Raw genomic sequence first — 115,922 nt, 5'->3', positions numbered from 1 at the left:
TGATGTGATTAGTAGAGAATAAATAAGCTTTATGATATTATTTTAAAATCATTTTATCACAATATCAGAATAAGAATAAGAATTTTATTAGTTTGAAATCTAAACAATAGGATTGTTACTAAAATACACAACAAAAAAACAAACAAACAGGCATATTAAAATTACAAAGCGATAGTCAATAAACAGTTACACTACAAACATGTAACATTGAAAGAAAAACAAAAACATAGATTAATAGTATTAATTATAATACTATTTTTGACAGCATGCCTCCTCTTTAAAGTTATCAAGCATTAAAAATACACGGAGTACAATAAAAAAAATTTATTGAAGATGTTCATCATGTTCATAAATAAATAATTTATAACTTTATAATATTAATTAAAAGCATGAAAACAAATTTGTATATACATTACTAAATGTATGTTTTTCTCTAATATTTATAAATCTGTGATACATCATTACTCCACATTTTCAGATTTTGCTGAACACTTTCTGATTACCTTAAATTCTTTGCGAACAGAACGAGACCTCAAGACAAGTGGTATATTTCAAAAGAGGACTGGTTCAGCATTCTCAAATGATTCACCTTAATATAAATATCAAGAGTTGGTGACACCATATGCTTGTGCTTATATCCTGAAATAGTTTTTACTAAGGTCTGAAGTAAAACTGGAGCAGAAAGAGTAGTTCCTGTTTGGAGTGGCAACATTTATCTTGTATTAGATTAAAACAACTTTCAAAGGCAAAGCATTGGTTTTGTAACAATTTCAAATGTTAAATCATGTGTCCTTTTGAAATTCGTAGCAAACAACTTTTAATATTGTCTTTTTAGCTCACCTGGTCCAAAGGGCCAAGTGAGCTTTTCTCATCACTTGGCGTCCGTCATCGTCGTCTGTCGTCGTTAACTTTTACAAGAATCTTCTCCTCTGAAACTACTGGGCCAAATTAAACCAAACTTGGCCACAATTATCATTGGGTTATAGAGTTTAAAAAATGTGTGGCATGACCTCGGCCAACGAATCAAGATGGCTGCCACAGCTAAAAATAGAACATAGGGGTAAAATGCAGTCTTTGACTTATAACTCAAAAACCAAAGCATATAGAGCAAATCTGACACTTTGAAATTGTTTATCAGCAAGACTGTTCAGTAAAGTAAGATGTACAAACACATCACCACCACCATAACACAATTTTGTCATGAATCCATCTTCGTCCTTTGTCAAATACTCACATACACCAAGGTGAGCGACACAGGCTCTTTAGAGCCTCTAGTTGAAGATGTACGTAGTTTTACATAACACTATTTTTCTATAGCATGGCAGGATATTTTTAAAACCAGATTTTACACAGATTCGGGCATCAATTTTTTTGTAAACATTTTAGAAAAAAAATATATTTAAAAATGTATATATACAAATGTGTTATCATGCTTTTAATTAATATTATAAAGTTATAAATTATATATTTATGAACATCTTCAATACAAAAAAATTGATTGTACTCAGTGTATTTTTAATGCTTGATATTGTGATAAAATGATTCAAAATTATCATTTATAATTATATATGCTTATTAAAGCTTACTTATTCTCTACTAATCACATCAATGAACAGCTTTATTCAGTGCCGGCTAAATAGCAAATTTGCTATTTTGCCGGTGCCGGTCAAATAGCAAATTTGCTATTTAGCCGGTGCCGGTCAAATAGCCACTGCCTTGTAAATATAATGGAATTTGATGCGACTGTCATACAACTGAGAGGTTCAAAGTTAGCTAGCTGTGAGTCACGTTCATGTTCTACATAATAAAGCGCCTGTACCAAGTCAGGAATATGACAGTTGTTATCCATTCTTTTGATGTGTTTGAGAATTTTCCTCGGTGTTCAGTATTTTTGTTATTTTTCTTTTGACTTGGCCTAACGCCTTTTAACACGCTCAAAATGGCTTTTTGAAATCATATTATTTGAAGATTTAATTTATAATTGCATAACATACAAACTTGAAATCCAGTTTTTAGCGATTTTTCAATAAAACTACTTTTTTTGCCCGAAAAATGTGTCTTTGGAAACTCTGTTTTCCGAAGTTAGGACTTTTGATATTTGACGGGGAGTAAATGACATTTTAAAAAGATTTAATTAAAATGGAACCAAAATAACTTTTAAAACTAAGGGCAGATATAGGTCTTTATTTTTATTTTAGGGGACTTTACATTTTGCCAAAAAAAGAGGCCTTTGATTTAGAGGGCTTAAGAGAAGTAAAAGAAAATCTATCGTCGAACATTTCGACACCTCGCCTGTGTTCCTTGAATAAAAACATTTGAACCTCATCCAATTTAGTACGCAGCAAAATAAAATGTACGATTCATCAAAAATTTATCATTTACATTTAAATTACGTGTATTGTTTTGTGTGTATCTTTGTTGTTGTTCTGTCACAGTCCACCACTAGCTGTCCAAGGTCTACTGGTGAGTTTATAGGCATCCGCTATCTTGTTTAACATCTGCAATTTATTGCTAGTATGGGTTTCGTTCATGGCCGTAGTCCCTATGGTGACCTGTACGTCATTTTGGTCTTTGGTAGAGAGTTGGCTCATTGGCAATCATACCCTAACTTCTTACTCTTATATAAATCCATATTTCGTTCCTATATACGAATATGACAGTTGTTATCCATTCGTTTGATGTGTTTAGACTTTTGATTTTGGACTTTCCTTTTTGAATTTTCCTCGGAGTTCAGTATTTTTGTGTTTTTACTTTTTCCTATCATAATATCTGCCCTGCTCAAAACCTATAAAACTGTCTTTTATTGTATCCGAAATGTACGCATGAGTATTTACCACGGGACGCCAACCAAACAACAATCAATATTTCGCGCCTCTTCATTCTAATAAAATTGTACGAAGTGCTAAATATACATTTTCATTGTGCTTTCAAAACATAGGTCGAGATTTTTGTTCATTCATATTTTTTTCTGAAGCGAAGGCATTGGTACGACGTTATTTCTACATGTTAGAAGGGTGTATTTATCTTCTGGAACAGTTTCCCTAAATCTGAGGCGGGAATAGTTTGCCTCTTCAACGGGTCTGTAATGGTGTAATGTGGCGATCAATGGAATCGTACATGTATAAGAGATATTTCGAAAATACAATTTCGGAACTTTCTATATTGTGACCTTTCACTAATTCGACACTTTCAATGTCAGAATATCTAATGATGCAAATTGGATTGGAACTTAAAAGAGAAAGAGAGAAAAACAAACGGTATACAAGCACCTCTTTTATCTACTCGATCATTGTTGAGGACTTTCCTGTGTAATAATCAAAGATGAATAAGATTATTGCTAAAGTTTTTCCATTGATATTTTCGTTGTAAGTACACTGTGTTTTAAGGAATTGATGAGCCCATAGAAACTTGTCTACGAAAAAAAACCCACCATAAATTTTCAATAAAATAACCGGCAGATATAAAATACAAATTTAATTACTATAGTACATTTTTCTGATATAACTAAAAGAAGAAAGAAAGATATTGTGGATTTCAACATAATATATTGATAAAAGAATTAACTAAATGCGCGAAATGTATTAATGTATTTATAGTGTAATTAAGTAACAAATTATGTCTTATAAGGTGAAATTAGAAACAGCATATAGTTTGGAAATGATGTCTTCTTTCGATGTTAATCATCTTTATACCGCAATGGAGTTCTTAAACACATTTTTGTGGCAGAATCAGAACGGCTCCTAGTCATCATTCCAGAATATTCTTTAATTGGTGTGGTTAAATCGCTAATACTATTTCTTCCTCGCTTTACTGCGTTGTTTGAAGCATCCTGGTTGCGAACTGTGATAAATAATGTCACTAACGCTGCAAGTGCAACTGTCATTAATTGAAATCCCTGGCAAGGTTCCTCAAAATCGATTTCTAAAAGTCCAAGTTGGAAAATACAATCAATCTTTGTTTGAAAAGGAAACCACATGTGATACAAGAATGCTACTGGTGCGCACATTGTTATGATCATTTTGGCAATAAACCTCGTTCTTCTAAATCTCAGAAATCTAAGCCATCTGAAGTTTGCCAAAACATAGTTATGTAAAAATAAATAAAGTATGGCAACTATCATGAATCTTGTATTTAGCTGTCCAATGTACGCTGAATGGTTGTTTTTCTTGTATAGCACAAAAATGCAGGACCATATAAACACACACAAATGCCATAAACTTCCTACCCTTCTCACGGCATCCTGGATCTCCGAACCAATAGTTGAAATAGCCGTATGCAAAACGCTGAATTTATACAATGTCCCAATCATCTTGATAAGAAATGCCCAGGTTGTCTTGTCTCGACGTTGTTAAAATCAGTATAGTGGCATGACGTCACACAAGAAAACAAATCGGCGCTAACGTCTTTGACGTCCATCCGAGGGAAAGTTTGCCGCAATATATACACATTTGAGTATCTGACCAGTCAGTTCAACATATTTTTTAGGATTACAAAATTCATATATACACCAATTCACTTTTAAAAAAACTTTTGAAAGACAATCAAAAGAGAATGGAACTTCACCACTGAATTTTATGTTTAAGGATAATAGAATTAAGGGTAGTTTAGAAGGTTTTAAATTATTTTGTTGCACAAAATGCTGAAAGATCTATCATCCAATTAAGGCATGCAATCCGCACTCTTATTCGCCGACAGTTTTTCCGTAGGGCCTATGCAATGACTTAACTTTCGTTAGAATGATGCGGCAACCGCGCGTAGTGCACTTTAAGAGCGAGAGAAGAGTTAAACCATGATGAAAGAAAATGTTAAATTTAAGGATCACTAGCTGCCAAATTCATGTTTACCGATTCTAATCCAATTCTTATATTTGATTTATAACAATGTAAAACATTTCCAAACTATTAAAAGTCTAAATAAAAGAACAAACAAGGCACAGGCATGAAAATACGTAGCTTCGTTTCGTGTGTATTTGAGTCTAGACGCCATCTAATTGTTTATCGAGTTGACCTCTATAGTCATCCGATGACCATATAATTAAGCGATGTAAACATAAATAATGGATATTAAATGATTGAGCAAACACGTGCTATTGAATTATTCTAGGTCTATTTAATTTTATATTACAGATAAAAAAAAATATTTATCATCGTTTTTACCTGTATTAGAATGTTTAGTTGCGGATCGAATCAGTCAATCAAATGATTTACCTTTGTTTCACTTTCAATGGTGACATTCTCTTCCTTTAAATAAGTTTATACAAACAATTTAAGTGTTATCCATCTCAAGCTACTGAGGGGTCCGTTGTCAAATTAAAGTAAAAATAAAATTAAAATACGGATTCAATGAGGTCAAATACTTGCAGTGAATAAGTCATAATCAAATAGTTTTTTTTGCTTATTTTGACAAAATTGAACGATGTTGGCTACTATAAAGGAATAATTATTTCACTATAAAAATTTCATGACTGATTGAGGAATTGAGCCAAAAAATAATATCTATATAATAGGTTTTTCATAGATCTCGTAGCTAGTGCCCCTTTAACAAATGGGAAGATAAGATATATAAATCGACTGTGAATTCGAAGAAATATTAAATTAAAACTAATTAAACAACTTTATGACAAAGTTGAACGCATTTGTAATCAGCTCAAGAAGAATATTTAATCATATTTCCGGAGAAAATAATCGTTTCCTTTTCGGAGTTTCTGTCAGATCTTACTTAATAATTTTGACTTCCGGTTATTTTTTATTTTCAGTATTTTTTTATTTTTGAGATTTCTAGGGCATAAACAATGTAAATGTGATACAAAAATATCAATGGGAGCCGAAACAAGTTCGTTAGAAGAGTGTTCCCTTGAATATCCTGTAATCACAGGTTCAGAGACTCAATGGGAAGTCAGACATGGTATCACGTTTGAGAACGACACCCCAATAACAGTTTTCAGTGAGAGATCTAAGAAAAAAGACAACTTAAGAGTTTTTGAAAGAAATTTAAAAGTAATTGAAATTGATGTATTTGTGTTTAAACTCATCTCAGGTTGTTCAAAACCCTGGAAGATGTGAAATGGGTTCCAAATGCATGTACATGTATGAAAATCTTTATAATAAAAAAGAATAATAGAGGCAGGTGCAGGTACTACCTCACCCATGATGGTTTTTTTTAACAAACTTGACAATACAGAGCAACATATGACCACCACTCACATTAATTTTATATACTCCTGACTTGCTTGTACAAGTAAAGTAGGAATGAAAATGAGAAAGGATAACACCTACATGTATTGAATCATAATTTATTGTGGGAAATTACCTAAAACAGACCGCAAGATTCATATGATGAGAATTAAAAATAAGAAAATTAAAAGAAAATTGTGTTTAATTACATTATTCATGTTATACAGTGAAACATGGTCCTTCAATGGCTTGTAACCAAGCACTATGACTATAGCTAGTTACATGTACATGAATGTATCTCCCATTCTGTATTACCTATATATAATAATGATATAATACTGTCTTTGATACTTATAGTACAGTGTTGTGTGTAAACAATGATACACAGAAAACGATCATACAAACAGGTTGGATTTATGTTTTTTTTGTGTACTGGCAACCTGGACCATGACCAGTGGACTGTAAATCTATTGGTCATGCAAAAATGACATTTATTTGACACACATTATTATAAATAATAGATGTTTACTTTTATTTTCACGCTTTCTTTTACATATGTTAGAAAAAGAGAGTTAATCAAGGCTGTGTTCCACATTTCATTAGCCAGGACCGTATGAAATGATGATATATCTTTAGCATGTTTAGTGTGAAACATTATGAATAATAGATCTAACAAAACCGACGATATAATTTAAACAATGATCGCGATCTTTTTCTCAGTATTTTTCATATATTTACGTTTCCTTTTGTTAATTTCATAAACTGTATTCCGATCTTTCTTAAGTTTTGAAGGTCACTTACATTTTGTATGTCATATTTTTGTCCAGCCGATTGTTTCCTTCCAAATTGATTGAGAAATAATAATTGATTTTGCAGGTAAATGTTTTGGTAAACAAACCAAGATTATGATGCAATCAGATTTTTATCGACAACCAGATGACAAAACCTACTGGTCTTACTCAAATTCTACTGGTCTCGGATCACCTGCACAATGCCAATTCTGATCCCTGATTACAAAGTATTAAACCCTCTGTCACAGCAATTGAGAAACATGGTGTTTTCATAGAAATATTTAATTATAAATTGAGAATGGAAATGGGGAATAAGTCAAAGAGACAACAATCCGACCATAGATAAAAAAACAGCAGGAGGTCATCAACAGGTATTCAATGTAGCGAGAAATTCCTGCACCCTGAGGTGTTTCTGCATATATTATGTAAGTGGTTGCCACATTAAATGATCTTCATTTATGTTTATAAACTTTCAGTTTTTGAAGAGTATTCGTCATCCAAATATCCTCCATTACATCAGAGATGGAAAGAATGAAGATCGTTTCCTTGTTACAGAAAGAGCAACACCATTGTCACTTGTCATCGGAGATTTATCATCCATGGAAGTTGCCTCTGGCATTTGTAATATAATTTCAGCTTTGTCATTTCTTCATGATAAGGTTAGTATTCAGGGGAAAAAAATGAATGAAGCTGTATACAATGTTCATTGTACCTATATAGAAGTAAATTTAAATTCTAATATGAAGTGCTTCTTTCACTTTGTAAACAACACCGTGATAAAATTCTTGATATATCTACATGTATGCTTAGTGCAGACTTAGAGAGATACATAATTATGGATGTTACAATATACCTCCAACGTAAATCCACATGAATCAGAACCTATTAAAAAATTAAATGCTATGTCGATATTAGGTTTTAAAATCTGAAATTGAAATAAGACTACAGAACCTTTTATTTTTTTATTTGAATGCATAACAAAAAGAATGAATGCACAAGAAGTCGGTGAAATCTACAAATCTTTGGATTTGACTGTAGCTTACACGAAAAACATGTAGATTAATAATGGCAAATGTACGGTTTGAGAATCAAAAGATAAATTTAGTTTTTTCCAGCAGATATTTTTTTTAAATAAATCATCCAAGCTGCAGATTTATTAGAAAATTTAATCTTTTATCTGATAGGGAGTAAAAAAGAACATCAGCATTCACCACATTCCCTCCTTCATTTCAGTTTTTAAATGACTGTATTTGTCCTGAATCATAATAGTTCATAGAAGCCATCCATAGATTTGTTGTAAATTTACACATGTCCTGGGCCATGATATTCTTTAATTCTATACCTCGCTAATGCTCAGGATAAAATTCGAATATTCCAGCCGTGGCCATGTGTAAATTTCCAACAAATCTATGGCTTCCATGAATTATTTCTCAAACAATAGATTCAAATAGGTATTCAGTATTCTGGGGTCGGGAAGAATTTCAGAAATGATTTTTTATTAGTACCAAACAAAGAGGTCAAGATTATTTTTGAGACAATATTTATCTCCCTTTCTCATTACAAAATTTTCTGATTAAAAACAGAGAAAAGCATTCATTATAGCTTCCATTGGTGTAAAATACAAATCACTGATATAAATGCCATCTGTGAATTCACATGTCATTGAATGTTCTACGGAGTGTATATGTGAATGGTGAGGGATGCATGTATCGCAGGAGACACTTGCACGGTTGCCCCACTTAGTTTAGCTCCTTTTGGAGTTCATATGATTCCATAAGTATTTGTTTTTTACCTTGATATGCATCTTCTTTATTGATTTGAAATTTTAACATAGGTAAATTATTGTCCTCCAAATTTAGAATTGATACGAACTAAGTTGCTCAGGGACAGCAGCTTTTAGGCACTTATGATAATTTTTGCAGATGCAGCAAATTTTCAAAATATATCATAAGGACACATGAGCTACAGTTCCGCAGCTAAAATCTAAGATGCCTAGCAGATAAGAATTATTATAGTTTATTGTATTTATTTTCAGGCCAATATTTGTCATAACAATATTTGTGCTGATACAGTTTATGTCACAGAGAATGGACATTGGAAACTTGGTGGCTTTGAATGTGCCTGTCGTTTTGTAGAAGCTACCCCTCAATTCTTAAAAAGTGTTGAAAAATTTAGAAATGAGAATAGCATAGTCCCTGAAGAAAGGGTAAGCATAGTCCCTGAAGAAAGGAATGAGAAAGAGTAAGTGATCAAAATTATAGAATCAGCACAACAAAGTGAGAATTGGAAGGTATACAATTTTCAAACAAATGCTAAAATGATCAACAACACATAACAAAATCCAATGAGGCTAAAACCATTTGCAGAAAATTTCATGTTAAAATTATTTTTGAATGTTATTTTTTAAAATTCATTTCAATACTTATTTATGCCTAGATTCTTGAAAATTAGAATATTGGAATAGCTAGCATTGGCTAGAAAGAAATTAAGAACATAAAAAATTATCCTGAATACAAGATCTAAAGAAATTTAAAATGACTTAATCCCTCTTTATAAGCAAAAAGACAATAACAATCAAAACCAAGGAGTAAAAAAAAATCACAAAACCAAAGGACATTTACTACATCAACAATAATAAATAATAATTTAGAAACAACACAAACTCCACTTAAAACAGGGAGTGAAATCAGGGGCTCTGGAAGGGTAAGCATTTCCTGCACGGTATACAGCACCCGTCATGTTATTTGTTTGTTCAGTTCGGTAATGATGGTAGGTTATTATGACTGAGGAAGAATATCAGATATGATTTCTGACAAACTTTTGTCATAATTTCCAATCAGCTTGTGATGGCGACTGTAAAATTTCTTTAGTGATGACCTTAATTTGATTGGTTCATAGCCCTGTCTTAGCAACTTTTGAGAAAGCAGTATACCTAGTTCAACAAAATCAACGTACTTTGAGCTAGCTCTAGAGTAATGTATCAATTGAGTCACATATACTCCATATGCTGGTGCCGCTGGGATGTTGCTACACAGAAATGGAAAGTTGACTTAAGGAAAATTAAAATTATTGCGTTTGTCATAAATTTTGGTATTCAACCTACCATCAGTAGTCATTTCGAGAAAAAGGTCTAAATATGAAGCAGATTTATCTGTGTCAGTAGTATCTTTAATTTCAAGTTCACTTGGATATATTAAATGTAAGTGATCAGAGAACTTAGTTTAGAATATATGCATGCATAGGTTTAAAATTATCTTGAACATCATAATCATCAGAAACACTTTTTATATGACTTTAAATGGGCTTTGGTGACCGAGTGGTCTAAATAATACTACTGTAATAACTAGCCAATCAACACTGAGGTTGCTTAAAAACTGTCTCAAGTTAAGGGACAGTACATCATCAATATACCAAAAGGTGAAATTAAAAGACTCGGCTAGTTTCTTTCTTCTTTTCTGTACAAGCCCTTGGATAAATTCTGCTTCATAGGAATATAAAAACAAATCTGCAAATAGAGGAGCGCAATTGATACCCATTGGGATTCCAATAGTCTGTTGGAAGACCAAACCTCCAAATTCAACAAATATGTTGTCAATTAAAAAGTCCAGCATGGCAGTGATATCCTCTTCGGTATATTTTTCCTTGATTCTGTATGATTTTTCACAAAGTAAGCCGAATTGAAATTGAAATCTCTGTTATTTTTAGGGAGAAGGATTGAATTTAACAGCAGAATTTGGACATGTCAGAGATGTGTATAGTTTTGGTGTTCTGGTAGACTCCTTACTAGAACAGTTAGAAGATTTAGGTATAGCTTGATACTTTATAATTACTGGTTATAAATTTATTTATTTTTGTAATGTCCATATCATACTGTTTTACAAATAATGATCTAACTGAAATCATTTTTTGATTGTGTATCACTTTTGCAACCGTGGTTATTACTGCCTCTTAACTGAAAAGTCAATAAGAAGCCATTGTTTAAGATAACACTCACTCTCGCTAGTGAATCTTTTTTTTTTAATTATATAAACTTGTAATGAAATCTTTAAATATATATCAGAGAACTTAGTTTAGAATATATGCATGCATTGGTTTAAAAATTTCTTGAACATCATAATCATCAGAAACAATTTTTTATTTGACTATAAGGGGCTTTGGTGACAGAGTGGTCTATATACATGATATAATACTACTGTTATAACTAACCAGTCAACACTGAGGTTGTTTAAAACCTGCTCAAGTGGGTGCTCTCAATTTTTAATTGACTAGGATTGTCAGTTTTCCTATGAAATAGCTCCAATGCAAAATCAAATCATATGGCTTTAATTTTATGTAGTTACATCACTTATATGTATTTCTTTCAGATGATATAATAAAAACTTTTGAGCTCAGAATTCAAGATGAGTGTTTAAATAGTGATCCAACACAAAGACCAAAGCTTCACACCTTTCTGGAGGACAAAATATTTAGGTATGATTCTTGCTGTAAGATATATTCATTTTACAGTAGATTTGTGCTACTTAATTAAAACCTAAGAATCTATGTAAATATAATAATTGTCAAATTTATTTATAAAAATTATAATAATATTGTAGGACAAATCATAGTAGTTTGTTACTATTTACAATTTGTTGAATTGTATGATTACTATGTTCATATTAATTACCAATCTAGCAAAGTTACTTTATTAAAAAAAAGCAATAAAAAAAGGTTGGAACTTCTTGTTAATATTTTATGTGTATAGCACTTCAAGGATGTTGAGTTTTGACATTGAAGTGATCCATTGTAAGGAAAATAGTTTCATGACAATGGCATTATACAAAGTACAGTAACTGAATAGCATAAGGATATAAAAGGGTTATATCATTTAAAATTATGTTGGAGTGATTTTAAAATTTCACATTCAAAATCTATTCTGTTAACTGTTTTGTGTACATCAAATGGACATAAATAAAATGACCCACAAAAAACCAAAGGTCAAAATCAAAACTTATCTTGATACCCTCACACATTTATTTTTTTAGCCCTAACATATTTTTTGTACTCATTAAAATTTATGTTGTATTTTCAGTAATGATTTATTATCTCTCTCAACTTTCCTTCATCACATTACATTGAAGAATAAAGACGAAAGGGAAGATTTCTACAGGTAATTAGAGAAATCAACAAATATGAATTAAATAGATTTGTGGAACTTTTCAATCCTGTATTTCTTTAACCTTAATATAATTTGTGATAACACAAATTGGGGAGGGAATTTAATTGTAATTGTAATTTATTGTGTAACTTAATATCAAGGCTGCAGTGGCATATAGGGACCACTTCTGGTGTCTTGCAGAGTTGTCTGTCTCAAACTTTGGTGAGGTAAATCTCTTTGGAAAGATCTTTTTAAAAAAGTATTCCACCAAACTTACAGGATATGAAGTTGTGCACCTGAAAAATTTGATCTAAGGGACTTAAGAGTGTCCATATATCAAAACTTGGAGACTGCCATTTTGGCATATATTTTCTGGCAGTTTATGCTCAGTTAAATTTGATGACTGCCTAATTTTTAGGGTTTATTTAAAATGGTTTTGATTACTTTAGTAATTAAATATCCACAGATTATAACAAACTTATCATGCTTATGTCCAGTAGTTAATTTTATTGAAAATGTTTATTAAAGACTTCTTATTTTTCAGAATGATAGAAGTATTTATCATGTTTATATGTATAGAATCATACAAAATAGTATGCATGTCCCATTTGAAAGGCACAGCTTTTTCATTAGCTTTTATTTTCTCTCAGAAATTTACTCCAAAGACTCCAGTCTCTTCCTGAAGAAACAGTAGGAAAACATCTAGTCAAACCATTGTTATGTAGATTTGTATTACTAGATAAAACAGCAAGGGAAATTGTGGCTCCTCACATATTGACCCCTTTGAGAGGTAAATATATGTAGATTTGTATTACTAGATAAAACAGCAAGGGAAATTGTGGCTCCTCACATATTGACCCCTTTGAGAGGTAAATATATGTAGATTTGTATTACTAGATAAAACAGCAAGGGAAATTGTGGCTCCTCACATATTGACCCCTTTGAGAGGTACACATGTAAATATATGTAGATTTGTATTACTAGATAAAACAGCAAGGGAAATTGTGGCTCCTCACATATTGACCCCTTTGAGAGGTAAATATATGTAGATTTGTATTACATAAAATTGAGAATCGAAACAGGAAATGCGTCAAAGAGATAACAACCTGACCAAAGAGCAAAAAACTTAAGGCCACCAATGATTCTTCAATACAGTAAGAAAGTCTAACACCTGCAGGCATGCTTCAGCTGGCGCCTAAACAAAAATATGTACTAGATCAGTAATAATGGACGTCATACTTAACTCTGAAATGTATAAAAGAAACTAGAATTAAAAATAATATGTGAACAAGTTAAATAAGGCGGTCAAGAAGTTTTGACTGATAACATTAAGATACTCCTAATTTAGATGTATATTATTGGGAGCCTAAATTGAGATTTGTCATTGAGTTTCATTATATTTCTGATGAACACAAATTATATGCTTCTGTTCAATTATTTTCATGAATGTTGTAGATTTTAGTAATGGAAGATTGGCTCAGAGAAGGGAGATAACTCCGGTATTTTCAGAATCCATTTACAGATCTTGTGTCATTCCAGAGTTGTATAAAGCTTTCTGTTGCCATGAAATAAACATAAGAACTTTATTGCTCAAGTATTTTCCATGTTATGTAGATTTATTTGATAAAGAAAAGTTGGAGGATATTATTTTTCCACAGGTAATTACAGATCTATCTCATCTTTTCAGCAGTTTAAAACAATGTATTTATACATTATATAACAGTATGTTTTTTTTTTAAATAATATATATTGCATTACATAATATGATCTATTGAAAAATTATTTGTGTAGCAGGAAAAATCTGCATAAAGTTTAAACATTTCTTCTTTAAGTTTTAGTGTGATTTATAATATACTATATTCTCTTGATTGAAGGTCTAGACATTCTTCTACTCTTTGAGCTATTTTTATAACCAAATTATTTTACACATTTCAATTCTAACAGTGAACACTTTTACGGTAACTTAACTACAAATTAAGATACATTTCTTCTTCATCAATATACTGTTATCAATGTCTTTTTTTAGATTTTACTTGGTATAAGAGATACAAATGAAGAGTTAGCTGCCCTTAGTTTACATTGTCTGGCAGACATGATACCCATACTTGGTAGAGATGTAGTTATTGGAGGGAGGAGTAAGACATATTTTATTGAGGGTCTACCAAAGGTAAGAGAAGGTTAAAATATGCATTTTGGAGTTTAGTATACTGTCCATTCTAAGATGACGTGCTTCTTTCGCTTTGTAAACAATACTATGTGAAAAATCTCGATATATCTATACTTAGCGCAGACTCCGAGATGTACATAATAATGGATGTTACAATATACCTCCCACTTAAATCCACATGTATTTGAACCTTCCTTGCAAATGCTTTGCCAATTTTATTATATTAGAAATTGTGATAAAACAAAAGACAAAAGAACTTTTATTCTTATTCAGATGCATAATAAAAGAATTAATATATTGCAACTAGTTTTGTTTATTTCCTAAATATAGTAACACAGTTATATTTTGTGCAATGTCAATTTCATCATGGAACACTTTCTCTACAATGAGGGGTTCATTAACGGATGAAAATAAGGTTGATATTTATGTAACGATTTTAAAAGCTATCAATATACTAGTTTAAGTTGCAGTATAAAAACATTATTTAGTCAATGTCACAAAAATATAAACTTTTTTGTAACAATCGAAGTTTGAGCTACACACACTCACTTCAGTATTTAAATGAACTTATTTGTCCTATAAGAATCGAAATAATTCATGGAAGCCATAGACTTGTTGGAAATTTACACATGGCCTGGGCCGTGATATTCGTTAATTTTATTCCTGCTAACGCTCAGGATAAAATTTGAATATCACAGCCCAGGCCATGTTTAAATTTCCAACAAATCCATGGCTTCCATGAATTATTTCTTAATTATTACTTATCTAATACATATTTAGGCAGAGAGAAAATAATTTGAGTTTCCTTTAATAAAATTGAGAATGGAAATGGGTAATGTGTCAAAGAGACAACAACCCGACCAAATAAAAAACAACAGCAGAAGGTCACCAACAGGTCTTCAATGTAGCAAGAAATCCCGCACCCGGAGGCGTCCTTCAGCTGGCCCCTAAACAAATATATACTAGTCCAGTGATAATGAAGCCAAAGTAATTTCCAAATTGTACACAAGAAACTAAAATTAAAATGATACAAGACTAACAAAGGCCAGAGGCTCCTGACTTGGGACAGGCGCAAAAATGCGGCGGGGTTAAACATGTTTGTGAGATCTCAACCCTCCCCCTATATCTCTAACCAATGTAGAAAAGTTAACCCAACCGACCCTGTGTATTTTAGCCCAACCCTAATTTGTTTATTGGATCTTAAAAAAAAATAGTATCAACCAACCCTGTTTTTGACATAGACTTCTGTTAATCGACATAATAATTTATCTAACTTGCTTCTTCTGGCACAGAAAGCCAGTAAAACATTTTATTAATGTCAAAAGGTATTCCAAATAGGTTAAAAATCCAAGAAATGTTCACAGCAGGTGCTTCAAAAATATTGCAAATGGCTTCACTTCCAGTATTTGAAACTAATTACGGACTCTGACTTGGATAAACCATGATAATTTTCCAGATTTCGTTTGCAATGTAAAAAAAAAAATGATGTTACCGGAAACACAGTTTTTTTTATAGGCCTTATGTTAAGGGGCCAGCTGAAGAAAGCCTTCATGTGTTGGATTTTCTCGCTGTGTTAAAGACCCATTGATGGCCTTCGGTTGTTTTCTGTTCTTTGATCAGTTTGTTGCCTATTTGATACTTCCTATTTCCATTCTCATTTTTAACTGATTTCCTCAGTTTTAGTCATATTAATTAAAGAGGGATGAAAGATACCAAAGGGACAGTCAAACTTGTAAATCTAAAACAAACTGACAACGCCATGGCTAAAAATGAAAAAGACAAACAGAAAAACAATAGTACACATGACACAAAATAGAATACTAAAGAATAAACAACACGAACCCCACAAAAAACTAGGGGTGATCTCAGGTGCCTGGAAGGGTAAACGGATCCTGCTCCACATGCGGCACCCGTCGTGTTGCTAATGTGATTACAAATCTGGTAAATAGTCTAATTCGGTATGTCAAATTAATGAAAGGGAAGGGGACGACGTAAGGAACATATCCGATATCATTTGTGAAACGGTTATTCCATAACGGTCAACCACTTCGTGATGGCTTCCGTAAAATTTACGAAGGGATGATTTCAACTTCACCATTTGGACCTCTTGGTTTAATAGCTTCCTTGTGAGCAGTACAGTTTACAGTTTAATATTTTCAATATGGTTGTTGTGAGTGTAATAACAACATGTACATGTATGTAAAATGTTGGCTAGTAATTTTGTAAGATTTAAGTTATCAGATGTTGATTCTGTGTTGTCAGAAACTTCTTCTAAAGTAAATTGATTTGTTGATAGTGGGCAGATCCACGTCCAGAAAAGAGAAGTGAAAATTACCAGAGGGACCTTCAAACTCATAGATAAAAAAATAAACTGATGAAGCCATGACTACTAAAGAAAAAGACAAACAGAAAAACAAAAGTACACAAGACATGGAAAACTAAAGACTAAGCAACACGAACCGCACCAAAAATCGGGGGTGATTTCAGGTGCTCTGGAAGGGTTTGCAGATCCTGCTCCACATGTGTAATTGTCCGTAACGGTAAATGTAGTACATATACAATACCTAAAAAAAAAATAAAAAAAATCCAACCAAAGAAGTGGGATGCTGCTGATCAGAAGATAAAATATTGAGAGATATTTCTTTAGAATTTAGAAAACCTTTTTTTCTACTTTCAGAATGTAAATACAAATCTACAAGAAAAAGATCCTGCCAAGAATATAAATGGTGTAATTGGAAATGGCAAGGTGAAGTTAAAGGATCTAGCTACAATGAGGTATATTGCAAAAATAAGACAAAATAATTGTAAATTCTTGTCCATAGTGCACAAGGGAAATTGAAAAAGCTAATGGTTTTATCCTGTGAATTACTTACATGTTTGCGTTCAATTTGGATATCATGCCACCTGTAAATGCACCTTCCAAGACACCAACTGTTTATAAACTAAAAGTTATACAAATACACAAAGGCTTACTTTTTAAGATTTCATAAAGTTCCTGGCTATCAACAATTTTATGATATTCAATTTGTTTTCCAGAATCATTAAAATATACTGATGTTACATGTTTCATTGTGTGTACCATTTGTTAATTGGAATAAGTACAAGACTTCTACTACAAATTGATTGAAGATAGTCATATTAGAGCTATAAACTTAATTTGATCAGTGTTCTGTCTATTCAATTTCCTTTTTTTGTCTTTAGCAAAACCAAGACAGAAAATAACCAAAGCTCACCTTCAGACAGTAAAAGTAAAGAAGAAAAAATAAAAGAAGCAAGAGAAAGAAGAGAACAGAAAAGACTAGAAAGACAAAACAGAAAGAATTCGTTTACAAAAGGTGAAAATCATAAAGATAATTATGCTGGTAATAATAGGATATGGGAATAAAAGAACATGCAGTTATATATACATACTAGATTACTATAAATTCATAATTTTATGTTTGCTTTAATAATTGTGATTGTTTGAACAATGGACAAGCTGCAAAGACTTGTTGATATGATTTCAGAATACGCTGCATACAAATAAAGGCAACTGAAGTATACTGCTGTTCAAAAGTCATAAATTGATTAAAAGAAAACAAATCTTGGTTACAAACTAAGACCAAGATAAACACATCAACTATAAGAGGAAAAGAAGAACAAATGCCAACATATATAGAAAGTAACAGACTATTTGAATACAACGGCCATATTCCTGACTTGGTACAGGACATTTTAAGAAAAAATGGTCAGCTTATGACTAACTTAAATATAACAAGTTTACCTAGAGTTATTTAAAAAGCCTTTTGTTTGACCATGTGAGATGAAAGTTAGCTCTCAAATATTGAACAAAAATGTTTTGAACGAAGAAAATCACTCTAATTAAGAATATAAACGGATTATTTAATAGATTATATTGTCAAAATAAACGAATATTTATGGACAAGATGTATTCTACTTTTAACAATATTGTAAAAATTCTAAATTTTGGGTCATAGCAGCTTACTCCTTTAATTTGACTTAACAATGTTTACAATTGGGTGATGTGATAATAACTGTATTGTAATTTCTTTAGAAAATTCTGATGAGTAATTTATTTTTTGCTATAGACATTTTTTGTGATAAGATAAAATAGCATACAAAATTTTCATTATGTTTGCATATGTCTGAATTTACCATTTTTCATCTGATTTACATTGTGTAATTAAACTGGATGCATGTGACAGGACTTCATTGGAAATTCTTTTGTAATTCCGGCTGTGTAACTTCAACAACTATTACACAAACAAATCTTCGACCCTGGTGTTTTTTTATACACAGGTTTAACTGTGCTATCGAATCCAGAGATAAGAGACACAATATTTAAAATGATTATGACCTTTGTAATTTATAATATTTGTTTTCCCAAAAGTATTTGATAAATCAATTTTTATTTTAGCAACGCAAGATGAGATAAATAAAATTGACAACAGAATTTCAGAAACAGACAGTCATTTTGATAATATAGTCAAAAGTCTACCTGTTGACCAGGAAATTAACATGCAACCAAATCATGTAGATGACATTCAACCAGAAGTGTTCAGTACAGACAAAGATGACTGGTCAGATTGGGAGGATGAGAATCAATCTCTTAATGATGATTGGTCAAATTCGTCACATGATCATGGGACATCACCGACAAATTCTAGTGTTGCCATAGAGACAACTCAGTCACTTTCCTCAAATAAACATTATTCCCCCAATAGAATTCATCCTACTGATAAAAGGACTGACTCCATGTGTTCAAAAGACAATGGCATTAATCATGTTAATGAAAATACAAGTAAATCCTACAGCAAAACTGATCATACTTTAAAAAAATCTGGAATGTCGTTAAAAGGGAAAGTGAAAACTATCAAACCACAAGCTAACAAACCTCTTGGTGCTGAATTTGATATTCATAATGTGGAGATAAAGGTTCAGGCTCAGAAAGAAGAGGATTTTTTTGCAGATATGATTCCTACAATTAAACCTACTACTCCTAAAGAAAATTTGTCATTTAGTTTGCCTAAGAGTCCAGTCAGTGGCAGTAACTCTGAGAAATCCTCCTTATTTGTTTATACAGAAGCTGAAGTTGACAAGGTAAGTATTGAATATAATTATCAGCATACACAATTACCATAATAAGTGTTATGAAAAATTGGTAATTATTTCATTTAAGAAAAAAGGAAATATGGTATGATTGCAAATGAGAGTGGTTGTATGAATATTTAGGTGACCTTACTGCCTTCAACAATGTACAAAACCTATACTGTAAAGTGAGGTTAAAAGACTTTGACATCAATAAACGAAAAAGAATAAAAAAAAGTTATGACTGACAAGAACCAATGACAACCACTGAATTACAGGTTCCTGTCTTGATAGATCCACAAAATGATGGTTGGCATGTACATGTTTGTGATCATGGGATACCTGGGATAGTAGTGTAACAGCATTTCACAATGAAATTTAAAAAATAGTTGGAAATGTCTTGACTCATCACCCATGGGACGAAGCACAAAAACAACTAACAAAAAGACACATAGCACTTATCTAAAAGAATGAAAAATATACTTAAATCTAGCTTGAAGCAAATTATAACTGATAAATAATTCCTTTTTTCCAAAACTAGAATATAGCTATCACATATTGATTAGAAAGCATTTAAAATCAGGATCTTAAAACAGTGTAATGCATTACCAGTAAAACTGCATTGACAACCCTCATGCAATAGTAGTGATGGTGGCAACCTTTGGTTATGATGTCATAAAGGAGTCTGTTATTGAAGATTTCCATATCCAGAAACATACTTAAAATCCCATTATTGCTAGATAGATGCAACAGTAGTATACTGCTGTTCAAAAGTCAAAACTCATCAACTATAAGAGGAAAACAACGAAACAACAGCAATGCTGAAGTGCAAAAAAAAAAAATGACAATGCAACATGCATAGAAACGAACTATTATATAACAACTACCATATGCCGGACTTGGTACAGGACATTTTAAGAAAAATGGTGGTTTGAACCTGGGAACCTAGAAAGTGATCATCCATCACACATCTTTAACCTATACAATCAATATTATTTTATTTCTTTTTATTAGGATACAAGTGCTAGCGGATGGGGTGACGATGATGGATGGGATGTTGAAGGATTTTAAAATGAAAGGGAAGTTTGTCGGCCATTTTTTAAACCTACTGCATCTATTATTGTGATTCATGAACACTTGTGGTGATTGATTGGATAATATGTCCTTTTCCGAAATATTTTTGGTATCCAAAAAATGTTGGTATCTTTTGGTATTCAAATATTTTTGGTATCTTTTGGTATCAAAATATTTTTGGTATCTTTTGATATCAAAATATTTTTGGTAACTTTTAGTATCTTTTGGTATTCAAAAAATTATTGGTATCTTTTGGTATCCAAAATATTTTTGGTCTTGTGGTGTTGATAGCTGTTTGTGATACATTGTAAATTTTTATTTTACTATTAAGCCAAAAGTAGTCAGCACAGAATGTTGCTGCTCATTTATGATACATGTCTGTTATCTTTTATCCTAGTCTTATCACATTTTTATGTAAAACATGTTTACTTTAAAAGTATTATATCCTTTTTGGGTTGGTTGCTAGCTTTATATAATCAAATTTTAAATTGTTTGAAAAAAGAAATCCAAAATTTTTAAAATGAGGTTTCTTATTTTACTGTATTTGTAATCAAATAATTTGTGGATGAAAACCTCGATATTGCATTTTGCGGGCCATTGAAATTACTGCAGTTCTTTATAAAGAATAAATAGAGAATAACTTTAATAAAAAAGTCATGACAATCTTCCCTGTTGTGTATTTATTTTTTGAAACAATAAATTAACAAATAAACATGATAAAGATTATTTTAGAAATAAGGCTCTAGAAAAAAAGGTTTATCAGAACTCTTTGTAGGACATGGGACCTATATAAATATATAGAGCCAATTTTAACCTAATCTTTATTCCCAACATTAACCTAAAGAGTGATTCATGGCATTTTATAAGTTAATACGTACGTATACTTTTTTTCATCCAAGGATTGTTCATTATAAAACAATGGTTCCAATCTTTCTAAATAACTGTTATGGCTTAGTAGCAGATCATGGGGAAGGGTTCCAGGGTTGGACCCCCCTTTTTTTTTTCTATCAATGCATATGAATAGGGACATATGGTTGGAATCCCCCTTTATCCTTTAACCCCCCTTTTGAAAATGTCTGTATCTGTCCCTGTGGGTTACCCCCATGAGATTACCATTGTGTACTGACAGGGCATTTAGTTAGATATACAATTATTCAGTAAGTCGGTACTGAGGATTGAAATGTATTGTTATTGTGTAAGGATTTATTTTCTTACTTTAGTACTGTGATGCTGTCAGCTGAGGAAACGGTTTTCATTTATTTTTTGTGGTATTTTTAGCCTATATGAAAAAACAAAGAGCATATCATGGGTCAATTATAAGTCATGGTTATCAGGTTTCATCTATTTTATAAAAATCTGGGAAACTTTTAATTTCTGATTATGTTAAATTTCTCCATAAAATTTATTTTCATCGATTAGCACCAGAAAGAAAATGAAACAGTCATTAACATTTTTCTTTCTTGACCAAAGCAAGTTAGATAAGAAAAGTTCTCATAGTCTTATCTCCACTGTTGGTCCCTGAAGAAAACCTGCTGGTCACCACTTTTATTTTATGGTAAAATGCCAAAATTATGCTGGTCCTTTACTGAATTGGGGTGGTCAAAAACTTTGAGGTTTGTATTCTATAAGAAGAAACTTGCAAGTAGACGTAGCCTAATTTTTTTATTTTAGATCAATTATTCTTATTTTATCAGAAAGGTAGTTCCTGCGTAAAAAGACTAGGCAGGATTTTGAATGGGCAATTAGTTATCACACTAGTAGATTTAAGTTTATCCCACACTTATGGATGGAAAATATAAATGATCATGCAGCTTTAGATTAATAGAACAGCACAATTGATTATTCTTTTTTACACATGCCAATTGTTATTGGAATTGTACACAAGGTTTGCTCCTAAGCTTTATTATTTACACTGAAAATTTAATTGATAAACAAAATTTTTGTTTTAAATAAAGGAATACTAATTATGTCAATTTTTTGGCATATATATATAAATGTGCAAATAGTACTGATTTAGGATACATTTACTGAATGATACAAGAATGTAGATTCTGTATAAGTATTTTATTGTAACCATATTAGATTGTCTTTTTTTTCTAAAACTGCTAGAGAAGGGTAAAACTGTTATATTTGATGTGTTCAGAATTCATTTTGCATGCACAACAATTGTTTATATTCATTGATATTATGGTTCTGCTTTACATTCCTGCAGTAAAATTCAATTCATTTGCATTTATTTCCTGTGTGTTCACGTCTTTATAGTGCTTTCTTAAATGGAACCTAAGGCTCTAGATAAAAGGATTATATCCAGACAAGATTATGTACATAAGTTTATTACTGGAAAATGATTTGTTTTATGTCCCATTTATGGGCATTATGTTTTCTGGTCTGAATCCGTTCGTCTGTTTGTCCGTCTGTCCCGACTTAGGCTTAAGTTTTTGGTCGAGGTAGATTTTGATGAAGTTGAAGTCCAATCAACTTGAAACTTAGTGCACATGTTCCTTATAATATGATCTTTTTAATTTTAATGTCAAAATAGAGTTTTAATCCCATTTTCACTGTCCACTCAACATAGAAAATGATAGTGCGAAAGGGGCATCCGTGTACTATGGACACATTCTTGTTCATTTCTGTAATAACGAGTGACTATAAGGATTTTTATTTGAATATTTAAAATAATGGAGGTAAACCTTTTAAATATTTCCTTACACACGTCTTTTTAGGATTTTTTTTTACTATACGCTTGCAATACTTAGAAGATTTTATCATGTTATCACGAGGCAATATATGTTTCTCGGGAATTGTTCTATAAACATTGTAGGTACTTTCTGTTCTTGTTAATAAATATAGAATTATGTGAATTTGAGTGTTCTGAATTACAATCAACACTATAAAAGTATGATAAATAAAATACAGAACGCAAAGGAATATAGAAAGTCCCTAATCAAATGACAAAATCAAGAGCTGAAACACATCAAACGAATGGATAATAACTGTCATATTCCTGACTTGGCACATACATTTTCTTATGTAGAAAGTGGTGGATTAAACCTGGTTATATAGATAGCTAAACCTCTCACTTGTAGGACAAATATTACTTTTAATTCAGAATTGTTGCCCACAAAATATACTGTAGAGATTAATTACTAGAATTGCCATTTCAGAAAATGCTTCATAAATATTCATAATGCATGTTTTTATTTTCTGGATACCTTACTTGTAATAATGATTTGTTAAAAAGCATAGCAAACTATTTCTGAATTTGCTGAAGTTAGATGGAAAACTAAAAAATAAATACTGATAATGTAATCATACTTCATTACTCAAAGAAACAGGAAAACAATACAAGATACAAACAACAGCCCACAATATACTACATAGAAATTAAAGGATGAGTATCGGAAGGTTCATCGAAAGGATGAACTCAAGTGCCCTTGGAGTGTAGACAGAGATATATTTACACCATAACTAGTGATTACTATTACAATCTTGCATAACTATTAGGAGACACTTTACACTGGCATGTCACTGGGATAGCCTTGGTTTGTTGTTGAGTCGGTGACTTTTGTTGCAGAAAGCTCGACATAGGGATATTGATAGTAGATGCCCCATGTTACAAAGTTTCAATGATATCATTTTCATGGTTCAGTGACTACTTGAAAAAAAATTAACTTTTGTATTGTTAAATTGTCACTTATTATATGTAAGAGGAAAACTATATTTGGTATGTGCGTACCTTGCAGGTACAAGGTCCTCCTGCCCGTCAAACAGTTTTCACTTGACCTTCACCTCATTTCATTTTAAGTTATGATGGTCAAGTCCATATCTCAGATACTATAAGTAATAGGTCTATTATATTTGGTATATGGAAGGACTGTAAGGTGTACATGTCCAACTAGTAGGTGTCATCTGACCTTGACCTCATTTTTATGGTCCAGTGGTTATAGTTCAGTTTTTGTGTTTTGGTCTGTTTTTCTTATACTGTAATAGGTGTACTATATTTGGTGTATGGAATGATTGTAATGTGTACATGTCAAGATGGCAGGTGTCATCTGACCTTGACCTTATTTTCATGATTCATTAATCAATGTTTAGTTTATGTGACAGTTGTAATGAAGCTTTAGATTTAGGACTTTCAACATAATATCAATGATTAGTAAAGAAGGCGAGACATTTCAGTGTGTGCACTCTTGTTAAACATAAGTGCCAGCAATGGTAAAGAAAGAGACAACTAAAAAAAACAGGTTAATCATATGTATTTTATCATTGATGTGTACTAAAGAGAAGTTAAATGTTTCAATGCATTTGTGTTCTAAAAGGGATTCCATATTATAGATATGAATCAAATGAAATAAGGAAAATATTTAATAGAGACAGCAACCAAACAACAACAATAAAGAACCAAGGATAACATATTGTCCTGTCATTGAACAAAAATTAGGTAAACCCAATACTGTGGATTCTTCTGTTTTCTTGGACACAAATTTTCATGGTTTTGCCGAATACTTTATACAAACCTTTAGAAAATTTGTTATTCATTGACCATTTAATTTAATGGTTTATCTTTACCCACAAAATCCATGAAAATTGGTATCCAATGATTAATAATGAATCCACAATATGTCAAGCTATATATTGCCTCCAAGTACAGAAAAGTTGTGAATAAATTCCAGACTATCAAAGATATGCAATTAACTACAAACCAAGGAAAAGGCTCCAGACAAAATACAGTGAGCAAACTTGTATGTCTCAAAATACAAATTCCAAGTTCAGGAATATACAATCTAGTGCAATGGTAAAAATATATTTTCATTACAAAGAAAAGAAACCATAAATTTGTCTTTATCATCCTTTAAATTAGTCGATAGATGTTGAATACCACCTTTATCTAACCCATACAGGCTGCCTGTATTGTAATCCAACTTTTTTTATTTTTGTCAAGCCTGTGACTTTTGTGGCAGAAAGCTCGACAAAGGGATAGTGATCTGCCTCATGTTACAAAGTTTCTATCTGTCACATGTCCATTTTCATGGTTCAGTGACTACCTGAAAAAAAAGTAAAGATTTTTTGTAATGTTAATTTCTCTCTTTTTATTATATAACTATATTTGGTATGTGTGTACCTTGCAAGGTCCTCATGCCCATCAGACAGTTTTCAATTGACCTCAACCTCAATACATGGATAAGTGAACAAGATTAAGTTTTGGTGGTTAAGTCCATATCTCAGATTCTTTAAGCAATAGGTCTAGGATATTCGATGTATGGAAGGACTTTAAGGTGTATATGTCCAACTGGTAGGTGTCATCTGACCTTGACCTCATTTTCATGGTTCAGTGGTTATACAGTAGACTCCACCTAATCGGATATCGGTTAAACGAATATATCGGCTATTGTAATATTATTTCAAAACACCGAACCATTCCCTATACAGTTCAGTCAAAATACATCGGATAATCGAATATTGGTTATTAGAATATATCAGCTAATTGGATAGGAATATTCATGAAAAATGTGTGAAAACCATGTACAATAGATTATTTTGAAATAATTTCATATTTTTCTTGACAGGAAATGAAGCCGGAAGTTGCGCCATTACGAAGTTTAAGAAAACTTTAGTACAGAAATGTTTCATTTTATTAATAAAAACTATCTTTTATAGGAATATACATTCATTGGCTAATTGAATATATTGGACAATCGGATATTTTTAGCTGACATTTTGGGTATCTTTTGTAGTTAAGTTTTTGTGTTTTAGTCTGTTTTTCTCATACTGTATGGAATAGGACTACCACATTTGGTGTATGGAATGATTGTAATGTGTACATGTCAAGCTGGCAGGTGTCATCAGACCTTGACCTTATTTTCATGGTTCAGTGGTCAAAGTTATGTTTTTGAGTTTTTTTTTTTTTTTTCTTAAACTATAAGCAATTAAAGAATTGTAAGCGGTACATGTCTGCTTTGCATAGTTAATCTGATCGTGACCTCATTTTCATGGTTCATTGTTCAATATAAAAAAGAAGATCTGGTATGATTGCGAATGCAATGTTTAGATTTCATGGTTAAGTCAGTATCTTAGAAACTATAAGCAATAGTTCAACTAATATTTAGTGTAGTGAATGATTGTGAGGTGTACATGTATTTCTTGTTTGGTTTATAGGACATTGACCTCGTTTTCTTGGATCATGTTAATTTTTTGTGATAGTTGTAGTAAAGCTTTATATTTAGGATTAATAACATAATATCAATGATTAGTAAAGAAGGCAAGACTTTTCAGCCTGTGCATTCTTATTGAAGTAGTTCTGGCCTAGGACTATTATACTAACAGTGTAATAGTCCCAGGTCTGGCAAATAGTGAATAGGACTGGCAAAACTGTCTTTCAGGGTCCAATTTTCACAAGTACTTCATAACTAGCGACTCTAAAGAGCCTGTGTTGCTCACCTTTGTCTATGTGCACATCAAACAAATGAAACAGATGGATAAATGACAAAATTGTGTTTAGGTGATGGTGAGGTGTTTTTAGATCTTACTTTACTGAACATTCTTGATGCTTACAATGATCTCTATCTATAATGAACTTGGCCTAGTAGATTCAGTGGAAATTATTTCATAAAATTTCAGGGCAGATATATCTTGACCTATTAAATAATTTTACCCCATGTCAGATTTACTCTTTATTCTTTGGTTTCAGAGATATTAGCCAAAATCTACATTGTACCCCTATGTTTTATTAGCCATGACAGCCATCTTGGTTGGTTGGCTGGGTCATCAGACACATTTTTTAAACAAGATACCACAATGATGGTTGTGGCCAAGTTTGATTAAATTTGACCCAGTAGTTTCAGAGGAGAAGATTTTTTTTAAAAGATTACTAAAATTTTAGAAAAATGGTTAAAAATTGACTATAAAGGGCAATAACTCTTGAAATGGTCAACTGACAATTTTGGTTGTGTTGACTTATTTGTAGATCTTACTTTGTTGAACATTATTGCTGTTTACAGTTTATCTCTACCTATAATAATATTCAATAATAACCAAAAACTGCAAAATTCCTTAAAATTACTAATTTGAGGGCAGCAACCCAACAACAGGTTGTCAGATTTGTCTGAAAATTTTAGGGCAGATTGATCTTGACCTAATAAACAATTTTACCATGTGTCAGATTTTCTCTAAATGCTTTGGGTTCAGAGATATAAGCAAAAGTCTACATTTTACCTCTATGTTTTATTTTTGGCCATGGCGGCCATCTTGGTTGGTTGGCCAGGTCATCGGACACAGTTTTCAAGCAAGATACACCAATGATGATTGTGGCCACGTTTGGTTTAATTTGGCCCAATAGTTTCAGAAAGAAGATTTTTGTAAAAGTTAACGACGACGATGGACGACAGATTGCGGACAACAGACAACGGACGCCAAGTGATGAGAAAAGCTCACTTGGCATGAAAAAGATGAGCTAAAAATCTAAAAACTTAGCCACATGTGCACCTACCCAAAATAATCCAAATAGTGATCAAATGTGCTCTCAGGTAATTAGTTACTGCCCAAATAGTGACACCAATTTAAATAAATTTGACAGAAGATACAAAGCTAAGACTCAAATTAATTACTCATCAACATTATCAAGGTATAAACCAATAAGACGCCCAACATATATATAATAAAAGAACAGATTTTAATCATGGAAGACCATCTAGGTTAAAAGCAATTCACTGGTCCTTAAATGGAAATATACACAGAGTAATATATATAAATATATTAAGAAAGTAAAAATCAAAATTAAACAAATTGTATTTTTTGACACTATACATGTATATATCAATGCAAAAGCAGTAACAATATCAATGGTTTATAGAGTTGTGCAGTACGTACAAAAATGGACTCAGACATACAGATAAAGCACTTTACATTGATTCAGCATTGGTGCTACAAGATGTTTGAAGAATAATTTCAGATATTGCTTGCTTGTGAATGTCTGATGCAAAGCTAGGTGTTTATTGTGAAGAACTTATTGCTATATTTCATCCTTCTGCTGGTCTGTATGGTAAAAGACTACCAAATAGAAAGTGCTGGATGACAGGCCACTTGGCTAAAACCTAAAAATACAATAACTTATGTGAAAATAAATAGATAAAGACATGCAAATGGTTGTTTGGTTAAAATGCATCCATGAAAGAATATATTATATTTATGTTTTTTATGCACCTTTGTATAAAAACAACAAAACAATCAAAGTAATTTAATACTTCAAAACTTGTATCATTTAAAGAAATGTGCATCTTTGAATAAAATGTGTCCATCCTGAGTAATAAAAAAAGTTGCACCAACATTCAATTTCTTTAGAATAAGAGATGAAATATTGAAATTCATAATGTGTCTTTTTTGTTCAATAGATAAACCAATTAATTTGTTTATCTATTGAAAAATGTTATCAAAAATATTTTTGTGTGGCCTGTCATTAAGTTAGAGAAGCAAGACTTAGGTCTTGTGATTCTTGCATCTGCAGTCAGTAGATTTGTTTTTGTCTGCCTACAGACTTTTAAATGTTTTATCTAGCCACTGCAGCTTTAATAATTTTCCAGTTTTGTGCTGACCTATTGGTTAGTTTAAGGTGTATACCTTTGACTTTGAAACTTTTGCATAGTTTGCATGTTTAAAGGTTGCCATACTATATACTGTGAATTCAGAAATTATTGCTTGCATTTATTATTGTGATTTTGACATTTTAGACTAAAATGTGATTTTAATGTTTGGGATATTGAGAAAAAGCCAGTTTTATTAATTTAAACCAGATGCTCCGCAGGGCGTAGCTTTATACGACCGCAGAGGTTGAACCCTGAACGGTTGGGGCAAGTATTGACACAACATTCAAGCTGGATTCCGCTCTAAATTTGGATTGTGATTAAATAGTTGACACAGCATAGGTTTCTGACACAGAATGAATGTATTCAAATGAACTTAAAATTTTTGTTTTCTCTTAGAGCAATTCACTATGCTGTTGAATATTAATCCTCTCAAAAAAATGTTTGAAGAAATTTTCTTTTTATTTATGAAATTTCAAATGAGAAAAATTGAACCCAATTTTTTAATCACATCCCCCTTTCCCTTATTCCAAAACTAATTTCAATTAAAATATTCTAATGGAGTTTGCAACAATTACTACTCATTTAAATACATCATAAAATATTAAGATGTAAAAAAACTGCTTGTTATCACTGAATGGTAAAGATTATTTAAATTTATCAGTTGGTAGTAAAAAGTGAATATACATTGTATATTGTATATAACAAAGATTTAAGTTGATTCTGGACAAAGAAAGATAACTCCAATTAAAAAAATTCTTGCAGATATTTCTTTCTTACTATACTGGACAAAGAAAGATAACTCTTAATTAAAAAAAAATTTGCAATTTCACAATATTGTGAAATTAGATATTTCTTGCCATTGCACAATACTGTGCAATTGAAAAGACTTGCTATTGCACAATACTTAATATAATAATTTTAGATCCTGATTTGGACCAACTTGAAAACTGGGCCCATAATCAAAAATCTAAGTACATGTTTAGATTCAGCATATCAAAGAGGCCCAAGAATTTAATTTTTGTTAAAATCAAACTTAGTTTAATTTTGGACCCTTTGCACTTTAATTTAGACCAATTTTAAAACTGGACCAAAAATTAAGAATCTACATACACAGTTAGATTTGGCATATCAAAGAACCCCAATTATTCAATTTTTGATGAAATCAAACTATGTTTAATTTTGGACCTCGATTTGGGCCAACTTGAAAACTGGGCCAATAATCAAAAATCTAAGTACATTTTTAGATTCAGCATATCAAAGAACCCCAAGGTTTCAATTTTTGTTAAAATCAAACTAAGTTTAATTTTGGACCCTTTGGACCTTAATGTAGACCAATTTGAAAACGGGACCAAAAATTAAGAACCTACATACACAGTTAGATTCGGCATATTAAAGAACCCCAATTATTCAATTTTGATGAAATCAAACAAAGTTTAATTTTGGACCCTTTGGGCCCCTTTTTCCTTAACTGTTGGGACCAAAACTCCCAAAATCAATACCAACCTTCCTTTTGTGGCCATAAACATTGTGTTTAAATTTCATTGATTTCTATTTACTTTAACTAAAGTTATTGTGCGAAAACCAAGAATAATGCTTATTTGGGCCCTTTGTTGGCCCCTAATTCCTAAACTGTTGAAACCAAAACTCCCAAAATCAATCCCAACCTTTCTTTTGTGGTCATAAACCTTGTGTCAAAATTTCATAGATTTCTATTAACTTAAACTAAAGTTATAGTGCGAAAACCAAGAAATTGCTTATTTGGGCCCTTTTTGGCCCCTTATTCCTAAAATGTTGGGACCAAAACTCCCAAAATCAATACCAGCCTTCCTTTTATGGTCCTAAACCTTGTGTTAAAATTTCATAGATTTCTATTCACTTTTACTAAAGTTAGAGTGCGAAAACTAAAAGTATTCGGACGACGACGACGACGACGACGACGAAGACGACGACGACGACGACGCCAACGTGATAGCAATATACGACGAAAATTTTTTCAAAATTTGCGGTCGTATAAAAATTACAAAATGTGAGCTTAAAATATTACGATTATAACCCTGTCACATTTTGCAATAATATAAACATTGCAATAATTTCTGAATTTACAGTATTTAAATTACCCATAGGAGAGACAAACACATTTATTTGTGTTTAACCCATAACATACCTCAGCTTTATACATTTTAATTAGACCAGAATTAACTTTTTCCCAGTGAGGAACTGCACTTATATTCCACAACTGATTGGAATGCTCAGCAAATGGACCAGTTTTTACCTGTAAAATGATATACACTGTAATCATTTCATATTGTTTCTATAAACTTAATAATAAATAAACAAACAAGGCTTGGAGTGATCTGTAGGTAAGCACTGTGAACTTAATCAAAGGTGAGCTCATTTCCTAAATCCTGCGTTTTAAAATAATCCCCCCCTTTTTTCTCCATAACCTAAAACACCTATATCCAACATCACGATTTTTGTTTACCTTTATATCCCACAAGCATGTCATCCCCTCTCCATTCCAATGTTGATTTAAGAGTTCTTTTCACGTGATAAATATTGTAAACTTTGACCTCTAGATGTTGAAAGTGTGGAGTTTATATTATCTTGTTGATTAGATGATTCAGGTTTACTTGAATATTTTTTTTATATGAAACAGTGTTGCCTTTTGGTTATAACTCAAATATTTTTACTTGAACAAGTACAGCTATATTTTTCATTTCATGTGTGAACCAACTCACTGGTTGGCACAAATGATAAATCAGATTCAATGGGGAAAGTTAACAATGATTTAAAGCATTTAAAAAAATGGACTTGACTCCGGGTGCAGGAATTTCTCACTACATTGAAGACCTGTTGGTGACCTTCTGCTGTTGTTTTTTATTTGGTCGGGTTGTTGTCTCTTTGACACATTCCCCATTTCCATTCTCAATTTTATTGAACAAGGAAATGGAATATACTTTTTTTTTCAATTCATGAAAGTGTGTTCTCAAGAAAATATATTAATCAAACATATATATCTCAATAAAGAATGTCTTACCTGATTAATATATTGTATACAGCTTAAAAACATATAATCTTTTGAAAATCCTTCCGCTATTTCTGGTTTGACGAATGATTTTGGTAAAATTCTTTTATGACCTGCAAAACGGAGACATTGTTTTATGTACAATTAAAAAAAAAGGTGAATATTTGTGGTTTCATAAAACTACTGGTACTGTGGAAAATACTTTACTTCAAATGCAAAATATTTTTTTTAACTGAGACATAGCTTTTTACTAGAAAATATACAACAAATCAAATCAAAAGACATTATTAATTTTTTTTTTCTTTATTAATTTCGTGATTAACTTATCTCTTCTTAGTTTAGAAATATTTTGCCAATTGTATCTAATGAAGAAAACGCTTGCTGACTTTTACCTATAAGTTGTGCACTTCCCCATATAAATGCTATAAACTGGAAATCATCTAAACTCCATACTCCCTGGCTACCAGCTGGTTCCATTCTGTATGTTACTTGAAGCTTTCTTACTAGTTTTAAATATCTGCAATATAAATAATTCTGTTCAATATCAAAAGACATTGTTTATCCAAATTTATTCATAAAGTAAATGCATGTGCAAATACATATGCATGTGCAACTACAACCATAACAGTGGATTCATTTATTTTCCTGTTCTTTAAAATCTTTAGTTTCCTTCAGATTCAAATTTAGCTGTGGATTGTGAAACCATATAGCTCTCAGGTATGCAAATTATCCAAAATTATCATAAGGACCTTAAAGCTACAATCAGCTCATTCAGATCAAACCATGACTTTTCAACAGAACCAGATGGTGGCAAAAGCTCTTGTTGACCGTTTGATTTGTAATGCTCTGAAAATTATGTATCATGACACAAAATAAATGCAAGTCAATAATGAAAAAACACAAAGGTAATTTATTAAAAACAAATGTGCCCTTGCTAATCTGTGCTACACACTTGTGATATTTCAAATGTAATGCCCCAACTTTATAATCAGAAAAAACTTACTTTTCAAATATATTTAATGCAACTGCAACTGCATCTTTTTCTGACAAAGCCCCTATCTTAAACAAACAGCAGAGGAATGCAACAAAGGATAATTCATGGCCTAAAATATAAGACAACACTGAATATATTTAAATCTCATTATAACAGAGAACATAACATATTATATCAACTTAAATGTTGCAATACCATTTCAAATTAAAAATCATTTACATCTACTTGCCAGTGACTATTTTTCTTAATTTGACAGATAAGAAATCTATTAAGCTTACAACTGCTAGTAAGCCTTTGTTAAATTTGTTTGACATCAGATTTGGACTTCTTTTAAACTGAGTTTTACTGTGTATTGCTGTGTATTTTTTTTCTGCATTGGGTAGCTGTATAGGGGAGATTTGAGGTCTCACTCAACATGTTTCACACCACAGCTATTTTTCACCTGTCCAAAGACAGGAGCCTTTGGCCTTTGTTAGTCTTGTATAAATTTTAATTTACGTTCATTTATATATTTTTGAGTTTAGTATGACATTCATTTTCTCTGAACTAGCTCACATTTGTTGCTAAGGGGCCAGCTGAAGCCTGCTGCATTGTGCAGGATTTGTTTGCAGTGTTGAAGAACAATAGGTGGCCTACAGCTCTTATGTTGGGTTGTTGTCTTTTTGACACATTCCCTATTTCCATTCTAAATTTTATTTTAAGATATTAGTTTCATTCATGTCTACATGGTCTATGAGTTTGAAAGTATATTTAGTTTTAATTATCATTTTTTGTCATATCTGACCTGTTCCATAGTCAATTCTTGTACTATTACCAACACCTTCCACTAAGTACACAGCAACTTCTGGTACAGCTTTATGATATTTCTCATCTAAGCAGGCTTTAATCTCATCTTCTGCATTCTGTAATATGATTCATGACCAATCAATTTCGATGCAATGATTATTTCTTTGAAATGTAATACTACTATATCAAAATAAACAGCTGCGCCATGAGCTCATGATATGCCCGTCGTTTTAAGCAATAATCATAAAGTTTTTGAGATGCAATGTGACATGTGAAAACACATCTTTTTTAACAAAAAACTCAATAACTCTATATTAAAATTTTGAATCAACACCAAAAAGTATACAGATCTTAAAATTCGTATAACTAAGAAGTGTGTAAAGTTTTAAGCAATAATCATAAATTGTTTTTGAGATACAGCACGACATGTGAACCCCCCTCCTTTTAACAGAAAAGTATGCAGATCTTTAGATTAATATAGCTTAGAAGTGTGTAAAGTTTGGAGCAATAATCATTAATTGTTTTTGAGATACGGCTTGACATGTAAAAAAACAACTCCCCCTTTTTTTACAAAATACTTAATAACTCAAATATAAAATTTTCTATCATCACCAAAAATTATACAGATCTTTAGATTTATATAACTGAGAAGTGTGTAAATTTTAATCAATTATAAATTGTTTTTGAGATATGGAGCGACATAGGAAAAAACACATCCCTGCATAGTTACAAATTTCCGTAACTCAAAAAGTTTTGATCCAATTTTCACCAAAAGTATACAGATCATTTGACTATCATATGAAACAACAATATAAAGTTTCATGAAATTTGGATAAGTCATTCTCAAGTTACGGTGCGAAATTTTTTGACTAGACAGACGAACACCAGACATTTATATACCATGATACGTCCCGTCAAAATTTTGACGGGCGTTTAAAAACTGATAAAAGGTGTATTTTTATCCTAGAAAGTTTCAATGTAAAAAAACAATCAGTTACTAGAACATGATGGCCAAAACATAAAATGACAATAGTTGTAAAGAATGGATAAAATTACTACATGTTAATTGGAAAAATAGGTTTCTTTTTTAGATAAATACTGCTATGTGTTAATTTTATGCCTCGTTCACAATTGAATTTGAATCGAATTCACTAATCGCATTCACACACTCTTCTTTTTTAATTGGAATTGATTCGAAATGGCTAATTTGAATTAACCAATTCGCATTAGAAATACGTTTATGTTAATCTGAATTTAAAGTTAACGTCGTTAGGATAGTAAAGGGAATTTATAGTGCATTCCAATTTGAATAAGAATTGGCGTTAGAACGTTAAACGTTTCAAATTCGAATTAGTTAATGCAAATAAGATGTGTGATAAATGTATGGACACGTGAAGAAGAATTGCACCACAAATACAGGACTTAAATGGCATATCTGTAATATCTGACTCTGTTTAAACATTGTAAACACGATATAGTTACGTTATGAAAAACCTACTTGTACTCCCCCTGTACATGAAATATTTTCTAATGTACTCACATCTTTTAATTTTTTGTAGAAATCTCTAAAAGCTGTGTTACCAAATCTCTGTGGTTGGTCTGTTGGTGGTATCTCATCAACCCAGCCTATAAGCTTGTCTATTAAGTCGGATAACTTTTGGACTGTCTGAAAAAAGACATATAATTACTTTTGTAGCAAAATCATACAGCCAATTTCTAATGTTTTCATGTAAGACATGTCAATGAAACTAGAATCTCAAGTTATTAAAGTCAAAAGTTCTTTACTAGCCAAACAATTATCTATTACATGTACCAATAAAACAAAAATCAAGTATTGTAAATGATACCGGTATATATTGGTAATGCTCTGATTATATTTTTTAACATAAGGTTTGGGTTGAATGATTCATCCCTTCCAATCGATTAAGCAGCATAAAAAGGACAGAGAAAGATGCACAACAAGAATAAGTTGATCATGATCTCTCCATAGGTATTACAGACAAAAACACAGCTTCAGAAGAATAAAACAATGCTGTTCATCAGGAAATATCTGTGTTTCTATTGTCTAAATATTCTTGTTATCCAATTTTTGGTGGGAATTTACCCTTCTCAAATATATCACCTTCCATTTGAATATAATGCACAAGGCTATAAAGCAATAACTATAAACATTGTGGTTATCATAAAACTCCGCCTTTTAAGGTCAACCCCATTTGATACCATAATAACATGATAAACAGTTCTAGTGCAAATGTATACCTACAGCTGACATGAGATATTCATCTCTAATCTTTTTTCCTTTTATTGACTCGTTTACAGCTAAGATAAAACCTGTTAAATCTCTGTAAGCCTGGCAAATAAAAAGAAATAGGAGAAGTTATTATTCTGTTATAGATGTTATAACATATAACATGTATAATATTTGTATTAATTAATATAGGAAGATGTGGCATGATTTTCAAATGCCAATGAGACAAATATCAACAAGAGGCCTAATAATGTAAGCAACTATAAAGGTTACCAAACATCCTTCAAAAATGAGCAAAATCAATAAATGTTAACAATAACGTAAGGGTACCCAAATTGCACCGAGTACCCAAATTGCACCTATTTAGAAAAAAATAGCAATAAAAATCTTACAAGATTTCCTAGAGACTAAACAAGTTGTATTCTTATGATTTGATACTATGCCCGTCTTTCAACATAGGTAAACATATTTAGTTATACACAAAACGTTCACAGTATTTATCAACAGATGGACTGTTTACTGAAAAAAACAAAATGTACGAAAACGTCACCATGCGACTTCATCAAAACGTCATCTTTTTAAAATTGGCAAATACAATATATTATAAGTATCCATTTCGTAAAATATGAATAGTAAGCATGGACAAATATCCAATTGTTCCAAATATTTGAAGAAATTAAACAAAAGCTCGCTTATTAGACTTTTGATGATGTAAGTTTAAGCATGGATGCAATCTGGGTACTCTTCATTACAGAATATCATGGATAGTTTGGAGGTTGATTCAAACCCATTTTTTAATGACTCAATATGGACTAAAAATTAAATTGGTGTACGTATATGACAAAGAAGGATAGGGCTACAAAATAAACACAGTATGGACATTTTTTTCCTGATCATAAAAAAACGTAGGTGAAAAAACTGTCAAAATAGGTGCAATTTGGGTACCGTCACGTTAGATACATGTGTATTTTCTTGACAATTATAAAATTGGTAACTTGGAATTCAAATGGTTTTTTTCCTGTTTATTACATGCTGATGCACATAGATATCAATAAAAATATAACTGACACTTCTGTTTTTAAATGTTCATACTCCTAGCATCAGTCCAGAATTTGTCCAAATCAGCAGATTATAAAGTACAAATATGAATTGAACAATATTTGAAGCTGTCAAAATGAATTAATTCAGGAATAGGAAGAAATAAATTTGTCCATAATTGTTTTAACTTTTAAGTATGTTCCCTATTTGAATTTTTAAAACAAGGTCATAATTTAGTTGATGTGATTAAAAAAAAATTTTAAACTCTAAAATTTGTCTTCAAAAATAGTACCTGTTGCATATATTTGTTTTAATGTTGTATATATACATGATATACATGTACATGCATAATCTCAATAGTTTAAACATATTTTATTGTTCAAAATGACAAAAGAATTAGACACAAGTTTTACAACTTAGTAACATTTTCTCCAAGACATTATCTCAATAATTCTGAATTATTGATAAAAATACCTACTATTGATTTTTCCCAGTCAGGAATGTGTTCAGCTCGACTAAGTTCTTTTGTGGGAACTTTAAATTCATGATTTTCAATCACTATATCTGTATGTGCACCTGAAACATAAAGACTACATAAAATGCTAGTTGAGTTTTCACAAAGATTATTTTCACTGCTGCTTTTTTCAAGAACTTGGTTCAAATGGTTTAGCAAATACAAATGAACCTGAAAATCGAGTAAACAATACACAAAATTTCATTTGATATTCAAATTTAAACCCCAGTATTTGGGCATGTTGGCGTTTAGACCTATAACCTATTACCTCTGGGGCATTATTAACTATTTCTATTTACTGTTCTGATATTTATGATTACCTAGTATTTATGAAAGGCAGCTTCCCAAAAATATGGAACAAAAGTCTGATTACTTTAATTCATAAAAAGGGGAACAAATCTGACCCCTCTAATTATAGAGGTATCTCCTTGACTTCTAATTTGGGAAAATTATTCAATAAAATTATACACACTAGACTAATGAAGTTTATTAACACTAATAATTTGATAAGTGAAAATCAGATTGGCTTCAAAGAAAAAGCTAGAACAGCAGATCATATCTTCTCATTAAAGTCTATTGTAGACAAATATAAAACTAAAAAAAAGAAAATTTTTGCAGCATTTATAGATCTGCGAAAAGCCTTTGATACTGTCTGGAGGGAGGGTTTATTCTACATTCTACTCCAAAACAGACTTCCAGGCAAGCTTTTTAATGTCATCCAATCAATGTATAATGACAACCAATGCAGAATTAAATTTCAAAATGGTATGAGCCATGAATTTATATCAAATTGTGGAGTAAAACAAGGGGATGTACTTAGCCCCACTTTGTTTAATATTTATATAAATGGCCTTGTAAATGACCTTGATCATGCAAATACTCAACCAATTATTATAGGAGATGTTAAATTAACATCATTATTATATGCAGATGACATTATTTTATTATCTGAAACACAAGAAGGGCTACAAAATGCACTAAATGAGTTAACTAAATTTTGTTCCCTATGGAAACTTGATGTTAACAAACAAAAATCAAAAATTATAATATTCAATTCTAATGGAAAATCTCACTGTAATTATTTTAAGTAGAAAAAGAACATCTTGAGACTGTTAAATCTATTTATTACCTTGGAATAACTATAAATTGTTCAGGAAGTTTAAGTCATTCAAAAAAAAATCTTATGGAAAAAGGGAGAAAGACTTGGTTTAAAATTAAAAAAACAGTCTCTTTAGATAATTCCTGCAGTATGCTTGAAAAATTATTTGATACTTTAGTTGTTCCAATAACTCTTTATGGAAGTGAAGTTTGGGGTGTAAGCCAAGTGTTCAAAGATTCAGATCCATTCGAACATTTACATATTAAATTTATTAAAGAAATTTTTAGGTGTACAGTGCAAAACAACAAATGTAGCCTGTTTAACTGAGACAAACAGAATCCCTTTGTACTTGAAAATTCAGCTTTCAGCTATAAAATTTCTAAACCATATTGTAAACTCCCCTTACACTTTAGTCCATAAAATATATAATAATGTAGAGAAAAAAAGTAAATGGGTTAACATTGTAAAAGACTGGTTAAATAAATTAGGTTTTGGTCATCTCACTTTTGACACTTTTAATTTAAAATATCACATAAATAGTATCCAACAAAGAATCTATGACCAGGCTTATCAAATTATAAATTGTTCTATCAATAAATGTGAAAAATTAAATTTCTTTTGTCATACTAAAAGAATTAGAACTAGAGGCTCTAAAGAGCCTGTGTTGCTCACCTTGGACTATGTGCATGTTTTACAAAGGACACAAATGGATTCATGACAAAATTGTATTTTGGTGATGGTGATGTGTTTGAAGTTCTTACTTTACTGAACGATTTTGCTTCTTACAATGATATCTATAATGAACTTTGCCCATTAGAAACAGAGAACTATATTTGGTCAAAATTTACAAAAATTTACCAAATTAATGAAAATTGTTAAAAATTGACTATAAAGGCCAATAACTCCTTAAGGGGTCAATTGACCATTTAGGTCATGTTGACTTATTTGTAGATCTTACTTTGTTGAACATTATTGCTGTTTACAGTTTATCGCTATCTATAATAGTATTCAAGATAACCCAAAAAGTCAAAATTTCCTTAAAAATTACCATTTGGAGGGCAGCAACCCAACAACCAGTTGTCCAATTCATCTGAAAATTTCAGGGCAGATAGACCTTGACCTGATAAACATTTTTATCCCATGTCAAATTTCCTCAAAATGCTTTGGTTTTTGAGTTATAAGCCAAAAACTGCATTTTACCCCTATGTTCTATTTTTAGCCATGGTCCCATCTTGGTTGAATGGCCAGGTCATCGGACACATTTTTCAAACTAGATACCCCAAAGATGATTGTGGCCAAGTTTGGAATAATTTGGATCAGTAGTTTCAGAGAAGAAGATTTTTGCAAAAGATAACATTAATTTACGAAAAATGGTTAAAAATTGGCTATAAAGGGCAATAACTCCTAAACGGGTCAACTGACCATTTTGGTCATGTTGACTTATTTGTAGATCTTACTTTGCTGATCATTATTGCTGTTTACAGTTTATCTTTATCTATAATAATATTCAAGATAATAACCAAAAACAGCAAAATTTCCTCAAAATTACCAATTCAGGGACAGCAACCCAACAACCAATTGACCGATTCATCTGAAAATTTCAGGGCAGATAGATCTTGACCTGATAAACATTTGTCAGATTTCCTCAAAATGCTTTGGTTTTTGAGTTATAAGCCAAAAACTGCATTTTACCCCTAAGTTCTATTTTTAGCCGTGGCAGCCATCTTGGTTGGTTGACCAGGTCACGCCACACCTTTTTTAAACTAGATACCCAAAAGATGATTGTGGCCAAGTTTGGTTTAATTTAGACAAGTAGTTTCAGAGGAGAAGATTTTTGTAAAAGATCACTTTAATTTATGAAAAATGGTTAAAAATTGACTATAAAGGGCAATAACTCCTAAAGGGGTCAACTGACCATTTCGGTCATGTTGACTTATTTGTAAATCTAACTTTGCTGAACATTATTACTGTTTACAGTTTATCTCTATCTATAATAATATTCAAGATAATAACCAAAAACAGCAAAATTTCCTCAAAATTACCAATTCAGGGGCAGCAACCCAACAACCGATTGACCAATTCATCTGAAAATTACAGGGCAGATAGATCTTGACCTGATAAACAGTTTTACGCCATGTCAGATTTGCTCTAAATGCTTTTGTTTATGAGTTATAAGCCAAAAACTGCATTTTACCCCTATGTTCTATTTTTAGCCGTGGCGGCTATCTTGGTTGGTTGACTGGGTCACGCCACACATTTTTTAAACTAAATACCTCAATGATGATTGTGGCCAAGTTTGGTCTGATTTGGCCCAGTAGTTTCAGAGGAGAAGATTTTTGTAAAAGCTATTGCCGGACAACGACGGATGACGGACGACGGATGACGGACGACAGAGGATAGACACCAGACGCAAAGTGATGAGAAAAGCTCACTTGGCCCTTTGGGCCAGGTGAACTAAACTAGAGGCTCTAATGAGCCTGTGTCGCTCACCTTGGTCTATGTGCATATTAAACAAAGGACACAAATGGATTCATGACAAAATTGTATTTTGGTGATGGTGATGTGTTTGAAGTTCTTACTTTACTGAACGTTCTTGCTTCTTACAATTATATCTATAATGAACCTTGCCCATTAGTAACAGAGAAAAATATTTGGTAAAAATTTACATAAATTTACCGAATTAATGAAAATTGTTAAAAATTGACTATAAAGGGCAATAACTCCTTAAGGGGTCAATTGACCATTTAGGTCATGTTGACTTATTTGTAGATCTTACTTTGCTGAATATTATTGCTGTTTACAGTTTATCTCTATCTATAATAGTATTCAAGATAATAACCAAAAACGGCAAAATTTCTTTAAAAATTACCAATTGGAGGGCAGCAAGCCAACAACCGATTGTCCAATTCATCTGAAAATTTCAGGGCAGATAGATATTGACCTGATAAACATTTTTATCCCATGACAAATTTCCTCAAAATGCTTTAGTTTTTGAGTTATAAGCCAAAAACTGCATTTTACCCCTATGTTCTATTTTTAGCCGTGGCGGCCATCTTGGTTAGTTGACCGGGTCACCCCACACATTTTTTAAACTAGATACCCCAAAGATGATTGTGGCCAAGTTTGGATTAATTTGGCTCAGTAGTTTCAGAGCAGAAGATTTTTGTAAAAGATTACTTAGATTTATGAAAAATGGTTAAAAATTGACTATAAAGGGCAATAACTCCTAAAGGGGTCAACTGACCATTTCGGTCATGTTGACTTATTTGTAAATCTAACTTTGCTGAACATTATTACTGTTTACAGTTTATACCTATAATAATATTCAAGATAATAACCAAAAACAGCAAAATTTCCTCAAAATTACCAATTCAGGGGCAGCAACCCAACAACAGGTTAACCGATTCATCTGAAAATTTCAGGGCAGATAGATCTTGACCTGATAAACATTTTTACCCCTGTCAGATTTCCTCTGAATGCTTTGGTTTTTGAGTTATAAGCCAAAAACTGCATTTTACCCCTATGTTCTATTTTTAGCCGTGGCGGCCATCTTGGTTGGATGACCGGGTCACACCACACATTTTTTAAACTAGATACCCCAAAGATGATTGTGGCCAAGTTTGGTTTGATTTGGCCCTGTAGTTTCAGAGGAGAAGATTTTTGTAAAAGCTAACGCCGGACGACGCCGGACGCCGGACGCCAAGTGATGAGAAAAGCTCACTTGGCCCTTTGGGCCAGGTGAGCTAAAAAGGCCCCTATATATTGATATATGTAAATTCAAAACTGACCGATCAGTTTTCAGTAAATTTAAACTAAGTGCACATTCCCTAGCAATTGAAAGAGGGCTTATACCAACATTGAAAGAAGTAAACGCATTTGCTTATCCTGTAACAGACAAGAAATTGAGGATGAATACCATTTCTTCTCAATCTGTCCATGCTATACATCATTAAGGGATACCTATATATACAAAATATTAATAAAAAATTTAATTTCAATTTTATTAAATTGCAGTCCACTATAACTCTTAAGCATTTGACTGTACTTTTAAATAGCAGTCTACCAGTCATTATAAAAATCACCATAAAGTATATTAATGATTGTCTCTTATTAAGAACATCTGTATAACTTGTATTTCTTTTAATATGCAATGCCAACCTAATTTCTGTTTGTGTTCTTTTTTCAATTGTTCATGAACATTAATAATGTGTTAACTGTTGATATTCATAGCCTTTTTTCTTCTTTGCTGTGAATACCACTGTCACTCTAATATAATTGTAATCAATTTAACTATTGTAAGTTTATTGTCTTAATTTTGTATGCCATAACCATTTAATGTAAATGTGTTTGTGCGAATAAAATATTGTCTATTGTCTATTTAAAAAAAAAAAATATTAGTATAAAAACGTCAAAAATTGAATAAGAATGCGAAGTCATATGTCATAGGACTATAGTTGGCGTTAAACATGTTTAAACTAAAACACAGGTAATGCCTGCTTCATATGTATTAGTTAGTTCAAATAGTTATGACTTCTTGAGAGGCTATTTTAATTATTTTCTGCGACACAGTTCTAGGAAGGTGTCACAGAAAAAAAAGCCTACGAAGACCTCATATAAATCATTTGGACCTTTAAAAGTTCATATATAGTTGTCTCTTCATCTTTTTGAAAATTGGTTGACAACTGAATAACTGTTGTTTTCGTTGTCTTTTTTCTTCAACACTTGTTTTATCAACCCTTTGAAAAAAACAATGCAGCATAACTCTCTCTATTTAAAAACTTTCAGTTAATAAGTTTGAATATGAAAGTTTTAAAAAATCAAACAAAATTCACAAAAAATAGTTTATAGAATTATCTCCCCTGTCACAATATTTGTGTAACTTTAGTGATTTCCGCTTTTGAGAGCTCATATATTGAATTTAATTGAAACAACAGAGGAAGAACATATTCTAAGCATAGCCAAAGTAAAAAAATAAGACCTATTTTGATAAATTGAGACTAAATTACATGTTTCTTTCTCAGTTGCTTCTGCCATTTCTGTCAATCCTCTCAATGATCTAGATGAAAAAAGTAAAATAAGAAGAGAATGCGGATTACTGACAACGTTGATAAACATTTGTTGGCTACTTTATGTACTTTTTTACACTCAAAATATATAGCTAGAGGTAAAAACATATAGTCATACAAATTTTTTGTTGTGAAAAACACATTACTAACTTCTAAGAAAGATGACATTATTGTCAAATGCTGTTATTTATGTTTTCTATAGTGGGATTGTTTTGTAGTTTCCGGAAATTTATAACAAATAAATTTATTTAGAAAATAAGAAATTTTACAGTATTATAATAGGCAACTTCATAAGGTTCGGACAGCTGCTCAGTGCTGATTTTGCTTATCTGTCAATAATTACAGTAAAGTTAAGAATTTTCTCAATACCCCAATCACAATTTTAGGTCGGTTAAAAGCTCATTAGAGCTTATGTTTGTCTATGTTTTATATACCATGCCGACTCTAAATAAAGCTTATTTATTTACACAAGCCTAGGACCATGATCCCCCTTCAACTTCAATAATAATGAAAAATTTGAAAGTTATAGAAAAATAAGATTGAGGTGTTCATGTTAGTTTTAGTGCAAAGACGTGTCAAGGTCTTCATTATTGTAGAGGTTCATGACCATTTTAACAAAATTAAAAGCATAAGTCTGTTAGTAGAGCAGTCTTGACCAAACTGAATTGTAGTTGAATAGCGTAGGAAGGTTGTAGTACTGAGATCAGGATGGGCTAAGAAGCAACAGGTTGTAAATTGGGTGAAATTTGGGAAGCCAATGAAAAATAATTAGCTGGGACCTTACTGCAATTTCACTGTGACTATCAAAATTTCATCACATTTTTATAATATTACCGTGCAAGTTCAGTGGGCCTTGGGCATGTTGGGGTACATCTACATCTACATTCTACGTTGATCTGTCAAACTTGACCAATACTCAACGCTTCCGGTGGGCGCAAGAAAAAGAGTAATTTTGTAAGGTAACCAAAGAATATACAAGCGAGTATAAAGTATAAACAAATAAAAATAATAATAAAGCAATTTGCTTTTCTTTCATCTGGCCTGAACCAATCCGGCTTTCGTGGCGGTACCAGGGAAATGAATCCCCGCCGGCACAGCTCAAGTCCATCATTTGACTTACTTGGCAAATGGGGGACTGCACAGATTAGATAGAAAGGGTTGAAAGCTCTCTCTTGAAAGATACCAAGGAGGGAGCCTCAGCTATAGTTGCTGGTAGTGAATTCCAAACTGTCACTGTTCTTGGGAAAAAGATGTATTTGTAGCCGTGAGTCTTGGTATCACAATACTCACTCACGCTGGAGTATATATACACTCATAAATGAGTCCACTCCTTGGGGTGAAGAAAGATAGATAATAGCAATTTAAAGGGCAAATCAGTTTACCAAATTGCAGTTTGAATTCTTCTCCTGCAAACTGATGAACTGGTGAAATATTTTAACAAATTGCTCAAGTGAAAGGTTGTTAGACGTTAGTATGAAGAGAGTGCTGTGAAATAAAAAGTAACTTAGGGTTACCACCAGGGGTCGAATTTAAGCGATTTTTTGTACTGGGCAGTCGGAGCAGTGGACTGAAAATCTACTGGTCCGGTCCCAAATTTACTGGTCCAGCGATAATGACATTCTCTTGTCAAACAGTAATATAAATGATAAATGTTTATTTTTATTTTCATATGTTAAACAAGAAAAAGAGAGTCTTGTATTGATCCTGATTTTAATAAAGGTTTTGGTAATCTCGATGATTTTCTTTATCAAAATAAGGATCAAGGACAGACAAAATGGAAACATTGTCTTACACTTCATTACAATCAACGACCATAGGATGCCTAACTGGGTCGTCTAAAGCGCTGTCCAGAAATGTTCCCTATTTAAATAGCCGGGTTCAGATCAAAAGATGCTATCTCTTCTTCCCAAGATTTTAAAAGTAACATTTCCTTTTGTCAATTTCATAAACTTTATCCCAATCTTCCTATTGAATGTAGCTTTAAAAAAAAACCTCGGCAGTTTATATAATATCTCCTTCCAAAATTTTCCATATTTTGTGTTGTTGTGAGGGACGCTCACCCGAAATATTATAATTATCTTGATTAAGTGGAATACTTAGTACCCACCAGTACCGGGTAATATGATTTCGCAGTAACTTTGTTTCTTACCGAAATTACGATGCAATCAGTGATTTTTATCGACAAATTTCTACTGGTCCGCCAGACTACCAGCTGACAAAATCTACTGGTCCGACGCAAATTCTACTAGTCTCTGACCATCGGACCAGCGCTAATTTTGACCCCTGGTTACCCCTAGCTCCAGTTAGTCACATTTACTAGTTGACTTAGTCATGAATTTCAAACAAAATAATAACTTGCTATAATACAGGATTTTATCAGGATCACAACAAGGTGGTATAAATGTGAAAACTATGAACTATTGAATATTTCAGCCGACCATACCAAGATCTCAGTGCAATCTTATATTTTTGTAAATGGTAGTGGGATCTTCATGAATGGTCTTTGTGTTGTTTGTAGGACTGCTTTTTACCTTAATGGAGAAATTATTTTTTTAGTCATTAATTTGATAATTTAAACATAACTGTCTATGCTTTTAAAAACTTGCCAGTTGGAACACCTATAATTATGTAAGTGAAAAACAATCTCTATGGTGTGCCAGAGACACATTTATTTTAGTTATTTAATCAAACTCATTTAACATCGTATGGTTAATTGTATACAGAAAAAGCTTGACAAGTGAATTGTGTGAAAAAATGTTTTAGTTCAACAAAAACATACATGACATATGAAACCCTGGTATGCACAAGATATTTGTCAATAGACATGATAGAATCACATCCTCATCTAAAGTCATGTGAAAAATTTTTGGGACCCTTTTTTGCAGAAAAATGTTTTTTTTTCTGTTTTTTCGGTTTTTGGTCATAGGACGGCTAAAAGGGGAGCTACATGTATATGTAGATAAAAATTTATGAATGTAAAACTATTAATAAATCTTCTGAATAGAGTAACAAATAAACAACTCATATTTTTGATATGAATTTACTCAAAATTGTCCAAAATCTGCTCTTTGGGTCTTGAAAGAAAGAAACTTCTCTATTACTTTGTCAATATTCACACTGAAATCCCGATGAATATGCAGTAATGCTATGTAACTGTTGTTGTTCATTGTTGGTCGTACATTTGTTTTCAATTACATATGTAGTACCGTGACTGAAAGATCTCCATCATGGTATGGTAGCACTCGCGAGATGTTATAAACCAGCGTACGTGTCCGGCATCGAGCGACCTTCCCAATTGAATTCATCAAAATTACATGACAGGTCAGTTTCGTATGTCTCAGACAATATTGAGATTTGTGATATTTCCTACATTATGATGAAGCAGATACAGCGCAAAGAAGATAATACTTGAAGCGACTCCACTTTCCAGTTCCCTTATCATATGGTATAAAAACGCAAAAAATAATAAGAATTTCCAATACTGTTTTGGCGTGGTTGGAGGGTGATTGGCTCCGGAAGTCTGTCGACCACTTCGCCTCGGCATATGTTCAACGATATCGAAGAGATCTAATAATTATAATGCCGATTGGTAAATCTCATTCCAAACTGATGAACTGTACACTGTGAAATATTCTCCAAAACTACATGTCTTAGACTGAATATATATTCAAATCTTGTAAAAGATACAAGTTACCTTCTGATCTTGTAATTTTTTATACAACCGCAAATTTTGAAAAAATTTTCGTCGTATATTGCTATCACGTTGGCGTCGTCGTCTGCGTCGTCGTTGTCGTCGTCGTCGTCTTCCGAATACTTTTAGTTTTCGCACTCTAACTTTAGTAAAAGTGAATATAAATCTATAAAATTTTATCACAAGGTTTATGACCACAAAAGGAAGGTTGGTATTGATTTTAGGAGTTTTGGTCCCAACATTTTAGGAATTAGGGGCCAAAAAGGGCCCAAATAAGCATTTTCTTGGTTTTCGCACTATAACTTTAGTTTAAGTTAATAGAAATCTATGAAATTTTGACACAAGGTTTATGACCACAAAAGATAGGTTAGGATTGATTTTGGGAGTTTTGGTTTCAACAGTGTAGGAATTAGGGGCCAAAAAAGGGCCCAAATAAGCATTATTCTTGGTTTTCGCACAATAACTTTAGTTTAAGTAAATAGAAAATAATGAAATTTAAACACAATGTTTATGACCACAAAAGGAAGGTTGTTATTGATTTTGGGAGTTTAGGTCCCAACAGTTTAGGAATTAGGGGCCAAAAAGGGACCCAAATAAACATTTTCTTGGTTTTCGCACCATAACTTTAGTATAAGTAAATAGAAATCTATGGAATTTAAACACAAGGTTTATGACCATAAAAGGAAGGTTGGTAATGATTTTGGGAGTTTTGGTCCCAACAGTTTAGGAATAAGGGGCCCAAAAGGTCCAAAATTAAACTTTGTTTGATTTCATCAAAATTGAATAATTGGGGTTCTTTGATATGCCGAATCTAACTGTGTATGTAGATTTTTAACTTTTGGTCCCGTTTTCAAATTGGTCTACATTAATGTCCAAAGGGTCCAAAATTAAACTTCGTTTGATTTTGACAAAAATTTAATCGGTTGGGTTCTTTGATATGCTGAATCTAAAAATGTACTTAGATTCTTGATTATCGGCCCAGTTTTCAAGTTGGTCCAAATCGGGGTCCAAAATTAAACTTTGTTTGATTTCATCAAAAATTGAATAAATGGGGTTCTTTGATATGCCAAATCTAACTGTATGTAGATTCCTCATTTTTGGTCTTGTTTTCAAATTGGTCTACATTAAAGTCCAAAGGGTCCAAAATTAAACTTAGTTTGATTTTAACAAAAATTGAAATCTTAGGGTTCTTTGATATGCTGAATCCAAACATGTACTTAGATTTTTGATTATGGGCCCAGTTTTCAATTTGGTCCAAATCAGGATCTAAAATTATTATATTAAGTTTTGTGCAATAGCAAGTCTTTTCAATTGCACAGTATTGCGCAATGGCAAGAAATATCTTATTGCAATATATTGTGAAATAGCAATTTTGTTTTTAATTAGAGTTATCTCTCTTTGTCCAGAATAGTAAGCAAGAAATATCTAATTGTAAGAATTTTTTTTATTTGGAGTTATCTTTCTTTGTCCAGAATCAACTTAAATCTTTGTTATATATACAATATACAATGTATATTCACTTTTTACTACCAACTGATAAATTAAAATAATCTTTACCATTCAGTGATAACAAGCAGTTTTTTTACATCTTAATATTTTATGATGTATTTAAATGAGTAGTAATTGTTGCAAACTCCATTAGAAATTTTAATTGAGATTAGTTTTGGAATAAGGGAAAGGGGGATGTGATTAAAAAAAATGGGTTCAATTTCTCATTTGAAATTTCATAAATAAAAAGAAAATTTCTTCAACAGCATAGTGAATTGCTCTAAGAGAAAACAAAAAAATTAATTTCATTAGAACACATTCATTCTGTGTCAGAAACCTATGCTGTGTCAACTATTTAATCACAATCCAAATTTAGAGCTGAATCCAGCTTGAATGTTATGTCCATACTTGCCCCAACCGTTCAGGGTTCAACCTCTGCGGTCGTATTAAGCTACGCCCTGCGGAGCATCTGGTTTTATTTTGGAACCAAATGTCGTTATTTAATGATATTTCATTAATTAAAAAGGTGACAACATAGTTGTTTCCTTTAAGATTCAATTTATAAAATTTGATTTTGCCATTTCTTTTTTGCATGCCGAATCAATGTACATGCAACTGCGTGTATAAGTGTATATGGAGCCACAATCTTTTTCTACATGACTCGAACATCTTCATCAACACTTGTAACTATAGGTTGTCAAACTAATATCCGGGACACCAACAGTCTCCGACGTTAAACAAATATTATAATCATAATAGTCTAAGATAATACATGCATCACACGTCGCTGTCTGATTTCGATTGACAATTCATTTCTCTCTCTCTCTTCATTTCTTTTTTTTTTGTGAAAACGACGTGGATGCATGTGCTGTCGTGCCTCCAGGTAGCTACGCCCCTGATTACTGTACCTTCATGACCTTGACCATACTGTGAAATTTGTTTAAGAAATAATTCATGGGGGCTTGAATATATCGTTATTTTACCACGGGTTGGCCCTTTATGACAAATATTTTACCCTGAGCGATAGCGAGGGGTAAAATATCGGCATAAAGGGACAACCCGTGGTAAAATCTAGATATATTCAAGCCCCCATGAATTATTTCGATTCTAATAGGACAAATACGGCAATTTTTTTGAATCGAAGCGCTCTAGGTGGAGGCCATTTTTTGCCGTTCCCATAAATTAACGCACTTTTAGATTGGCGTAAAAGAACAGAGCAAACAGAATAAGTGACATGCTCAAACTATTCACAAAACTTATTTATATACATTTGGATGAATTTTAATGATAACTTATATATTTGTTCTATGCATATAAAAAAAAATGGGTTTATACCACATTCTAGCATCGTTTGTTAACGTTTCCTTGTTGTGATGTTTTTCGGTATCAAAAGCGTGTATTTTCCCGTAAAATGCTTAAATTATAACGTCATCATTCTATGACGTCGGGTACTTCATTCATAAAAAAACATATGACGTGGGAGTACGATCGGAACAGCCAATGCAATATATTCATATTTTACCACGGGTGTGTACTCAAAGCGTTTGAAGGACGTCATGTTAGAATATCTATTATATCAGTGTATATAGGGTCTGCAGGTAAATTTTTACATATATCAATTATAATTGTTTCAGATTATGCAAGATCATAATATCCAATGACGCCACCTGGAGTACATATAAATAAAACAGCTCTAGCTATTATCATTGGATTACTAGTAGTAATAATCTTAGGATTTAAATACAAAAGGGGTACTGACTCTGCTTTTTTTGATAAATTGAGTGACAAAAAAATTGAGTCTAATCTTCAGCAGCAGTCAAAAGTTAGAGACTTACATTTAGAAGAATTAAAGAAAGAACCTGAAAAAGAAATAAAAGTGAACAAGGAACATAAACAGGAAGAATTGAAAAAGGAACCAGAAAAGCAACAAGGGAACAAGGAACCAGAAAAGGATAAAAAAGAGAACATGGCTGCTGTTGATTGGAAAACGGTAGACATAAACAGTGTTAAAATTCCAGATGAAATTGTAAAGTCAGCTAATGAAAAAATGAAAGTTGAAGAAAAAACTTTCAAAGTAATGGTAAGTATTTCAAGATATGATCTTACCAGCTTAAATAATATCTTAACAATGCTTTGAAGGGACATTAGCTACGCCATGTAAAAAATATAAGAGAAGGATTTTTTGGTTCAGTCATTCAATCATGAAAGTGAAATAGTGAAATAATAATTTGCTAAAATACCCAGTTTGGTTCAATTTTGTCAAAATAATCCAACATTGCTGATGAATTATTCATTTGCAAGTGAATAATTTGAATTTTGACCTCATGTGACCTTCAACTTCAATGGGTTATGCTTTAACTAGGTGTGATCAGCAGACCTGCCAAATATCCCAATTTATGGGGGATACCCCCCATGTGAGGTCTCAACCTTTATTTTGAAATTTATTATTTCAAAATAGACATAAGAATGAGTTAAAACGGTACATAAGCACATACAAACTATAAAAATTAGATTAAAACCACTAATGACAATGAAAGAATAGCACCAGTTCCTCTCTTGTATAAAATCCACCATGGAGATTTTAAAAAGTTGGTAGGTAAGGATCAGCTACATTTGTACTTTAAAAAAAGGAAAAGAATGTCCACATTGAAAATGAAATAAGGGTAAATGGATCTAGACAATTTTTGATGAGATGTCACTGAAGGATAGAATATGAACAGAGTTATTAAAAAATGCATCAATTAACCTCAAAACATCCTGTGCAATGTAATAAATATATATTTTGATAAATTTTACACTTTCTTCTTTCAGGACTTGAATATTTTTGCAAGAACAGTAAAACCAGAAGGAGAATGCAAAGGAGGTGTTGTATTGCTGCATGGACAAAGCTTTACATCCAAAAACTGGGCAGAAATAAAAACATTGCAGTATATCGGAGCTATGGGTTACACACCTATGGCTGTTGACTTGCCTAGTAAGTAAACATTCTGCTCAATATCATAGGTAAATCACCATTTAATCTGTTTCTGATTCAACATGTAATATAAAAAAGAAGATGTGGTTTGATTGCCAATGAGACAACTATCCACAAAAGACCAAAATGACACAGACATTAACAACTATAGGTCACCGTACGGCCTTGAATAATGAGCAAAGCCCATCATACCGCATAGTCACCTATTAAAGGCCATGATAAGACAACGTAAAACAATTAAAAAGAGAAAACTAAGTTATTATTTTGTGACGCATGAGTTAGGTAACCTCCCATGACTCATACTGTTGTTTATGAAGTACTGTATAGTGGGTTATTTTCACAGGATGCACATTTTCACTTATTTTTGCGGATAGACAAAAATCGCAAAAATAAATTCCTCCAATATAAAAAAACCTATGCAAAGGTATTAATAAAAGTTTTAAGTCTGCAAAATTCATAACCACTAAAATATTTCGTTTAACTTATTCAATGAAAATCACCAAATTTTACAACCACAAAAAATCCCACTATACAGTATATAGAAAAAAATAGCACTGTCTTAATAATCCTATTCCTTATCAAAGATAAATCATTATTATACATTTTATAGGTGGAGTCCAAATAATCATGATAATTAGCTAGGTTGCATTGGAAAGCTATTTTAGTTTCAAAACAGAAAAATACCTGCAGACACGAGTATATGGATTAACGAAGTTACTATATAGATGCTATTCCTGTATATTAAGTAAAAGATTGATAAGTGGTGACATTATGTATATATAAGGCTTTGTAAGTTTGAGCGCTATATGTATCATTTTTATAGTGGATACAATCCAGCATAAATGGCATAGAATAATTAAAGTTTGGTGGACTGAGGTAAAACGAAAATCACAATTGTATAACAGGCAATTATTTAAAATTGACAAATCAATAGAAAGTTTAAGTTTATCCTCAAACTGATAGATACTTTGTTATTTAATTTTGAACCAATGTTTTAATTTCAGATTATGGTAACAGTGAGAAAAAAGATGTGGATGATGAAGTTAGGTTTATGGAGGAACTGATGAAAGCTATTAATTTTACAGCCCCTGTTATTGTTAGTCCATCAATGAGTGGAAGTTTTTCTTTGCCATTTTTACTGAGTGATCCTAAAAATGGTAATAAGAAGTCACATGGATTTATACCTGTAGCTCCTATTATTCCAGGAAATTACAAGCAGTATATTAAAGAATTACAGGTATGTAATTATACAACTGTATAACATAGATTTATGGATGTTGAATGAAGGAATCAAGTAAAGGTTAATAAATAGGATACACAAATTTCCGTCAGTAAATATTAAAAAGGATATAAGCTGCAGAAATTGAAATATTTGTTTGCCTTCGTATTTTAAACTTATGGATTTGTGATAACAGAAGTTAGATATGTGTCAGCAATATTGACTTCACCAGCTGTTGAAATTTTACATCTGGTCTAGTAATATGTGTATGGATTCAAACAATATCTTAAAAAAAAAACGCAGTCTGAAATAAACCAATCAACTAGATACATTTTTATATTATACTTGATGAATAATTTTATATGTGTATACATTTTATATACGAGTGTCCTGTATGTATTATCATTACTAATCATTTGCAAGAAATTGAGTCAAATCCTCAGTTTGGTTTTAATGGTTACAGAGGAAGTATATTTTTATCAGATATGGATTGTCAGAATATAAACGTTCTATTTTCATGTTATGAAAAGTTAAAAACTCTAGGGATCTGTAGCTGGCCTTTTGTAGGCCAAATATATGCCCTTATTTCTATATAAATAAATATTTGCCACTTAGCCACTGGACTTATTGGCAATCAGCCATCAGTAATCAATCTAAGTGGGTTGACTGTTTAAAAAATACAGGAAAATTTGACTTCTTTGTGGAATAGGTATGACTGGTATAGACACAAAGTTGATTATGCAAATGGTCACCAATGACCCCTCTATATGTGAGGCTTCAGATTTATCTTGTCCATTCCATACAAAAATGTGTACTAGTTTAGTGATAATGCATGTCATAGAAGTAATGATCTTTTCGCAAAGTTCAGTGTCAAATATTTGACGAATATTTAGAACAAGCACTGACAAATTTAAGGATTTTTACCCAGTTTGATGGGCTTACGAAACTACCATCCCGTTAGGTTATGTAGTCACAGTGGGATTTCCAGTGACACAAGAACAATAGAAAAGTCAGTCTTCTTATGAAAGAGATAGAAAAGGTCTAAAAACAGGAGAGACAATTTACGCATAAAACCCGATATGTATAGGGATGAATATCTCTTAAAACACAAAACCATTATATAACTTTTATACAATCACTATAAATAAAGTATATGTTAAAGCTAAATGTGTTAATATATGATTTTTTAATTGCCAAACATGCTGTTAATTGAACAACCGATTGTTCAACATAGGGGTGTGTAAAAAACTGCCAGATTTGACTGCATATTTTTCTTTTTTTTTTTTTTAAATATATATCAAACCTTAATAATGTAGCTTTCTGGGTATCCAATTTTTAACGTGTTCCGCAATGTAGTTTCGTCACAAGAATTTTTCAAAGTTGTGTCATTTTGTCTATATGAATGTCGGTAAATTCGTATGATTGAGCACACCGACAAGTATATCGTTGGGACAACTCGATATAATGTAATCAATATACGTGAAAGATTATGTAATGTGAAGTTTATCAAAATCATCATAACATGAGTGATCAACACATTATGTTTGAACAACATGAGTCCTACAATATAAGATTTAAAGGTGCATATCATTTACATTCAACGTTTTTATTGGATTTTTTTTTTACTACAATGTAACCTCGAGGTTCAACGTTGATAGAAAAAGAAAAAAAACAGAAATTTTTTGAATGATATTGTAAATGATATGAACCTTCGAATTCTTATAACATCGGAATAGAAAATATGTGATCCGAATTAACCATGCACGTCTGTTACAGGAGATTTTGAACTTTTATGATGTACAGGGGGTAAGGGTTTTTCTTAAACAATATTATGATCCCAAATTTGATGAATTTTGTTGGCAATACTTTAATATACACACTGAATATCGCAATGTATATATTAAATCTCAATGTATTATTATTAGGAAAAATGTTTGACTCGGTAAAAAAAAATCTTCCCCTTCTCCCCGTATTGCATGTAATGGTTTAAACCTAAAGGATTGGCACTAACTGCCTAAAAGGGTTCCGCTCCAGTCTTGAATCAGTGATTTTGTTTATCATAAACAAAATATTGTCTCACACTGAAAGGGGCAGCTGGGCAACATGCACAGCCCGGATTGTCAAAACAACAAAGATTTACAAAAATGATTACAAACAAAAACCATGAGTTGGACAATCTTAATACTGGAATCTGATTATCTCTACTGGTAAATAATGCAACACTAATGACACATTTAAGTTTTGGAATGATTTTATTCACAAAGAATGTTTCTCATTGGTATACATTTCTATGCTCTTGTCTTTTCAGAGTTTATATTGGAAATTAAAAATTGCTGCACGAAAGACACTAGCTCCACATTCCTATGCATATTATTTTATATGTACGAGAATCATTCCATAAAATATCCGTTTGATATCCTTTCAATGCATGACACGGTCTAGTGGTTTTTCTGCCACAATTACAAGGAAAACCTGGCTAAACTTGTGCTAAATCAAACACTTGAATCTTACATCGCTATTGATGTTAAGCAATTATTTAAAGGGCCATCCGGAACTGTTGGGTTTTATAACAGTCTTCCTTCCATACACACCATCGCTGCAAAATGATTTGAACATTCAATTAGATGATTATAATATTATTTGGCAATCCAAAGAGAACCTGAAAACATCAGACCACAATAAACAGAGACCCCCCAAAAAAGCCAATTTTACTTTACAATGAAATTGAAAAAGTAGTTAGTTACATGTCAAATCATCTTTTGGCTGTCGACAAAAAATAAATAAAATCTAAATTTCTTAGCATTTTACAATTATTAAAAACTGCCACATTTGACTGCATATCAATTTTTTTTCCCAAAAAAAATATATGTCAAGCAGCATAATTAACTTTACAAATTGGGAGAAAATCAAGATGTTCCGACTATAGGTTAGTATTAAAAAAAAATAATGAAAGGTTGGCATGATTACAGGTTTGAACCCTGACGACACTTAAAATCGAAAATTCACTTATTTACCTATCATATGAAGATACCATGATGTGATAAACTTAACAATTAATAATTTACCTGGTGCATTATCATATTCACATTACGTTGACACGTCTCAGTTCGTCTGTGTTAGCTCATTTCAAGCTCGTAAAATGTACACCATTTTCCGCTGTTCTTTACCGATTACCTCTAGTCAGAAGAGCCCACTGTTTACAGGGGAGATAATATTTTGTCACCAGTTCACGCACTGGTCAGTATAGACTTTTTAAGTAAAATAAAATGCACATATTAGATCTAATAAATAAATTCTATTTTAGATTCCAGCAGCAATAGTTTATGGTGATAAAGATTCAAATTTCAAGAACAGTGTTGAAAATGTTTTGAGCAAATTACCGAACAGTAGACTTTTTAAAATTGAAGATGCTCGTCACCCAGCCTATTTAGATCAACCTGAGATTTGGCATAAAATTATATATATTTTTCTTCCTGCTGCCTTTAAATAAATTTTAGTATATTTATATTTGCCTATCGTGATTATGTATTAACATAATTAAAACTAATTTTATCAAAAACCAAATTCTGTAACAATTCTGTCAAGCATACTGATTTTATTTATTATTTTATTATGTACACAGTTATCTCCCATGAAACTATATTACCTCCCTTAGACAGAGATGCCTCTACTTGTATATTTTTTTAGTACTGTTATTAATGTATTTTTAGTTGCTAAGCATGTTGTTTACAATTTTTAAATTTTGTATCAGTTAATATATATAACATTGTCAATTTAATTGAATTTATAACAAATAAAAACAAAATCTATGGAGTACATGTACAATCTTTTATTTGTTTAAGGTTGATACAGTTTTAAATTGAAATGTCATTTATATTATTTTGAGAATGTTGTATTAAGGTGATTTGAGAAAGTTAAAACACAAATTAACTTGCTAGTTTTCCAGAAAAATTCTAATCAATATTATACTGAACAAAATTTAAAAATTTATGCCATTAACTTATAATCATTTATGTTAGATATAAGTTGATTTTTAATAGAATATTAAATCTATGCACATAATTAATGTCCCTGTGCTAATTTCAAGATAAAACTTAAAACGTAAAAAGCTTTGAAAATTGTCTTCTCATGTTTGTTGGAAAATTATTAAACTTCTTTGGAAATGTCAAATGATGTCTGCTGCCACGTTGAAAAGAAAAATATGCCTTTGGATTCCTGTTCCACACAAGCTATAGAGTATCATTATTTTGTAGATTTGGTGCTGCTTTACATTTCATGTACTGATGTATTCTGCAAAACATAATTTCTTTTCTTTTACATGCTGTGGATTCCGATTTTTGTGAATTGAGGAAAACTTGTATTTCATGGATATTTTATTAAGTGGTTTTTGCAAAGTTTACATACATTCCCTAATCAGATAGGGATCCAGGATCTTGGGGTTTGAACCACTAGGGTGGGCCCATACCCCTGTCCTCCCCTTAATCTGCCTTTGCTAATACCACTGGTTATCATGCTATTAAACCTAAAAGTGGGAGATATAAAGATGTATTGTTGGACATCTCATTTTATATTGGTAGTATCATTTTGTGGTATTAATAAATAGTTGTTTTCTATGTCACATAGGATTATTTCATTATTGTATATGTTGTAAACATGTTGGTTAATATTTTGTGTAAGACAATTTAATTCTTATTTTTTACTGTATAACAGTATGGGAAACATGTTAATGCCCAAATAATTATGCTTTGTATATTTTGATTTATTATCGGTGCAACTTCATCAGCCATCAACTATATAGATGATCTATGATCCCTTTGATACTGCTAGATTATATGCATGTTGTATTATTAAATATTTGTCTTTATCTGTTAGCTATATATTATCATTTATTATATCCCCGCTTTAAAAAAGGGGGGTATACTGTTGTAAATCTGTTTTTCCATCTGTCAGTCCATCTGTTTCATGAATATTTTCATCGCTTTTTTCTCAGGAACTACAATACAAGGATTTTAGAAATTTTGTTTCAGGGTTTACATATGTCAGGTATACTGTGTGATGCATTTTCAGATTCATAAGTTGCCAAATTCCATTCCTGTTAACTGAACACTTTTATCATTTTATACATGATAGCCAAGTTGAAAATTTTTGTGACATTTTTCTCAGGAACTACAATACAAGGATTTCTAAAATTTGGTTGCAGTGTTTATACAAGTCAGCTATACTGTGTGATGTGTTTTCAGAATCATCCCTCAACAACTTCTTGTTAACTGAACACTTACATATTTTTACACTTTTAAAATAATACACTTGCTGCGGGGGTATCATCAGTGAGCAGCTACAGATTCACTTGTTTCATTTATATTACTAAATTGGCTACATCAATTTCATTATATTACATATCTTTTTTTCATTGTATATTGTGAATTTCTGTCAATGAAAAATTGTTTGAGTTTGATAACATTCCATACTTTAAGTTCATAGATAATGTTGTGCCTTTATTATTGAGATTTTTGACATTACAGACAAAAATGTGGGAATAATGTTTACGCTTACAGTAAAACCTGCATAAAACTACTATTTATGTCAGAATTCAGCATGCCAGTTCTTTTTTAGCTCACCTGGCCCGAATCTTATTGAATATTATTATAGATAAAGATAAACTGTAAACAGCAAAAATGATCAGCAAAGTAAGATCTACAAATAAGTTAATATGACCAAAATTGTCAATTGACCCCTTAAGGGGTTATTGTCCTTATTGACAATTTTTCACAATTTGTTCATCATATTTGCTAACTTTTAAAAAATCTTCTCCTCTAAAAATACTCAACCAAATTCAACCAAACTTCAACTGAATGATCAGTAGGGTGTATAAAATGAAGTTTGTGTTTTATTTTCTATTTCGTCAAAAAACATGGCCGTTATGGCTAAAAATAGAACACAGGGTAAAATGCAGTTTTTGGCTTATATCTCAAAAACTCTAGCATTTAGAGCAAATAAGACAAGAAGTTAAAGCATTTATTAGGTCAAGGTCTACCTGTCCTGAAATTTTCAGCCCAATTGGGTAACTGTTTTTTTTAGGTATAATGCCCCTGAATTGATGATTTTAAAGATATTTTGCAGTTTTTGGTTCTTATCTTGAATATTATTATAGATACAGATAAACTGTTAATAGCAAAAATGTTAAGCAAAGTAAGATCTACAAATTAGTCATTTGACCAAAATGAGTTATTGCCCTTTAAAAACTTTTTTCACAATTTGTTCATCATGTTGACTTACTTTAAAAAATCTTCTCCTTTGAAACTGCTGTATCAATTTCAGCCAAACTTAGGCTAAATGAGTTTCAGAGTATCTAGTATAAATTTTATATTTTATTTCCTTGTATATCAAGAAACATAGCTCCTATGGCTAAAATATAACATAGGAGAAAATGATTATTTTTTTTTGCTTTTGAAGAAAATAGGACGATTCAAAGAACATTTAAATAACTTGAAAAGCCAAAATAATCATTGATGAGAGATTCAAACAAAAACATTAAGGTGAGCGATTCAGGCTCTTGAGAGCCTCTTGTTTGTTATACTCGACCATTTATCCAATTAAAAAGAATCAAGAACTTTTTCAGTAGATAATAAAGTAAATATTTTTGCATTCAGTAAGTTTACATATAATGGTTTAATTTTATAAATTGTGACTTGGATGGAGAGTTGGCTTATTTGCACTCATACCACATCTTCCTATATCTATGTTCTATATACCCTTATCTCTACTATGAAGTGCCATACAATTACATGTAAAACTTAGGGAAAATCACCATTTTCACACATGTACTGTTAAAACAAGTGGTCATATTTGAGATGGATATAATAACAAAGTACATGTGTAATATGTTTAGTTGATGTTGGATCATATTCACACTGCTATTCAAACATATATTTACATATTTATGGTTATATGTTTAGTTGTTAGACAATATCATTTTATTATCTGATTTCGAATTCAATGCTGATTTGATAGCAAAATGTATGAAAATTATCCTTCAAAATTCATTTCAGCGAAAAGCTATATCAGCTTACGATTTTATTGCTAATCATAGATATTTTGGATTACAAAATGTATGATTATTGCTTACTTAATAGGTTTAACATTAGATAAACAGGATTCCTTTATTTGAGGAATTGTATACTCTATCATCATTTAACCTTTCAGTAAAACTAAGGTTAGTGAGAAAGAATTTGAAGAATTTTTATTCTGATGGCAATTTAATAAAAAAAAAATTATCATAAATTGTTATTAGTGTGGGTTTCTTTTGTAAAGTTATTTTGTTTTATATATATATATATATATAAAAGAAGATTTGATATGATTGCCAATGAGACAACCGTCCATAAGAGACCAAAATGACACAGAAATTAACAACTATAGGTCACCGTACGGCCTTCAACAATGAGCACAGCCCATACCGCATAGTTCGCTATAAAAGGCCTTGAAATGACAATGTAAAACAATTCAGACAAGATAACTAACAGCCTTATTTATATAAAAAAATGAATGAAAAACAAATATGTAACACATTAACAAACAACAACCACTGAATTACAGAATTATTATGTTTGTCAGATAAAATACATTATATTTGGGGAATAAATATCTATACATATTTTTTTGATTTTTTTATACCTTCCTAATAGAATGGAATTTTTATGCCCATCTATGATTGTAGAGGGGCAATAGATTTTCTGGTGTGTGCATCTATCCTTTCTCCTGTCTGTTGGTCTGTCTGTCCCACTTCAGGTTAAAGTTTTTGGTCAAGGTAGTTTTTGATGAAGTTGAAGTCCAATCTACTTGAAACTTAGTACACAAAAATCAGGTTCCTCATGATATGATCTTTTTAATTTTAATGCAAAATTAAAGTTTTTACTCCAATTTCACGGTCCACTGAACATGCAAAATGATAGTGCGAATGAGGCATCCATGTACTATGGAGACATTCTTCTTCTTTATAAATTTGTCCATCATAAAGTCCTTCTGTTTTCTCTGAACTTTTCGTTTTTTCTCTCCACAATTTGCAGGGCTATATATTAAACTACACTTGATTTGAATAGTGTATGAAAAAAAGTTTGTTTTTGTTTTATAAAAAAAAGAGATGTTATATAATTGTTAAATTTCTTAAAAGTATTATAATCCTGAGGATGTCATCTAATACAAATACCAAGAATAAGAATCTATAATGGATGGAAAAGAAATAATTATGTTACTGGCCATAACAATGAGGACAATGATTTTTCATCTTCAATTACTGTGACTTGATTGTTAATATTTCTCTCCCCTTATAGCAGTCCATTCTGACCCCAATCTGATTGAAAAACATGTGTGTCCAAGTCTTGCTTACAAAGAGTAGAATGTTAAATTAGATTGTCCTGACCCAGTTGCTAATTTGTTGTACTAGTATTTATTAATCTAAATCCAACTGGTCAGAAGTTTTGTAGAAAAAAAGTGCAAAATCATACATTTTTAGGGTTCATTCCTCAATGTTATGTTTTAGTGGTATGTTGTAGTCAAATAATAATAGCTATAGGTCAACTATATTTGGTGTATGGAACAATTGTAAGGTGTACATGTCTGTCTGACCTGACAGGTATTATCTGACCCTGACCTCATTATCATGATTCACTGGTTGATATTTTCGTGATGTTGTCATTTTATCAGATACTTTAAGCAGTAGGTCAACTATGTTTGGTGTATCGAATGTTTGTAAGGTGTACATATCTGTCCGACAGGTATTATATGACATTGACCTCATTTTCATTGTTTCACGATTCAATAAAACATTTTCGTAATTTTGTCATTTTATCAGATACATGAAACAACAGGTCAACTATAATTGCCTTACAGGTATTATCTGACCTTGACCTCATTTTACATGTTTCACTGATCAATGATATTATATTTGGTGTATTGAATGATTGTAATATGTACATGTCTGTCCGACAGGTATTATCTGACCTTAACCATATTTTCATGGTTCACTGGTCAAATGATACATTTTCGTATTTTTGTCATTTTATCAGATACCGTTTAAGCAACATGTCAGTTGTATTTGGTGTATGCAATGATTGTAAGAAGTACATGTCTGTCTGACAAGTATTATCTGACCTTGACCTCATTTTAATGGTACACTGGACAATGAAACATTTTCGTAATTTTGTCATTTTATCAGATACATGAATCAACATGTCAACTAAATTTGCCTTACAGTATTATCTGAGCTTGACCTCATTTTACATGTTTCACTGATCAATGATACATTTTTGTAATCTTGTCATTTTATAAGGTCAACTATATTTGGTATATTGCATGATTGTATTATTAAAGCTGTAAATATCTGTCTGACAGGTATTATCTGACCCTGACCTTATCCTCATGGTTCACTGGTCAATGATACATTTTTGTAAAAAAAATATTATCAGATACGTGAAGCAACAGCTCAATTATATTTGTCTTACAGGTATCATCTGACCCTGACCTCATTTTCGATTTCACCAGCCAATGATACATTTTCGTATTTTGTTTCGTTTTATCAGATACTTTAAGCAACAGGTCAACTATATTTGGTGTATTGAATGATTGTAAGGTATACACGTCTGTCTGACAGGTATTATATGACCTTGACCTCCTTTTTCATGTTTCACTGGTTAAAGATACATTTTCGTAACTTTGTAATTAACTCAGATAATTAAGGCAACAGGTCAATTATATTTGGTGTATTTAAAAATGATTGTGAGGTGTACATGTCTGTCTGGCAGGTATTATCTGACCTTGACTTCATTTTCATGGTTCACTGGTCAAATGATATATTTTCAAAATTTTGTCATTTTATCTGGTACTTTAAGCAATATGTCAACTATATTTATATTACTGAATGATTGTAAGTTACATGTCTGTCTGACATGCAGGTGTTATCTGAGCTTGACCTCATTTTAATGGTACACTGGTCAATGATACATTTTCGTAACTTTGTCATTTTATCAGCTACGTTAAACAACAGGTCAACTTGATAGGTACCGTTAATTTTATTACTACCACTGGGTCGATGCCTCGGCTGGTGGACTATTAGTCCCCGAGGGTATCACCAGCCCAGTAGCCAGTACTTCGGTGTTGGCATGAAAATACGGATTTTTTGTGTTATTAAAATGTGCTGTTACAAAATATTAGAAATAATTATAAATTAAGGAATGTATCTCCCTCATGCAAAGCTCTGATTCCTTTCATGGATTTGGCTATACTTTTTGAACCTTTTGGATTATAGCTCTTCATCTTTTGTATAAGCTTTGGATTTCAAATATTTTGGCCCCGAGCATCACTGAAGAGACATGTATTGTCGAAATGTGCATCTGGTGCAAGAAAATTGGTACTGTTAATTTCATGTAAGAAAACAGCCAATATTTTTGTTACTTTTGGGCGTTCATTGGCAGATTTAGGGGGCAAGGGCCATCCACCCCTTTTTTTGTGTGAAAACTTTGGTTGGTTGGTCTGTAAATACTAAGTTGTTGTCAGCAAATATAACTAGAGGCTCTAAAGAGCCTGTGTCGCTCACCTTGGTCTATGTGAATATTAAACAAAGGAAACAGATTGAAAATTGACTACAAAGGTCAATAACTCCTACAGGGGTCAATTGACCATTTCGTTCATGTTGACTTATTTGTAGATCTTACTTTGCTGAACATTATTGCTGTTTACAGTTTACCTATATCTATAATAATATTCAATATAATAACCAAAAACAGCAAAATTTCCTTAAAATTACCAATTCAGGGGCCGCAACCCAAAAACAGGTTGTCCAATTCATCTGAAAATTTCAGGGCAGATAGATCTTGACCTGATTAACAATTTTACTTCATGTCAGATTTTCTCTAAATTATTTGGTTTTTGAGTTATAAGCCAAAAACTGCATTTTACCCCTATGTTCTATTTTTAGCCGTGGCGGCCATCTTGGTTTGATGGCCAGGTCACCGGACACAATTTTTAAACTAGATACCCCAATGATGATTGTGGCCAAGTTTCAAATAATTTGGCCAAGCAGTTTCAGGGGAGAAGATTTTTCTAAAAGATTACTAAGATTTACGAAAAAAGGTTAAAAATTGACTATAAAGGGCAATAACTCCTAAAGTGGTCAACTGATCATTTTGGTCATGTTGACTTTTTTGTAGATCTTACTTTGCTGAACATTATTGCTTTTTACAGTTTATCTCTATCTAAAATAATATTCAAGATAATAACCAAAAACAACAAAATTTCCTTAAAATTACCAATTCAGGGGCAGCAACCTAACAACGGAATGTCAGATTCATCTGAAAATTTCAGGGCAGATAGATCTTAACCTGATTAACAATATAACCCCATATCAGATTTGCCCTAAATGCTTTGGTTTTTGAGTTATAAGCCAAAAACTGCATTTTACCCCTATGTTCTATTTATAGCCATAGCGGCCATCTTGGTTAGTTGGCGGGGTCACCGGACACAATTTTTAAACTAGATACCCCAATGATGATTGTGGCCAAGTTTGGTTAAATTTGGCCTAGTAGTTTCAGAGGAGAAGATTTTTGTAAAAGTTAACGCCGGACGACGACGACGGACGACGACGACGCCGGACGACGACGGACGCCGGACGCCAAGTGATGAGAAAAGCTCACTTGGCCCTTTGGGCCAGGTGAGCTAAAAATAAGGATATGATTGTCAATGGGGAAAACTCTCCACAAGAGACGAAATGAAAAAAAATGACGGATAGATGGACGGACAAAGTGAAAGCTGAAATAACTATAGGCAACTTGTCGTCCTTAAAAAGTGAGAAAAACCCATACAAACAAGGAAACTGATGTATGTACAAAAACTAAAGAAAAACAAATACAATATATAGTTTGTTATGTTTTAAGTAATGTGGAAGGTCATTCATGTATGACAGAAATAAGAGTGTGATCTAAGCTAAGATACACCATACCACTTCAAAAGACTGGACTGGTATCTTATCAGATGCTTTTAAACAAAGTAAGTAATAATAAGATAAGTTTTTGCGATGATTGCCAGGTGGCCAGTTGCAAGATTTAATTTCCAATATATCATCATTTACCAGGGGCATTTAAAATTTAATACCGCCCTTCATTTTAATCGACTCCGTGTTCACGTGCACGGCTATCGCCTGCATTAGTTGTTAATTTGTTCTAATGTAATATTTGCAACTGGACAACAAGTACTAAACAACTAATCAGTCATCCTCGGCCCAAAGTCTCTGGTGAATATACACCAAGGGTGACTTTGGAGACGAAATATGGTCACTTGGTCTTCAATCTAATTAAAATATTGATCTCTGATTATACATATGAGTACTGGCTACTGGGCTGGTGATACCCTCGGGGACTAATAGTCCACCAGCAGAGGCATCGACCCAGTGGTAGTAATAAAATTAACGGTACCTATCAAGTTAGGTATACCTATCAAGTTGACCTGTTGCTTAACGTATCTGATAAAATGACAAAGTCACCAAAATGTATCATTATGTAGTATAACGTAATCAGAGATCAATATTTTAATTAGATTGATTTGGTCTTCTTCCGACCGGCAGTAAAACGCTTGCCAAAGTTGTGATTCCGTTTGGCTGTGTGGGAGGTATCAAACTTGCAACCACGTCCGGTCAGAATGGGGACGTTAAATCAAATGATTCGTGTACAGACAGTGCCATGCTCTTTGCACGTTAAGAAACCTTGTAACAACTCTTTGACGGGTCCGTATGTGGCCTGTTGCAAGGCAAAATTTGTGTTCCTATCCAATATACCCTCATTTTCCAGAGACAGTCGAAATTTACCCGACCATCATCCCGGACGGCCTCTATTACAAGACCTACCTATTGTATTTACTGTTAACTGTTTCATGCATGAAATATTTGCCACATGACGTTAAGCAACCAACAATCAATCAATCTTGTACCTTAACAGTGACTTTTTCAAGTATACAGTATTTATTTATTGCTGCTCCACTTTTTTGTGAGCTAGTCAATATATATTATATATATATATTTAAGGCTCATAATAATCTAAGATTCTCTAAAGAAATATATTACCATATTTTCACTACGAAAATTTACTTGGAGTATAGGAAAACTTGTGCACCTGGTAAAATTTTAAAGCATGGGATTGACAGGCTCTACAGAATTAGGTCTTTTATAAATGCTAGGGCTAGGATGAAAAATTTTGTCCTGCATTTTTTTTCAGTTGTAATCTGTCCTGCCTTTTTATTTTTTCACTCTATCCGGTCCTTTTTTTTTCTTTTTAGTTTATCCTGACTTTTTTTACATGAATTGTCATCCTGACTTTTTTTTTTGCAAGTGTCTCACCCTGCCTTTTTTTTTTACTCAAAACTCCTGTCCTGCCTATTTTTTTTTAATTTCATCCTATCAACCCACCCCCCCCCCCACCCTCCCCCCTCCCCCCACAACATTAAAGAAAGATGTATATTATAAAGCGGAATTTCGTCTATTACGAAAATAAATAAGTGTATTATTTACAGTATAAAACATTTCCACGTCTATAGATCTCTATAATAGTAGGAGTATATATTATTTTTAAATGCACGAAGGCGATTAAATTATAACGGGCCTATAGTCAACTCAAGTCCCTATAGTGAACACCGTCACACTTGTCTGATTAACAAATAAATATTGACTGTTTATTTCAGGTTCAAAAACTAGGACGTAGATAATATTATATTTTTGTAATATAGCATAGTGTGAATATTTTGAACACATCCATGACCACGTAAGTGTGAATAGACATTTGCCATTAAGTTACATTTTTGTTTGTAGTTTAGTGACATTATAGAACACAATGTTGACTGCTGTAAATTTGACATTTTTACCTATTTAATGTGTCTGTTCGCTGTCAATATAATGGAATATGATGCGACTGTCATACAACTGAGAGGTTTAGCTAGCTATAAAACCAGGTTCAATCAACAATGTTCTTCATAAGAAAATGCCTGTACCAAGTCAGGAATATGACAGTTATTAATCCATTCGTTTGATTTTGATTTTGCCATTTGACTTTTCATTTTTAATTTACCTCCGAGTTCAGTATTTTTGTGGTCTTACTTTTTGCTTGGCATGCTGCCCACACATTGTTTCATGACTGACCAAATAATAAATGTGAAATTTTTAAGAAGGTAAATCGTTTGCAAATCATATTTTGTAGATCATGGCTTTAGAGCCCAAAATAGGCGACACGTCTTTGCAAATACCACATTATGTTCAAAGTGATGCTAATAAAGTCAAGATCGAGGATTCAACTATCGAGATAGTACTGGGAGAATCAGTAAGTTTGCAAATACAATTGTTTCAATCTACCAAAATATTTGAAAAAAAAGGTATAGAAATAAAATATCATCCAGGTTTCATTTGCCAAAAAAAATACTAAAGTGAAGTTTAAGACCAAACGTTCCAGTTTTTTTTAGATACTTTTGAAAATGTGCAGTAAGGCCACCATTGAAAATTCTTAGTTTAGTATTGCATACCCATGCCTTGCAGGGTTTGATAGGTAGGAGGGATTTTTTTTGGGGAGGGGGAGGGGGTCAATAGCATAAGTTACATTTCATTGAAAAGAAAACAACCCAACAGAAGGAAAATTCTCAACAACAAACCATGTGAACGATTTGTGTCATAAAATATGTCAGGGGGCAGGCTACTTTAAGTGATTAGGTTGGCAACACCAAACAATATTTAAACTTCTTTTTTGGCCTAATAACGGGATTGTATTTTAAGTTTTTATATTTAAAAATTGAAAAAAAGAAATACCCAGGCATTCCCATTACCTTTCAACTGGTTTTTTTTTTGCCATTGTTTTGTATCATATAATGTGATATTAATTGAAATATATAGAGTTGCAGAATTTTTACTAAGAAGGCTGTGCATCCAAGTGTTTCTAAAAGTAAAGGTGACATATTGTTATTGCACGGTTCCAGCTTTACTTCACAAACATGGGAAGACAACAAAACATTACAATATCTGGCAGCAATGGGATATAACGCTATAGCTGTTGATTTACCAGGTAATGTTTTCGCATTAGTATCTGGTAGCATAAACAGTAAATATCAGTATCTATATAAAAAAAGATGATGTGGTATGATTGCCAATGAGACATCTATAATGACACAAACATAGTTTATAAAATGAATTGAAGTATGTGGTATCAATTTTTATCAACTTCTCTCACTTGGCGTCCGTCGTCCGTCGTCGTCGTAAACTTTTTACATTTTGAACTTCTTCTAGAGAACCACTGAATAGAATGAAATCAAACATGGCATGAATGTTCCTTATGAGGTGCTGACCAAGTGTTGTTACTTTGTAGCTGATCCATCTTCCAAGATGGCCGCCAGCGGGGGCTTAGTTTAACATAGGACCCTATGGGAAATGCATACAAATGACTTCTTTTAGAGAACCACTGAATGGAATGAAACCAATCATGGCACGAATGTTCCTTATGCAGTGCTGACCAAGTGTTGTTACTTTGTAGCCGATCCATCTTCCAAGATGGCCGCCAGCAGGGGATTTAGATTAACATAGGACCCTATGGGAAATGCATACAAATGACTTCTTTTAGAGAACCACTGAATGGAATGAAACCAATCATGGCACGAATGTTCCTTATGCAGTGCTGACCAAGTGTTGTTACTTTGTAGCCGATCCATCTTCCAAGATGGCAGTCAGCGGGGGACTTAGTTTAACATAGGACCCTACGGGAAATGCATACAAATTACTTCTTTTAGAGAACCAATAAATGGAATGAAACCAAACATGGCATGAATGTTCCTTATGAGGTGCTGACCACGTGTTGTTACTTTGTTGCCGATCCATCATCCAAGATGGCCGCCAGCAGGGGATTTAGATTAACATAGGACCCTATGGGAAATGCAAACAAATGACTTCTTTTAGAGAACCACTGAATGGAATGAAACCAAACATGGCATGAATGTATCTTATGAGTTGCTGACCAAGTGTTGCAACTTTGTAGCCGATCTATCATCCAAGATGGCCGCCAGCGGGGGACTTAGTTTAACATAGGACCCTACGGGAAATGCATACAAATGACTTCTTTTAGAGAACCACTGAATGGAATGAAACCAAACATGGCATGAATGTTCCTTATGAGGTGCTGACCAAGTGTTGTTACTTTGTAGCCGATCCAACATCCAAGATGGCCGCCAACAGGGGGACTTAGTTTAACATAGGACCCTATAGAAAATGCATTCAAATAACTTCTTTTAGAGAACCACTGAATGGAATAAAACATAAGCATGAATGTTCCTAATATGAGGTGCTGACCAGGTGTTGTTACTTTGTAGCAGATCCATCATCCAAGATGGCAGCCAGTGGTGGACTTTTGAATGAAATCAAACATAGCCTGAATGTTCCTTTCCTTATAAGGTTGTGTTGTTACTTTTAACCAAATTTCATTTTTTTTTTTATATGATTTCAAAAACCCAAGTAGAATCAGGTGAGCGATACAGGCTTCTGAGAGCCTCTAGTTTTTGTATCTGTAGATTATAAGGGGAATTTTAATATCTGGTCGTGTATAAAAAAAGTAAAATCACAAAAATACTTAACTCTGAGGAAAATTCAATCGGAAAGTTCCTAATCAAATGACAAAAACACATCAAACGAATGGACCGTGATCAACTGTTATATTCTTGAATAGGTACAGGCATTTTTAAATGTAGAAAATTGTGGATTGAACCTGGTTTTATAACGCTAAACCTCTCACTTGTATGATAGTCGCATCAAATTCCGTGATATTTTAATACAACGATGCGTGAACAAAAGAGACATAATAAATTGCGGATGGAAATTGTGTCATATTTTACCATAAAATCATGGGAAGTTGCTTTAAATTATTTATATTCTGAAAACCCAACTATTAACGGCTGGAAGATTCAAAAATTATTTGCTGCAAGCAAATATTGACACATTCTTTCTGTAAAATATAAGACACTTTCTTTTTTTCTGGCTATTCATACAGGTAGCAAGTATGTCACTTCGTACCTGTCTTGTTGCTCAAGCAGGTTCTAACCTTTAATAAGTCGGTTTCGGTAATGTCATAGTTATGGAAAAGAGGAGGGATAGAAAAAGTCATCTGACACAGATATTCCATTACAGTCAACTGGTCAACCAAACCATGATTTTCAAAGATATGACTGTTGACATAACAACTCTACCCCTTAGAACCCTCGGTGCAATGACCTTTTTTTTATAAGTAGTAACTATTTATCATGGAATTCATTATAAAAAATGTAATCCATGAGATACCATATCAACTGGAAGATACACACGGGACGTAGTCCATATGCTGATTATACTTGAAGTCTCACGTAATAGCTTGCAAACCTTAGTGATATGTTATCTGACATTGGCGGATCCAGAACTTTTCATAAGGGTGGCCCGCTGACTGACCTAAGGAAAAGGGGGGGGGGGGCTCCAGTCATGCGTCAGTGGTTCCCTATATAATCAACCATTTTTTTTCCCACGAAAGGGGACCATGGCCCCCAAGATCGCCAATGTATGATAATTTTCACGACCATTTTTGTTGCAGGCTATGGTAAAAGTCAGACAATAGATTGCAAACCTGCTGATTTCATGAAAGGTTTGATTTGTGATTTAGGGATGTCAACAGTCCATCTGCCAGTGGAAAATACTCATTAGCCTATTTAGTTTGTGATGCAACCAACGTCTCTGACAGAGCCAAAGCTTTCATACCTGTAAATACAGTGCAGGCTCCAGATTATTCAACAGAGGAATACAGTAGAATACAGGTATAAAAACGCCATAATCAAGGAGTTTGGTAGCTTCAGGGGTAAAGATGGTAATTGTTCCATTAATGTACGATTTAAAGTCTGTAATTCTTTAAACTCAACATGCAAAGAATGTTCTATATAAACATGTATTGCCATTTATGATTATTATCTTAAATACTATTATAGATGGAAATAAACTGTAAACAGCAATAATGTTCAACAAAGTAAGATCTACAAATAAGTCAGTTGACCCCTTAAGAAGTTATTGCCCTTTATAGTCAATTTTAAACAATTTTCATTAATAAGTAAAGTATTGTAAATTTTTACAAAATATTAATTTTCCTCTGTAACTGAAGGGCCAAGTTTATCAAAAAAGTAAAAATTGGAAATAGCAAGAATGTTCAGTAAATTAAGATCTACCAACACATCACCATAACCAAAACACAATTTTGTTATGAAATCATCTGTGTTCTTTGTTTAATATGCACATAGACCAAGGTGAGCGACACACACTCTTTAGAGCCTCTAGTTTGACTTCATAGAACATTTCCAAATTCAAAAACCTATGTCAAGGTCTTCGTTTATAGCTTTAAGCATCATAGAAAGATTAAAGAATGCATGTTTTTATTAGATGAAATATTTCAACTTGTATGGCTGATCACAAAGATGAAAATATTCATAGTTGTATTTATATGCAACTTGGCTACCTTGGACAAATGTCAGTTTAAAATTAGAAAAATGTTTTAAATGTTTAATAGAGCAATAAATAATAAAACAATATGTATTTTGCCTCATTGTATATTGATTTATTCTAGATTCCATCTGCAGTAATTTATGGTGAAAATGACAGAAGAAATGAAAATTTACTTCCAAATCTACAGAAACTCCCAAAGGCAAGTCTATATAAAGTGAAGGATGCCAGACATGCAGCTTATTTGGACCAACCTGAAGAGTTTCATAAAATCTTATACAACTTTCTGAGATCCCTGGAAGCAGTAGAAAATTCTGACTAGATTTATATAAATTCAACATTTTCATTGAACATTGAAAAAAGTAGATTATACCAAATAGTTGAAGTGTTGGTTTTTTAACTTATAAACTTTAAAATCGCTTGCAGAATTGAGTTTTGAATACTTTTTACAATCAATACCTTTTAATAATTAAAATGGTATGCAACGCCTTCCCTTTTTAAACTTATGCATATTTTGTAAGTTTTAAACCATCCTCAATGAAAGGAACATAGAAAATTTGAATCAGTGAAGCTAAAAGTACATATTATGAATATGATACATCGCTTGCATTCAATTATAATTTACTTTGAGGGATGGGTGCAATTCTTTATAGAAATTTTAAAAGAATTAAAGATCACATCTGCTTGCTGTTTGGTATTATTGTTATTTAGGCAACCTTTCATTTTGTTTTTCATGCATACATTAATAAAATGTTTTTCATGCAAGCATTCATATTTGTTTTTCATACAAACATTCATACATTATTTTCATGCAAGCATTCCTACTTATTTTTAATGCAATTTAAAATTTAAATCATCAAATGGGAAGAAAGTGTTCAAATGATCTAAATGTGCTGATACTAGACATCTCAATTCAACACTTCAAAGCTGCCTACCAAATACAAGTTTACTACATCTTCCTATATTTATTCTGATAGTAGAACCTAAGAAAAGTGTGACAGCACCATAACATAAAAGAATGGGCAGAGTGACAAGATGAATGAGTCTTTTTTATCCAGCTCATTAGAAGTCATAATTGTATGATAACAATTTTTTCAAAAAATTACAACAACAAAAATCCACTCCAACGACCTTCATCAAGAAACTGACATTGTAAATGAGTGCATCTTTTAACTTTAATTTTTGAAAATGGTCAAAGTAAGTCAAGGACCATAACCCCATTACTTTAAAAAAAAAATGTAAACAATGGCTGGGGACCACAATTAATTCCTCTATCATTTCTTTATAATGTTTTGTCGCATTAAAAAAATTTTGCCTATTCTTTTTGTCTAATTTTTTGTGTGTGTAATGTACAGTACAAGTAAAAAAATATATGCAATTTTCAGAAAAATTGCATCATTACATCATACAAATTTTGCCAATACACATCCATACCCCTATAGACAAGTCAAGAGATGTTTCAAAAAGTGTAAATATAACCTTTTTGCACATGGCCTGATCACTCTTTCCTTATTAAAATCAGTTAAAATAAAACATCCAAAAGTTTATATCAGCTCTCTTCTTTCATTTCCACCCCAGAAAAGCTAAGAAATGAATGAGAAAGGGAAAGAAAAAAAATAAAGAAAAAATACACTATAATGAAAGGGAACTATAACTAACAACGGAAAGCGGGGTCATTAATTGTGGTCTTGGGCCTATTAGAATGACATGCACTGTGGAAGATAATTTAGTGTGTGATTGTTTGCACATAAAAAAGAATGAGATATGGTCAAAGATTTTTGTAATTATTTTATTGTACTGCAAACGTCACTAACTTTACATTTTATCTTTGGCATTGCAATCTTAATTCATACTTACAGAAAAAATGTCTTTCAGTGTAAACTTAATTTTGTGGTTTCACAACATGAAGTACAGTACAAACAGCAACAAAAAAGTACCCCAGCAATAATTAACTACAAACATGCTATAATTAGAACTTGGAATTATTTTTATAATTGAAAATAATTCCAAGTTCAAATAATAGCCTGTTTACAGTACATTGCCAATATCCAAGTATCAGTATGTTAAATACATGTATTTCAAACACATTATGCAAGTTGACAACAAATTTAATTGAAGATGTCTGAATGAATTTTTACAATTACTACACATATTATCTATGTGACAAATTAACAGTTTTATGCATATGGATCACAAAAATGGTGTTCCACTGATATCACATAAATTAAGTTTTATGCATATGGATCATAAGTTGGTGTTCCATAGATATCCTATAAATTAACAGTTTTATGCATATGGATCATAAGTTGGTGATCCACTGATATCACATAAATTAAGTTTTATGCATATGGATCATAAGTTGGTGTTCCATAGATATCACATAAATTAACAGTTTTATGAATATGAATTTTAAGTTGGTGTTCCATAGATATCACATAAATTAACAGTTTTATGAATATGAATTTTAAGTTGGTGTTCCATAGATATCACACAAATTAACAGTTTTATGCATATGGATCATAAGTTGGTGTTCCATAGATATCCTACAAATTACCAGTTTTATGCATATGGATCATAAGTTGGTGTTCCACTGATATCACATAAATAAACAGTTTTATGAATATGAATTTTAAGTTAGTGTTCCATAGATATCACACAAATTAACAGTTTTATGCATATGGATCATAAGTTGGTGTTCCATAGATATCCTACAAATTAACAGTTTTATGCATATGGATCATAAGTTGGTGTTCCACTGATATCACACAAATTAACAGTTTTATGCATATGGATCATAAGTTGGTGTTCCATAGATATCCTACAAATTAACAGTTTTATGCATATGGATTTTAAGTTGATGTTCCATAGATATCCTACAAATTAACAGTTTAATGCATATGGATCATAAGTTGGTGTTCCAGAGAAATCAGACAAATTAACAGTTTTATATATATGGGTCATAAGTTGGTGTTCCATAGATATCCTACAAATTAACAGTTTTATGCATATGAATCATAAGTTGGTGTTCCGAAGAAATCAGACAAATTAACAGTTTTATGCATATGGGTCATAAGTTGGTGTTCCATAGATATCCTACAAATTAACAGTTTTATGCATATGGATCATGAGTTGATGTTCCACTAATATCATATAAATTAACAGTTTTATGCATATGGATCATGAGATGATGTTCCACTAATATCATATAAATTAACAGTTTTATGCATATGGATCATAAGTTGGTGTTCCACTGATATCACATAAATTAACATAGACAATAAGTGAATGTAAATGTAACGGCATTTCCATAGTTAATCCATCAACAATACTGGGTAAGCAGTCATTTATACAGTCCTTGACAGTGTCATGACCTTTGACACCTGGGCAGTATACACCAGCTGAAAAAGACAATTACAATGTGTTAATATTGTAAACTGATATTACAATGTGTCAATGTTGTAAACTGATATTACAAGTAAAATATTTATAATTTAAAACAAAATGTCTTACAGGCAACTTTCTTACAGTGTCAATTTATAAATTTGTGAATTATATTTTAACAAGCATTCCGAGAATTGCATCGCAATACCTAATGTAGTCCCCTATAGGTTCAGAATTATTTGTACTGAAATAAAATGCCAACATGAACTAGAACTTGTCATGGTGTAAACTATATAACAAACATCAAGGTTATATCTTCAAGCATGAACAAAAAAGTGTGGAAACCTGATTATTTTAAAAGTGAATTTTCTAAGACCATGGACCATAACTGCGCACAAAATTATCAGACCACAACAAAATTTGTAACTTGGTCTTTAACTTGTCATAATAAAACTATATACAAATTATCAAATCAATATCTTCAAACATGATGGTAAAAAGTGTGGAAAACTGATTATTTAAGTTAATTTTCTAACATTGTCTAAGTCCAAAGACCATAACTCTGCACAAAATCATCAGACCAGAACAAAATTTGAACTTGATCTGTAACTTGTCCAGATAAAACAATTTACTAAGTAATAAATCAATATCTTCAAGCTTGCCGAAAAAGTTTTCAATCTTGATCTGCAATTTGTTATCATAAAACAATATACCAAATATCAAATCAATATCTTCAAGACAGACAGACAGAGTGCAATCCTTCATGGTAGGAGACTAACAAAGGATAAAACTCCATCAGGCAAAGTTGACCTTAGATGAATTTGGCTTTTATTTTTTTATCCTTTTTGGTCATAAAGCTCTTTACTTGTTTCAGCAAGTTTTATTTTATTTTTTTCTGTAACAAGCAGGTTCCAATATTTCTCCTTTCTGAACAATTTACATTAAAAACACAGGGAAAAAACATCTCTCTTTCTGTTTTCTCAATCCTTGATAGTTTTACAAAATATAAAATATCAGTCACAGAAGACAAACCAACAATGTCATGGCAAAAAAACGCAAGACTAAGCGACACAAACTCTCTTTTCTTTTGGTTATGTTATGGTAAGTTATGTGTTGTATCTTTTCGTTTTGTTTCAGACTTTATAGGCATCCAACAATCTTACCTCTTGTATCATCTGGATGCTTGTTGTCTTGACTCAAACTATGGTCAGGTGACTCATATAAAGGTCGCAACCATGGTATATCTGTTATTAACTCCCATCTTGAAGAATTGCTGTTGTAACCTACCGTAAGCAAAAAAAAGAATCAAAATATAGGTATTTTTATGTTTCGCACATGTTTATCTGTTTCTCCTGTATGAAACCCCCTAAATGTTCTCAAACTTTCTGATCTCAGTATTTTGTCATATATATAATTTTTCACCACTCATATGGTCTTCATCTACATTTTAGCTAGTAACAGAATGATGTATATATTTCATTTTTATAAAAGAATATGGTGACCCAGATAAATGTCTGGCCTGTTGTAAGAAATTTAAACTAGAGGCTCTAAAGAGCCTGTGTCGCTCACCTTGGTCTATGTGAATATTAAACAAAGGAAGCAGATGGATTCATGACAAAATTGTGTTTTGGTGATGGTGATATGGTCCAAGGACACAGTTATCGTCCTTTGGTTTTCGTTGTCTATGAATATAGTCCCTAGTGTAAACAGTGTATAACTTGCATGTTTTATTTGATACACTTTCCCAATTTATTTTTTGATATTAAATGCATGAAATATTAAGTAGAGGGATGTTATTACATGTCAAAAAAATTTGGGTGCTGAATCTTTATGTTAAGTAGTGAATTGGTCCAGTTCTAAAAGGTCAAATTTTATCACGTCTGAAGCTGTCAAACTGATTTTTACACCCCCTTAACACAGAATTGTCAATATTTTGAGTTGGAGCTGGTAGAAGTTTCTATAATTTTGATATTATTTGTCTCACTGGTAGTACACTACACTGTAAAAATCTTTTTGAGAAAGATCAGGTGCGATTTTTTTAATTTGAATTTATTGTCTAAAAGAAATGCACTACGAAATAACAGTGTTCTCGGGCCTAAGAGATGGATTCCTGAAATCTAGATTCTGTACTTCGGGAACTTTCCTGAATGATTTGCTGGTTTCAATTTGTCAAACTCAATAAAAGTAAATAATTTACATCTTTGGTTTACAGAAATTCTGTTAAAATGTGCCATTTTGGCATTCTACGGCTATAATAAGCATTTTAAAGCAGTTTACATTTTATGCCTAAGAGGCATGCTGACTTTCTATCTGACAGCTTTTTTGTTCCTGATATTTGTGTTTTTATGCCTAAATCAAATTTAATTAACCATTTGTGAGCTCTGAATATAGAGAAAAGTACATTATCACCAAAAAAAAGTGCAGAATATTTTTTATTCATGGCCCTGGTTAAACGGCCTAATTGATGTATGTAAAATGTGAAGCGCTTTGTACATCAAATCTGTAGTCCATAATAAATATTTCACTAAATCTGTAAAAAAAGCACTTTACTATATCCAGTACACCTTTCTCCTTTATAGGCTACCTTATGTTTTTTCCTGTATGATAGTAAGTGGTCCAAATGTATGCCTATTGAGACTAAAACTAAATGCAAGTTTTCCATTGAAAAGTGAAAAAAACTGGCAGTCAGACCATATTGTCTTTTAAAAATTTTAAATGCAAGAGTCCTTTTGAAATTAGACTTCTTGTATCATAACACCTTTGCATAGAAATGAGCAAAAAGTAAATCATTTTCACTTCTGATAGCTTCTGTGTGCATTTTTATATGTCAATATGGCCTACCGCCTAAATTGACTCTAAATAATTCTCAGTACTACATGGCCCAAGACCATTTTATACTCATGTGGTATACTTTTTGTAACTTGTCTATACATTTAAAGTACATTTAATATATATGAAAGAATAATATAGGCTTAAAAAGCTACAAAAACCTCAAATTGGCTGAGAAAAATGCATATTTATATAAGGCTTCCCAGGATTGGACAATCTCTTTTTTCAGGCATAGGCTCATAAAGATTTGACTTTTGAATAATTACAATACATCTGATATATAAAATGAGTGTGCAGATGCTTTAAATACTTGATATTTAATATTCAAGAGCATTTAAAAAGCAAATTTTTAGGCCAAAATCTTGAAAGTTGAAGATATTTAATTCATACGTCAAAAATAAACATCCAAATGTCATTACTAAAATGACCCCAGTTTCTCTTATATATGACATATGGCCATGAAACTTGGCAAACTATCTCATTTTTGCCTAAGCTTAAGTTATGCAAAGTTTTATAAAGATTGGTCAAGTCTTTCTGTCCTATTAGGTCCAAGGACACAGTTATCGTCCTTTGGTTTTCGTTGTCTACGAATATAGTCCCTAGTGTAAACAGTGTATAACTTGCATGTTTTATTTGATACACTTTCCCAATTTATTTTTTGATATTAGATGCATGAAATATTAAGTAGAGGGATGTTATTACATGTCAAAAAAATTTGGGTGCTGAATCTTTATGTTAAGTAGTGAATTGGTCCAGTTCTAAAAGGTCAAATTTTATCACGTCTGAAGCTGTCAAACTGATTTTTACACCCCCTTAACACAGAATTGTCAATATTTTGAGTTAGAGCTGGTAGAAGTTTCTATAATTTTAATATTATTTGTCTCACTGGTAGTACACTACACTGTAAAAATCTTTTTAAGAAAGAGCAGGTGTGATTTTTTTAATTTGAATTTATTGTCTAAAAGAAATGCACTACGAAATAACTGTGTTCTCGGGCCATATGTTTGTACATCTTTCTTTACTGAACATTCATGCTGCTTACAATTATCACTTTCTATAATGAACTTGGCCTAGTAGTTTCTGTGGAAAATGTTACCGGTAGTAAAAATTTACAAATTTTATGAAAAATGGTTAAAAATGACTATAAAGGACAATAACTCCTTAGGGGGGTCAATTGACCATTTTGGTCATGTTGTCTAATTTGTAAATCTTACTTTGCTGAACATTATTGCTGTTTACAGTTCATCTCTATCTATAATAATATTTAAGATAATAACCAAAAACAGCAAAATTTCAATAAAATTACCAATTCAGGGACAGCAACCCAACAACAGGTTCTCTGATTCATCTGAAAATTTAAGGGCAGATAGATATTGACCTTATAAACAATTTTACCTCATATCAGATTTGCTATAAATGCTTTGGTTTTTGAATATAAGCCAAGAGCTGCATTTCACCCCTATGTTCTATTTTTAGCCATGGCGGCCATCTTGGTTGGTTTGGCGGTTAGGCCACACATTTTTTTAAACTAGATACCCCAGAGATGATTGTGGCCAAGTTTGGATTAATTTGGCCCAGCAGTTTCAGAGGAGAAGATTTTTGTAAAAGATATATAAAATTTATTAAAAATGGTTAAAAATTGACTTTAAAGGACAATAACTCCTAAAGGGGTCAACTGACCATTTTGGTCATGCTGACTAATTTGTAAATCTAACTTTTCTAAACATTATTGCTGTTTACAGTTTATCTCTATCTATAATTATATTCAAGATAATAACCAAAAACAGCAAAATTTCAATAAAATTACCAATTCAGGAGCAGCAACCCAACAAAGGGTTCTCTAATTCATCTGAAAATTTCAGGGCAGATAGATCTTGACCTGATAAATAATTTTACCTATGTCAGATTTGCTCTAAATGCTTTGGTTTCTGAGTTATTAGCCCAAAACTGCGTTTTACCCCTATGTTCTATTTTTAGCCATGGCGGCCATCTTGGTTGGTTTGGCGGGTTAGGCCACACATCTTTAAACTAGATACCCCAAAGTTGATTGCAGCCAAGTTGGGATTAATTTGGCCCAGTAGTTTCAGAGGAGAAGATTTTTGTAAAAGATTACTAAAATTTACGAAAAATGGTTAAAATTGACTTTAAAGGGCAATAACTCCTAAAGGGGTCAACTAATCATTTTGGTCATGTTGACTAATTTGTAAATCTTACTTAGCTGAACATTATTTCTGTTTACAGTTCATCTCTATCTATAATATTATTCTAGATAATAACCAAAAACAGCAAAATTTCCATAAAATTACCAATTCAGGGGCAGCAACCCAACAACGGATTGTCTGATTCATCTGAAAATTTCATGGCATATAGATGTTGACCTGATATAAACAATTTTACCCCATGTCAGATTTGCTCTAAATGCTTTGGTTTTTGAGTTATAAGCCAAAAACTGCATTTTACCCATATGTTCTATTTTTAGCCATGGTGGCCATCTTGGTTGGTTTGGCGGGTCACGCCACACATTTTTTAAACTAGATACCCCAATGATGATTGTGGCCAAGTCTGGTTTAATTTGGCCAAGTAGTTTCAGAGAAGAAGATTTTTGTAAAAGATTACTAAAATTTACGAAAATGTCATTGATCTATCAAAAGAAGATCTTATCAAACAGCCAGAATTGCAACACCTACTCTCACTTACTGAAACTTAATTGCAAGCAAGGGAACAACTATTGCAAGGTATTCATTCCCACATATAAGCTTGATAAGAATATTGCTTGGTTGTACCTAAATCATAATTTGTAATTTTAAAATTGATCAGTACTTGTAATACTTGTGAATAAACAGACTATGCAACACCCTTAGTCACAAGTGTAGTAATTTAAAAAAAAAAGATGCATTATATATTTGTCAATGGTATCAGTTGTCACCAAAGAGTATGTTCATGGAAAAAATTTCTTGTACCATTCATACAGAACACTGTGTTGATTTCTTTTTTCATGTCATAGTAGTTTGTATACCCCACTTATAATTTATGGGCATATTTTTTTGGGTCTCTAAGTGCAGCCGTCTGTCCCACTTCAGGTTAAAGTTTTTGGTAGAGGTAGTTTTTGATGAAGTTGAAATCCAATCAACTTGAAACTTAGTAAACATGTTCCCTATGATATGATCTTTCCAATTATAATGCCAAATTAGAGATTTTATCCCATTTCCACAGTCCACTGAACATAGAAGATGATAGTGTGGATGGGGCATCCATGTACTTGGGACACATTCTTGTTATATATCTTGCACCCTTATCATGAAAACACATTAAAATATTGCAATCAACATTTTCTTCACTAATATACTCTTACCTGACATTCTATAAATAGATCTTCCCCATGGGTAGTTTTCTCTGTGTTCTGATTCTTTATGTACCCATTCTTTATAACCATAATTTTTAAGCAACTCTCTGAATAACAAAGAACATGTATTATTCTTTATACTGCAATCAGCTATTTTACTATACAGATAAAGCTATATGTATAAATGTTAGCTTTATACGTCAATGACCTCAACTAACCTATAAGCCCTGTCTTCTTACCGGAACTACAGTTGTTCATCAACAACGTCACGTAACAAGCATGACGTGTTGTGACAATGGACAAACTTTTATGAATTTTAACTTGTTATGTCTTCAAATTGGTAATTTATATACCATGTTTATTAAATGTTATTAAATAAGTTCATTTTCCCTTACTAATTCTTTAAAATGTCAATGTCTTACCGCCTAGACTACGCTCATAGGGAAATACCCCAATATGGTACCCCAATAGGGAAATGCCAAACACTTTATTTTAACAATATTTGTTACATAGATTCATGAAATGATCTTCTAATTCAGTTCAGTCTGTTTCAAAACATGATTTTTTTTTCAACGTCCATGACAATGGTGTTTAAACTTACAGATTAATTCCAGCCATAAGATCTTGCCAGGTTTGAACACGAACTCTGTTATACATAGTTTCTAAAGGTTCTGGACTGTAGTCATAAATGATACATATACTATAGTCAATATCTTTCTTGGAAAACAAGTCTCTCTCCAAAGTTCTTGAATCAAACTGAAATATATCATATACAACTGCTGTAACATGTTAATTTAGAGAAAAAGCTTATTTAAGGTGGTACATAACTATACAGGGAGATAACTTTGTAAAATTCAGCCCAAACAATTTAATCACATTTTATTGTTAAGGAAAAAATAAAGCTTCTCAATGATCAAAATTGGTGTTTGTCAAACTGCTATATATCCAATGAAAATTTTCCAATAAAGTGTGTGGTTCATGTTTTTTTATTTATCAAAGGGTCTAAGCAAATATTTTGTCCAAATTATTTGAAAATTAAAAGAGCCAAATTAATTTAAGTGTAGGTGTTTGTTCATACATGCAGTGCTCTTTTCTCATTATATCACTGTTAATATATTTATACCAAGCATGAGCAAATAAAAAAGAGAAAATGTAGAAAAATTAAATTAAGAAATTAATAAAAACCTGAATGATGGTTTATGTATTTGCGCATCATTTGTTTGTTGACGAAAAAACAAGTATCTGCAATCCAGGAAAATTAGTAACCACAAATATAAATGAATTCACAATATTACAATAATTAAAGAGTTTAAAAGGTTTTGATACCAAACTAACCTGATGCATTGGCCTTAGAAAGATAAGTCTGCTTTTTCTACTCTGAAGATCTCCTATCTGTCTGACCATACCATTCTCATCAAGTTTCTTACACTGAGTGAAGTCTAGTCTGTTCAATACAGGTGCTTTCTTAACTGTCATGGATTTCAATACTCTGCTTGCATGACCTGAAAATATACATCTTGATGTAGATAAAAAGATATACAACAAGAGTTTGTGCTTGCGTCAAACTAGTTTGCTTTCTATTCATTATACTTTACTTTTGTTTGCAAATATAAGACTACTTGCTGCTGGACTTTTTTCATCAATTAGCTTTGGTGTATAATATCCTCAGAAGAATAAAATTTTAAGTATGTCTAACCTGATAATTTACTAAGTTTAGGACAGTCCTCCAGTATCAAATCTGTAATGCCGACCATATTCAGTGTTATACACTGTAAGGAATGAGACTTTAACTTCAAAACCTGTAATAAAAAAACGTTATCAGTTCACATCAAATATTTGTCTAGTTTCTGAGAAAGAAAAAAAAGAATAAGGCTTTTGATTCCAAGATGGTCAAATCTTATCATAACCTGGGATTATATCATTTAAATCAACTGGTGATTTTTAAAATGTTCAACCCGTGCAATTGTTTGCACCTGTTCTAAGTCAAGAATCTGATGTTCAGTAGTTGTTGTATGTTGACGTGGTTCATATGTGTTTCTTGTTTCTTGATTTTTGTATAGATTTTACTGTTGGTTTTCAAGTTTGAATGGTTTTAGATTAGTCATTTTTGGGGCACTTTATAGCTTGCTATTTCGGTGTGAGCCTTGGCTCTGTGTTGAATACACACTTTGACCTTTAACGGTTTGCTTTTGGAGATTGTGACTTGGATGGAGAGTTATCTCATTGGCACTCATACCACATATTCTAATATATATCAAAATTTTACTAAAGTCATTTTATGGTGAAACAAAACACTGCAGGGAGATAACTCTGTAAGAATTGTTTAAAACAAACTTCTATATATCCAATGATTTTTTTCTGATTAAGTGTGTGATTCATGTTTTCGGAAATTTTTATACTTTTATCATAGGGTCAAAGTAAATATTTTGTCAAAATTTTATGAAATTAATGGAGCCAAATAAATTTCTTTCAAAGTCTTTGGTACCAATTACAATTTGTTTAACAGTGAACTGGTGACCTAAGGCTTTTAACAAGCAGCCCTACAGCCTAAAAGGGGTAATTGAGGGGTGTTTGGGGTGTTCCCTACAGGAGCCCTAAATATACTACATGTATCAATCAAATCTAAAGGAAGCTAAATATGTAATTAAGTAACACATTAATAACTATTAAATTCACAATGGTCTAATAGAAATAGCCAAGGGCTATTCCAGAAAAAAATGTATGGAGGGGTTGGAAGGCAGTTTTTGTCAGCACCCGCCAACCAGACAATTGTAATTGAAAATTATAGTGCATTATAGTGTGAAAAGTTGCTCTGATACCCATCACCCATGTATTATTAATACAATGTGCCTTCCAAACCCCCCATACATTTTTTTCTGGAATAGCCCTAACATTAAAGTGAATTATTTATTTCCCATTAAAATAAGATGTTAAAACAAGGGAAGCTGTATAACCTTTACTCTTTTTATATTTTCATTGTAATTTTGAGAGGTTTGTATTTAATGTCTTTAATTAATTACCTTTGAAATAGTACATTGTGATACATGTTACTATAATTTAAATTTGTATATTAATTTAGTTGACTTGACCTTACTTTAACTTTGAAACATGTATCTGACTGTCATTAATTATCTTCCACAATTTGATAATATGGACTGGTAAAATAGCCTCACATTATAATTATGGGTTGTCAATATCAGACTTTAACCTACTTTATATATAGCTATAATAAATGGTCAAATCCCATAAGAGGTCAACTTGCATTTACAATGTTATACATACATGCGACTGGCCAAGGTTATTTAGTGACAATTGGAAAAACACTTATATACATTGGAATCATCGGTCAAATCACCTACCTGAACACAATCCTCTTCCATGACTGGGTCACTTGTACTGGTCATCTTGTCACACATAACAGGACACTTACCTGAACACGATCATCCTCCATCACTGGGTCACTTGTACTGGTCATCTTGTCACACATAACAGGACACCTACCTGAACACGATCATCTTCCATCACTGGGTCACTTGTACTGGTCATCTTGTCACACATAACAGGACACCTACCTGAACACGATCATCTTCCATGACTGGGTCACTTGTACTGGTCATTTTATCACACATAACAGGAGACTTCTTAGATTTCTGGACAATCTTAATATAACCACTAGTGCCACCTATGACAGTTTAAAAGAACAATATTTAGCTGACCTGTGTCAAATAGTAATCAACCTTATGTAAGTGCATGTACAAAAAGAGGGACGAAAGATACCAAAGGGATAGTCAAACTCATAAATCTAAAACAAACTGACAATGCCATGGCTAAAAATAAAAAAGACAAACAGAAAAACAATAGTACACATGACACAACATAGAAAACTAAAGAATAAACAACACGAACCCCATACAATGTATTCATGTATATGTTTAAGACTTTGATAGATTTTGGGACATCTAGTCCCACCTGTAACAGTTAAAAAGAACATATGTTTAGCTGATATTTCCTACCATAAGTTCAAGTGGATGTCAAATTCATCAATCATAAAGGTTTTTTTGTGTTGAAGCATTGCTGTCGCAGAGTCACTGATGCCTATCCCATTCACATTTTGTTCACTTTAAGATATGTACCTTAACCTTCAAACGAACTTATTCTCCACTCCAGTGATGACATGGTATCAATAGATTAGAGCAAATTTGGTTAAGTGTTGCTAAATCTTAAGTTTTCTATTTATGTTTTGAATAATGCTGTTTTTTATTTTGTTGTTTTTTTATGATCACATTGTCAGTTTATCCTATTTTATGTTTTGTATAATGTTGTTTTTCTTCTGTTTTGATTTTTTCTATTTTTGGCAATAGCATTTTCCATCTGTCATCAACTTGCATGTACATGTATGCATTTGAATAACCTGTGATAACTTCCATCTCTCTTTCAATAATTGTATTTTTCAGTGAGTTCTGTTTTTTATTTGACTATTGTTGCTATTATTTTACATGTTTTGATTAAAATGTAGTTCACAGTCAAATTAAGATCCTGTGAATTTCATGTATAATTCAATTCACATGAAATTTATGTTACTTTAATGTGAAATTCATCTAAGCAAAGTTTGCCTGTGTACTATAGCTGGTATTCATTAAGATAATAATGCGATTACTTATATTATAATTACATGAATTCTGTACATCTTTACTAGCAGTGCCTGCAGTTTGTCGGAGATCACTAACATTGACTTGGCACCACCGATCAAACATAATCTTTAATGTGATTACTTTTCGTGCAACACATTTCTTTTTAAAATTAATTGGTGTATCAAAGTTTGACATAGACTTCCTTTTTCTGTACTCTAATCCTTCTTCCTTTTGGTTTGACCCTTGTTTCTGACGGGATTTTGATCGTGTCGTGGGACATGAATACTGCTGTTCATCAGAATCAATATCATTCACCAAACAAGAGTCATTCGATTTTGTATATGCTGGGTTCATAAATACTTCATATTTCCTATCGCTAGATTCTTTTCCATTTTCTTCATTTTTATTTTCTAAAATAAAAATTTCTCTTTTGTCATTATCTCTTTTCCTAGGTTTGTGTACATTCTTTATGTAATTTATGCTCTTTTGTGAGGATTTTGTTTCATTTTTAGATGAATCATTATCAGAAGTTGAAGTAGATGCATTGTTCAGCACGACTGGATCTTTGTCCATGCTTTCAACACTATCTGTACACCCATCTGCTCCTAAACTCTGTGATTTCTTTTTCCTTACCAATCCCTTTTTCTTTCCGTACAAACTTTTCCCATTTCTTGTTGTCACACCTGAAGTGCTACATTCAGAATGAGCAGCAGACGATTTCAAACTTTTCCCATTTCGTGTAGCAACACCTGGTGTGCTACAATCAGAATCAGCAGCAGACGATTCTGTTTTGGGCTCACTTTTGTCCTGAACCACTACTTCCTGTCCAAACTGTTCATTCATTTCACTTGATTGTACGTTTTGCGTCAAATTATTTGACTTTAAAGCCCTATTACATTGATGAACAGATTCAATTTTATTAAGATCACCAGTCACTTTTTCTCCGTCATGTTCAGCAGCACATTGAGATTTACTTGTCCCACATGATGAATTATTTGACACATCATTATTTTCTGCACATTCATTGAAAACTGTGCACATTTGTGTTTGTGACGTCACCATACTGTTTTCAATTTTATTGTCACTTTCTGAATTTGACAAGAAAATTGCACTTTGACTATTACACTGAACACATTCAGTATTGATATCCAACGTTTCAAATTCATTGCATGAGTCTGAATCACATTTTTTGCATTTATATGGGTCATCAGTCACACAGGGTGAAGGATTTCTATCACATGTACATTTACCTTCATCAGAAATTGGTTTTATCTCCGTTGATGATATTGTATCTTCAGAATTACTATTTATTACATTTTCATCTGAACTAACTTCATAAGAATTAGAAAGTGAATATAGATTGTCTCTATTAACACATTTCCCCCCATTAGAAGCTTGGTCCCTAGGATTTTGGTTTCCACAGCTATTGCTATCTGATGACTGGCATTTGTGCCTGCTTGTTGGAAATGAAATATTGTAGTCAGAAATATAAGTGGAACTTGTTGATGCACTGTTATTCATTAAATTCTTCTCATTATTTAATCCTACTTTATTTTCAGTTTCTGTATGGAATGAACTTTCAGTGGAAGTTGCAGTCTCTGACATTATTTTAGTATTTTCGTTATTCTTAGCTGAATCATCAGTTTTACTGTCAGATGCTATGTCTTTCATTTCAATATTTTTATCATTGAAACTAGCAGCATCAACATCAACAGGACCTGGCTGTTTATTGGCTAAATTTGCAATGTTAGCAGTATTCTGATTGGATAAAGCATCAATGTCCTCCAGATCAGCTAAATCAATATTGACATGGATATTCTGATTGGCTGCAGCATCAGCATCATTATTGACATCTTCAACATTAGGTTCTATAGCATTTAATTCATTCACTAAGTTGCCATTGACTACCACAATATTTATATCATCACCTGCTATGTCATCTGCAATTTGATTGGCTGCAACATTATTCAAATTGTTATTTGCATTTTGATTAGCAGCAACATTATTCAAATTGTTATTTGCATTTTGATTGGGTGCAATATTATTCAAATTGTTATTAACTTCATTCTGATTGGGTACTTGGTTATTCTGAACCACAGGAGCATCAGGAATAAGAGAAGATGATAAACCAAATCCAGTTCCTGCACTCAAACCAACCCTGTAATTATAAAAATATATAAGTCAATAGGACTGCATCCAACATTTATACCTTATGTTTCTGTCTGGTTTACCACTGTGCTTAATCAAAGGTATATAACTAAATCACAGATTTGTATAGCAAGTCTTACTATTCAAATCCTTGACTCAAATAACTTTAAAAGAATCATTTATAGTATAAATCAGAACTGAATTTTTTTTTTAAAAGAGACAATGCATTTTCTGGCTTTGTGATTGATAAATAAACTGCATGTTTCTATCTGTTTTACAAGCATTAAATTGATCAATGCAATAATACCCTTTGTCTTCATACCAAAGACTATATACAATTACCTAGAGCATCCTTTAGGGGGTTCCCTAAACATCAGTTCTAAGTGTATGGCCTCTATCACGGGAAGTGAAGGTATGAACGCACAAAACTCTTCTAATTTGATAGAATGACACCGTCTTAATACCAGCTCACGTAGACAATCCCAGGCATTGGCATCTAAATAACAATAAATTTAAAATTATATTGTTGTTCATCATGAGGATAATTTTTTATAACTCATTTGAAATTAATCAGCTTGATGTCTGATATAAAGGCTATCAAAAAACTCTTTTTCTTGAAATTTCAAAGTATGATAACTACAATGTGGTAAAAAGTATTTGACATTTAAGTTTTCATGATACATGGTAATACATATGTTCCCTAGGATCATGTATAAACTTTTTATCCTCAATAGAGAAGAAAACAATAATTCAATTTAAAACCTTATACTCCACATATATTCTCCCTATCTGTTAAGAAAACTTCTATTTGAATAAAACCTTTTAGGTTAAAAGAAGACTAAAAGGGACAATATTTGCAGTTAACTTTTACATAGGATTACATTACACAACCATTTTTTTTTTAAGAAATACAAACTTTCCAGTTTTACTCACATTTTTTTCTCTATTTTTTGGAGTAGTTGTTGTATTGGAAATGCTAATTTATCAGTTAAAAGTTTGAAACCAATAACCTTAGACACTTTTAGAATGCCACAAAACTAATAAATTGCATCACTGAGTGCAGCTGGATATGACCGCAGAGGTCTAACCATGAACAGTTGGGGCAAAAATGGACACAACATTTGCACTTGATACAGGTCTGAATTTGGATTGTAATTAAATATTGGACGAATAGGTTCCTGACACACAATAATCGAGTCAAAGAACTTGAAATGGTTATGTTATTTGAATTTATATTTATTTTTTTGCTTTTAGGCAATAAACTATTCTGTTGTTAGTTAATTCTAACCAGGTGAAAACCAATCAGTTGGTTTATGTATGTGAGGGCTGTTGTAAAGTTCTAGATATCTGAGTGTAGGAAAGCATTCTCCTACTGCCTTCATTCCAACATCTGTTATGGTAGAGGGTGATTCTATGACACTGTCTAGTCCTTCAATTACCAGGTCTTGATTAGTCCAGTTACCTGAAGAAAAATGTACATGGCAATTTGTTACATAGTTAGACTTTCAATTACAAGGTCTTGATTAGTCCAGTTACCTGAAGAAAAAAGTACATGACAATTTGTTACATAGTCTAGACCTTCAATTACCAGGTCTTGATTAGTCCAGTTACCTGAAGAAAAAAGTACATGGCAATTTGTTACAAAGTTTAGACCTTCAATAACCAGGTCTTGATTAGTCCAGTTACCTGAAGAAAAATGTACATGGCAATTTGTTACAAAGTTTAGACCTTCAATAACAAGGTCTTGATTAGTCCAGTTACCTGAAGAAAAAAGTACATGGCAATTTGTTACAAAGTTTAGACCTTCAATAACCAGGTCTTGATTAGTCCAGTTACCTGAAGAAAAAAGTACATGGCAATTTGTTACAAAGTTTACACATTCAATAACAAGGTCTTGATTAGTCCAGTTACCTGAAGAAAAAAGTACATGGCAATTTGTTACATAGTCTAGACTTTCAATTACCAGGTCTTGATTAGTCCAGTTACCTGAAGAAAAAAGTACATGGCAATTTGTTACATAGTCTAGACTTTCAATTACAAGGTCTTGATTAGTCCAGTTACCTGAAGAAAAATGTACATGGCAATTTGTTACATAGTCTAGACTTTCAATTACAAGGTCTTGATTAGTCCAGTTACCTGAAGAAAAAAGTACATGGCAATTTGTTACATAGTTAGACTTTCAATTACAAGGTTTTGATTAGTCCAGTTACCTGAAGAAAAAAGTACATGGCAATTTGTTACAAAGTTTAGACCTTCAATAACAAGGTCTTGATTAGTCCAGTTACCTGAGGAAAAATGTACATGGCAATTTGTTACAAAGTTTACACATTCAATAACAAGGTCTTGATTAGTCCAGTTACCTGAAGAAAAAAGTACATGGCAATTTGTTACAAAGTTTAGACCTTCAATAACCAGGTCTTGGTTAGTCCAGTTACCTGAAGAAAAAAGTACATGGCAATTTGTTACAAAGTTTACACATTCAATAACAAGGTCTTGATTAGTCCAGTTACCTGAGGAAAAATGTACATGGCAATTTGTTACAAAGTTTAGACATTCAAGAACAAGGTCTTGATTAGTCCAGTTACCTGAAGAAAAAAGTACATGGCAATTTGTTACATAGTTTAGACCTTCAATTACAAGGTCTTGATTAGTCCAGTTACCTGAAGAAAAAGTACATGGCAATTTGTTACATAGTTAGACTTTCAATTACCAGGTCTTGATTAGTCCAGTTACCTGAAGAAAAAAGTACATGGCAATTTGTTACATAGTTAGACTTTCAATTACCAGGTCTTGATTAGTCCAGTTACCTGAAGAAAAAAGTACATGGCAATTTGTTACATAGTTAGACTTTCAATTACCAGGTCTTGATTAGTCCAGTTACCTGAAGAAAAAGTACATGGCAATTTGTTACATAGTTAGACTTTCAATTACCAGGTCTTGATTAGTCCAGTTACCTGAAGAAAAAAGTACATGGCAATTTGTTACACAGTTAGACTTTCAACAAGAAGTAATTGTAACAGGATGCTGTTACGAAGTCTCCCAAACAAAGCTCTGATAACTCCCCATTCATATGGTCCCATGTTCATTTGATTTGTTATATTGTCCCCTACAAGATAATATATGGTTTAGGGGTGGGGATCTGGACCGTTTACAAGATAATAGTACATTCTCAAATTGAACGGGGTGGGGGTGACCCCCAGGAACTTCCATCTTATTTCATGTGATTTGCTTTATTGTCCCATACAAGAATATATATGGTTCAGGAGTGGGGATCTGGACCGTTTTCAAGTTTTCAAACAAGAGGGGTTGGGGTGACCCCCTAGGGACTTCCCTTTTATTTCATTTGATTTGTTTTATTGTCCCCTACAAAGAATATATATGGTTTAGGGGTGGGGATCTGGACCGTTTACAAGATAATAGTACATTCTCAAATTGAACGGGGTAGGGGTGACCCCCAGGAACTTCCATTTAATTACATGTGATTTGTTTCATTGTCCCATACAAGAATATAAATGGTTTAGGGGTGGGGATCTGGACTGTTCACAAGTTTTCAAACAAGAGGGGGTGGAGTGACCCCCTAGGGACTTCCCTTTTATTTCATTTGATTTGTTTTATTGTCCCCTACAAGAATATATATGGTTTAGGGGTGGGGATCTCGACCGTTAAAAAGTTTTCCAACAAGAGGGGGTGGGGTGACCCCCCAGGGACTTCCCTTTTATTTCATTTGATTTGTTTTATTGTCCCCTACAAGAATATATATGGTTAAGCCTAAAGGGGTGGGAATCTGGACCGTTTACAAGATAATAGCATATTCTCAAATTGAAGGGGGTGGGGATGACCCCCCAGGGCATCCCCCTATATTTCATGTGATTTATTTTATTGTCCTATAATCATTTCTGAAGACTGTATGTATCTATCACTTATAGTTTTCAAGTTATATTCATTTAAAAAAAATTGAAAATAAAATCCCATAGGGTTCTATAGTAAAACCGGCAGCCATTTCAAAATTGTTTAACAGTGAATGCACATATATGCATTGCAATACATCTTTCTGAAAATTTTCAGTACATTGAGAGCTTTTTAGAAAATTTCACATGTTTGCTGTTTCCATGGCAACGGCAGCCATTTTGAAAATTCCAAAGTCAAAAGTCTCATCTATACATGCAAGTTAACAATATTATTAAGTTTCATAAAGTTTGGAGCATTTTGAAAATATTTGAGATTTCCCCAGTTTCCATGGCAACGGTGGCCATTTTGGAAATTCCAACTTCAAAAGTCTCATTGAGACTTGTCAGTGTACAATCATATTAAGTTTCATCAATTTTTGAGCATTTTGAAATTTTTTGAAATTTTTGACATTTTGGCTGGTTTCTATTGTAACAGATATCATTCCAAATTTCTAATGGCAGATACCACATTGGAACATGGGAGGGAACATACCATCAAAGTTACATTGGATTTGACCTACCATTTTAAGAAAGTAAATGCCACTTTAAGGTTTTTGAATCATTTTGACAATTTTTGACTTGTTTCCATGGTAACGGCAGACATTTTCAAAATTCCAACGCCAAATTCAACATCTACCAATGTTGCTCATCGTTACTGTGGAGTTTTATTCAATTAGGAGCTTTTTGATATTTTGGAAATTTTTGGTGTAGTTTCCATGGCAACATGATAGTTCCAATGATTGCCAAAATCATCCAAAACCAGTATATGCCCCAGGACCTACATTGTATCAAAATATAATGATTCAAAGTTAAAGCAACTCCAAATAATTCATTAAAACCAAAAACTGCAATTTTTCACAATTGTTCCGTTTCCATGGTAACGGCAGCCATTTTTTATTGTCTTTAGACCTACTGCAACCCGAAATTTGGTGTTCCTCAATATAGTTAACTATCATTAAGATTGGTTCCATTGGCTCCAAGAAAACTGCCAGACAAAATAGGTGGAAGAATAATAATTATACAGAAAAAGAAACAGAGGAAAAGCAATATGTCACCCGACATTGTCGATCGGGTGACATAATAAAAATAATAAGAACTGAGCAAAAACAATAAGTCTCCAAACTTTGTTTGGGAGACTTAATTACCAGGTCTTGATTAGTCCAGTTACCTGAAGAAAAAGTACATCACAATTGTTATAAAGTCTAGACATTCAATTACCAGGTCTTGATTAGTCCAGTTACCTGAAAACAAGAATGTGTCCATAGTACATGGATGTCCCACTCACACTATCATTTTCAATGTTAAGTGGACCATGAAATCGGGGTAAAAACTCGAATAAAGCATTAAAATAATATCATCATGATCATAGCTATATAGGGAACATGTATACTAAGTTTCAAGTTGATTGGACTTCAACTTCATCAAAAACTTCCTTGACCAAAAACTTTAACCTGAAGCGGGACGAACAGAAGGATGGACGAAAGAACGAACAGACAGACGGATGCACACACCAGAAAACATAATACCTCATTACTATCGTAGGTGGGGCATAAAAATACATAGATATAGGAAGATGTGGTGTGAGTGCCAATAAGACAACTCTCCATCCAAGTAACCATTTAAAAAGTAAACCATTATAGGTTAAAGTACGGCCTTCAACACGGAGCAATACATGTATGTTAGTCAGGTTTGTTTTTTTTAGATTGAATGTTCAGTTTCATCTGTTGCTATATGCATGCCTGTATGTTTACCCAGCTTTGCTCAGCGAAAATTATTAACCTTATTGCTTTTTATGTTCATTATCAGCATTTCTTATGCAAGGTGTTTCATTTCCAGGCCAGGATATTAGCCCGATCATACCATAATAGATATAGGAAGATGTGGTATAAGTGCCAGTGAGACAACTCCCAACCAAGTCACAATTTTCAAAAGTAAACCATTTTAGGTGAAAGTACAGTCTTCAACACAGACCCTTGGCTCAAACAAAACAGCAAGCTATAAAGGGCCCCAACATGACTAGTGCAAAACTATCAAACAAGAAAACCAACAGTCAAGTTTAAATCAAAGAGCTGAAAGCTCTGAAGAAAAATGACGCCACTGTCTCTAATATTGGGATAGTTTTTATGCAAGTCTTGATTTTCACATACTGTAATTAGTTTAACAATGCAACATGTATCGTGAGCATATAATTGATATTCGTATATGTGTGCGTGTGTGAAGTGAAGGTGACAACTGGCTGTTTTTTTTAAGACAAATGAATAGGTCAAGACTAGCTGAATTGTACAAATAAATACCGTAGAAAGGCTTGTATATTTCTCACTGGTACATAGTCTGAATCTGGGTCCGTTCGCTTCCATTCACGTTTGCGCCCACTCATTTTCACCCCTTTCACTTTCACACCCTACATGTTCACACCCAATCTTAATTGGTTTTGTGTTTAATAACTCTGTAAGCAAGTGTTTTCTTATAAGTATAATTGTTGTCATTGTCTCAAAATAAAGTGAGACAGCAATTTTTGTTTTGTGTTGAATAAATCTTAATCATGTTTTGGATAAGGTATTGCTAAAAATAATAATAATCCTTTCTAAATAAAGTGGTATTTTGTCAACGTTTTATTTTGTGTTGAATAACTCTTGATCATGTTTTGGTTAGTGTATTGCTATAACTTGTTTCATTGACTTGTTTCAAAATGAAGTGAGATTCTGACTATGTTTGTTTCTGCATGTTGAATAAATTTTATCATGTTTTGGTTATATTAGTGGATTGCTATATTTTGGTTTCTATGTTTTATTGTTTCGTTGTTTCAGATCAATGGGACCAAGCTGTTAAAAACAATTATCTTTTGTGTTTTTTCCTTTAAAATCTTCAATGTTTTACTCATACCAAGCTATAAATACATTCAGTATTTACACCAAAGCAATTTAAAACAACAACCATGATTTTCCAATTATTCAACTTGAATTTGAATTAAAATTGGGCGCGAATGAGTAGAGTGTGAATGTGCGAACGTGTAGGGTGCGAAAATGTATTGGGCACAAACAGACCTGATACCACACAGTCTGAACCCCCTTCTCCCACAAAATATTAAGTAAATAATCTTTTTGTTACTGCTATCAAAGGTCTAATGAAACTCAGATAGTTTCACATATTTGTCAAAGAATTCTAGTCAAACTGGCACCTAGTTAAATTGGCACCTGGACAAATCAGCACCTGGTTAAAATCTATATCTGATATAGTCAATTCGTCACCCATGTTAAATATATATTTTTAACAGTATTTTAACCAATAGGGTAAAAATAAGAAAGGGGTTGCCAGAATTTTTTTCAGTATTTAAGCAAAAAGAGTTAAATACTAACTTTCACATTTTTGGGTGTTCATGTACATTTTGTATATATTTATTTTTCTCAACTAATGACTTTTTTGGTGTATTTTTAATGATATATATATATATATGAGTAGTCCAAATAATTATTACGTCTGGCAAGGCTTTTTAAATTTTATTCTGGAACACCTTCCTATGACCGCAAGACTATGTTAATTTTTTTTCTGGGACGCCTTCCTACGAACGTCGTAGGAAGGCGTCCCAGAAAAATAATAAAATAGCCTTGCCAGACGTCATAATTATTTGGACTAATACATGAGATATTGTGTATTTTTCTGCATTATTTTAACCAGTTGAGCATTTTACAGGATTGTTGGTTTAATGCTGTTTAAACTTTACTGAAAAACAAACACCTTAAATTTGCTAATTATTTGGCATGAAAGTTTGATTTATTGAAAGGGACTCATAGTTTTCCATTTTATTTTAATAATTGACTTGTTTTTACAATTACACAAATTGTCTAATTGTTAAAACAACAGCTTTGGTAAGGGCTTCGTTGTTTACCTTTATACACTACATATTCACTTTCGTTTCGTGGTTTACCAAAATACACAACAACATATTCACTATGTACTTGGTAACAGTAATTAATTAATTGAATAGAAAATATTTTAACAAATATTATTGGATGCCGAATTGACGTCGAATAGGTGCCGATTTGACTAGATGCCAATTTAACCAGGTGCCGACTTGACTTGTACGTTTCAATTCCTCTGCGATCGTTTGCGGTATTTTCTTGAGAAAACCTATTTTCCATCATCAAAGAGAAGAAGAAACTGCTTTAAAATGATTCTGGAACGCTTCATGATTGTTAAAATAAGTTTAATTCACTCAAAAACAATTTTAAAACTTGCGATTAAACAGGAAGTTTCCAAAGCACGTGTAAAAGAAGAAATTAACCGGTGAGAGTGGAAATCCGTATATGACAGATATCCCTATAGTACGACTTTGAAAGTAAAACAGTTCAATCCTTTTGTAAAACAATCTTTAATATACCTATCACATTAATGTTTGAAGGGTCTCAAGCTTATTCAAACCATATAAGTCGGTATGAAACACCAAAACGGAATGAACAATAACCGATTACGTTTTGTAGTTTACAAATTCTAAAACTGGTTCCCGTCAAACTACAACACTTTGTTCGAGTGTAGTGTAATACAAGCAAAAACCAGTGTAAACTGGGTCCTGGCTGATTTAATACTACACAATGATGCATAATGATAACACAAGCAGATTCCAGTTTGTATGGAAAATAGGAAATACGAAACCAAGCGCGGTAGGGAGAGAAATGTAATGAAGTTCAGGTCGGCAGTTATGGAACAATGACTGCGTCATTTTCCAAAAACAACAAAATAGAGGCTCCAAGGAGCCTGTGTCACTCACCTGGTATCAGTTTTTATTTTTAGCCAAGTCGGCCATGTTGATTGACAGGCGGGTCATCGGACAAATTTTTTGAACTAAATACCCCTAAAGATGATTGTGGCCAAGTTTGGTTGACGGACCACAGATGCCAAGTGATGAGAAAAGCTCACTTGGCCTTAAGCTTTTTGGCCAGGTGAGCTTAAAACACCAATGAACCAAATCAACAAAAAACAACCAGTGAACAGGATCCAGCAGGTTTAGATATTTTAACAGACATCCATAACCCTAACCTAAAATAATAGTCTAACATCACAATATAGAAAGACACACAATCAATTGCAATAATTTAAACCTATAGTTGTTAATGTCTGTGTCATTTTGGTCTTTTGTGGATAGTTGTCTCATTGGCAATCATACCACATCTTCTTTTTTTATATAACTCAATTAAAAGACACATTTGAACAAAAAACAAGTAAACATACACTGAACTTATAAATTTAGTCTATAAAATAATATAAATACAATCTTAATGCAAAAGTAGGAGATGTAAAACAATATCAGCCATTTTAATTTACCTGATTCTTGAAAAGGTTCAGTGTAGCCAAGGTAGAGTCTGTCAAATACTGGAAACTGTACAAATGCTGTCTTTAAAGCTATGAACAGACTGTCCTTTGTTAGGGATGGCTGAAGATACATCTCCTCTAAACTGTTGATATAAAAATAACATTTTAATTTAACATTACAATGAGGACATGAAAAGAAGGAAATAAAATAATTGGTCTGCACGCTCAACCTTGATTATAATACATAGAATATTTTTTGAGAGCATTTGATGCCACTGGGTGTGAGGGAACAAAAGCAATATATTTTTCCAAACTTTTAAGGTGCATAGAACAGTAGGGCAATCACTGCCCAAATTTGAACTCTGTGAGTCATAAATAAATCTATTGAAGATAACGATTAATTACATGCACATGTACAACACAAACAGTTGGCTTAATGTATTAAAATGCCAGGATTAGAAGATGATTAAACATTTTATGGTTCAATTTTAATTTCATTCTCTAACTGTGAAGGGCTATCTTACAAAAATAACAAACAATACTGTGTTTTCATTAATATTAGTTACATACCAATTTTCGTGGATTTCATGGATACAAGGGGAACCACAAATTTAAATGTTCAACAAATTACAAATTTTCTAAAGAATGTATGTGGACTATGTCGTAACTATGAAATTAAATATCCACGACTATGCAAATTTGTCTCAAACCAAAACAATTGGTAGCAATGAAAATAGATGAATCTGCAGTATGTCAATTATTTAATTCTATGATTAACCAGTATTATCAATAATCTTGAAAGGACTATGTGTGGATTCATATGTACAGCCAACATACCTTTCTGCAGATGCTATAGCCAGGAAGCCTATATCCATACCAATTACATGTTTACAAGCTCCAAACTTCATGGTCTGCATGTTTTTAAATCTGTGACCCCTCAAACTAGCTCCTCCATCATGTATAACATGGTGTAATAATCCACCTAAAATGAAGAAAAAACTACAATCAAACTTAAGCAATTTAAATGCCATGCATGTATTTTATTCAGTATTTTTTTCTGCTACAGAATAACTATTTATTGTGGCTTATCAGTAAAGATCTGAAGGTATGACACGTATTTATAGATTATGGTTGATCATCTCAACGAGATAGTTTTTCTCGCTTGAGCTGGTACAGCAAAAGTGAGAAAAGCAATCGAGTTGAGATGACCAATGATAATCTGTTTATCGCTATTTTACCTATGACAACGTTGTCAATTTCAATGTCAATTTCGTTAGCAATGCACGTGCCTGCTTAGTTTCTAGCGATATTTTTTCCATCTCAGACGAGAAGCTTGATATGAAAATTATCAAAAAAAAAAATTACAAAAGAAAAATGCGCAAAATAGCGATAAGAGTGAACATTGCTTATCCTTCCAGAGCACCTGACATCACCCCTGTTGTTGGTGGCGTTCATCTGCTTGGTCTTTAGGTTTCTGTGTCTTGTGTTCTGTTGTTAGTCTGGATTCTTTTTTAGCCATGGTGTTGTCAGTTTGTTTTCAATCTATGAGTTTGAGTGGCCCTCTGGTATCTTTTGTCCCTTGTTTGCACAGAACCAAACTTAAGAACTGGTCAAGACTTGTATTTTAGAGAGTTTCAGAAAATGTTCATCTGACATGTACAATTGGTCGTATTTTATGTCATGATTGATTGATTGGTTATTATTAACGTCCAGATATTTTGTGTCATGAATAAACTTACCCAGAAAAGGAACTCGGATAAGTTCCATCCTCTGTAAGCTCCTAGCAGATGCCAGTTCAATAATCTTACCCAGAAAAGGAACCCTGATTAGTTCCATCCGCTGAAAGCTCCTAGCAGATGCCATTTCAATAAACTTAACCAGAAAAATGACTCTGATAAGTTCCATCCGCTGTAAGCTCCTAGCAGATGCAAGTCCAATAAACTTACCCAGAAAAGGGACTCTGATAAGTTCCATCCGCTGTAAGCTCCTAGCAGAAGCCAGTCCAGCTATCAGTGGAACATACTTCAGGACATTTGTAGGTCCTGCACAGTTAGCCATAACAAAACTCTTTAAGCTAGGTACTGCAAAGTCTTTAAATGGTTGTGGATTAATGAAATGTACATATCGTAACTGTAGATGTTTCAAATGTATCAAGGGTGGTAACTTTGGAATAACTATCCCTATTAAATGCATAGAAGTTATTCTGGGATTTTCAGGGATGCGAAGAACATTGAAATCATCAATGGGGAAACACCCGTCTCTGTTACGAAATGTTCCAAGAACCTCAACATGTGCAAAATAAGTGAATAAAGTTCCTAATACGAGTGTGTCAGAGACCTCTACACCTTTCAGATGAGTTAATACTGACAATGATTCAATAATTCCAGGTATACTCAGCTTCTTTGTTCCACGCTGCCGTCTTTTAGAGAGATATGGCGGATGAAATCCATAAATGTATTGCAGGTCATGACAACGATTAAACAAATGAAGGAGGGAAGAATCAGACAAGCGATCACTCATCCAACTTATTAACTCCCCTTCAGAAAAATCTAAGTTTTTTTTTACTCGCAGATGCATAGTAACAGCATTGTGGAGTTTTCTACTCAGATGATCGAGTTTGAGAAAATCACGTAGGTGGAGGTATCTCATGATATTACATAAAACCTCCAAAGACAGGGTAGACACATAATCCAGGTCTGCATGCTTAACATTTGGATGATAGGAAATCTCTTTCTCAACAATTTTGAAAGTCACTTCATCATTCACAATATCATTTTCCATTTCTGTTGGAACATCAATTTTATCTTTCATCTGGTCTTTCTTTCTTATTCTTTGTTTCTTCCTTGGTTTCATTGTCTTTGGTTCTGTAATAAAAGTACAATTAACCAGTACAATACCAAATTACAACATGAGTTCCATACCAAATTTATATATACAAATGTATAAAACATGAGTTTCATACCAAAGTTCAATATGAGCTCTGTACCAAAGTACAACAGGAGTTCCATACCTAATTACAATTGTGATCCCACCAAATTTGAACTTGACCTGTGTTTTGTGGAAATAAGCATTGTGTTTAAGTTTCATAACTTTGGTTGAGACAAAATAAAGTTATAGAACAGAAAACAATTTTGGGACTTACAGACAGATAAACAAGGGTACAGCGTGTGCTTAAACTAGAGGCTCTAAAGAGCCTGTGTCGCTCACCTTGGTCTATGTACAAATTAAACAAAGGACACAGATGGATTCATGATAAAATTGTGTTTTGGTGATGGTGATGTGTTTGTTGATCTTACTTTATTGAACAATCTTGCTGCTTACAATTATCTCTATCTATGATAAAATTGGCCCAGAAGTGAAAGTGGAAAATATTTTGGAAAAATTTACAAAAAGGAGTAGGGGCATTAAGCATGTTAAGACCTTAAGCATGTTAAGACCTAGTTTTGGCCAAATGAAATAAAATGTTTAAACTATTTCAAATTGGAACATAATGTGTAGAAATTCATAGGTCAAAGAAATATAAAAGAAAAACATAAAGATTTTTATCTGATGACATCACAATTACGTCATAATGTGTACTATTCATGCTATTTGTGGAAACATCCTGCGCAGCCGAGAAACAACAAAATAATCTAACAGAGGCTTTATTATAACCATTGGAATAATCTCACCAAATATAAAGTTGTTTCTTGGGTGCGCACATATTTTTTCCATCTAAAATATACTTAAAATTATAGGAAAAAACAAAGAAAATCACGACATTTAACAAAATATGCAAATTAAGTCTTGATTTGTTGCCATGATAACTTGTTTGATGTCAAATTTGTTTTATTTTTCTTAGTACTTTAAACCTTAGTCAAGTTTTGAGTTATTTAAGAATATGAAAGATAACTTTTAAATTTTCAGTAATTTTTGGGCCAAAAAGGGCCTTATTTACAAAATTTATGAAAATTCTTAAATATTGACTATAAAGGACTATAAGTCCTGAAGGAGTCAATTGACCATTTTGGTCAAGTTTACTTATTTGTAGCACTTACTTTCCTGTACATTATTGCTACTTACAGTTTATCTCTATCTATAATAATATTCAAGATAAGCAAAAGCTGCAAAATTTTCTTAAAACTACCAATTTAGGGGCAGCAGCCCAACAACAAGTTCCCCGATGGGTCTGAAAATTTCAGGGCAAATAGATTTTAGCCTAATGAACAAATTTATCTACAGCAGATTTTCTCTAAATGCTTTGGTCATGAGATATGAGCCAAAAACTGCATTTTAACAGATGTACTATTTTTAACCATGTCAGCCATCTTGGTTCACGGGCTGTGTCATCGGACACATTTTTAAACTAGATACTCTAATGATGATTGTGGACAAGTTTGGTTTAATTTGTTCTAGTATATTCAGAGGAGAAGATTTTTGTAAAACATTACAAAAATTTACAAAAAATTGTTAAAAATTGACTATAAAGGGCAATCACTCCTTCAGGGGTCAACTGACCATTTTGGTCATGTTGACTTATTTGTAGATCTTACTTTTCTGAACATTATTGCTGTTTACAGTTTATCTCTATCTATAATAATATTCAAGATAATAACAGAAAACAGCAAAATTTCCTTAAAACTACCAATTCAGAGGCACTTACCCAACAACCAGTTGTCCTATTCATCTACAAATTTCAGGGCAGATAGATGTTGACTTGATAAACAATTTTACCCATGTTAGATTTGCTCTAAATGCTTTGGTTTCAGAGTTATTATTATCATGATTATAAGCCAAAGTATGCATTTTACCCCTATGTTCTATTTTTAGCCATGGCAGCGATCTTGGATGGTTTGGCAGGTCACCGGACACACTTAATAAACTAGATACCCCAATGATAATTGTGGCCAAGTGTGGTTAAATTTGGCCCAGCAGTTTCAGAGGAGAAGATTTTTGTAAAAGTTAACAACAGACGACGATGAGGACGGATGCCAAGTGATGAGAAAAGCTCACTTGGCCCTTTGAGGCAGGTAGATAAAAATGAAATAATTATTTTCTTCACTTTAATACAGGCAAATTATACAACAAACTTTAACATAATCTGTTCAAATAATAAATATCATGTAACATGAAAAAAATAAAAATAAGGGCAAATGAACCCTAGGTAAAAAGGTAATACTGGGCAAACAGGTACATGTTCTTAGAGCAAGCACAAATCAGGGCAAACAAGTACACGTTCTCATGAGGGCAAGCATGAATCAGGCCAAAAAGGTACATGTTCTAAGAGCAAGCATGAATCAGGGGCAAACAGGTACATGTTCTTAGGGCAAGCATGAATCAGGCCAAACAGGTACGTTTTCTCAGGGCAAGCATGAATCAGGGCAAACAGGTACATGTTCTGAGAGCAAGCATGAATCAGGGCAATCAGGTACATGTTCTAAGAGCAAGCATGAATCAGGGGCAAACAGGTACATGTTCTTAGGGCAAGCATGAATCAGGCCAAACAGGTACGTTTTCTCAGGGCAAGCATGAATCAGGGCAAACAGGTACATGTTCTGAGAGCAAGCATGAATCAGGGCAATCAGGTACATGGTCTCAGAGCAAGAATGAATCAGGGCAAACAGGTACATGTTCTCAGAGCAAGCATGAATCAGGGCAATCAGATACATGTTCTCAGAGCAAGCATGAATCAGGGCAGTCAGGTACATGTTCTCAGAGCAAGCATGAATCAGGGAAAACAGGTACATGTTCTCAGGGCAAGCATGAATCAGGCCAAACAGGTACATGTTTTCAGAGCAAGCATGAATCAGGGCAGTCAGGTACATGTTCTCAGAGCAAGCATGAATCAGGGCAAACAGGTACATGTTCTGAGAGCAAGCATGAATCAGGGCAATCAGGTACATGTTCTCAGAGCAAGCATGAATCAGGGCAAACAGGTACAAGTTCTCAGAGCAAGCATGAATCAGGGCAATCAGGTACATGTTCTCAGAGCAAGCATGAATCAGGGCAAACAGATACATGTTCTCAGAGCAAGCATGAATCAGTGCAATCAGGTACATGTACATATTCTCAGGGCAAGCATGAATCAGGGCAAACAGGAACATGTTCTCAGAGCAAGCAGGAATCAGGGCAATCATGTTCATGTTCTCAGGGCAAGCATGAATCAGGGCAAACAGGTACATGTTCTCAGAGCAAGCATGATTCAGGGCAAACAGGTACATGTTCTCACAGTAAGGATGAATCAGGGCAATTGAACATGTATTCTCAATGAACTTCAGGCTCCTGACTTATTTGGGACAGGCACATATAGATATAGAAGTAGTCAGGTTAAACAAGACTGCTAGCGCCAAACCCTCCCCAGCCTCGGACAGTGGTTAAATTATATTGTTCAATCTTAACCTGTGAACATTTATGTAAAAACCTATTTCATATCATTCTTATTGACTATACACCTTATCTCTATTCCCAGTTGACTGGGGATCTGTCTCGCTTGAACTTTTGATGTCATACAACAATCACTTTTACATTGTTTCGTCAGATATTTTGTATTATGACATCAAAATTTTATGGTAACTTGTGTGATGTCCAGTAATGGTGGACAAATAGCAATAAGCAACTTCTGGAGCAAGGTTGTAGGCTCTCCAAAATTTGTCAAATTTATGAGCCTCCGTCCTTGCTTGGAAGTTGAGCTCTAATCAGTCAGAGCTCAGACATAAACAAGTCGATTTTTGTTTTCGACTTAAAGAAGTCAAAACATGTATTTATTATAAAAAAATTGTTTTTAATTTTAGACTTATCTAAGTCAGAAAATGACAGACTTGTTTAGGTCTATTTATGTTGATGAAAAAACTTAATAACACTTGGTGGCCAAACTACACCACCTATGACAGCAAAAACCTGTCTGAGAGTTCACAAGGACTTGAGCTATCTTTATTTAATTGTCTAATTGAACATCCTTACTAAAAACAGTTGTTTTACCTCAGTAAGTGTGGTTCCAGGTGGTTGCATTGTAAGGTTAATTAACATATGCATTATCTCTGATTTTTTAGACCCTCATTCATATTTTTCTTTAGAAGACAAAGCAATGTTGTCATTATTTGATTTAGATGCATGACCTCCTTATAAATATGCGTGGGTCTTGAAGTTAACCAATTTTGATCACTTATCGACTTGTAGAAGTCGATAATTGCAACTTTTTGATTCTGGTCAATTATTTCTTGCTTAACAATATTTGACTTATTAAAGTCCTTTTTTGTCTCAGCTGTTTTGTCTTGAATTAAAGGGAGACAAATCCTAAAACTTACAAATTTATACCTCTACGAGTCAAAAGCAGATTCAGACTTATTTATGTCTAAGCTCTGACTGCTAATTGGTGTATTCAGCGTAGCATCATCATCTGATGTTTGAAGGTATCATACTGCTGAACCTACAATTTATGAACATTTTACACTCAAACACAGTTATTAATTAAAAGGTTGACTGTTCGTTTGTATTATATGGATAGCTGACCTTTCATTGCATAAAAACAAGACTTATCGCTCCGCTGGTAAAATATCACGCTGTTATTGGTTTAACGCCGTCATGTGGTGACCCCCTATGAGACTGTAGGGGGTTAGTAAATATCATTGAGGGTTTATGACGCGTTTATGGTGACACCATCTATTAATGTTGTTGTGTTTCATTGTTTATTTTTCAACATAACGCAGCCGAAAAAGTCCAGCGTGCTATAAATTCGTTATACGGTTAACTACTAACCCCTACGGACAATAGGGGTGAATGAAATCCGGCCTCACCCTCTATGAATTTTACTTCCCCCCATATGGATCCGTAGGGTGTCATTAGCAAACCATATAACTTATATTATACAGTTATTGTGCTTGTTATCTCAACTTGTTTATCAGAAAACTTTCGGGTTTAATAGGTTTTTTAACCCTTATTAAGTTTCTTCCCTGTAGTTGGGAAATGAAAAGAGGGGACTCAATTGCCAGATACAGCTGTTGCGCTCACATTTTGTGCAAAACTTACAGAAAGAACTCTAGACCCTGGGAGGTTGCTTTTCTGTTTTGATCCTCGATTCCCGATTCCCACAGAATACTAAACTACACAACAAATACGGACCAGCTTGTAAACGACGGTCCCAATAATTAGTGACAAGAAGCGTCAATAAGCGACAAGAAGAAATATTTATAATATAATTATATTCTTTTATTGTCCTATCAGTAAAATAATTAATTATTATACTTTTGACATAAATAAATGTAACAACAACAAAAAATAACTGAGTTAAACACACATATATAATAACATTAAAGACATTATTTGCAGAAGCCAGTTCACAGGGATTTCAGTGCACACTGTTGCTAGAAAACAAAGAAATATCGATGTCATCGTCAAATGAGTTAACAAATAGACAGGAAATACTAAAAAAATGATAAAAAAACATTGAGTCCCTGTGACCCAGTTTCATCATAGCAAATGGATAAAACTGGCTGAATTTCCACATGAAAATTTACCCTGAGTACAGACTTGCCTGTTAATTTATAAAAGATTCCAGGCCTGACATCTACTAAATATATACAAATTTAATTCCTTTTGTGTTTCAGAAAGTTAAAAAATATTGGATTCTTAAATTAAAAAAGGGTAAGTCCGTTAAAACTGACATAATTAAAAAAAACCGTAAGGCTTTGTAAAGCAATAGATTAACGAATGGAAAACAACTATCACATTCCTGACTTAGGACAGGCATTTTTCGAAGAAACAAGAATGTGTCAAAAGTACACGGATGCCCCACTCGCACTATAATTTTCCATGTTCAATGGACCATGAAATTGGATAAAAAATATAATTAGGCATTAAAATTAGAAAAATAATATCATAGGGAACATGTGTTCTTAGTTTCAAGTTGATTGGACTTCAACTTCATCAAAAACTACCTTGACCAAAAACTTTAACCTGAAACATGCACTTTCATTTTCTATGTTCAGTGGACCGTGAAATTGGGGCCAAAAGTTTAATTTGGCTTTCAAATTAGAAAGATCATATCATAAGGAACATGTGTACTAAGTTTCAAGTTGATTGGACTTCAACTTCATCAAAAACTACCTAGACCAAAAACTTTAACCTGAAGCGGGACAGACGGACGGACGGACGGACGGAAGAGCGAACAGACAGACGAACGGACGCACAGAACAGAAAACATAATGCCCCTCTACTATCGTAGGTGGGGCACACAAATGTGATTTATTCGCACTACTTTGCCTTTTTTCACTGTCACATATAACATAAGAGCTGGATAGGTCATTAGTTCCGCCGGACTTTTTGAATCCACCAATGACAACGGTAGTTCGTATTTAGATATTAGTATAGTCTCTGAGAGTATAGTAAATTTTGAATGGGTATTCGTCATATATACCCATTCACAGAGCTAGAAACAGCTAGACGGCGATTGATGTACTTTATTATTTATATATGTTACTAGTATTATGGTCCTGCACCTTTCGGTTGTTGTCTTTGCTATATTTATTTGACCAGGTATGAATTTGTTTGTATATTTAATTTGAATTCAGTTGTGTCTGAGATGTATGCTTACACAGTTTTCAGTCAGTGCTTGATCCCAATTATTGTCTCATAACCTCATTTATACGTCTGTTTGGGTTGCTTATCCAACGTGGCAAATTGTCAATTTAACAGAAGTATTATAACAAACTGTCATACAAAGAGGAGGTTTAGCTAGTTAACCTACCATTTTGTTTAGAAACTATCTGTACCTTGTGAGAAATGTGGAGGTTGGTTTTCATTTGTTCCTTTTTGCCTGTGCTCTGGGGCTCCGCTTGCAGGTATTCAGTTTCTTATTTGATATTAATTAGTGAAGCGAAGTGCAAGGATTAAAAACGATTTATAGTGAACACATAATATTAAGTCGGTTGGGCCTAAAAAAAAATAGTCAATTGAAAATTTGTTGATATCAATTGTCCATTCATTCATTCATATCTTTATTTCCTCTATTAAGAGATTCAATGAACAATCATATATTTAAACAGATCAAATTACAAAAGTTTTCAAAACATGATAATAACACAATATAACATTACAATATGTACATAACAAAATAAAGTTCTGTGCTTATTTATATAAATGAAGAAAATTTTGACAAAAATTGCTCTCACTAACGACGGTTCATGCACTGGCACATTAACTAATCGTTGTTCTCAGTAATCTACTATAAGCAGCGACACAGTGTGCAACGTGCACACGACAAAGATTATGAAAACTGTCGGTGTCTATATTGCTTGTTGTTACGTGCTTCCCCAAGAGAATGCAATATAACTCTTCATCGTCGTATGAATAAAGTTCCACAAATAAATGCAATGGAAATTTTTCCATTATAAACTCCCACCACATATCTCTGATTAAATGAGTTCCGCTACAGCTACAACATGCATGTACATATACATCTAAAAACTGAGTGTTACATAATTCACATGTACCTCCAGTGGTATTTGGAATGTCGGTTAGCAGTTTTGTAATATAATAGGAGTTTACGATTTCTCTGGATGAATTAGAACTTTTCCAGAAATCTGGAACCCTAACCGACAGGTGAACACTTCTAAAACGAGAAAAGTTATTATCGTTATGTAAACGCCGAGTCCATTCGTCAGTTTGTACTTTGTCAACTGTATTTTTCACTAAATCTTTCCAAGATTGCTTCGTCGGAAAAACTCCCTCTCGAAAAAAGTCAAGCATATAGGAATGAAGGCTATATTTATACAAAATGTTCATAATATCAGGAATGAACCCATGATGATTGCGTTCATTGTCAATTAAATAGGTAAACAGACGCACAAGAAATATTTTCTTCGTTAGGAAGTTGTCATCACGACTACACAGTTTTTGCAAGAAATATAACTTCTTAGTCTCTATAGACGAGGTAATAGTATGAAGTCCAAGTATACTTTGGCACATATCTGATCTCGTAGACGTTTTCAAGTCCAAAATACGCTTGACTATAAAGTGCTGAAATCGATTCAACGCAGCAATGTCGTTTGACTTTAAACTAGTCCACATTTCACAACCATACAGAACAGTAGGTAACACTATAGATTTAAACAGTTTAAGTAGAACGCATGGGTGTGTTGACTTGTCGCAAACACCGTTGAGCGCAAAATAAGAGTTTTTGCCTTTTCTACATGCATTTGATGTTCTTTCTGTCGATCTGAAATTGGAATTCAGCGCAATGCCTAAGTGAGTGTATTCTTCAGCTACCGGTAGAACACTGTTCGCAATATGCCAGTCGTATGTTACTCGAACTTCTCGTGGGTTTAAGGAAAATTGCATAACGCAGGACTTTTTCGCGTTGAAGCAGAACCTCCATCTATGGGCATAGTCAGCACATATATCTAACATACGCTGGAGACACAACGGAGTTGTGCCAATACATGAAATATCGTCAGCGAGAGCAGGAGAGCAGCTAGCTATGTGATAAATACCAGTTTTTTATTACATTTTTCAAGATCAACCAACATATCGTTTATAAATACTAAATATAATAAACCAGATAAAACCCCTCCTTGTCTAACCCCTTGTAATACAGGAAAGAACTCAGACTGACACTGGTTTACAATTACTGAACTCATAGTATCAATATGACAGTCATTAATAACTGACCATAATTTGCCTGTTACACCTATTTTATACAATTTAAACATAAGACCAATTCTCCAGACAGTGTCAAAAGCTTTCTTACTGTCTAAAAAGGCAACAAAAATTTTACTGAATAATTCTAGGTTATGATAAATTGTTTCATGTAAATTAAACGATGCAGTTAAGCAACTAAGGTACTTTTGAAATCCTTGTTGTTGGAGATTCGGAATGTTCTTGTCATACAACACGAATTCAATTAACCGAGCTTTAATAATACTTTCAAATAGTTTCAAAACACAGGACAGTAAACTAACTGGTCTATAATTATCGGGTGAAGTTTTGCACTTATTTCCACCTTTGAAGATAGGAACAAGGAGGCCTAGTTTCCAGTTCTTTGGTATACGTCCTAATCTGACGATGAGATTGCATAAGACCGTTATACACTTCACAACAGGGCTACCTCCGTGACGCAAATGCTCGTTTTGTACTCTGTCATGTCCGGCAGCTTTTCTATATTTTAGCTGACCTATCAATTTAGAAACTTCTTGTTCAGTGATCAATCCACCAGGTAAGTATCCACCTTCAACACCACAGGTTTTAATAATGTCTTTGTATACGCTCTCGATCGAACACTTAAACTCATTGTCAAAGTTAGGACAGGCATTTTTCGAAGAAACAAGAATGTGTCAAAAGTACACGGATGCCCCACTCGCACTATAATTTTCCATGTTCAATGGACCCTGAAATTGGATAAAAAATATAATTAGGCATTAAAATTAGAAAAATAATATCATAGGGAACATGTGTTCTTAGTTTCAAGTTGATTGGACTTCAACTTCATCAAAAACTACCTTGACCAAAAACTTTAACCTGAAACATGCACTTTCATTTTCTATGTTCAGTGGACCGTGAAATTGGGGCCAAAAGTTTAATTTGGCTTTCAAATTAGAAAGATCATATCATAAGGAACATGTGTACTAAGTTTCAAGTTGATTGGACTTCAACTTCATCAAAAACTACCTAGACCAAAAACTTTAACCTGAAGCGGGACAGACGGACGGACGGGCGGACGGAAGAGCGAACAGACAGACGAACGGACGCACAGAACAGAAAACATAATGCCCCTCTACTATCGTAGGTGGGGCACACAAATGTGATTTATTCGCACTACTTTGCCTTTTTTCACTGTCACATATAACATAAGAGCTGGATAGGTCATTAGTTCCGCCGGACTTTTTGAATCCACCAATGACAACGGTAGTTCGTATTTAGATATTAGTATAGTCTCTGAGAGTATAGTAAATTTTGAATGGGTATTCGTCATATATACCCATTCACAGAGCTAGAAACAGCTAGACGGCGATTGATGTACTTTATTATTTATATATGTTACTAGTATTATGGTCCTGCACCTTTCGGTTGTTGTCTTTGCTATATTTATTTGACCAGGTATGAACTTGTTTGTATATTTAATTTGAATTCAGTTGTGTCTGAGATGTATGCTTACACAGTTTTCAGTCAGTGCTTGATCCCAATTATTGTCTCATAACCTCATTTATACGTCTGTTTGGGTTGCTTATCCAACGTGGCAAATTGTCAATTTAACAGAAGTATTATAACAAACTGTCATACAAAGAGGAGGTTTAGCTAGTTAACCTACCATTTTGTTTAGAAACTATCTGTACCTTGTGAGAAATGTGGAGGTTGGTTTTCATTTGTTCCTTTTTGCCTGTGCTCTGGGGCTCCGCTTGCAGGTATTCAGTTTCTTATTTGATATTAATTAGTGAAGCGAAGTGCAAGGATTAAAAACGATTTATAGTGAACACATAATATTAAGTCGGTTGGGCCTAAAAAAAAATAGTCAATTGAAAATTTGTTGATATCAATTGTCCAGTATAATGGAATCCACGTAATACATACTTTAAAACATATCATTCATAACTCCTGTGTTGTACTTCTATTCCGCAATTATAATTCAGGTTCTCCGAGATAGACGAATAGATACATCTGCTAAGTTGGAATTCTGCTATTCCCGGCAAAATTATTAACAAGACTATTGTACAAAATAACTGTTTTTATTATGAATCACCCCTAAAGCTCCGTTACATATAAAGATTTATTGGCCGGTACAACAAAACTTTCAACGGTGGTCTGGCTCGTATGAAAATTAGCAACAAGGATATAAAACATTATTCTAATAACGGTAAGTTTTCTTTTATTGTTAATTTCAATATACAGCACAGTAAATAATAATTATTTTGAATTTTCATTTCATTGAAAAAAAATGCTGAAATATATACATTTAAGAATTTCGTTTAAACTGCTTTAACTCGTATATTTTTTAATTCTAGATTTTTATGTGATTATTACGATCCATGGAGCGTGAAAGGTGTATTGGATGACCCATCTATTTGATCACTTATAAAGTCATGTTCTTTATATGGTTTATACATTTTATAGAATATAATCGCCCAAAAGTGTGTTATTCTTGTCTAACGTGATGGTATTTAATCATTTTACTGTAGTTTACTATAGCTAACCACTCAATTTGCAATATACTCATAATAAAAGACAATGTAACTGTGTTTATTTATAATTTTATAAATTGACATTAAACACTTACAATGTTTGTGGCAGTACAAATTTAAACAAACAAGAAACAACAAAAATAAAAAAAAAATAAAAAAAATATGCGAAAGTTAATCCAATAGACACAAAAACATAAGAGATAAATTAAAAACAGAAATATTCAATATCAATGTTACAATAAATAAAAAAATAATTATTCAAGTTATTAAGGTGTCACATATTGATTGACACTTATTTTTATCTTCATTATAAGTTTATGTGTTAAGAATCAGAATGTATTGTGTATTGTTGTCATTATTTCCCGTCAGGAGCCCTTAATGGGAAAATAAAGAACTTTGAACTTTAAACTTTGAACTTATACCAATTCAAACTCATCCCTATATTTGGTGAGGTTTTCTTGGTTCCAAGAAGGTATTTACAAAATGATAGATGTTTTTTTTTTTGACGACTGCCAAATAAATTGATCACAAGATGTAAAAATGGATCTTAATATCAATTTAATACTAAAAAGAAAATAGTAAATTTGTGGCAAAGATGGTAAACCACATACATAAGTTGCTATTTTGTTTACACCACATATATATATCATATGAATCTGTATTATGAATAAAAGCTGTGGCCAAATATCGCTAATTTATATACATGTATGTATTTTGTTTTAAAGACACCATATGAGATAAAAATCAAGTTATGTACGTCTTTTTCGTTTCACAAACATCCTAAACACATAGACTTGTGTCTAAGGCATTTTGTATAAAACTTCCAATCTGATTGTCGGGATAAAGAGGCACCATCTATTGGCAATATGGCGTACTCTAAAGACAACAATTCGCATCTGTAAATAAAGAACAAAAAGAAAAAAAATCAATATTATGACAATATTTTATGTTGATTGTATTTTCAAATATTTACTACATAAATTTCAATTCTTATAAAAATAAACAGCCTCTTAAATTTGGCTTCCTTGGGTCATGCACGAAGAACTTATATTTCACAAAAGCTCAAATAATTCTGGTATTTACAAATGTGCATAAAGTAAAAATGAGATGATTAGTTTTACCAATCAAGCATATTCCAGGTACCCGACTCTGCTATTCCGGCCAACGTTACTTCTGCATAAATAATCTTTTAAGTTTAAATCGATTTAAAAGTCGAAGTGATAATCACAAAAAAGCTATGGAAACATTCAAAAATGTAGAGTCAAAGTTAATGGTCAAAAGAAATGAATTTTAAAGCTTTGAAAGCATACACACAGAACACTACTGTAAGAATTTTTTTTATAGACTGTCGTTTGTCGATTTTAGAAAGAATAGTATAAGCCAAAAACTGGGCTTCAAATTATTAGCACTTTCGAGGAATTCAATGTTGGCATTGAAAAAAGATATTGCTGTTTTCTGTATTGTTCTAAACGTTGCTGTACGAGGGTTGTTCGTAATGTTCATGGACAAGCTACAGCATTAAAAATAGCATTGTAGGTAAATTCCTTTTGCATATATCTGTAATCATGGACTATATTCTAGTTCGGTTATATGAATATTTGTCCAAATTTAAATGCGAAATAATAACACTTAATTCGTATAAATATAAATATAAGCAATAGCAACCGATGAAAGTGTGCACGAAGACAAGATTTATATTTGGACTCTGTTGGATAGTTGTCTTATTTGCATTCAAACCACATCTTCCGATTTTTACATTGACTTGGGACAGGTGCATAAGAATACAGCGTGGTAAATCATATTCATATATGGATGGCTGTGATTAAGCGTTCATGATAAAAGAAAATATGGAAAGTTCTTTGAACAAACTAAAGTAATTTTATGAACTTTTATTTTTAAAACACACATGATGGGAGTTAAAAAAAATCAATCATATCCTTCTCATCTTAATTGTTGAAACTGTAATATAAGTAGATCTATAATTGAATGTTTTATTAAGATGGATACCTGTTAGTTACAGATTGATGGTTGAAACCAATGCAATCGTCCATGAACGAGCATACTGATCCACAAACACCTCTTGATGAATTAAGTGATTGTAGAATATTCAAGTCTGCTCTTAGATTATCTTCATGGCAACCACTGTATAAACCATTGAATAAATCTGCAAAAATAATAATATTGATGGATTGAGAGTTTAATGTACCAAACACCGTGACTAAAATTAATTTGGCTCCCTTAGTTAAAAAAAATTTGACAATATATTAAAATGGCCATTTGCAAAATTAAAAAAAATTGAACCAATCACTTTCTCGGAAAAGTTATTTGGATATATACATAGCAGTTTGACAACCACTAATTTTGATAATTGAAAAGCCTAATATTACCTTAACAATACAGCGTGATTAAAACATTAAGTTGATTTTACAGAGTTAATTAAATAGCTTTTTCAGAACAATTTGATAAATAGTGGCTTTAAGTGTTTTATTGATTAGCAAATCTAGATTTCAAGGAAGGAATTGAAGTCGAAATCGATTACTACGCGTGGGCTTTAAACTCACAACATCAGTGGAATTTATTTTAGTGATCTTGTTCTATACGGAAAAAGAAGCGAAAATTTACACCTCGCGAAAATAACCCGCTATACGGTATGATAGATATACATATAAAGAAATATTTTTAATGAAAAATTTAGTGTCTATTTTTAATGAAAAATGCCTTATTTCAACGAAAGATTCCGATACATATATGTATAATTTAAAAATACATTATTCTATTTTTAATTTCATGACTTTCAAAAAAATAATAGTAGTACTTTACAAACTTTTCATTTAAAGTAAATTAAAATTTGCAAACAAGAAAAACATAGCAAGAAAGTAATATGTATGATAAAGAGGAGATGTTGCGTCACTTTATATTTCATTTTTTTTTGTGATATTGATCGAAATAATTTTTCGAAAATCATAAAATAAGAAAAAAGGTACATATATAATTAAAAATTATGATAGGGGACATATCAAAGAGAAAACAACCCGAACAAAGAGCAGAAAACAGTAGAAGATGCAATGCAGCGAGAAATTCCCGAACCTGGAAGCGTTAGTTACTGACATGTCTTATCCAGACCACAGTTAAAAAGTAAAATCACAAAAATACTGAACTTAGAGGAAAATCAATTCGTAAAGTCCATAATCACATGGCAAAATCAAATAACAAAACGCATCAAAGCGAATAGACAAGAACTGTCATATTCCTAACTTGGTACAGGCATTTTCAAATGTAGAAAATGGTGGATTAAACCTGGTTCTTTAGCGCTAAACCTCTCACTTTAATGACAGTCTCATCAAATTCCGTTATATATACATTGATGCGTTATAAAACGAACAGTTAATCTGATTAGTTTAAACATATTTGTTTATAGTGGATTGGGAAACAAGTTTTGCAACTTATATTAATCCCTTTCCACTTTGCGGGTGCGAGTGCTGCCTTGTAGCGGCATTAGCCTATTCTTTTTCGAAATCTACAAGGGTGTCTTTAAGGTGCAAGAGATATGGCTCTCTCTTAACACGGGTCAGCCATTTATCGTCCCTTCCGACGGACTATCATCGTTTCCTCAAGACCATACTCGCAAATGATGTCGAGGGAGAGCCGAAAATTGAGTTCCTGAAATTTTCATCCCGAACGGGAATCGAACCAGGAACCTTTGTGTTAGTAGTCCGATGTTCAACCACTACACCACGGCTCTCCAGTTAAACTGATTGAAAGAGTATGTCTTCCTCAAATGAAATTGAAGCACAAGGGTTAAAGTATCATACAATCGAAAAATATATGAGTGGAACACAAACCGTATCAAACAAACAACTGGTTATAACATAAGTGTTTATTTCCGATGCAGAGTCCCTATGACCACATCATTATTAATACCAAAATATGCAGTCGTTTCAGTGCTATCTTTTCTCAAACACCTCTCCCTACTGAGCCGGGTTGTAGATGGTGAGGCTTTATATGCTAATTTCTGGATAAAAACTACTTTATAAAATAGAAGATGTGGTATGATTGCCAATGAGACAATTATCCACAAAAGACAAAAATGACACAAACATTAACAACTATAAGTCACCGTACGGCCTTCAACAATGAGCAAAGCCCATACCGCAGTCAGCTATAAAAGGCCCCGATAAGACAATGTAAAACAATTCATACGAGAAAACTAACGGCCTTATTTATGTAAAAAAATGAACGAAAAAAATGTCTAACACATAGACAAACGGAACCACTGAATTACAGGCTCCTGACTTGGAACAGACACATATATACATAATGTGGCGGGGTTAAATATGTTAGCGGGATCCCAAAACTCCCCCATACCTGGGATAGTGGTATAACAGTACAACATGAGAACTAGTAGACAAAACATACATGTTGACGTGGCCAGGTACTTATACATCCCGACACCAAAAATATTGTGGATTAATCGGAAAAAAACACACCAAAGACTTTTATATTGTAACAAATTCATGCATT

General features: G+C 32.6%; 4 protein-coding genes across 7 annotated transcripts; 2 read left to right on the top strand and 2 right to left on the bottom strand.

Annotated features, from left to right (window-relative positions):
• The first annotated feature begins 5,753 nt into the window (after positions 1–5,753).
• LOC134708529 (protein-associating with the carboxyl-terminal domain of ezrin-like) lies at positions 5,754–23,291 on the top strand. Its single transcript, XM_063569149.1, has 13 exons — positions 5,754–5,996; positions 7,441–7,623; positions 9,000–9,170; positions 10,670–10,769; positions 11,329–11,434; positions 12,036–12,113; positions 12,752–12,891; positions 13,557–13,759; positions 14,128–14,268; positions 16,946–17,043; positions 17,470–17,603; positions 18,686–19,368; positions 20,371–23,291. Exons 1-13 carry the CDS (start codon positions 5,817–5,819, stop codon positions 20,425–20,427), a joined length of 2,274 nt encoding a protein of 757 aa, XP_063425219.1. The 5' UTR covers positions 5,754–5,816; the 3' UTR covers positions 20,428–23,291.
• A 4,906-nt stretch (positions 23,292–28,197) lies between these two features.
• On the bottom strand, positions 28,198–43,837 carry LOC134708527 (serine/threonine-protein phosphatase 2A activator-like). Its single transcript, XM_063569148.1, has 10 exons — positions 43,720–43,837; positions 37,579–37,676; positions 36,078–36,164; positions 35,355–35,480; positions 33,813–33,930; positions 33,038–33,137; positions 32,427–32,551; positions 32,047–32,147; positions 31,174–31,281; positions 28,198–28,520 (listed from the first exon to the last, which is right to left on the bottom strand). The coding sequence occupies exons 1-10, from the start codon at positions 43,826–43,828 to the stop codon at positions 28,446–28,448; spliced, it is 1,047 nt and encodes a 348-aa protein (XP_063425218.1). The 5' UTR covers positions 43,829–43,837; the 3' UTR covers positions 28,198–28,445.
• On the top strand, positions 43,789–72,440 carry LOC134706152 (uncharacterized). The gene is made up of 10 exons (XM_063564860.1): positions 43,789–43,877; positions 50,593–51,038; positions 51,770–51,932; positions 52,937–53,169; positions 56,456–56,635; positions 67,386–67,505; positions 68,069–68,237; positions 70,206–70,212; positions 70,845–70,995; positions 71,793–72,440. Exons 2-10 carry the CDS (start codon positions 50,616–50,618, stop codon positions 71,988–71,990), a joined length of 1,644 nt encoding a protein of 547 aa, XP_063420930.1. The 5' UTR covers positions 43,789–43,877; positions 50,593–50,615; the 3' UTR covers positions 71,991–72,440.
• An 870-nt stretch (positions 72,441–73,310) lies between these two features.
• LOC134708526 (F-box only protein 38-like) lies at positions 73,311–105,321 on the bottom strand. 4 transcript variants are annotated; one of them, XM_063569146.1, is made up of 15 exons: positions 105,259–105,321; positions 99,201–100,118; positions 98,092–98,236; positions 97,267–97,397; positions 89,804–89,836; positions 89,289–89,429; positions 88,343–88,496; positions 85,894–88,010; positions 84,794–84,903; positions 82,918–83,020; positions 82,557–82,723; positions 81,823–81,977; positions 81,231–81,328; positions 76,213–76,332; positions 73,311–75,066 (listed from the first exon to the last, which is right to left on the bottom strand). In XM_063569146.1, the coding sequence occupies exons 2-15, from the start codon at positions 100,105–100,107 to the stop codon at positions 74,888–74,890; spliced, it is 4,560 nt and encodes a 1,519-aa protein (XP_063425216.1). In that variant the 5' UTR covers positions 100,108–100,118; positions 105,259–105,321; the 3' UTR covers positions 73,311–74,887. The 4 variants fall into 4 exon arrangements, with proteins under 4 accessions (XP_063425216.1, XP_063425215.1, XP_063425214.1 ...); XM_063569145.1 differs by lacking the exon at positions 89,804–89,836 and adding an exon at positions 84,723–84,789 and having other exon boundaries at positions 73,312–75,066; positions 84,861–84,903; positions 89,289–89,462; XM_063569144.1 differs by lacking the exon at positions 89,804–89,836 and having other exon boundaries at positions 73,314–75,066; positions 89,289–89,462.
• Positions 105,322–115,922: the final 10,601 nt, after the last annotated feature.

Source organism: Mytilus trossulus, chromosome 2 (genome assembly GCF_036588685.1).
Source record: "Mytilus trossulus isolate FHL-02 chromosome 2, PNRI_Mtr1.1.1.hap1, whole genome shotgun sequence".
Taxonomy (NCBI): Eukaryota; Metazoa; Mollusca; class Bivalvia; order Mytilida; family Mytilidae; genus Mytilus; species Mytilus trossulus.
Note: the sequence above shows the minus strand (reverse complement) of the source record. Positions and strands in the feature narration are given on the sequence as shown.

Excerpts from the sequence above, each read along its gene's own strand:
- LOC134708529 (XM_063569149.1), top strand. The coding sequence starts at position 5,817 with ATGGGAGCCGAAACAAGTTCGTTAGAAGAGTGTTCCCTTGAATATCCT. Across the intron at positions 5,997-7,440 it reads TTTTTGAAAGAAATTTAAAA|TTTTTGAAGAGTATTCGTCA; the intron begins GTAATTGAAATT and ends ATAAACTTTCAG. Across the intron at positions 17,604-18,685 it reads AAAGAATTCGTTTACAAAAG|CAACGCAAGATGAGATAAAT; the intron begins GTGAAAATCATA and ends TTTTTATTTTAG.
- LOC134708527 (XM_063569148.1), bottom strand. The coding sequence starts at position 43,828 with ATGTTTATCAACGTTGTCAGTAATCCGCATTCTCTTCTTATTTTACTT. Across the intron at positions 37,677-43,719 it reads AGCAACTGAGAAAGAAACAT|GTGCACATACAGATATAGTG; the intron begins GTAATTTAGTCT and ends TTTATGTTTCAG. Across the intron at positions 33,931-35,354 it reads TCTACAAAAAATTAAAAGAT|AATGCAGAAGATGAGATTAA; the intron begins GTGAGTACATTA and ends ATCATATTACAG.
- LOC134706152 (XM_063564860.1), top strand. The coding sequence starts at position 50,616 with ATGACGCCACCTGGAGTACATATAAATAAAACAGCTCTAGCTATTATC. Across the intron at positions 67,506-68,068 it reads AGATAGTACTGGGAGAATCA|AGTTGCAGAATTTTTACTAA; the intron begins GTAAGTTTGCAA and ends TGAAATATATAG. Across the intron at positions 70,996-71,792 it reads AGGAATACAGTAGAATACAG|ATTCCATCTGCAGTAATTTA; the intron begins GTATAAAAACGC and ends GATTTATTCTAG.
- LOC134708526 (XM_063569146.1), bottom strand. The coding sequence starts at position 100,107 with ATGAAACCAAGGAAGAAACAAAGAATAAGAAAGAAAGACCAGATGAAA. Across the intron at positions 84,904-85,893 it reads TAAAGATGTACAGAATTCAT|GTGGCACTAGTGGTTATATT; the intron begins GTAATTATAATA and ends AAACTGTCATAG. Across the intron at positions 81,329-81,822 it reads CTTATGGCTGGAATTAATCT|AGAGTTGCTTAAAAATTATG; the intron begins GTAAGTTTAAAC and ends TTTGTTATTCAG.